Source organism: Myotis yumanensis, unplaced genomic scaffold (assembly GCF_028538775.1).
Source record: "Myotis yumanensis isolate MYYU_CA2020_CCGP unplaced genomic scaffold, mMyoYum1.0.hap1 SCAF_10, whole genome shotgun sequence".
Classification (NCBI taxonomy): domain Eukaryota; kingdom Metazoa; phylum Chordata; class Mammalia; order Chiroptera; family Vespertilionidae; genus Myotis; species Myotis yumanensis.
The window spans coordinates 43,042,583-43,149,410 of NW_027223761.1; the positions used below are offsets into that span (position 1 = coordinate 43,042,583).

The 106,828-nt window shown below is 54.8% G+C and overlaps 1 protein-coding gene across 3 annotated transcripts; it reads right to left on the reverse strand.

The window, feature by feature from the left end:
• Positions 1-16,747: 16,747 nt before the first annotated feature.
• Positions 16,748-106,597, reverse strand: PDE2A (phosphodiesterase 2A). Of its 3 annotated transcripts, none has more exons than XM_070425563.1 (32): positions 80,298-80,335; positions 79,854-79,920; positions 69,137-69,198; positions 48,852-48,941; positions 45,049-45,137; positions 37,038-37,150; positions 36,142-36,197; positions 31,612-31,671; positions 30,832-30,985; positions 30,528-30,580; positions 30,265-30,339; positions 30,127-30,168; positions 29,336-29,404; positions 28,944-29,074; positions 26,684-26,795; positions 26,169-26,208; positions 25,964-26,027; positions 25,223-25,295; positions 24,871-25,048; positions 24,539-24,651; positions 23,585-23,662; positions 22,456-22,578; positions 21,916-21,986; positions 21,539-21,661; positions 21,109-21,196; positions 20,825-20,872; positions 19,696-19,770; positions 19,448-19,547; positions 19,089-19,201; positions 18,652-18,690; positions 18,423-18,529; positions 16,748-18,106 (listed from the first exon to the last, which is right to left on the reverse strand). In XM_070425563.1, exons 2-32 carry the CDS (start codon positions 79,870-79,872, stop codon positions 17,896-17,898), a joined length of 2,769 nt encoding a protein of 922 aa, XP_070281664.1. In that variant the 5' UTR covers positions 79,873-79,920; positions 80,298-80,335; the 3' UTR covers positions 16,748-17,895. The 3 variants fall into 3 exon arrangements, with proteins under 3 accessions (XP_070281664.1, XP_070281661.1, XP_070281663.1); XM_070425560.1 differs by lacking the exon at positions 80,298-80,335 and adding an exon at positions 75,041-75,183 and having other exon boundaries at positions 79,854-79,897; XM_070425562.1 differs by lacking the exons at positions 69,137-69,198; positions 80,298-80,335 and adding an exon at positions 106,321-106,597.
• Between the last annotated feature and the right edge of the window lie 231 nt (positions 106,598-106,828).

Here is a 106,828-nt window from a genome sequence, read left to right on the forward strand (position 1 = left end):
TGAGAACCAGAACTTCTATCCAACAGAGTCTCAAGTTGTAGAAACACAAAGCCAAACTTCTGCAATTGGGCCACTGTAAACGACGGTGAAAGGGGCCTCTCCTCCTTCTACCCGGTCCCTGGACCTCTGTATTCCAATTGATGAGACAGAGCACCACATAACAGCCATTGGTTGGACACATATTGCACCCAGACAGCACCCTCTCTGAGTCTTTCAGGCCAGGGACTTCCAGGTGACAGCCTATAGGCAGACCAGTGGGTCCTGTGAAAGAATACCACATCCTCCAGTTTGGAAGGGATCTAATGTAATCAGCTTGTTCGATACCCTCAAAGAATGAAGCCACACTGGGGACTCTGTGGATGGCAAGTTAGACAATCAGCAGAGGCAGCAGCGAGATCAACCTTGGTGAGCAGGAGCCCATGCTGTTGGGCCAGGGCACAGTCTCCATCCCGGCCACCACAACTACTCCATTCGTGAGTCCACGGCTCCAGCGCTGGAGTGGCGAGTGGCTAAGGACAGAAGTCAGCGGACACCCACCAGGGAAGACATCCTGCCCACCTGGCTGTCGAGTGCTTCCTCTGAGGTGGACGCTTCCTCGTGAGCAGAGGTGTAAGACAAACATCTTCACACCCGGCCCTCACCCTCGCAGGTCCATCCATATGCCTTTTCCTTCGTCTTCAAGCCCCTGACCAGCCAGCCAGTGATTCACCGCTGTTGGGAAATGTGTACCCTCTACCGTAGGCCACTCTTCACTCCATAAATACTGACACTGAAAGCGCTGCTCGGAGCTGAGCCCACTAGGATTTTTCTTCTATACTGCCTTTCAGGGCCACCCTTGCCTGGGGCTATCATGTAGCAAACGGCCATTTTTGACTCACACCAACTTATAGATGAGCCTCCCCATCCATAAACCAGGCCTGGATGTTTTCTCTCTCCATTATCTGGTCATAGAGAAGCCCCTCTGAGGCCCTAAGTGTGAGCTGCAGGAAAGGCACCAGTACAACAGATTATGTGATGTGGGGCTCTGAGCTATGCGCTCATGTAACTTGTTTGTGCCTTCTAGACCTCCTCAGGCTGGAACGTGCCCTTCCATCATACAGTGGAAATGGACTGCTAGTGTGCCTCCCTGACCTCATTATGACTTGATGGATCTAACCAAGCCCAGCTCATTAGCATAACCAGCTGGTATCCATCGGCTGGCCCGTTTCTATAGGGCCCAGTGGTCCATCAGGAACTACATTTTAAAATATTTTTTTTTATTGATTTCAGAGAGGAAGGGAGAGGGAGAGAGAGATAGAAACATCAATGATGAGAGAGAATCACACCCCACACTGGGGATGGAGCCTGCAACCCAGGCATGTGCTCTGACTGTGAATCGAACCGTGACCTCCTGGTTCATAGGTAGATGCTCAATCACTGAGCCACACCAGGTGGGCAGGAGCTACTTTTTGAATGTAGAGCTCTCTGCTGCAGAAGGCATGGCCTAGAGGGTCTGTGCCATGCATCTCCTACTGGGGCTTGTCAGAGACTATGCTCAGTCCCTATCTCCAAGGGACAGAGCAGCTTGTGTTGCAACCTAATGCAGAGCCATTCCTTACTCTGGGCCTCATTTGAAATGGTTAGACTTCTGACTACCTCATCAATGGATTGGGATAGTATTCTCAAAGTGGCATATACTGCCTCCGAAATCCAAAGGCCCCATCAAACATGTATATGTTTCTTAGCAATAAGGAGTATAAGGGATAAAAATTTGTTCATTCCCTCAGAAGGGATGTCCCAGCATGCCTCAGACCTAGACCCTTAAAGCCTTCACCTAAGGACCACACTCTTGAATCTTTGTAGAGTTTATCTCCCATCCTCTGGCACATATATGTCTTACTCAGATATTCAGATTAATACCATATTTCTGTTTACCAGGTCTAATTAGCATGATGTCATCAATATAGTGAACCAGAGTGATGTTCTGCAGAAAGTCAAGATGACCAAGGCCTTTGTAGACTATATTGTGACAGAACAGGACAGTTATCCTAGTCTTGGGGGACAACTGTGAATGAGTACTACTATTCCCATATGTGTGTGAACTGCTTTTGGTTCTCTTTACGAATGGGGATTAAAAAGATCATACTGACAGGGTTAAAGACAAGTGCCCAAGGCTGTGCTGATCTATCCCAAAAAAGATACTACATCCAGCAAGAGAGCTGCATGGAGGCTACCACTTGGATCATGTGGACATCCTGATACCACATGATCCAAAGGATCCAAGCAGTTCCTGCAGACAAGGATACAAGTGGATTAAATGAGGGATATAATGGGAGACACAACCCCTGTAGGCTTTACGTCTTTAAGGGAGCCATTAATTTCTGAGCCTAAACAAGTTGCCAACTTACAGATTCAGGAACTACATAATGGTTCTAGTCTTAAGCTACTAGATTTTGGTCATGGTTGTCATGTAGCAAAAGCTGCACTGGATATGCAGGTTGGAAATGTAGGAGAGAGATTTGAACAGCACGTGTAGATTTAGGAATCATAAGATGGCAACTGAAGTCAACAGAGCAGGTGAGAATGTCCAGAAATATCAAGTAGGATAAGAGCAGCTTGAGGTCCCCAAAGTCAGCATTACCTACTAAGTTCAATGATTCCTGTCTCAGAAAAGGCACTGCCATCTACCCAGGCACCAACGCTGCGGACCCGAGCCTTTAGCAGCACACACCATGCCTTTGATCGCTCCTTCAAAACGGGACTTTCTGATGCTCCCCAAATGTGCTATGCTCTCTTCCCACCACCATGCCTCTGCCCATGCATTTTCTTCTATGTGCAAAGCCCTTCCCAGCCCACTCTTCGTATATTTAACTGCTATTTCAACTTCATATGTCACTACTTCTGGGGAGTCTTCCCTGGCCAACCCTAACCAGAAGTTATATCTTCCTCCTTTCATATCTTCCTGTGCACAGTTCACAGCACACCTCACTGAGATGGTTGTTTTATCTCTGCCAGCCCTTCACATCCTCCTCCCCTGACTGTATGGCCCGGAAGGGCATGGACTGTGCCTTTTATGACTGTAGGCATCTGTGTTCACATATAAGCAAGAACTTAGAAAGTCTCTCTGGGAACAAATAAATCTGAGCAAGGTCCAGCTTGGAATGGGGAGATTTCAGAGTGGCCAGTTTGAATGATTAGTCTGACTAAATTTCTCTCTCTTCCTTCAATAGAATGCATAGCAGTCATTGTTGATGGGCAAATCCAACACTCATTCTCAAACCACCCTGGCCAGGTAGCTCAGTTGGTTAGAGTGTCATTCCGATATCCCAAGGTGGCAAGTTCAATCTCCAGTCAGGGCACATACAAGAAGCAACCAGTGAATGCATAAATAAGTGGAACAACAAATTGACCGATCTCTCTCTCTCTTTCTCTCTCTCTCTCAAATCAATTTAAAAACATTTTTCCTTTGTTCCCTTAACTATAGAGGCTCTTTTCTAAATAACTCTAGAAAACCTAAAAAGATATTTTCTCGGGCTTCCTTATTCAGTGTGACCAATAAGGTGAGGTGGAAGTCTGCTACAGGTTTCTAGGAAAACTTTTGCTTTTCAGATCCAAAGGACACTGGGCTGGCCTCAGGCCTGTCTCTCATCTTCCTGCCTGAAATACAGATGTGACCCCTGAAACTTCATCAGCTATCTTGTGCCTGAGGCAACAAGCCAGCACTCTGAGGGTAGCAGAGCAGAGAGCCACCACCAGTCAGCCTCTGATGGCACCTTAGAAGCACTTCCCTAGCCTTAGGCTGACTGCCTGCAGACCTCTCCTTACGTGGGGTTAATTACGTGATCTGACTATTTAAGACACTACCTGTCAGGTGTTCTGTCGCAGAGGAAAAAGCATCTGAGACCAACTACACAGAGCAGCAGGAACTGACTGCAGAGTGCTGAGTCAAGGTCTGCTAGGACCAGTGTTAAAGATAAACCTATCAATTAACAGATACACAGGAATTTTGTGGGTTGTTTTTTTTTTTTCTTTTCATTTCAGCTCTTGATGCTGCGGGGGAGATGTGAAAACAGAAATGTAGCCTCTGTTCTTAAAGTGTTTACAGGCAAGTGGGTGGTGGTCTGATGAAATACCACATGCACAGTGCGGTTAAGAGCTGGATTTTATAAAGCTCAGAGGAGAGGATGCTCAGCGAAAGGGAAGTGGCTCAGATGGGGAAGGTTTCCTGGTGGATGAGGGGTTTGAACAGGGCTTCAGAAGATGAATGGCGTTTTGATTAGCCCATCCATGATCTCTCTCGAGAGGTGAGTGAGCTGAAGTAGGTAACCTGCTGGCAAGCCACGGGCACGTAGTAGAGGCTCATTAAGTATTAAACGCCCTTCAGGTCCTCTATACAAAGGGTTTAGAAAAATGTTTCTCTCCCTCTGAGATTCATGTACTCAACCCATATTTATTGAGCCTCTACTGTGGATGAGGAAGTGCTTGGATACAGCTGTGGACAGCGCACATTCAGTACCTGACCTCAAAAAACTTCTGGGCCCTGGCCAGGTAGCTCAGTTGGTTAGAGTGTCATCCTGATATGTGAAGGTTGCAGGTTCAATCCCCAGTCAGGGCACATACAAGAAGCAACCAATGAGTGCATAAATGAGTGGAACAACAAATCAATGTTTCTCTCTTTCTCTCATCAATTAAAAAGTTTAAAAAAACAAAAAACAAAAACACTTCTGTTCCAAAGACAGAGACAGATGACAAACGAAAGAAAAACGCAAGACTGGCAAAGGCAGGATTAATAAACTCAGGATTAGGCAACTTCTTTCCCTTCTTTTAGGCCTCTGCCTTCCCAGGTTGGTTGCACGTCCAGATTTCTGTTGCCCACGCAACTCCACAGGCAACCCTGCCTCCTGGAGTACGTAGGAAGTGGTGGCCTCAAAGGACACCTGCTGCAGGTGCTGTGTGGAGTCACCACACCCAGGCCACCCCGCAGCCTGCAAGCTTCTACTATTCTTTTCTGCCCACTCTGTACCACCACCCCCATATCCCTTTCCTCATCACACGGACTGCCCCCATTCTTCCTGATGTGGGCGACTGTCACTCCAGCCCACACACTCTGGCCACACCATTCTGCTCCATTTCCAGAGAAAAGCCCTGCTCGCTCAACCATTTCCTTCTCTCCCCTGAAGGCCTCCTCTTGTCCAGAGCTGAGGTGCCGGAAGCCAGTTCCAGCATGTCATAATTGCAAGAGTTTCATCGAAAGGTTGATGGAACTTGGGGACTCAACAAGGGCTGAGTCACATATGTTATCGCCTGTTGGGAATGGCTAAAGGCATTTCCCCAAACCTGAAAGGGATGATTGTTTGCTGCCAGACAACTAAGGGCACCTTAATCTACATGTTATTGCCTCCTACTGGCCAAACACCTGAACAGCTGGTAGGCAAATTCCCCAATCTGACAATGGATTCTGCCCTTTGAAGTATATATCTCTACCTTGCCTTAGGACAAATTGTGTTAATAAATAGCAAGGGGTCCTGAGACAAGGAGAACTTAGTTCCTTTTGCTAAGTCTTCTCTGACTCTCTATAACGCCTTTCAAAATTATGTTTCATCTCTGGACTCTTATTTAATTTATGCACAGCCCTTCTCCAGATTTCTGAACTCTTCTAGAGGCCAGATCAAGACCACTGGCATTACTGAGGGATCACACAGTTGATCCCAAACGGGGACGCTGTGAAGCGGGAAAGGGGGCGCTATTAACAATCACATCAGACAACAGGCAACCAAGGCATGTGGTCTCCTATCCAGAGCCCCCCAGTGCTGAGGTCTCATGCTCCAGGTCTTCGTCTGGCACCTCACCATTTCCCAAATTGTGTTCTGTGGAACATCTGGGAGGTATCAACCAGGCTTCACAAAAACAAGAAGAAACTGAAGATTCCACATTGAAATAACTTTGAGAAACTCTGAGTTGGCGCAAGATAAACAGAAGTCCTTAGTGCAGGACTTCACCTTTCCTCATCACAGCATGTTGCTATCTCCTCTCATGGCCGCAGGACGGCTGTGGCAGCTCCAAGCACAGCACACAGAAACAAAGACATCCAGCAGAGAAAGACGTGTCCTCCTACGTACGCTTTTACTATTCATACTCAGCACGGAAAAGTTTCCCAGATGCCCCACCATCTCCACTCGACCTCCCTGAAGAAGTCTCCCCAGGTCTCAGTGGCTCGTCAGGTGACCAACCATCCCAGTCTGCTCAGGACTGACAGGTTTTCTGGGACTCAGCACTACTAGTGCTAAAACCGGGACATTCCCAGGCAACTTAGATGAGTTCATAACTGGTTAGGAATGGACCACATGACTGCCTAAATCAGTCACTGGGTAGAGGAATGGAATTGCCTTGACTAGTTTAGACAGAGCAGGATGTACCCCTGGAAGCAACAGAGAAGGCTAGCTTACCTGAATATGGAACAATGAATACCCAAACAAAACCTACTTTCTGACAGTGAGGAAGAGGGGAGAAAGCTGTTGGGTAGCCAATCAGCAGGGCTAACTTATCCATAAAATGGGATACCGTGATAATTCTCACCAAGTGACCTTGTGAGGGTTATATACAATGACATGTGACAGTGCCTTACCTAGAGAACCAACACAGCAGCTTTTTATTAAGCACTTGTGTATGCAGAGCGCATTACTTGCTAAAGGCATTACATATATTGTCACTACATCTACACAACATTCTAGGTAACAGGGATGTAAATCCCATATTACAGATGTTTGTAAGACATGGAAAGGTTAAGTGATTAGCCTAAGGTCATACAGTTGACAGGGGTAGAGCCAGGTCTCAAGACCCAACTACTTCTGACATGACAATGCCCATCTTCATCTGTCTTCCCCACTGCCTCGCACAATGGTGCATTAGATGTTAACTTCCCTCCTTTTAACCTCCAGCACTTGGCCCTGGGCCCAGCAAAGAGCACCCATTTACTAATTTTTTTTTAATGAATAGATGGTAACAACTGACATTCCTGTTACCATTATGATTTACAAGAACTTTTGCCTGAATTTAGGATTTTCTCCCCCAGATGTGGTCCTCTTCCAGGGATTCTTCTAGCAAATGGCAACATACACTGAGTGGCAAGATTATTATGACCACCTGACATTTGTAGGCAAATTAGCTATAATTTCGAGCTGAAGTTGCTAGAGGGCCAGACCATTATAAATAGGGAAGCAAGTTGTTTACCATGACAGTAGAAGTTATTTTTTTCTGAAGATATGGGTAAACAATGCGATTTAACAGCCTTTGAACGTGGGATATATTTGAACATGAGTGGCCAGATTATTATGACCACCCCATCAGTACTTCCTTGGACCACATTTGCCTTCAATGCTGCGGCGATTCTTCTTGGCATTGACTCCACGAGATGTTGAAAGGTGATGCGAGGAATCTGACACCATGCCTGATGAATAGTACTGTCCAGTTCTGGGAGATTTGATGGCTGTGGAACCAGCTGCCTGATGGCTCTTTTAACTTCGTCCCACAAATGCTCAATTGGATTGAGATCTGGTGATTGTGGGGGCCACCTAAGCAAGGTAAAGTCTCCCTCATTTTCTTGAGACCACTCCACAATACGAGCACTGTGGCATGGCGCATTGTCTTGTTGGAAGAAGCCATCTCCATTGGGATACGCCATCAACATGATAGGATGAACCTGATCAGCAATGATACTAAGGTATGTTGGGCTATTCAGACGTTGTTCCACATGAATTAAAGGGCCCAAGTCATGCCAGGAAAACATGCCCCAAACCATAACACTGCCCCACCAGCTTGAAGGGTTGTACTCATGCATGCTTTTATGCTGTTTCCGCCAAATTCTCACTCTGACATCTGCATGATGCAACTGGAAACATGATTCATCGGACCACATGATTTTTTTCCAATGCCCGACTGTCCAATCCTTGTGTTCCTGTGCGAATTGGAGACGTTTTATTTGGTAACTGCAGACAGCAAAGGTGTTCAAACAGGCCTTCGGCTTCCATATCCCATACGATGCAGTGTACGGTTAATTTGCCTACAAACGTCAGGTGGTCATAATAATCTGGCCACTCACGTTCAAATATATCCCACGTTCAAAGGCTGTTAAATCGCATTGTTTACCCATATCTTCAGAAAAAAAATCACTTCCACTGTCGTGGTAAACAACCTGCTTCCCTATTTATAATGGTCTGGCCCTCTAGCAACTTCAGCGCGAAATTATAGCTAATTTGCCTACAAATGTCAGGTGGTCACAATCATCTGGCCACTCAGTGTATATCCACCTGCACAAACCAGAAAACTTAAGAGTCACCATCAGCCCCTCTCTCCCCATCCCACACATCATATCCAGCCCGCCATCAAGGGTATCTCTCAAATCTGTGCATTTCTCTCCATCCTCTGTGACCTTGGCCCACGTCCTCACCTGAACTGCTCAAGAGCTCCCTAATGGGTCTGCCCACAGCTCTGAATCCATCCTCCAGTCTCTACTACGTGCTGTAGCCAGAGTGGTTGTCTGTTTCTGACCAGGTCACCTGCCTACTGAAAGCCTTTCATGTTCATTCCTTTTGGGATAAAGCCCACTGCCTGGCCACTGCCTCCCTTGCTTGCCTCATCATACTGTCCTAGCCACTCTCTCCCCCTACCCCACCCCACCCCCACTGATCTTCCTGAAGCCCCTCCTTCTTGTTGTGCTCCTTCCTGCCAGGTGATCTTCGTACATGTTGTCCCCTCCCCTCTTTGCCTGGTTAATTCTTACTCATCTCAGGTCTTAGCCCAGGCAGCTTTTCTTCTGGTAAGACACCCCTGGCCACCTGACCAGGTCAAATCCCCCTGTTAGAGGCTCTTGTAGCACCATCTACTTTTCCTTACCAGCCCAGTTGGCACAGCTGCAGTTTTACATTCACTTGTGCGTTTGTGTGATTGGTGTCTATCCCTCAACTAGTCTATAAGCTTGGTGTCTGGTTTTGTTGATCGCTCTGTAGCCCTTCCAGTGCTCAGCCAGGGACAGCACAAAGGATATTTTCAATAAATGTGTGTTTAATTAATTAACTAGTTGGTTAATCAATTAACATTTTACCCAGGTTACTGTGTGCTCCCTCGGGGTAGGGTCCTGCCTTAATGCCTCTACCAACACCACCCCTAACAGCCAGCACAGCTGGGCCGGGGAAGCATGTAATGAACACTCTAAATGATGGTGACCACACATGGTTGACAGGGGTGGGAGTGCTTGTCAGAAACAACCTGCAAGGAAGGAGACAAGCAGGATAGGAAAGAGGGAAGAGCTGAGGATAGAGGTGGTCTAAGGTAACACTAGCCTTGGCCTGATGGGGAAGGCGCGTTTGGAGCACAAATCATAGATGGCACTGAGGAGTCACCCCACCTTGCAGCAAGGGGGCCAGGCTTGTGTGTGTATGTCCCAGGTGGCCTTCAGTGATTGGACTGTCCTGCCAACTGGACCCAAGACACCAAATCTGGAAAATGATGGTCAGCTGTGTCCCCTCTTCCCTCCAGTCCGTCTGTTCCATGTGACCTCTCTCTGGCTTCAACTATAGTGTTAGTTTCATTGGGCCACTGAAACAAAGCACCATAAACTGGGTGACTTCACACAAGAGACATGTATCATCTCACAGTGCTGGAGGCCAGAAGTCTGAAATCACAGTGTTGGCAGGGCCAGGCTCTCCCTGAAGGCTCTAGAGCAGCGGTTCTCAACCGTGGCTGCACATTAGAATCACCTGGGAATCTTTTTAAAATCCTGATTTCTGGGCCTCACCCTCCGGAAATTCTGTTTCTTTGTTATGGGGTGGGGCCACAACATTAGTAACAAAGAAACAATTTCCGGAGGATGAGGCCCAGAAATCAGGATTTTAAAAAGATTCCCAGGTGATTCTAATGGGCAGCCAAGGTTGAGAACCATTGCTCTGATCTGTCCTTGACTCTCTCCTAGCTTCTGATGGTTCCTGGCCATCACTGGCATTGCTTAACCCAGTGATGGAGAACCTATGACACAAGCGTCAGAGGTGACACGCGAACTCATTTTTTTGGTTGATTTTTCTTTGTTAAATGGCATTTAAATATATAAAATAAATATCAAAAATATAAATCTTTGTTTTACTATGGTTGCAAATATCAAAAAATTTATATATGTGACACGGCACCAGAGTTAAGTTAGGGTTTTTCAAAATGCTGGCACTCCGAGCTCAAAAGGTTCACCATCACTGGCTTAGCCTGTGGTAGCATCACTCCAATCTCTGCCTCAGTCTTCACATGGCCTTCTTCCTGTGTGTCTCGAGGTCCAAATTTTCCTCTTTTTATAAGGACCTCAACATAATCACATCTACAAAGATCCCATTTCCAAATAAGGTCAATTCACAGACACCAGGGGTCAGGGCTTGAAAATATACGTTTAGGGCACACGAACCCAGAATGTCAGTTACCTCTTTCCAACTCTTTTGAACCTGCCCTTCCTGTGTCTGAGGCTTCCTCCTAGGACTGCTTGCTCCTCTGACCCCTTAGCTTTTGCCAAAGATGAAGTTATGCTTCCTTATTCCCAGAAATGCATCCTGATGAAGCCCTGCAATGCAGACAGCTGTCGGCTTTCACAGTGGTTCTCATGCTTCGCATTGAATCCTCACAACCACCTCAAGAAAGTTTGTTATTACTCCCAATTTACAGATGAGTAAACGGAGACTCAAGGAAGGCAAGTGCCTTCCACGAAGTCACACAGCAGGAGACTTGATCCAGGTGCCTGATACCACAGCCTTCACCACTGCACTCAACTGCCCAACGGCTTCCCTTGGTGGGATAGATGCCAGCTGTCAAGAGGGCCCATGTAAACCCATCTAGCAGGTTAGAAGAGTGTCGTGAAAAAACTGAGATAATAAGAGAGAACACAACATTGGGGGCCTGTGTTTGGTCACTGAGAGGACCCCGCTCACATGAAGAGATGAAACTGAGTATTCAGGGGCAGTTTGGGGTGACATTTCTTTAGGGAGAACTTTTCTACTGGTGATATTTTAAAATTGATTTGATGATGATATAAATTTGGTTATTTCTCTCTGTCCTACTTTTATATGTCCCCTCAAGGTGAATATGATTTTGCATCCTGGTACCTGCCGGTCAGTGTTCTGGAAGCCAGCTGGTTTTCAATGATGTTCCGCACTGGTCACACAAGCATGATTCCACTGTGAACATGATTCCCCCTGATGGGAGGCCTGACAGCTCGTCACGCAGGCCTGGTTTTACTGAGCAGACTATTTTCTCTCGTTGAATGAGGCAACGCTTGCATGTCCATGATCACTGCTGAGATAGTCCAGATATGCAGGCCTGCCCCAGACTCCTCAGAGGATGGAGTCACCTGGATTGGATTTAATTTGTTTTTTAATATATTTTTATTGATTTCAGAGAGGAAGGGAGAGGGGGAGAGAGAGATGGAAACATCGATGAGAATCATTGACTGGCTGACTCCCGAACGCCCCCCACTGGGGATCGAGCCCACAACCCAGGCATGTGCCACTGACCTGAATTGAACCCGGGACCCCTCAGTCCACAGGCTGACACTCCATCCACTGAGCCAAACCGGCCAGGGCGGATTTAATTTTTTTTAAATATGTTTTTATTGATTTCAGAGAGAGGAAGGGAGAGGTAGAGAGAGAGATAGAAACATCAATGATGAGAATCATCTATCAGCTGCCTTCTGCATGCCCCCTACTGGGGGTCGAGCCCACAATGTGAGCATGTGCCCTGACCAGGAATTGAACTGTGACCTCCTGGTTCATGGGTCGACACTCAACCACTGAGCCACACCGGCCAGGCTGGATTGGATGTATACTGTAATGACTAACATTTCATTTAGCAGTCAATACATTTTTGCTGAGTGCCTTCTCTGTCTTAGGCTCTGTGCTAAGTATTAAGGATATAGAAATAAGCCAGTCTTAGTCTGTCCCCTCAAGGAACTTACATTTTATTGGGGGATGTTGAGCAATGGGATCAGTGCTTCAAGAGAACTATTAGTTGAGGTTCTTAGCTATACAAGCCATAGTCTACACAGGTTTAGGTAGAAGGAGCAAAGAATCGGGCTCAGTGCTACACAGCTGAAGGTCAGGGACAATGCAGCCAGCCAAAATGCCCAATATCACCAGGGGAATTTTCTAATGGAAAATTACCATCCTGTCATCTGTTGCTGGGTACCTATGTGAGGGGCTGACTATTAGAAACTCTATCTTGGGTGCCCCTAGAACACCCAGACACCTCCATCATAGCTGCTTTCCAGGTGATATTATCTTCTTGCCTGCAGTCATCATGCCCACTGTGTACTTCCACCCCCAGGTCTTCTCAGGGACACCTTCTACATGGAGCCCAGGTTACACATGAAACCCAAGCTGCAGTGGAGCATGGGAAATGTTACTTCAATTTCCAGCCTCTATAACACAGAGAGGCAGTCTACAGGGATTGGGCAACTAGATGATTGTATCTAGAAATCAGGAAATACACATGAACCAGTGAGCTGGGTCAGATCACAGAGGGTTCACCCGGCTGCAAAGATTGGTGAGCATGGTGACCCAGGCCAGGAACAAAAGTGCTTCCATTTTGGTTCACCACTGAAAGAGCAAATGCTCTGGTAGAGATAGAGATACAAGCGTGAAGGTTGCTCCCTGATGCCTCCCTAACATCTCATACAGATGCACTGGAAGCCTAATGGTCAAAGCAAAGAGTAAGAATTCTACCAGGGCGGAGAAACCCTCGCTGTTCACTGGCTATTCTTTAACCTGTTGCATTAGAACTCAGCACTCAGAAGTCTACTTACTGTCCTGAAGGGAATCCCTTCAATGGTAAATCTAAAACCCTATTCTGATATGGTGAAGTTCTAAACAATGAAATACTAAACTGTTATCATTAAAACATAAGTGTTTACTGAGAGACAGAATAAACCACAGAGACAGATAAAAAGCCGTTTTCCCTTCTTATCAGCCACCAGACAGAGGGCGGAAAGTCTTGATTCCAGGTAGGGACCTCTGGCCAAGGGTAATCCTTGGTTATAGAACAGAAGCTAAGGAGAGAGACCACTGCTGGTGATCCTTCTCCTCTCCCGGGGAGGGGTATGAGTTTGAACCTCAAGGATGAGAATCTAATGATTGATTTAAAATATTACCCCCATCTCGCCCTAGCTGGTTTGGCTCAGGGGATAGAGCCTTGGCCTGTGGACCAAAGGGTCCTGGGTTTGATTCCAGTCAAGGGCACGTACCTTGGTTGCAGGCTCCTCCCCTGCCGGGGCCCTGGTTGGGGTTTGTGAAGGAGGCAACCAACCGATGTGTTTCTCTCACATCGATATTTCTCGCTATCTTTCCCTCTGTCTAAAAAATCAATGGGAAAATATCCTCGGATGAGAATTAAATATATATATTTCCCCCATCTCTGCATCACTATTTCTCTCTTGTTTTCACAAGATTTCAGTAACATTTTGTAGAAATTTCTTAGCATGCTGTGGGGATAGAGGAAGTATGCTTATCTACATTTAATAAAAATTGAATTAAGGAGAGGGAAAATCACCACAGATTCAAGACACAGTATGAATCACAAGCAGGATAAATACTAAGAAAACCATACCTAAACACGTCGTGATAAAACTGCTGAAAACCAAAAACAGATAACATCTTAACAGCAGCCAGAGAAAGAGATGCATTAATTTCAAAGGAGCAATAACAAAACTGACAGCAGACTTCTCATCAGAAACCACGGAAGCCAAAAGAGGACAGAACGTTATCTCCCAAGTACAAGGAGAAAATCCTTTCTAACCTAGAATTCAGTCGCTCCCAAAACATCCAAGAATAAAGGAGAAACAAAGATGTTTTCAAACTAATAAAAACCAGAAGAATTCAGCAGCAGCAGCAGACTGGCACTAAAGGAGATACTGCAAGGGTGTTTTCAGGTAGAAACGAATGGTCCCAGATGGAAGCTTGAAGATATACATCAACAGAAACAGATACAGATGTTCATACAATGTAATACTCAATATATATGAATATTCATGGGATCATTCTTTCTAATAGCAAAAATATTAATATTCAGATGTGTACCAATATTCACACATGGATTTCTATACTAGTAATGCAATAAAAGTTAGTAAAATTCGCTTACACTCCCACCCAAGATGGAGTAATAAAGACTAGATTTACTCGCCTGCCTGAAATAATAACAAAATGACAAAATCTATAAGATTTTCAAGGCATTGGATAGCAGGCAATGATCCTTAGCTGGCTTCCCCTATCCACCTCTAGACCTCACCCACCCCACCCCCAGACTTAAGCCACCCATTTCAAGGAGACTGGGCCCTCGGAGACTGAGCAGTAAGAAGGACAGTAAGACCTTGGGCACAGCCCTGGCACCCCCCCACCCCACCTTGCCACCTGCTCTCCAGGTCTATCAGCAATGCCCTCATCTGTCCCAGTCCTCCCCATCCAAACTTCAGCCCAGCCCCTCCTGATGCCCCTTCACACGCAGCTCCCTCCTGCTGTATCTCCTGCCGCCTCATACGCACAGGACCAGGCCTTACAGTGCCCTCTCCTCATTATTTCATGCCCAGAGGAGAGGCTCTGCCCAGGGATCCTTCTGCGAGGAGAGGCCACTCAGCAGGGAGACAAACCCGTGGGACATGGGGTCTCACTCGGGGAGAACTGATGGACCCCAGTCCTGTTCAGAGAGCAGCCACAGGGGCTGGAGATCCCTGAGAAACCTTTTCCATTTTCCCTGTGGAGTCTGTATAGAACGGATCCTGAGTACACTGTGTGGAGTCTGCATAAAGAGTGTATCAGCGTGTAAAAGAGAATGTGGGTATGTGTCCGGGTGAGAATGCCTCTGTGTTTCAGTATGAGAGGAGCTGAGCCCACAACACACCCTACACACCCTTCTCCACCTCTGGGGAGGTGAGGACAGGAGTTGGACGCCACCTGGTGGCCAAGGGCTGCACTACAAGCCCCATCCTTTTCACCCCCGATCTCCCGGTCCGCCCCCTTCAAGACGTGCACACGCGACCGAGCCCAGATCCTCCTCTGGCGCCTCCATCCACTTGCTCACCGTTCCTACGTCCCAGGACAGTCCCGCAGGGACTGCGACAGAGACCCTGTCCTGAGTGTCCTCCCTCCACCCGGGAGTAAGCCCTTGCTTGCAGGGGAGTCGTGCAGGAGGGTGCACACTCCAACTTCCGACGACTACTTAACCTCTCTGAACGTCAAGCTACTTGGTTATAGAACCAGGCGATAGTAGCCACTCCGCAGAATCACTGTGAGTTTTTATGTAAAATGAGACCATTAAATTGGGAAGGCAGGGCATGGGGCCAAGCCTTCTGTTCTCTCACCTGGTGAGGGCTGCCCACAGGCTCTTGCAGAAGCACCGCACTCCCATCCTCCTCCGGCAGTCTGTCCCGCCGTCCAGCCGCAGTCCCTCGGGCCGAAGGTCGCGCCCACCCTCCAGCCCGCGGTCGCGCCCTACGTCCGTCGCTCCCAACGCCAGGCCCCGCCTCCCACCTTCCGTCCGGTTCCCGTCCCGTCCCGCCTCTCCGCCGCCAAGACAGCTGCTCCGCCCATCCTTCCCAGGAAGCTCCCTCCTGCCAGAGGCTCTACCCAACACCTGGCTGCTGGTGACTGAGGCCACATGGACCCACCTTCTGGGGTACCTGCCAGTCCTACCTCTGCCCCCACCCCATGCAATTGGTCACCAAGTTCTGCCGATCCCACGTGTCTTGAATTCCTCTCCCTCTCGCCCAGCCCAGGGCACAGAGAACAGCCCTGGGATGATCCCTGCCCTGCCCAAGCTCTCCCGCACTGACAACCTTTCTCTGGCTCCCCACTGCCCACAAAATAAAGCCAAACTCCACAGCCTGCCATTGAAGGCCCTCTGTGACCTGGCCTTATGTTTCCCTCCATCTCTCCATTCCCTGTGTGCCTGCCCTTCTCTGAGCCTTTGTATGAGCAATTTCTGCTACCAGGAGTGCCTGCCCCCTTTTACCCGCAGGAAAACAACACCTGCTCATCTTCCAAACCTCACTGTGGTTCTTCTCAGGGTGATGATCCTGCTTGGAGCCCGTGGTCAGTGTCCCATAGGGTTGTCATGGCCTGAATCTGAGCTTGGATCTGTCTCCCCTACCAGGCTGCTAGACCCTCCAGATCAGGGACAAGGACAAAGTTAGCTCTAGGCCGCAGCGTAGGGTCCTGCCTGCCTGTGTGCGGGAGGAAATATGTGAGTTGTGCATTGATTTGATGGCAAGGAGCGATATGTCACAGCATGGGCCTGAAATGGGATTAAATGGCCTCAAGGGAAGGTTGGGCTGAGGACAGACATCAAATGCAGGGGAGAGGATTAAGGCCCAGGATGTGCACCCAGGTTATGCTTCCCCTTTGCCCAAAGGCCGTGGGAGAGGGACATGCAGACACATTCAGGGTTGGGGGTCACAAACAGAGGAGTACTCATGCCGGTCCACACTGAAGCTGGTGTCAGCCGGGCAACATTAGAATAGCCGTCCCCTGTCAGCCTTGGGCCAGGAACTGACCACCACCCCCACCTAGGGCCCACTGGTCAGACTGGGTTCTGTAAGAGGACAGAGTCAGACTCGGGGAGCCCAAAGCAGAGGCTGGGCAGGGAGCGACCTGGAGCCCAAGCCCCCCAGGGAAGGCTAGAGCCCTGAGGCCATTCAGCCCAGAGGAGCAGATTCCAAACCATAACAAGTTGTGGGGCAAGAGAAGTAGGCAGGCTCTGTGGTAAAAAGAAATAGATTTATTCTCATGTACAAAGCGGTCAGCCCACGGGACCATATACAACAGTTGCACAGAGTCCTAAAAAAACACACCTCTCTAAAGGCAACTCCAAATAGGTAAGGCAGGTGGCCCCCCTCCCCCCACCCCACAACACATACAGAACAAAGGAGAAGGGAGAAGCTGCCGGGCTGACCCAAGAGGCCTGGCCCTGTGGGGTCTCCCAAGCCCTGGGGCATGGGTGGATATGGCCTTGAAGAGGAGAGACACCCTGCCAGGACTGAGGCCAGGTCTCTCTCTGGCTGCAGGAATGGGGGAGAGACTCAGGCTAAGGGGGTACACTCAGGGGCCACCCCTATCTGCCCTAGGATGTTAGGGGCATTCTATGGCCTCTCCTAGGACTCCAAAGAGCTATGGGATTTTTATCTAAAAGGGTCTCAGAGAACTGATTGTCTCACCCTCCTGTTTCACCCAGAAGGGACTTGCCCAGGGTCACACAACCAGGAGGAAGCATTGCTAACTCAACAGGGGCCGGTCTCCCAGCCCAGGGGTCCTTCCTGCCCATTGTTTCCATCCTGGTTCTTCCTGAGCCCTTTCTCCCCAGAGCACTGAGTGCCCCTCTGGCATCTTCCTCATGGGATCTGCATCCATTTCCCCAGAACCCCATCCCCACCTTAAGTGTAGTGGCGGTCCTCAGAGGCACCTGTGGCTATTTCTAGTCCTCCAGCAGAGCTAATGACTGATTCTAAGACCCACCCTCTGTTGCATGAGGATCCTGAAGAGGGAAAAAGGGTACCAATCTGGTAGAGCAAGACTGGGGCCCAGGAGAAACCGTTCAGGCTGCCTCGGGGAAGGAGTGGCTTGGGGAGGACTTGCCAAGGTGTGATCAGAGGAGCAGAGCAGGGCCCACTGCTCATGGGTCATCCTTATGCTCTCAGAGGACAAGTGACAAAGTCTTGGTGAGGCTGGAAGTCTTGCTTCCATTAAACAGACAAGAACACTGAGGCCCAGAAGGTCAATACTTGCCCAGGTCAAATGGGAAGTTCTGGCCTAGAACCCAGGACCCATGGCTCCGGTCCCAGGGCATCTGGCCAGGCCAGTGGAGTGTTTACAGGAGGAGACCTGGGCGGGGAAGGGCCCTGGGAGTGGCTCACTCAGTGTCAAGGCTGCAACAACCATTGATGGGGCCCCCAGTGCCATCGAGCTCAGACACCTCGTACTCCTCATCCAGGAAGTCCAGCGAGTTGTTACTCGGGAGGCCTCGGATGGTGAATTTGTGTGACACCTTGGTCCAGTGCTCACGGTTAGAGGCCACGCGTTCATACAGCTCTGCTGCTTTGGGGAACAGGTCCTGCAGCAGCCTGGGGGTGCACAGGGGCAGGGTTAAAGGTCAGAAGTCAGGTAGTGACAGGAAGGAAGATTAGGCTATACCACAGGGAGAATTTCCATAAGAGTGTGAAGCATGATGGTCTCTTTCCATAGGGGATCAAGGATGAAGAGAAGGGCCCATTTCGGGGTAAAACAGGAGACTGCGGTGCCCAGAGGCAGCGGGGTGGGTCAGTGAAGCTGGGCCAAGCCCAGCTCAGTACCTGTGTCTGCTGTGATGGCCGTAAACAGCCAGGCCCCACCCCATCCTCTCTGTGCAGAGTCCCCAGGAGTCCCCATGAGCTCCCTCACTTGTAGATGGGCATGGCGATGTGCTCCATGAAGCTGATCTGCAGCTCGGGGATGTAGGCCTTCTCACGGTCCATCATCTCCATTGGCCTGTTACCCATGGCCTTCTCCTGCGGGCATCAAGTTATCAGGCCTGCCATCAGGCACCAGGATGGGGCTAACCCAGCCCCTCCCAGCCCCAGGCCAGGAACCCACCCGCAACCTGGGCACCCTGAGGTCATTCCCCACATACCAAATCTCCCTGGGAGAAGAACTCCTTATAGATCAGCTCCTGAAAGGCCAAAACTCTCATTACATCCTGTGAGTGGGATCCATCCACCCAAGCTCCCCTACAGCCCATTCCCAAGGAGGCAAACTGAGGTCTCCCTCAGCTCCACCTCAGGGCCTGTCCTTACCATCCCCAGCCAGTCAGGTGGATGGCCCCAGATGGGGAGGAATGGCTGGGTTCTGGCCCACCTTCCACCAGCCACTGACTTGCTGTGTGACCCTGGGCAAGTCCATGCCCCTCTCTGAATCCCTCCATCTGCCACCCCGAGGTGGTTTAGGTTTCCATTTCCCCCAAATAAGGCCAGGCTACGCTCAGCACAGAAAGGGTGCTCAGGTGCAGGAGCCACACAGAGCCAGGCAGGATGTGAAGCCTGCATCTTCCCAGGGAGGGGCAGCCCTTACTGCAATCTTCCTTGTGGTCTTCCAGCCCTTGGTCTGGTCAGAGAGGTCACAGGAGGTCATAAGGAGGCAGAGGAGGAGGCTGTGGTGCTGCTTATTGGTTCGATCATAGCCCACTGTTGGGAAGAGGATGGGGTCAGCCTCCTGGTGCTCTCTCTCTCTGAGGACAAGGTCCTCAGGCCCCACCCCAAAGTGGTCCAGGGAATTTGGCATCCTGGATGGGAGCCAAGAGGGCTGGGGCTGGGTCTGCCTGGTGGTTGATGCTGGAGGGGGTGTGTCTAAACTCTTTGGGATGCTCTCCAGGCAAATCCCCCTCTTGGGGTTCCTCCCCAACGCCAAGGGCCAGGGCTAAAGGCAGACACCTTCAGCCATCTTCTGGAGGTCCTTGAAGATACGCAGGTGGTGGGCCAGGTCCGTGGCCAGGATGATGTCCCGCATCAGGTCCAGCATGCGCTGATAGTCCTGGGTGCCGGGAGGAAGATGTCATGGCCTCCTGCCAGACACCCCCACCCAGTTCCTGGCCTTGAGGAGCCTCCACCCATAGTCCCCTTCTCCTGTTGTGAGCCAACTCCTGGCTCCCACCCCCTCACACCCACCCGGGCCCCATCACCTTCCGGGAGAAGTGGTCGAAGATGTTGCAGCCATGGGTGTTCAGGATGGCGATGGCCTGAGCGAAGTGGTGCCTCTGGGGGGGAGAGGAGTGATGGGGCCTGGATGGATCAGGGGGCTCCCTCACCACTGACCTCAAAAGAGGGAGTAGGCCCAGCCCAGCCCTGGCCCCAAGGTGAGCAGAGCAGGCAGAAACAGGGAGTCAGGTCCTAGTTCCATTTCTGGGCACTGTTTCCACCCTTGGTGTGACCAGGGCAAGGCCCTGGCTGGCTCGGAGGCCCAGATTCCCCAGCTGTCACAAGAAGGGACATGGCAAAGAAAGCTCTGAGGGCCTCTCAAACTGGAACCGTTCTGAAATGATCCCTTGGAGTCCTAGACACCAATTCATGCAGCTAACATTTGTTTGCTGACAAGGAAAGGCAGTGCTGAGGCAAGGGCAAGGCCTCTGTCTCCAGACACTGAAGGGCTGTCAGTCGGAGGAGGAGGAGGCTCAACTACGGTGCGAAGGGCAGAAGCAGGGCTGCTACAGGGCCTCCCAGGAGGGAGGTAGCCCCTCATCTCCGGGGGTGTGCAAGCAGGCACAGTCTCTGGAGAGTGTAGTGGGGGGCAGCGTGGGGCAAGGTAACCTTGGAAGTGGGGCTCCCATTCTGTGCCAAGCCCTGTGCCAAGTGCAGGGTACTCAGAGATGTCTCAGATCTTGTTTCTACTCCAAGGAGCCCCCATTTGGGGGTGCGTAGGCCAAAACCAAATAATCCAAGGGAAAGCTGAGTGTGATGGGAATGGAGCCCCTCCCGGGCTTGGTGGGGAGGGTCTGTACAGGGTGTTCCCAGACATGCAAAGAGAATCGTGCTAAGTACAAATCCTCTTTTTGAAAACCTGGGCTCCAGCAGAACCTGCAGTCTGACTTGCACACCCATGCACACCTGCACCCCTCCAAGCCCATCCAGAAAAAGGAGCCAGACATGCCCTGGGGGAAGCTGCAGCTCTCACCGCCTGCCTGAAAAGCAGGGGGTGGGAACAGGAGGAGCTGGGTCACAGTCTAACTTTGCACATCACCACCTTATGAGGAGGAGGAGGAGAGGGAATGAGGGGAGGGGAGAGGGGGTAGGGGCTGGGGGAAATGGTGGTACCTCCATGACAGAGCCCTCAGAGCTGTAGAGCGCAGCCAGCACAGATTTCTGGAAAAGCCGGGAAAACTCCATCACTCTTCACATCCAGATCCAAGTGCTTAGGCCATATTAAGCCAAGCACTGCCCTCCTGCCGTCCCCCCTCCCCCATCCCAGAGCCCAGCACAAAGCCTAGGGCAGCCTCAGGCTCCTGGTCCCACCAGCTCCCACCCCTCCTCGGCCTGGAGAAGTAACACTCCCAGGCACCCCAGAGAAGGTGCCCACTGTGAGGAGGGCAGGATCTCACCGAGGCCACCTGGAAGGAGTTGTTTGTGCCTCTGTGGTCCAGGTCGTGACACATGCAGGAAACAAACAAGGCAAAGATCTCGATGTCCCTGGTTGGGAGACAGAGAGGAGAGAGGTCCAGCCACGGCCTCCTCCCCAGACCCTCAGAGGAGGGACAGCTCGCTGAGATGTCCAGGAGCCACCAGGACAAGAGCTCAGGACACCTGGGCCCCCTTCCTGGAAAGAAGCCCTGGTTTAGAGTTTGGCAAGCCCATCATTCCCTGGGATTGTGACTGTGAGCAAGTTCTGGCCAGGAAAATGGGCCCTCACTGGACCGTTAAGAGGGTCCCCTCAGATGGTGCATGTAAAGTGCTTGACACATAGAAGGCGTTTCCCTGTCCCAAGGAAGGGGATCCCAGCGGCTAACGGATGGGGGAAGGGCAGCCACTCACTCGAGGTAGTTGGTGAGCTCCAGGTTCTTGTAGAGCAGGTAGCAGAAGTGAGAGACAGAGAAGGCATGCATCCAGTTGTGGTAGGGTGGGTCCCGGTAGCCCTTCTTCACCATCAAACAGAACCTGGGGGAGGGGAGAGGGCAGCAGAGGGGCCTCAGGCTCTCCTCCAGGCAGCCCTTCAGGCTCTGCGCTTCCCCATTCCTTTCCTTTCCTCATGGTCCCAGTGTCTAGGAACTGCCTCTCACTCATGGAGCCTGCCCACTTGTTCCAGAAAGACCCCTTCCCAGCAGGCTGGGGGCAATGGATGCGAGAGCTGAGGACAGAGGAAGGCAGAGATGGGGCTGCCTGCACGCGGAGGGGAGGGCTGGGGCACACACCGGGCCAGTGTCGGGCAGTCAATTTTATAGTTGTTGATGAAATTCATGTCCTGTAGCATGCTGAGGATGGCCTGCAGAGGGCAGAAGGGAGGGGACAGAGGGATTGTCAGTTTCAAGACAGGGCTCCCGCTTTGGCCCTTCTTGAAGCCTACACAATTGTGTGGGAGTCTTAGATGTTTAGATCTATACTAGAGAACCATAAAATAGCAGCACCAAGCATTCTCGGAGCCAAAAGCGTTAAGAAATATGGTATCTAAGAACTCTTGGAACCAAGCTCTCCTAAAATCTTAGAAACACAGGGAGTGAGGTGCCAACCCCGAGGCCACAGGCGGGAGCAATCCCTGCCAATCATCCAGCCAGCCCCTGGCCTCTGGGCAGGCCCCGCGGCCCATGCTGGCACACCACATGCCCATTCCATCTCTAAGGGAGACTCTGTAGGCTTCCTTGATGGCTCTGTCTTGCCAGGAAGTTCCTGTGTACATTTAACTTAAATCTCTGCCTGTACACACTCTGTCTCATTGCGGGGAGGGGGAAGCTCACCATGGAAGTGTCATCCTCGGGAAGAGAGCGAGGGGTGTAGGTGAAATTGGCGAAGTTAGAGTCGATGGAAGCCACAGGCTGGATGCCGTCATGGAGCAGTTTGGTGTATTCGTCATCAGAGACCTACAGGGGACCAGCCCGGGTATTAGACCCCTCACCCAGAGTGTCCCCGGTTGAGCCATCCAGTCCATGGACTGGTACTGCACAGGAGATCACCACCCTCCCCTCACAGCCCTGCAGGCCACCTCCTGAGCCTCCTTGTCTGTGACCACCCTCACCTGAAACAACCTATCCTCGGCAAAGACAAAGGACAGCCTTTCGTGACGCCCCCGAACCATGGCAGCCTTTCACAGACACTAACTTCAAGATTCCTTATTTGGGAGGGGGGCCGTCTCTGGAAGGGCCCCAATCCTTCCTCCTACAGCGTTGACTCTATCTACAAAGTCTGGGACCCTTTGATCTAGACCAGGGGTGGGCAAACTTTTTGACTCGAGGGCCACAATGGGTTCTTAAACTGGACCGGAGGGCCAGAACAAAAGCATGGATGGAGTGTTTGTGTGAACTAATATAAATTCAAAGTAAACATCATTACATAAAAGGGTACGGTCTTTTTTTTTTTTTTAGTTTTATTCATTTCAAACGGGCTGGATCCGGCCCGCGGGCCGTAGTTTGCCCAGGGCTGGTCTAGACACAGGTGAGAGGAAATGTTTACATCAACAATGACCACCACATGCTGAGAACTAAAGCCTGAAAGAGCGTTGCTGACACAGGGTCTGGGAATGGAATGGAATATTATAATTAGGACTTCAGGACTCCTGAACCTAGGGGAGCTGTGGCAAGGGCCCTGAGTGAGCCTCTCAGTCATTCCCAAGATGGGAATTATCCCTGGACATGGGGAACACCTGGCCGGACCAGGCTCTTCCCCAGGGTGGGTGCTGCTGCCAGCCTCGGGACAGAACTAGAAAGAACATGCCTGGAGCTGGAGTCTAGCATTGCACTGGGTCTGTCTTCTTATCTTCATGAGGAGGGTGATCAGAAGCCCAGCCTGGTCCTGGGCCCAGGAGGATTTGGGGAGGCAGGGGACCTTGAGACCCTGAGGAGGAGGACGGAAGCTCCATGCAAGCCTCACCTTCATGTGGTACATCATCATCTCATTGGCGAGGTGGCTGCGATACTGGGCCTCATTCACCTTCTTGTAAAGGAGGGACTAGGAGGAGAAAGGGGAAGAATGCGGCTCAAGCAATGTGGCTGTGAAATCTCAGAATACCCAACACTGGGAAGGGGGTCAGACAGAGCCTCCAGTGCTGGCCCAGGTGTGAGCCTTGGCGCTCCAGCCCGGCGTATGAAGCCCCACCCAACCTTCATCTAGACCAGTGACGGCGAACCTATGACACGCTTGTCAGAGGTGACACGCGAACTCATTTTTTTGGTTGATTTTTCTTTGTTAAATGGCATTTAAATATATAAAATAAATATCAAAAATATAAGTCTTTGTTTTGCTATGGTTGCAAATATCAAAAAATTTCTATATGTGACACAGCACCAGAGTTAAGTTAGGATTTTTCAAAATGCTGGCACGCCGAGCTCAAAAGGTTCGCCATCACTGATCTAGACCTCCCTTGCTTTGCCTCCTAGGATCTCTTAGCACTGAGCTGGCCCTTTGCATCCCCTCTTGAGCCTGCCCTAGTCTTCAGTGATGGGGCCCCAGGCCCACAGCAGAGAAAGAAAACAAGGAGGGGGATCAGTGTCAGGGACCAGTGGGTTGGAGTCCCATGGAGAGCTGCCAGCTGTGGACAGTGAGACCCAATATTTCCCCAAAAGAAGTCGACCAGGGCCTTGGGTTGAGGTTGCTTCCAGAGGAGGGTGGGGGTGAGACAGGTGAATAATGACAATTGGGGTTTCCCACGGTCTGGGAGGCTAACGGGATAGGACGGGGAAATCATAAAATGTTCATATGGGAAACAGGTCAGAAGTGACCAGCGGTACAGAAGGTTGCATAGCAACCCAGCAGTGGGGCTCTGAGTTCCAGTGTGGAGAGGAAGGCAGAGGGTCCTGCACTGTCTCCACCCCTGTCTCCACTCACATGGGCGATGCTGATGCCGCAGTAGATGGAGAAGGCGGTGGCCAGGTCCTCATCGAACTTGCTGAACCAGGGTCCGTTGATCTTGTTCACCAGCTCGGCCACACCGATAACCTCTGGGGGCAGGAGAGGGGCTAGGACTGGCCAGTGGATGTGTCCGGCGGGGATCTGCCTTCCCTGCTGTCCTCAAGGGAACCCATGCCTGGGAAGCCTGCGCCTTGTGCTAGGGGACTCTAAGGCACCGGGCGAAAGGTTGCCAGCCCCTCCATTCGGCTCCGCCCCATCCTGCTCAGTCCCCACCCCAGACTGGCCCCGCCCCTCGTGGGAGCCCGCACCCTTGTTCTCGTTCTTGATGGGGAAGCAGAGGATGTTGCGCGTGCGGAAACCCGTGCTGTCATCCACGCCGCGGTAGAAAAGCGGGTGTGCGTAGGCGTCCGGGATGTTCAGGATCTGGCCTGTTGTCGCCACGTGGCCCGCTATGCCCTGGTCCGCCGGGATGCGTATCTCATAGCTCTGCAGGGGCAGGCAGGGGTTGAGAGGAAAAAGTTAGTGACTGTCCACAGAGGAGCGGGCCATGAGGCCTTCTGCGGACACTCGACCCCCTTCTCCTCCCCTAGCCCCCCCCCCCCCCCCCCCCCCCCCGCCCCACAGGACCACAGCAACACTCTCCGTGGGGCCCTGCCTCACCTCATCTTCCACCACGCCCCCGTCGAACACCTTGGCCACCAGCTCATTTTGATCCAGCAGGAACACAGAGCAGCTGCGGGGAGACGGCCTTGGTCCACAGAGCCCTGACACCCCTCTCCAACCACCCCCGCTCCTCACAACTTGAGGAGGAGCCCAGATTTCTAAGGCTGGAGGAGTGATCTGTGCTGACTCTCCTCGGGGCTGGCTGACTCCTGACATTAGTTCAACCCAACGATTTTTTTTTTTTTTGAGCGCCTACTCTGTGCCACGCATTTTATTTTATTTTATTTTATTTTTTAAATATATTTTATTGATTTTTTACAGACAGGAAGGGAGAGGGATAGAGAGTTAGAAACATCGATGAGAGAGAAACATCGATCAGCTGCCTCCTGCATACCCCCCACTGGGGATGTGCCTGCAACCAAGGTACATGCCCTTGACCGGAATCGAACCCGGGACTCTTGAGTCCGCAGGCCGACGCTCTATCCACTGAGCCAAACCCGTCAGGGCTGTGCCACGCATTTTAATTAGGAGCTCAGGACCCATGGCCAGCAAAGCAAGCCCCACCTCTGCTGTCATTGGACGTTACAGTCTAGGGATGGTCACAGGCATGAAGTAAAGGATCATACAAAATGTGCTAGGGTCCCCCAGGAAGGCAGTGGAGGGGGAAAGGGAGGGAAGGAAAGGGTGAGGAATGAAGCCTGGGGCCTCTCTCCCCCGCCCACGGGTAAATTCACTCACATCTCAGCATTGCTGAGGTTTCTGGCCTCTGTGATGATCTCCTGGAGCAGGACAGAGACGTCATCTGAGAGAGGGAGAAGCGTGGGGGGGCAGTGGTGAGACCCGGCTAGAATGCCAAGGCCAAACCCTCCCACCTCGCCTCCCCCAAACTCCAGCTCCCCGCTCCCACCCCACAATCAGGCAGGGAGGAGGACAGTGCACCCACCCAGGTGAGTGAAGAGGTTCTTTGCCACTTGGAGAAGAGCCTAAAATGGAGAAAATAGAGATCACTGAGGCCCAGGCTACAGAAAGTGACCCTCTCCAACCTGTTGCCTCCAACACCCCCAGGGGCTTTTCATTCCTCTCCTAGGGCTCTCCACACATGCTGGAGACACAGAGTCCAATTGTGTCATTTGGCTACTAAGTGGAGGAGTGGGAGGAACTGCCTCCGCGAAAGTGTATAGAAATCTGCAGCCTCAGATGTGCATTCACCTCAGCTTCCAGCCACCCAGCATTGCTGTAGTACCCGAGGTGAACACTAGAGGGCGATCGCATACAGCGCCTGCAGCCAGTGGCCACTCTGAGGAATCCGTGACGGTCCTCCTTAACAGGCCTCCAGAGCTCTAGGTAAACCCCCTGCCATGGTCCAGATAGACACGGGCTTTTCCCTTGTGGATAAGTCACTGGGGCTGGGAGCTGGGTGACTTTGTTCCTGAGAGAGGCGCAAGGCAGGCCACTCACCTGGCACTCACACTTGAGCTTCTGCTCCTTCTGGAATGCCAGGGTGCTTGTGAGCACCGTGCTGGTGTAGTGAAAGCAATGCTGGACCACGTGCTTGTCCTGATCCGTGAATCTGGGGAGGGAGGCGAGGTCATCAGAGAGGGAGCGGATGACAGACTTCTCCCCCACAGTTCTCATTTCCATTCCTCCAGGAGGCCCACTCAGAGATCAGCAGCTAAGCATCACTCCCCTCCACTGGGGCTGCTCAGTGCACAGCTGGCTTGGGGCAGCTTCTCCCTCCGACTAGAGGCCCCCTGGGGAGGCTCTAATTCTCCTCAGAACTAAATGTGTTTTCCTCCTCAGGCTATTGCTTCTTGAAGCCCGGCCATGTCTCCCTCTGCTGACTTTAGATTTACCCAAACTGAGGCTGGGTCAGAGCTGGGTGTTCTCCTGCTCCTCCCCGGAGGCCCCTCCAGGCTCAGGATGGGAGTGGCATTGCCCTGTTTTGTCCAACTCTAGTCCCTGTCCTACTCTTGCAGGACTTGGGGTGCTTCTCCGCTTCAGCCACACTAAAATCCTTACCATTCTGAGAAAAACCCCAGTTCCTTCACACCTTCATGCTTTTCCCTACACTATTCCCTCTGCCCAGAATCCCTATCCCACCATCCTCCCTCTATGCCCTGAAAATAAACTTATAGTTTTGAAGGCAGGGACCATAACTATATCACCCCATGTCCAAGGCAGAGGCTGGTACAGGGGAGATGTTTGGGAAGTGTTTGCTAAAAAGTCTTAACTGTTCTCTACCTCTGCCCTGGCCACCAGCCCCACCACACTCTCTGCTGAAGGAATTCTGGAACCCCTGTTCTCTGAGTTGCAGGCAGCGTCCCTGCAGTCAGGCTTTGAGCTGAACCCCATCTCGGCTCGTGCAATCATTTACCAATCACTCCCTGAAATATGTGGAACCCAGAGGTGGCCCTGTCCCTGCCCTGGGCCTCAGGGCTGTCACCAAGGCCCCAACTCATTTACCATCTGATACCACCCCTTCTGTAGGTATAAGGCCATCTCAGAACCCAGCACAACCAGCAGCCAGAGTCCACAGCCCCTGCTGGACTCCCGCTCACTCTGCACTCCTCTCCCTAAAGGCCTTTCCAGGGCCATCTGGTCAGCACACAGCTGGACACAGTAGGTGCTCAGCATGTGTTCTCCCACTACTAGGATGCCCACCTGTACCAAATGACACAGGTCCCACATCCTCCTGCTGCCCCCCCGCCCCCCGCCCCGCCCTCCAGATCCACTCAACTGCCTAGAGTTCTATGTTAGAAGTCCTGCTACATAGGCTGATGACTCCCAGGTCTCTGCCCACTCCTGCAGACCCCATTCCTGGGCTTCTGACACCTTTCCCCACTCTCCACTTCCTGCAGGAGCCCCAGCCTGTTTGCTTAAGCCCCAGGGGCCAAGCATCTTGTCAGCATCTCTCTGTATCCTGGAATCAGCCCTCTGCTTGTAAGCCTTAGCCCAAACTATAGAGCTGCTGGACCAAGTGAGGCAGCATCCATACCCTGAACCTACTCCCAGGACATAGCTAATCAATCATAGGACTAAGAACCAGTCTCAACACAATATTTCAGGCAGCTACTGCCAATCAGCAAGTTGGTATAGGACATGAAATCTATTTATGGTACCACTCTGAGATCCCAAATCTGATCTCAGTTCCTGAGAGATTCCTCCTAACTAAGCCTGTTTACCTGCCTCTGTGTCCTGCCCGCCATTCCGTTTTGTGTGATTCTTATAGCTGCCCTGTCAGTGCCTATAAAGACCCTCAGGTTCGCCTGGCCCCCAAGCCTGTGTTCCCTTTAGCCATTGTCCACTGTGTCAGTGATGCTCTGTGGGTTCCCGAGAGCCCACCATCCCAGAGCTCACTACCTCTCCATCAGGGAATTCCCAGCAGAAATGCCAACAGGGGATGGCAGATGGGGAAGGAGGCCAATACCCTAATAGTGGATACTCCCAACTGCAAGAAGTGGGCAAAAAAAAGCAGGAGCTCACTTGGACCTCAACATGATTTTAAATAAGCTAAAACGGGTGCCGGAGAGTCAACAATTACCTGTGCCTCAGCCGTAGCAGAAGCAAGAGCCTAGCACTCTCACAAACCTGAGGTCTCTTACACCAACAAACCATTCACACTGCTGAATAGTACCCCCTTCCAGCTCTGTTACCCAAGTAGAACCCTGTCCAGGCTCTCAGCTCACCTCCTGATCCACCTCACCCCACCCTGACTCACAAGTCTCCTCCGAGCTTGTTGAAGGCACAGGCCAGGGCCACCACCTGGTCCGTGGCCCGACTGATGACAGGGACACAGAGCATGGTCTGCAGCTCACAGCCCAACATGCTTTGCAGCTGCCGCACATCCTCCTGCAAAGGTGAGGTGAGTCAGGGCAGGGGAGGAGGGAGAGAGTATGTTTCCCTCCCCCAGCCCAGCACCATCTGCAACAGGCGGCTCTCAGGGACTCCTGCAGGTGGGAAGTGCTATGGTGTGGGGTGGACTGGGAGGAAGTCCCTGGGTCTTGTCACCAGCCTTCCTAGGCTGCCCTGTCCCAGCGACCCTGGCCATGGCAGCTGGACATGGTCCTCTGCCTTTGCCTCCTCCCCTGGTCCAGTCAGGCCATGGCTTACTGTGGTGAGATCTTTCAGCTGGATACACTCCTTGTCTTCCACCACCCGGCCCAGGCGTCCCATTGTCAACTGTGGAGGGAGGAGCGGCTGAGTCAGGGCCCACCCTGGCCTGAGGTCAAGGCCATCTCAGACCCCAACCCTCCTCCCCAAAGTCTGGAAGATTCAAGGACCTTTTCAGTCGGTCCAAATGGGGAATGGAGTCAACACTGGGGGCGGGGGAGGGGGGGGGGTTCCTGCTCCTGACCAGAACGCCCTATGGAAGATGTAGGGCAGGGGTCCTCAAACTACGGCCCGCGGGCCACATGCAAATACAAATATTGTATTTGTTCCCGTTTTGTTTTTTTACTTCAAAATAAGATATGTGCAGTGTGCATAGGAATTTGTTCATAGTTTTTTTTTAAACTATAGTCTGGCCCTCCAACGGTCTGAGGGACAGTGAACTGGCCCCCTGTTTAAAAAGTTTGAGGACCCCTGATGTAGGGTCTCCCCTGACTAGGAGAGAGAAAAAGCAGACTCCAAGATTCTCATTGATCACGACAGATTCTAAGAGAACCAAAATCCAGAAACACCCCAACAGCGGCAAACTGGTCCCAAGTAAACTGTTCTGTAGATTGCATGAGATTTCTCCTGTGGATCCTGATCAAGAAAGGCTGTGAGCGCTCAGAACATTTCTAAGTAGACCCCAAGATCCAGGTAATTCCATCCGATTCCAAGAGATTCTGGCAGATCCCAGGCTCTCGGTGCAAATCCCAAGTGCGCCTCGTTTGCCTTAACTGCTCCTGCAGACTCACCGGGAAGCTGACCTCTTCCTCCAGCACTTTATCTCCGATGACCTGCGGGGCAGAGGGGCGGCGACCCATTAAAAGATCAGCGGGATGTTTCTCCTTAGAGACACCGCCCCCCTCCCGGTCCCGGGGACCGGCCCTCACCTTACAGGAGAGCTGGAGATTGTCCTCCGACACCAGCAGGAGGCAGCAGTGGGACGCCTGGGTCTCCTGCTGCAGCTGGAAGGCAAGCACCCCGCGAGGGGCTGACCGCGGGTCTGGGCCGCCCACTCCCCACCCTCTCCCCTCCGAGGCTCCTCGGGTGGGTGGGAAAGAGGCGAGGGGCGGGACGTGGAAATCCCAGCTGAGAGGGAGAGCTCGAGACCCGTCGGTCCCTGGGGGAGCAGGGGCGGGGCGTAGGGACTCACGTATTGGAGGACTTTGAGCTGCAGGGAAGAGGCGTCCAGATCGTAGAGTTCCCCTGCAAAGGCGGGGCGCGGGTCAGAGGTCAGAGGGTCCTTAGACACCCTCTCCCGCCCCCCCCCCCCCACCTCCTGCAGCCCTAACTTAGCGGTCCAGCCCGTAGATCTCCCCTCCGACAGCTACCCCGCCCGCCCCCGGCCTCGCCCTACCTCTAAGGCCCCGCCCCCGCACAGGCCCCTCCCCCCCAGGTGGGACCCCTCCCCTCCAGGGGGGACCCCGCCCCAGGACCCGTCGCTGCTGGGTCCTCACCGCACAGCTGCAGGATCTTGCCGTCGTTGTGGGTGTACCCAACCCGGCCCTTCTGGTCTCCCGCCGTCCCCGCCGGGGGTTTCTGGACAGTTTCGGGGGCCACGCCGGGCCCGCGCTGCTGCAGGGCCTGCACCCTTCGCAGGGCCACCAGGGTCTGGGGCGGGCCAAGCGGTCAGCTAGCCTCTTGCCCCGACTTTTCCCGCTCTCGCCGCCTCAGGACCCTTCGCCTGGGCTCAAGCCATTTCCTCTGCCTGCGGGGCCATCGCCCCCACCACCGTCCGAACACTCATTCCTCAGCGCTCCACCCTCCCGTGGGCTCCCACTGCCTCTGGAGCGTCCTCCCTCCAGCCTCCACCCCTAGCCCCAGACTCTTCCCAGACAGGACAAGGGCGCTCTCCCTGTGTCTCTAGCACCCACAGGGAATTCTAAGTCCTTGTGAAAGTCAGCATGAAATCTCAGGAGAGAGCCTCAGGTTCATTATGTAGATAGTCCCTCGTCAGTACTGACCAGATACTTGATTCGCCTTATCTCACCAGTACACCCTATAGGTCAGTGCTTTCCTCATCCTCATTTTCAGATGTGAAACTAACTGGTGCTCAGAGAAGTTAAGTGACTTGCTCAAGGTCACACAGCCCACAGGTGGCGGACTGGAACCCAGGTCTGTCCAGCTCCCTGGCAAGATCATCTTACCCACTGTGATGAGGGTCTTCAGCCGCCCCCCACCTACCCCAGCCCTACCCCAGCCCTACCCCTGCCTACCCCAGCCCTACCCCCACTCACATGCTTCTCCACGGCTTGAAGGCTGCACTCTTGACTGTCACTCAGCTGGCCACAGTGCACCTGGAGGGATGTGGGAGAAGAACTAGCTGTGACTGTCCCTAGCCTCCTACCTCTGTCAGAGGGCCCTCCCTCGGCACACACCTGTCCCCACCAACACATAAACACTCCAGTCTGCGGGCTTCAGTGCGAAGCCTGTCCTTCTGGCCGAGCACAGGGCTCCAGGAGAGTCCCCTCCTCCAGCAAACCTCCTAGGGCTAATTCAAATAAAAGTGGACCGTGCCCGATCTCTGCCTTTTCAGTCACTGTTCCATCAACGGCACAATTCAGGTGGACAGTGAGGAAAGGGGGTGACCTGCAACTCCTCTCCATCTCCCGCCTATGGAGCCCTTCAGGACCCAGTTATGGAATCAGTGCTCTTAGCCCAAGCCTCCCATCTCCATCCTTTCTGAGTTGGGGTTTGAACTGCCCCTAAGTCTGGGTAAGAGAAGAAGTCTGACAGCTCTGATGCATCTGCTGTGCCGTAAGAACTTGGGAGGATGGGTGAGTAAATGAATGAATGGAGTGATAAAGAGCTTTGATCGAAACGTGAGTCTCACCATCCAGTAAGGCAGGCTTCCACTTGCAGATGGACCGAGGCCCAAAAAGGTTAAGTGACATGCCCAAGGTCACACAGAAGAAAGGGGCAGGATTGAGACAGTACCGACCACTCTCCCCCACCTTCTCTGCCCACACCTTCCATTCTCCAGACCCACTCTCATCACCACACACATTAGCCCGTCTCTCCCTAACTTCCCTGTGTCAGTTACCAGAACTCCCCTCAGCCCACCTTTCATACCCCGTGGGGTCCCTTCCCACACCCTTGCTAGAGTGCTTGACACAGAAAATGAGAGGGACAGAGGGAGGGATGGCAGTCTGGGGACCCACTGCAGGCCCTGCTAGCAAAGATTTCCAACAGCGTCACCAGCTTCTGGTGGTGCCTACTCAGAGCTGCTCATCGCCTGCAGGGCACCCCATGGTGGCTGCACTGGGGTTCCCTCCTACATCCTCCCTTCTCACTCAGCAGCTGCCTGCCTGTGCTCTAGGTCCCCTGCCAGGAGCAGATGGAGAGGAGACCAGCAGGTTTCCAGGAAGCTCACATCTGGCTGGGGCAGGATGGAGTGGGGGATGTGATCAGGAGGTACAGAACCTCATACCTGAGGAAGAAGGAGAAGGCAGATGGGGTGGATGGGAACTTAAAGACTGTGGGAGCTCGGGGGTGGGGGCTGGGGGGAGGGCATCCGGGAGGCTTCCAGAGCTGGCACTGAGGCATGGGGAGGACAAGTAGAGCCTGAAGAGAGGGGACACTGCAGGCAGGAGCTGTCCTGGCAGTGCTGGGTAGAAGGTGGTACAGGAGATGAGGATCCGGGCAGGAGTGGGGTCCCCTTGCTCCAGGGGGCGGGTCTGGAGTGCCAGGCTAAGGAATTGGACTTTAGCTTGAGGGCCATGGCCTATGGGGTGTAGGGTGAGTTGGAGGAAGCAACACTGGAGGCAGGAAGCCCTGGACAGGGTCTGGTGGGATTGAAGGTTAAGCTCTGGCTGAGGCCCCATCTATGACGCCCATGGGACAGGGAGTTGGAAGCGGCTGGGGCATGGTTCATTTGCATGTGATTCATATAAACATTTCGGCATTTCACTGTTAGTAGATGGGGAGGACATCTACTTGTTTCTTCCTCCTGGACCCATCTCTCAGGAAAAGGGAAGGTCGGGGCCCCTCTAGGGCTATGGGGGCAACCAGTTCCTGGGCTGCCAAAACAGCTTGGTCCCAGTAGAGAGCTGGGAGACTGAACGAGAGCCTCAGAAGGCCAGGGGAAAGGAAGGAATTGTGGAGCCCTCCACCCCCTGGACCTCCCCCGGCCCCAGCACACACTCCTGGGCTGCCTCACCCACTTCCCCACCCACATGGGCACACTCAAAACTGTACATAGGATACTGAGTTCGAATACCCAAGAGCCATGCACACGCTTCTGCCCCGCCCCCGTATGCAAACACACTGCCCCCCCACACACACACACACACATGGCTTTTTGCTCACCAACAGAAACTCACACTTGCAGGGAGCTTGTCTGGGGCCCAGTAGCAGCCCTGTGGTGGGCACTGGGGCTGTAGAGAGGGTTGAGAACCCAGCAAAGCCCCCACACCTCATCCTCACCAAGTTCAACATGGCTAATCCTCATGCAAGTGGCTGGCACAGCGGGGGGGCGGGGGGGAGCGTGGGCACACATCACACATCAAATGCCAGAGACCAAGTGCCTCCCACTCCTCAAAGGGACTTATTATCCCAGAACTGAAGAACAGAGCCACTCTTTCCACACAAAGAACCTGTAATCAAGGTGCCTGGAGCTGCAAGCTGCAGAGGCCCAGAACTATTCGAGGCTGCCCTGCGCCTGGATGGCATATCTCTCAGAGAGCCTTCCATTGTCCACACTTCTACCAGGCCCCAATATTCCTTGCAGAGCTCCCTGGTTTCCTTGCTTGCACTTGCCATCATTTGCAATTCTATCCTTATTTTGGTCGCTGGTGTGTCTGTCTCCTGGGCCGCTCCAGACTATGGTCTGTGGAAGCAGGGCCTGTCTGGTCTCTGTCATTGCTGTTTGCAGCACCTAGCACACAGTGCCTGGCAGTGCTCGGGAAATATGCCTTCCATCGACGGATGGGTGGATGGGTGAATACCAAGAGCAGAGACTCAGAGAGGGGAATGGGGCTTGCTGAGGGAGGAGCTGGTGAGTCAGTCTTCCCAAAACATCTGCCCTGGGGCAGGCCCTGTACCCTCTGCACCCTCTGCCCTTGGAATCTGGTAGCAGCTGGGAGGTTCAAGGCTGCTGTGCTGCCTCTTGGAGGATGTGAGGTCCTGAGGCCCAGGAGCGCTGGGGTAGAGCAGCAGGACAGGATCCATCAGTTGTATGTGCACTGGGGACAGGGGTGTCCTGGAGGCGTGCTATTTGAGTAGGAAGGCACAGGCTTGGAGAAGAGGCAGGCCACGAATAATCCATACACCTTTCTAGAGCTTTTCACTGCCAGGCGTGTTCAAGAGGGTGAGGGGACAGTTGTTGGGAACTCCTGGTAGCCAAAGTCCCAGGTAGCATCTTGCTCAACAGCAGGCACCTCCGCCTCACCAGGATCACACTCTTCCTCCAACACCCTCTCCCCGCCCTGCCTTGCTCATGCTCTGCCCTCGGTCTAGAATACCCTTTCTCTTCTCTGCCTGCAGACGTCCTCCCTGTGCCCAAAGCCCATTCACAGGCCGTCTCCACTGTGAGGCACTGCTTGTGCTCCAGCCTCTGCCACCAAAGCATCCGTATTTATTCCCTTTGGCCAATAGTGGCCTGAGGGTGTCCCTGCCTTCCTCCAGATGGACAGACTCTGGAAGGCAGACATGGGTCTCACTCCTCTGTCTGCCCTAGCATGCAGCCTGGAGCAGGGCCAGAGAAGGGTTTTGCTAGAGAGAGTTAAATTCAAGTGCTCTGACTCAACCCCTTCCCCAATACACAACACACACACACACACACACACACACACACAAACACACACACACACAAACACACACAAACACACACACACACACAGTGAAGCCTGACTCCCGGCCCAACCTGAGCCAAGGTGAGCAGCAGTCATGGCAACCATGCTCTTGCCCACAAGACGAACCACCTTCCAGATGTTTTCCTCTGGGGGAGGTTGCTCCTCTACTGACCCAGTCCTCCCAGCCCCAACACAGGAAGTCCTTCCTAGGAACCTGACACCCCACACTCTTCCGCAACAAAGGTGGGCTGCCCGAGCCGCTGCCTCCCACCTCTTCTGCACATTGGCCCAGCCCTGGTGCTCTTCGAAGAGACCAGCTCTGGCACAGATTGGGACTGAAGGAGGGAGGGAAGCAGTGCTCAGAACTCTGCCAACAGCAGATCCATTCCCTGCGGGAACAGAAGCTGGGGGGCGGGAGAAAGCAAGGGGGACGTGTCTCTGTCAGGCAGATGGGACGCAGAGAAGACCAAGCCAAGTACCCCTTCCTTCCTCTGCTCTCCCTCCTCTCCCCATGGGCTCCCCCCACTCCCACCGCCCTCCCCCTCCAGCAGCTCCAGAAAGGTCAGGCGCCTCAGAAACCTTTAATTCTGTTTTAATGAGCTCAGAGGAGTCCCTGGGGACACAAGGCCAGATCATTTATCTGTCTGCACCCCAAATCTGCTCCTTATTGAGGTAATGGTGATGTGGGAGTGTTAACCCTTCTGTTCCTGGGATGGGAAAGAGACTCTGAACAGCCCCTCCATATATGAGAAGGGCCTGCAGAACCCGCCCAGCAACTTGGCCCTGCTCATTCAAAGTGGGGCAGAGGGGTGGGGTGTGGGAGAAGCCCCAGACCCCCATTTTCTACAACTCCAGCCCAGCCTGCTGCTCTCAACACACACACACACACACACACACACACACACACACACGACTCCACCCACCGCTCCCTCCCCTGGTGTCCTCTTCCCCATCCCACCCTACAAGGGCTCTTACCAAGATGACGGCTGCCACAGCCCCAGCCTCCTTGTCCACCAGCGGTATGACCAGCACTGAGGGGGAGAGGGCAATGAGGTGGTCCTGCGGGGCCAGTGAGGCTCAGGAGACTGAGCCAGGACCCAGGGAGGGAGACAAAGACACAGAGAGAGAGAGAGCCTGGGACAGAGACACAGAGAGACCCAGAGACCCAGAGAGACAGAGGGGAGTCCTGAGGCAGCGACAAAAACAGCCACAGCGAAGACCCTTGCATGGAGGGAAACCCCCTCACTCGACAACCTTCTTGTGATCCTCCCAGCAACCCTGAGCAGGAGGCAGGCAGGTAAGGCTCAGCACCCCTAGTTTACAGATTGGGAAACTGAAGTCCAGAAAGGGGAAGTGACTTGCCCAAGATCACACAGCAAGTCAGGTCTCCTGACTCCCAGTCCTGTGCACTTTCCACATCGAGACAGAGGACAGAGACCTAGAGAGACTGAGACACGAGGCAGAGAGACATGGCGGACAGGGGGCATGGAGAGGAAGAGAGAGAAAAACAGAGAGTGACAGAGAGAGCATGACAACAGCCACAGCCCATCTAGCGACAGGCACGAACACATCATCACGGCGGCCACCGGCCACTGAGCCCTAGTAGGTGGCAGCCCTTAACATGCGTCATCTTATTTGCTCTTCCTTGCAACACCCCCTCAAAATAGGTTCTGTTGTCCCCATTTTACGGACCATGAAACTGAGGCTTAGAGAGGTTAGTAGCATACTAGAGAGAGAATTAGATGGAGGGATTGCTACAGACACAGAGCAAAGGAAAGAAGGAGACCAAGAGATGAACACAGGAGACAGACATGAACTGGGGAGCAGGGGTCACCGTTCCTCCTTGGCCCTGCCCAGCTCCCAGCCCTTACCTTGGGTGTCAGGAGCCAGTGGGGCCACCAGCTTGGCCAAAGGCTTCCCAGGGAGGTCCGAGATGCTGCCCAGCCCATTGCAGCCCAGCCGCTTCTGGGAGATCACAGCCTCTCTGCAAAAAAAAGGATGACCCCACCTCTCAGCCCCTGGATTAAAGAGAACAATCCCTGGCCCAGGGACACACAGTAGGCTGGGCCCTGCATGTCTGCAAAGATCTGGACAAGCTGACCTGCTGCAGGGCAGACGCCAGGGGGAAAAATAAAAGAGTCGGGGACCCCAGTCAACTACAGTCCAGCCTCCAGTGCCTCTTGCTGGTAGATGCTGGAAAGGTACACCAGGGGCCAGCACAAATCCCCAGAGCAAGGAAAGCAAGGGCTTGGAGGTAGGCTGCCTGGGCTAAATCTCACCGTGGCTCCCACCTGACCTTGGGTGAGTGACCTAACCTCTCTGAGCCTCCTGGATTATCATCATAACTAAAACTTATCAGATCTTTATGGTGCACACAGTCCAAGCAAATTACATAGATGAACTCAGAATTTCCAACTATCCTCCGAATTAAATAGCATCATCATCTCCATTTGCAGGTGGAGGAACTAAGGTACCAAGAGGTTAAGTAGCCTGGCCAAGGTTGCATGGCTAATAAGTGGTAGAGCCAGGATCTGAACCCAGCCAGCTGGCACCAGAACTCATACTCCTAACCAGCAATGCTTGAACCTTCCTAAAGCCCTACGCGGGGTGGGGGGTGGGGGTGAGCCTCCAAGAGGGAGTTGGCATGAATATTGGGGAGGCAAAGGGCATAGATGTGATGGAGGGAAGGGGTGGTAGGTGGGGAAGAATGAGCTTCTCTCTGCCCTCATCACACATGCCATCTTCCCCCTCCCCCCCTCCCAGCCTCTGGCTCTTCCTACTTAATTAAGTGCCTGATTTTTCACCAAATGTTACTCCCTGATGATTAATTGTCCTGGGTTCCTCATCTCTCATGCTGCCTCCACTTAATTGCGTTTGTAGGAACTGCTTGGCCTAGCTAGAAGAGCAGCTTGGGGTGGGGGTGGGGGAGGGATGGAACTCCTGTGTGTGGGGGGAGGTCACGAAGAGGAGACCATCAAAAGTCAGATGAAGAAAAGAGAGCTGGTGGCCTGAAAGGCTCCCCAACAGCAGCGAGAGAAGTTGAAGACCAAAGAGGCTGAGCATCTCCAGCGGGTCACGTAGCCCTCTGAACCAGGCCTGTTCACTCCTGGCCCCTGGGTCAGGAGCTATTAAGAACCAGTGGTGTCTCCCACCTCCCAGCCCTCACACCCTGGACCTCTAAGGCTCCTAGTGTGCTGGGCGCCAGTTCTGGGCTGTGACTGTGCTAATCCTCCCAGGAAGGAATAGCAATCTAGGGTGGCAGGAGGGCAATGGCAACCACGCTTTCTGATGACTAAATTGATAAAGGATGGGACTTCATGGGGACAGGGGCCCGGCCTTGGTGACCCTTAGCCAAACCCCCTTGTGGACCCCTCCCAGCCACTTGGCCTGGGACAGTCTGGTTATTGGGCAGCCACAAGGTGGCGCTGGTCCCTGAATGGGGCTGGTTAGTGGACTCTGCAGCTTCATTCCACTGACCCCTGACTCTCCACTTCCAATCTCCCCCACCCCACGCCGGGACCCAGGGTTGCCTTGGCCTCCCTCTTCCTCCCAACCCCCCACAAAGGACCCTGATGAAGTAATGTATCCTCAGTTTTTCTTCTGCACAAAACACCTTCCTTTGCGCTTATGGCCTCGTGACTCTCCAGCTCCCCTCTCGTGAGCTCCAGACGTCCAAAGGCCTCCTGGAGGCTTTCCTGTGGGCCCCTGAGATCGCCAAAGACACCCAGTCCCAACCCGAACTTACCCTTGCCACCACTACCCCAAGTGGCACAGCCATCCACTGGGTCCCTTGCCTCCCTCTTCCTCACCTCCCCCAGCCAATGGGTGAGTCACCGCCCATGCATCTCTCACAACGGTCCCCTGCTTCCCATCCCAAGCTACTCCCCAGCTCATACAGAGCCACCCCTCCCCTGACCTGCAGCAACCTCTCGCCTAGTCTCCTGCCTCCTGTCAGGCCCCTTAGATCCATCCCTCATACTAGAGCCAGAGCAAGTTTTCTCAACGAAATACTTATGGGAAAATTCTACTTGAAGTCTTTCATTCCATGGAGTGTTTACTCCGGGTCCTTCTGGGTCAAGTTTGGTACTGAGGACTGAGATGAGAAGAGGAGGCAGATATATGCCTGACGTTTAGAGTCCCAATGTCGCGCAGGGACTGACATGCAGGCCCATGGCCAAGGGCAGGAGTGTGGGCTCTGACAAAGGCAGGAAGAGTGGACCCAGCCTACCCAGGTGCCAGATGGAAGTGGGGTCCAGAAGGCTTCCTGGAGGAGGAGATGCTGGAGTTGAGTCCTAAAGGGCATGCAGAGGTTAACCAGGTAGACAGGAAGGAATGCACAGGTAGAGGGAACTGCATGTGCAAAGGCTTGGAGGAGGGGAAGAATGAGTGTCTGCTGGATGGTCCAACTGCAAGGAGTTGGTTTGGCTGGACAGCAGGAGGGGGACCAGGGCCCTGAGGGCAGTGGGAGACCCAGAGGGACTCAGCAGGGGAAGGTAAAGGTCAGGTTTGATGGTTGGCTGCTGGGAAAAATCTCACCAACAGGGAGAATCGGGGAGACCGGAAACCCAGTCTGAGTGAGCACCCCATAGTCTCAGTGTTCCCGGGACAGCAGAGGGGAGGCTGGGCTGGGGCAGGTCAGCCTGGTCTGGGTCCAGGTCGCCCTCTGAGTGCTGGGGCATCAAGGATCCTCAGTCCTCAGGGTCCACACGTGGCACCTCGCTCTGTAACCTGCCCTCCCTGGCCCAGCCACGTTCCATGGCCCCAGACAGGCCATGCTCACCTCAACCCACCCCCCATTCGAGCCCCTTTCCTCTGCTGGGCCTTTCCCAGAACTGCTGTCTCCACCCCAGATGGGGGTGGGGGCTTCATAAACTGCTCACACCCCAGATGGTTCTCTCCTCAACTTAGAGCCCCCACTGGCCTGCCTCCTGACTCCCCCACCCCCTGCTCCCCTACTCCCTCTCCAGGCTGATGGGGGTGAGGGGACTCCTCCCCCTGGGCCAGCTGTCCACGTCGGAGGCTAATGAATGACTCAGCCCTGGGCGCCGGGTGGTCATGCCCCACTGAAGATAAAGACAGATGGGCGCAGAGTGCAGAGAGGAACGGGTGTGGGTTTTATGACAGTTCCGTCCCTTTAACAACTATTTGTTTAGTGGAAAGAGTAGACGGAAAGGCTTTCTGTTGGTGGGGCCAATGGTCTGGAAAGAGCTGGGTGTCCAGGCCCCTTTCCATTCTTCTGAGACCTTTGTTTGGTGTGACCCCAAGCCTTGTACTGACATCCCTCCTCCCACCCTCTGATCTCTCATCTCTCTCAGAGACAAACTATGGTTCAAGCCAGGTCCTGGGCCCTCCGCTCCCTTTCCCTCTCCCAGAGTGTGAGGCTCCAGAGATGGGAACAGACTATTCCCTGCGTCCCCTGGGACAAATCAGAGGGACGACAAATTCTGTGGCGAGAGGGAACCAGCTCTAAGGAAGAAATTTCTCAAGGCTGGGCCTGGGACCCCTAAGTGCTAGGGGAAGTAGGCAAGCAGCTGGGGCTCCTGTGGGCGGTGTCTCCATTGTAGCTAAAAAGCCCTAGATTTTGCTGCACTCAGCAGTGGGTAATCAGAGGCTTTAAGATGGCAGGAAACACAATAAGAAGAGGAAAGTGGCGGGGCTGGGGACCGAAATAGTCTGGGAGATAGAAGCAGGGCACCAAGAAGGGAGGGGCGGGAGCCTTCCAGGAAGCCTTTTGCCCAGGCAGGCCTCCAGGATTCTCTCCCCTCCAGCCCCGAGGCCCCTTGCAGCCCTTGGAATCCAGAGCTGGGCCTGCCCACAGATGCCAATGTTCGATCCTATCATGTCAGGGAAGTCAGACTGAGGCCCAGGGAGGGAGCACAAGATTGTAACTGCAGCCATGTTGTCCGGGATCCCAGATCTCCCCACTCCCAGCCCACGGTTCTGCTTGTGGACAGAACCACTACGGCCTAGACACCTTTTCTGAAAATTGGATCTTTCTTGGTGCCAGGGAACATGGAGCAGACCTCCTAGAGCAGTGGTTCTCAACCTTCCTAATACCGCCACCCTTTAATACAGTTCCTCATGTTGTGGTGACCCCCAACCATAAAATTATTTTCGTTACTACTTCATAACTGTAATTTTGCTACTGTTATGAATCATAATGTAAATATCTGATATGCAGGATGTATTTTCATTGTTACAAATTGAACATAATTAAAGCATAGTGATTAATCACAAAAACAATATGTAATTATATATGTGTTTTCCGATGGTCTTAGGCAACCCCTGTGAAAGGGTGGTTTGACTCCCAAAGGGGTCTCGACCCACAGGTTGAGAACTGTTGTTCTAGAGGGCTTCCGTCTGGGGCAGCCGTGGGCAAACTATGGCCCGCAGGGCCAGATCCGGCCCGTTTGAAATGAATAAAACTAAAAAAAAAAGACCGTACCCTTTTATGTAATGATGTTTACTTTGAATTTATATTAGTTCACACAAACACTCCATCCATGCTTTTGTTCCGGCCCTCTGGTCCAGTTTAAGAACCCATTGTGGCCCTCGAGTCAAAAACTTTGCCCACCCCTGGTCTGGGGCCTGGAAGAGAAGTGAAATGCGGGCTGGTCCAGATGGAGACGGCAGGTGGGACTTTGCAGAGGAGGGAGCACATCAAGCATGGCGTGGAGCGGGCGGGCAGGAAACCCAGAACACACTGGGAGGATAGGGTGCACCAGGCGCCTGCAAGCCCCAGGAGTGGTAGGGGTGTTGGGTCAGAAATAGTAATCATGTTCTGTTAACCATAATTTCTGTTCTGATTAGAGAAAGCACATTCTAACCTGGCTGAGGGTTTACAGCCTGGGACATGGGAGTTAAACTGGAAATGAGAAGGAGGTCCATTCTCCTTATCTGAGAACTGCCTATTACCGTGGCGAGGCGCATTGCCTGTAACCTGTAACCATTATACCCATTCTTATTCCTTTCGCCTACCGCCCCATGCCTATAATTCCCTTTGCCCACTTCCCCTTGTAATCTTTGTCCTTCCGCCAGTATAAGCAGCTGGCTTATTGGGGGGGCGGGGGTGGGTAAGAGAATATTTTCATGGATGACCTGCTGCCCTCCCATCCTGCCGACATTATTAGCATAAACGCTCATATGTGATTCAACCCTGTCTCTGCTGAATTGACAGGCAGCCCGGACTCACTGGTTGTCCAGTTTCAGGGGCACTGGCAGGAGGGGCTGGGGAGCTGGTGACCCTCTCACTGCCCTGGGGCCCATCTCCACCTGCCTCCCCACACTGTCCTTAGCCCATTCGCTGCCTTTCCTCTTGGCCTTATCTCTTTATGATCCGCCTCCACGTCACACCTGCTGCTGTTTGCCAGCCCTCCAGGGTTTCCTGGAGGAGCACCCCCTGCACTGGGCACTGCCAGAGCCTCAGGCTCCACCTCGGCCGGGGCAGAGGCAGGCGCCTCAGCCTCCTGTTGGGGCCAGTGCCACAGATCACCCCTGGAAGTACCCTGTAACCAACCCCACCCATTTTCTAGAAAAAGACTGAGGCCAGAAGGGAAGTAATTTTCTCAAGATCACCCACTGAGTACATGTATTGGGATGTGGGGCTGGAGGGCCACCAGCAATCCCTGAGCTCCTACTATGTGCTGGGCATTATGACAGCACAGGCCTGTCTGACCCCATCCCAGTGCTCTTCCCCCCTCCACATACCTACGTATCAGCCCTAGGGGGGACGCGGGCTCACCACCAGACAGGGGGTAGAATGCAGATTTCACCCCAGTCTTTGCCAGCCTGAATGAACTTTGATCTCCAAGTCCTAAGAGATGCCCCTCTCCCATCACCCCTCACCTACCTTACCTCCTGGGGCTCCTGGGATTTCTGAGCCCTGTCTCCCAGCAGACACTGGCCTCTCCCTCTCCACTGAACTCTAGGCTAATTGAAACATTCACTCTTATCCTTTTTTTTTTTTTTTTTTTGACCTTTCCCAAAGGCTTCACGGAGTCTACAGTGGCTGGGGGTTGGGGGATGAAAGGACCTGAGCCCCCTCTGAGATGCCGGGACTGCAGACCCCATCCCAGCAGCAGAACCTCTGAGGGGAGTGTCTGCAGTCTCAGGAGGGCAGAGTGAAGCCTGCAGGATGCTCCTTCCACCTGCTATGCCCCTCTCCCAGGAAGGCCTTCTTTGCTGCTCTGAAGAGACTTCCTGGATAGCGCAAGCTCATATTAAGCAAAGTTCTTGAGAATTAGGGGTGAGGGTGCTGGCTCAGAGGAGAAAAGAGGACATTTTAGCATTTTTTCTTCTTGAGATGCCAGAGATCTTCCGGCGGTCCCTGTCCTGCCATCTCACAGATGGGACAGTAGAGGCCAGAGAGGGGCATGGCTGGCTTGGTTCTCCCAGCCCTTGGGAGGAGTTGTCAGGAAATGCTGAAGGGGAGGCTGCCACCCACCCTGGAGGCGCACCCCCTGCACTGGGCACTGCCAGAGCCTCACGCTCAGGGAAAGTGGAATGGGAGAACAGGAGGTGGGAAGGCCCTGGGGTATTGGAGAGACGCCAGCCTCTTCCATAGGGAAGAGCTGAGGGAGAGACCAGCATCCTGGAATCCAGGGTTCCAAGTGCCGGGACCACCAGCAAGCCCAGCCTGAGGACCTCCAGCATCCCCAAAGAGCAAGTCTTCCCGTGGCACCTGCGAAAGGTGAGTATCGTGCCAGCCTCAGCTACCACCTGAAAAAGCCACAGCTCTGGACCTCCCGGCCTGCTGGAAAAGCTCTTCCCCAGGGAGTGAAGCGCTGCCTTCCAGTAACATGCCTGCCCCCCACCCCATGTGCTCACTCAGCCCCCAGATCCCGACCCAGTGCTCCCTGGCCCTTGATGGCCCTGCGGTGCTTGGAAGTCAGTGAGCACATCCTCCCGTGCCCTGCCCTCCTCTGGACCCGCAATCCTGCCTGTCAACACTTTCTCATCTGACAAGTTCCACTTCCCCTCATTGTTCCCTGAATGGCCAGTAGCCAAGAGACCATGTCCCAGGCCTGGCTCTCTGCCTCCCACTAGGTATGTGGCGTTGGGCACATCTCACGATGTTTGCCCGTCCGGAAAATAAGGAGGCTGAATTCAATAGGCTCAGGGGTGTCAGGGGACCATAGGGCACCAAGCCCATGTTCCTGAAGTCAGTGATTCCAACATTCTGTCATAATGAAAACACAACCAGGCATTTATCATTCATACAGTTTTAAGTGCTTTACAAATGTGCTAAACTCATTTAGTCCTCCCAACAACCCTATGAGGTAAGTACTATTATTATCACCATTTCACAAACAAGAAAACCCGAGGCGCAGAGAGGTTGGGTGTCTTGCCTTAGGTTGTTCAGCTAGTACATGGGGAGCTGGGACTCAAACCCAGGCAGCTGGGCTCCAGGACCCACTGCAGGACAGTGCCTGTGAGCTCTGTCCTCAGATGCCGCGAACTCCTGCAGGCCCAGCACTCAGTGACTCCGAACTCCGTGATTCTGTGGTTCTGTGACGGTGAGAACCTTCAGGCGGTTTTCCTAGCCTGCCCGGGTTCTAAATGACAGACTGCAGCCCTGACATTCTGGGACTCGGCTCTGAGGAGGCCGCAGCGATTTACCAGAGCTTTCTGGGAGGAAACCTACCAGTTGGCACTTTCCCAGGGTCACCCATTCCTCCAACCGACACAAAAGGAGGCATTGCTTCTCCCCTCTATGCTGGAGTCAGTGACCCAGCCGAGGAACCGCACCTGTGTCCACTCAGGAGGGGCTGGGAAGCTGAGGCCAAGGTCAGATGGGGAGGGTCAGACCAGAGGACTTTGAAAGGTGCCCAGGCCTGAGATCCTTGGCCATGAGGGAAAGCAACAGGGCGGAGGATGGCTCACCGGACTTTTCCCTCCTGGGGCAGCTCGTGGGGAGGGTCCTCACACACCAGCCGGGACTCCCTGTCCAGAAGGTAGGTGTAGACTGTTTCCTAAAACAGAAGACACTCATGAGACCGCGGAGAGGCCCTCCCAGCTGCCCGCTTCCAGCCTGTACACAGTTCCAGGTACCAGGGTCACGGACCCTCTGGGAGTGGGCTCAAGCATCTGATGGGTTTACGCCCCAGGTAATTCTAACATGTAGTCAGGGTGGAAAAACTCCCTTATGAACTTACCATTTCACTGTCTCCTCTCGGAAGGGGTTCTGAACAGGCAGTGCTCTATGACCCTGCTGGCTTTTCTTATCTATCATCCTAAATCCAGGGTGTAGGGAGGGAGTCATGCAGTGAGGGCAATGGAGATGCTCTATAAGGCTGCGCTAAATGGGAGTTGGTTGTAGATCCCTAAGAGCAGCCAGTCCCACCTGGGGAGAATGTGGCATGTTTCCTTGCTGTGACTCCAGCCTCAGCAAACAATAACTCTGCGTCTACTCAAGGCCTTAGTGCAGGAGGGGCTCAGAATGTCCCGGAAGCTTCCCTCTTACCTCAGAGACATAAACAACTCTACAAGAAACCACACACTGTGATCCAAGCTGGGAGGGCTTCCTGGAGGAAGTGACCTTAAAGCTGTAACTGGTATGGAAATTAGACTCATTCAGGGAGTGGGCGAAGCACAGAAGAATGGCTTCTGGGTTGAGTGGCAGGTATGTAGGTGTGAAAGTACTAAGTGTTTATGGAACAGACAGTGACGGTAGGAGCACAGGAGGTGGGCTTGGGGTCAGCAGGGGCTGAGCTGGAAGGGCCTGTAAACCAAGCTGGAGCTGGATGCCAGGGGCTGCTGCCAGGTGGAGGGCTGTGGGGTGAGCCCTGAGAGACAGGAGCAGATTTGTATTTTGGAATGATCACTTCCCAGAGTGAGATCAAAGCTCTGCTCAAAAATTGTCCAGTCCTAGGGCCCAGAGCAGTCTCAGCCTCAGTATCAGTCTTGGAAAAATCAGTTGCCTTCACTGACCCACATGCAAAAATCCACATTCTCCCCAGGTGGGACTGGCTGCTCTTAGGGATCTACAACCAACTCCCGTTCAGCACAGCCTTATAGAGCATCTCCATTGCCCACACTGCATGACGAGGGAGGCCCAGAGAGAGGCCAGTGTGTCCAGCAGAGCCCCTGCCCCAGTGGGGGGGCATGCATGTGCTCAGCTAAGTATCCCGAGGGGCACTGTTTTCTCAGTGGCAGAATGGAGAGCTCTCTTCTCTGCTGTTGGTATCAGGGAGGGCTCCTGGAGGAGGTGACATTAGAGCTGGGTGTTGAAGGCCCACCTTCAGTAAGCGTGAAGTCCTTAGTAAAAGCAGTTGCCTTTCATGACGATGAGCCCATAATCCTGCCAGTCACTCTTGTTGCCTTTGGCTGTCCCTAGCCAGCCCTGACCCTCTCCCAACCCCCAGGAGATGGCCTAGTCCTCCTTCCAGAGAACCCACGCCAGACACAGTATGGTATGGGCTGGGGATGATAGGGCCTGAAGGGAGTGGGAGGGACAGACATAGGCAAGGCCTGGAGCCCCCTTGGCCTCCTGGGTGAGGGTCCAGGCGGGGAGTTCAGGGATGAAGAAATCAGTGGGAATGAGACCACCCACTCCTCCTACTGCAGGCCATATTGTCATCTGGCTCTTTTAGCAGCCTAGGCGGGGCCTGTGGGATTTGTCCCTAAGAGACTGAGACCCCACAGCACCCAGAGTCACACAGAGAGTCCTCCCCTGGCAGAGAGAGAGGTGGACGATCCGGGGTGGGGAGGCAGAGAGGACAGCTCCTCACTTCATTTCCGGTTGTCCCTCTGCCTCCCACACCCTCACTCTCAGCCTCTGGGTTAAAATTAGCTGAGTTTATTGAAGAGAAGAAAGGAACAGTTCCAGACACATCAGCACCATCTGCATTCGGGGCTGCCTGCCACAATGGGTGCTGATGAGGGAGCCAGGTGCTAGCGGCTGTCCTTACTTATGGGGGGGGCGGGGGGAGGAACGGAGGAGGAACACGCCCCCCCCATCCAGTCTGGAGGCAGAGTAGACCTTCGATCTCCCCCATCCACTCTTTGAAGGCTGAGCCCTTCCGTGCTATCCAGACAAAGCCAGGGCTTCCCGAGCTCAAACAGGTCTCTTGGATGAACCAAAGTAGACATTACCTACTGTTTCAGGAACCTAGTCAGCTGTCTTTCCAGCACCCAGTGCTGGGCATCTATGTGGGCATAACTAGGCACCCTGCCTGTGAAGGTCTGGCCAGACACCTCTTCCTCCCCCTCCCTGGACAGCCTCAATGGCCACAGAGGGGCCAGGCAGCCTTTGTGGATGCTGACTTGCCAGCCTCCCCACCCCCTCCTTTCCAGATGTGTCTCCACCCCAGGCCAGATGTTGCCTCAGTCCCATCCTTCTCAGGGAGGATTTATTTTTGAGTGCCAACACACCACCCACTTCCTGCCAATTTCACGCTCAGTAAAGCTCACTGTTCAGCCCTCCTCCTGGGCTCTGAACTTCTAGGAGGTTCTGAGAAGGCAGAGCTGAGGAGAGAGAATGGGAGTGCTTAGGTGCCAAGCCCCATGTGTCCCTGTCATGTTGTGTAACCTTGGGGGAAGCACCTGCCTCTCTGGGCCTTGGGTGGTGTATCCATCAAGCAGATTCAGACACAACTGGCCCTGGGGTGGGTCACCTTCTGAATTACCCGCATTTCCTGGAGCAGAGGTTGCCCTTGGCTGGTATCTAGAGTAAAGTCTTCATTCCAGGCTACGGGGACTCAATTTAGGCATCTCCCCTCCAGGAAGTCTTCCGTGCCCCTTAGGCTGGGTCAGACCTCCCCCTCCGGATCGATAGTCCTCTGCTTCCTTCCCTCTATCTGGCGCAACTGAGACTCTGCTGCTTTGGGTCCTGAGGGCCAGTTTATCCATCCTACTGCCCAAAGGCGGGACAGTGACCATCGGAGCCAGGTTGGGGAGTGGCCTGGGGCCGCTGAAGAGGGTCAAAGTTTCCTCACCCAGACACTCTGAGCTCGGGCAACCGTGGTGACCAGGTGACCATGGGCCCTGGCAACCTCCCTCCTTTCTGGAGGTCACTTTGACTGGGCACAGGTCCATTCATCGAGGCTGAGCCCCTTTCCAGCACCTCCCAGACCTAGCATCAAGGAAGTTCTGCATGTCTGCCCTCCACTCCTCCTGCTGTACGTATTCCAAAGCCCACCTGCTGCCTCTGTGTCCTAGCTGTTATCCGACCTGGGTGAATACCTTCCATTATCTGAGACGTGCTCTTTTCCGTTAAGCTCAAAGGCGCCTGTCTCCAACATTCCAGGATTGCTATGTAAGTTCATTCTTTAGGGTTTAGCTTCAGCCCTCCTCCTCCAGGAAGCCCTCTCCAACACTCAACCAAACCCTTCACTTCCCCAGGAGAGTCCTCTTAAATCCTCACCTGAGGTTATTTTTTCCATTGGTTTTTAAGAGAGTGGAAGGGAGGGGGAGAGACAGAGTGAGAGAAACATCGAAGTGAGAGAGACACACCCACTGGTTGCCTCCCACACGCACCCCAACCGGGTCTGGGAATTGAGCCCGCAACCAAGGCATGTGCCCCTGACCGGAATGGAACCCGGGACCCTTCAGTCCTTGGGCTGACACTCTATCCACTGAGCCAAACCGGCTAGGGCCTCTTCCTTCTTTCTTGACCCCGTGTGAGGTGCAGCAAGATGCTGGGCAAAGGTTTGGGGGGCAGGGGGAATGTGAAGCCAGGTACCTACCACTCCGGGGAGCACAGCGGAGAGGGCCTCCTTGACAGCCCTGCGCAAGCCCACGATGTCGATGACAGAGCCGAGGCTCAGCAAGGCATCCTGGAAGAGAAGAAAGGGCAGTGAGGGCCTTTGCCAGGCAGAGCCAAAGGCTCCCAGACACTGGGATCCAGGATCTTAGGGCCTCAGAACACAACAAGTCTTCAGGCCCTTGAATGTCCAAGTCCACTCATCTTCCAGATGGGAAAACCGGGTGCTCAGAGCAGGACCGTGAACCTAGCAAAGAGCTCACAGTGAGTCAAGAGGTAAGTTTAGACTAAATCTCAGGTCTCTTGCCCTTTAGCAAGGACAACTCTGGCCTAGTAGGGAAAGCACAAGCCTCCACATTAAACAAGCAACCAACCAACCAAGCAAACAAAAAACCCACCCAAATTTGAATCCTAGATCCACTATTTATTAGCGGTGCGTGTTTTGGTCAACTCACTGAGCCTCAGTCTTCTATCTATACACCGGGGGCAACTGAGCCTCTCTCCCCCTTGATATGAAGATAAAATGAAACTGAGCCCCAAAAGGTGCCTTCCAGATTATCCTACACAGAGTAGGTGCTCAGCTAAATACCTGCAGAATCTGGGTCCTACTCACTTTCCCCAAAAGGAAGGTGGTCTCATTTTTCAACTGAATGAGGGGCGAGGTTAGGAGTACCAAGAGCTCAAGGGATGCATGAGCCCACGACGGGGAAGAAACGCCGCTGGGTCAGCCCCTCGAAAGACAGAAGGAGAAGTCAGCCTTGACTGCCTCACAGCGTTCCGGTCCCAGGAAGAGGCATTGTCCTTGGAGAGCCGGAACAGAAACAAGAAAGGTCCCTGCTTCTCACTCTATTAACTTGGCTGGAGCCTAGGCGATCAAAGGGAAAGGTAACAGAACCGGGATCCAGGGCCAAGGCAGGGTTATGACTCATTCTGTTCACTCAGCCATGTCCTCCCCGCTAGTCCTTGGAAATTTTTTCTGATGTCTTCCCTTTGGACGGCTGGGTCTGTGTTCAAAAAGCAAAGTGAGTATCTAAAAGAGAGACATGGCTTGGCCCCTGTTCATATGAAAATGATATGAGGTTGAGGGTCTTAGTGGACCACAATCTCAGCATGAGCCCATAGCATGAGTGTGGCTGGTAATAAATTAAAATGCTGAACCCACAGGCCATATTGATAAAGATTTGTTAACCTCAATAGAGAAGATGACAATTACCCTACTCCTATCGTCTGATCAGACCACCCCAGTGCACTGTGTCTCAGATAAGGACAAGACGAGACTCAGAGTAAGGAGGGAACTGGAAACCAAGGCCTTCATATGACTAAGACTGAAGAACCTGGGGTTACCTAGCCTAAGGCAGAGCAGACTCAGGAGTCTCAGTCTTCAACTCCAATCTCTCAGGCTCTCCTGGGCAGGGGGCTGGCCTCTGTGGCCCCAGGGATGGCCTGGAGATCCATAAGATTTCGCAGGAGGCTGCCCTTGGTCCAATGGGATGAAGGACCTTCTTCCAGGCAAAGCCATCCTACATAGGCGGAGGCCACCAGGAGAGAGGGGGGAGTGAGCTTCCCATCCCTGAGGCTATGCAACGAAGGGCTAATTGCCCATTTTTTCAGAGAGGCTACACAGAGTAGTCCTGCACTGGGGCCCAGACTTCAGCTCCAGACTTGCATCTTCTTGGCTTCAGTTTCCTCCCTGCCCTCCTCCCTCCCAGTCCTGTGTTCCCAGGAGGGGGGAGCAATGGGCTTTCTTCCTGCATGCTCACTTGGCATTGCTTTCCCCAACTCCCAGCCTCCCTTTGATCCCTGCTACTGCTCAAGGATGAAGACGAATTTTGATCATAGAGATATGTCCCTGCCCTTGGACAACAGAGGCTGCTGCTTCCAAACAGTACAACTCCCAGATCGAATCAATTGTCCTTCGGCGCTCCTCATCACAAGGCACACACCCTCAGCACCATGCACACCTGGCGGCACAGCCACAGGCCCTCACACCCTCGCAGAAACACCCCAGCGTGCCTTCAGACTCCCTCCTGGTACACGCGCGGGCTCACATGGATGCATTTCCCACAGATTCACAGGGCCAGGGCTCAAAACACCTGCTCGCATCATATACATGCAGGCTATGGCGGCCTTTAGGGGTCAATCTGCAGACTAAAGAGGGGAGGAAGAGCTGATGCCTCATATAATCCTGAAGTAGCATCTGCAAACCCAGGCTCCTCAGAGTGATTCCCAACAGAGAGTCCTAGAAGGTGGTGCTGGCTTAGGTCTGCTCTTGGCTGGAGACAGAGGGTGGACGAGGTGAGCAGTGAGGAGCCCTGTCCTGCAGTTGGATATGTGTGCTGTGGAAGTTGGAGGAGAGGGAATGGAATATAGGCACTGATGTAGGGGAATTTTTTTTCAAAGCCACAGGCTTGGGACAGCTAAGTGTCCCCATTTGACAGATGAGGAAACTGAGGCTCAAAGAGAAGCAAGGCCCCTTCTGTGGTCAGCCAGCCGGTCAAGGCAGAGCCAAGTTCAGAATCCAAGTCTCTAGCTCTGTTCTGCACCTGCCCCCTAGTTCCTCCTCAGGGGGCTTACAGAGAATAGTTTGTCGTGTGTTCCCATTGGTGGGCTCTTGGGCCTGTCCTTTATTTGGATTGGGGGATTCCCTGACCTGTCCTTTACTGGAGTTGGTGGGTGCTTGTCTGGCCTTTGTTCTGATTGGTCAGTTTTCTGTGACCAATCCTGCTAAGGGCAGGATAATGGCAAGGATGGGAGAATGAGATAGGAAACTTCGGGAGAGTTGGGGCAGCAGCAGGGAGAAGGTGTCACACCCAGCCAGACTGGGTTGGATGCAGACAGGCCGATGGTCTGGGGCTCTCTGCCTGGCATCCTTAGGTCCATCCACTTCCTGGCCCTGCCCTGCCCTGCCCTGTCCGCCCCAGGACTGGAGGGTGTTGGGTGCAGGAACATGGCTGGGAAGGGCCACTCAACCTTGCCCTCAAAGAGTTCTTCAAGGCTTGCTCCTCCTTGGACCTTTCACAGATCTCAAAGCAGCATCACCTCCACTGCATCAACTCAAGGGGGACATAACTCAAATTCCATGAGGTGGGGCATGGAGAGCAGGGCGCTGCCCAGTGACGGGAGGAGAGAATCAGTGGGGCATGAAAGTGGGGGAATCCCCCAATGGGAGGCACGGGGTGTGGGGGGCTGACAAGGCTCAAGTCAAGGGCTAGAAGCCCAGCAATCTTAAAAAGAGGAAAGGGAAGCTCAAATAGAGCCATCCCTGCTCTCATGCACATCTACACGTGTCAAACATACACATGTCGCCATGCACACACCACTGACCAACATATATGCATACACCTCACACAAACATGCACACACGAATAGAAATGCAGCCATATATACAAATAGGCACTTGGGCATGTGCACGCAGGCATTCACACACGTGTGCGCACAGCCCAGACTCGGGTGGGGTGAAGGAGGTCACATTTCCTGCCTCCGAAGCTTTTTTGAACCAACATCTATATAAATGTCAGCATAACAACCAGGCAATTTCCAAGACCACAGGGGAGAATTTGTGGTGCATAGAAAAAAAGCAGCGATTTCCAGTCCTGCCCCAGATGGACTACAGAAGCTCTGTGTGGCCGATCAGCAAGGGTCTTCTGAGCCTTGGTTTCCTCGTTAGTAAAAATGAGTCCTTCAGCTCTGCAACATATAGTTCTATGGTTTTGTGTTTCAGTTCAATGCAGATGGATGGATGGACAGACAGAGGGTGGGTGGGTGGGTGGGTGGGTGGAAACTCCCTGCTTTCCCCAGCCCTACCGGTAGCTCTGTGGTTGGAGGTAGGGCCACTCAGCATTGTAGACAGTGCCACTCCCACTCACTAGTCTCTCACCCCAGGTACTGAGACAGGGAGCCTGTTCTGTTCCGGAGGAGCCCGTTTCTCTGGGGCCAGCGTTGGGGCTGGACCAGCATTTCTGCACTCGCCTGGGCGTGGAGAAGGTCTGGACTAAATTACTTCTAACTCCTTAATGCCTAGGATGATATGAAGCCAAAGACCTCGGCCTTATGCCTTCTGATGGCGTAAGGAACTACTGCCCTTCTTGAGGGTCAGTACCACTGTCACAGCCTGCTCTGCTGTCTTGTCTCTGTGAGTTTCTATGTCTTTTCCACCTCCATAAACTACTTCCTGCTCTCCCTGCAGCCTAAAACTACCCCCCTCTCCCCCACACACACACCTCTGGAAGGAAGCTCACAATGCCCTTCATGGTGGCCTAGAAGAAATAAAACACCAAAATCACATCAAACCCAGTAGTGCAATGCCTCCCAAGACAAGTTGTGTTAGTGGGACGGGCCATACATACTGGTTCTTCCAACTCTGCTCATGTGAGGTCCCCTGTGTGCCGGGCTTTGGTGTCCTCTTCTCTGAGGAGGGGGGCTCCTTCAAGACCCTCCAGGACCTCGAGCCCCTCTCCCTTTCTAATCCTCTTTCCTTCCCTCCGGGGCTGTGTCTCTCTCTCTCAGATTCTCTCTCTCCAGTTTCTCCGAGGGAATCTCTCCCTCCCACATCTCCCTCAGGCCAGGTCCATCTCTTCCACAGTCTGCTCTCCCGTCTCATCTCCAAGAGTCTCGATGTCTTTTCCCACCTCCAGGTCCTGGCTCCTCTCATGGCTTCTCCTGCCATCTCTCTCCTGCCCACTCCGGTCCCGCCCACTCCTTCCCCAAACCTCCAAGTAGTCACCTTGAGGACTTGGGGAGAAACTGCCTGACCCAAGATGAGCATCCACAGAATGGGGGAACCCCAGAAAGTCCGCCCCATTGGGAGAAACCAGGGGTGCCAAGGCAGATGCCATCTACACTCCTTTGCTTCCTGCCTCCTGTTCTGGTGGGCAATATACACAATCTCTTATCCTCCAGAGAACAGAGTCTTCAGAGACAAAGGAGAAATCTGTCTCTATGCCCAGCACATGCCTGGCTCTAGCAAGCCCAGATGCTCCCATCAGGGTGATTGGCAGAACTCCCCCAAAGGAGGCCCCCTGGGGACCCAGGCCAGAGTAGCCCCCTTTGGCTGGGCCTCAGACCCCAGCCTGAGCCCGAGCACCCAAGCTTATGCTGTGACTCTCACAGCCATCGCAGCATGCCTAGCCCTGTACTTGGAGACTCTACAAGGAAGTGGGAGAGGCGGCCCAACCCCCCCCACCACCCACGTCTGCCACCTGCCCAAGGAGCTAGCTAACAGACATGGCGCCTTAAATACTCAGAGAAGAGCTGCCCAGGAGAACTAAGATCTTACAGCTCCAGACCTCCCCTCAACAAGGTTGAGCTGGACCAGCAGCAGGAGAATGGAGGAGAGAGGCTTGGTGACCCTCTGTGACTAGATCTGAAGGAACCAGAAGGAGAAGACCCAGGCCACAGCTGGACAAGCTCAAATGTCAGTGCCCTGCTTGCATGGCGTTGGGAAAGGGAAGGCAGCGTTCTCAAGCACCTACTGTGGCTAGAAGTGCCCACCAGTGGTTCTCACACTTGAATGTGAATCCTCTGAGGGCTTGTTGCCATGCAGATTGCCAGGCTCCACCTCCAGGGTTTCCCGTGCAGTGAGTCTGGGATGAGGCCAAGAATTCCCATTTCCAAAACATTCATAGATGATGAGGGTGCTGCTGGCCCAGAGGCCACAATTTAAGACCCAGGGACAGGCACTACCTCTAATCCTGCCACAAATGCTGGCAGGTAGGTGCCTGCTTTACCAACCCATTTTCTAGGTGAGGAGTTTAAGGGTGAGAGAGGAGAGGACACCCTGTTCTCTGGAAGCAAGTGCAGGAGGGAGCCTTCTCAGGGAAGGTCCCAGAGGAGGTGCTGAGGGGAGAGACCATCTGGTGGGACAGTGGGGCCCCGCTTGGGACCAGGGCATGTGGAAGGGCCTCCCTCCCTCCTATCTTTCTCTTCCTCTCCTTCCTCCTTTATTTCCCCTCCCCTCACCGCTCCTCCTCCCTCCTCCCACCCTTCGCAGACTCCAGCTTCAGTTGTTACTCCAACAGGGCCGCGTCTCCAGCCTCCGAGCCACACTGGAGACACGTGCACTGTAGAATACACCTGAGCCCAGTCCTGGCGCCGCCCCCCCCCCCCCCCCCCGTGTCCCCACCTCAATGAGCTGGTCCCCTCTAGGAGTCACAACTAGTTCCTCCCAGGTTCATCCTCTCTAAGCCGGTCTCAGCTTCTACTTAGCTTCTGTCTCCTCCAAAATGGCCTCCTGATTGTCCCAGGTTTGGGTGTGGATGAGGGATGGGAAGGGGAAAGAAGTTGGGGAGAGAAGGAAGGAATTGTGTGAGCACTCAGATCTCTGAAGGCCTGGCTCACTGGGGTCCCTCAGTCCCCAGCACAGGGCTGAGGTCAGGAAAGGAGAGACTAAGGGAGCAGCCAGAGTGGGCAGAACTGGGTGAGGGGAGGGGGAAACGGCCCAAGAGGCAGACCTCAGATCAAGCGGACCAGGACAGGCTCAGGGCTCCTCCTGCACCGTCCCCACCTTCAGCTGCCTCCACACGACAGAGCCAGTAGCGCCTCCCTCCCCACTGCCCACACTCTCCTCCATGCCACTGTGCCTCCCAGGGCACACCACCAGCATCCCTTCATCCCTGCTGTCCCACTCATCTTGCACCTGATGCTTCTATCGTCCTAGACTCCTGGCCAGGGGTCCATGTGGGCAGTTAGGCACAGCGGGCTGTCACAAGGAGGCAGATGTAAGCTTGCTCTGAGTGAGTCATACCACAAAAGACAAGCCTAAGCCGTAGGGAAGGGTGAGCTCCCTGTCCCCAAGGGTGTGCAAGGAACGAGGCAGGGGCAGGGCGGGGGGGCTGCCAGGTAGTGTGTGCCCTGGGGAAAGGTCTTGGTGAGCTTGGCTGTCCCCGTCTCTGTTTCTGTCTCTCTGGATTCTCCATGTTTGTCCCTCTTGCTGTCTGTTCTTCTGTGTCATATGTCTCTCCCACTGCCTCACTGCTCAGTTTCATGACTGTATTTGGCTCTATCTTCAGGGCCTGGCCCAGCCCAGCTGTTCCCCAAATCCTGGGGGGGAGTTGGGGGGAGTATGAGAAAGAGACTTTGATAGACAAGAACCAATTCAGAGACAGAGGGACAGACCCTGGGGACAGGGGCTGGGGAGGGTCACATGGCCAGGGTCATATAGCCTCCTGCCCCCTCGCCCACTGAGGGCAAGTCCCTGAAGACCAAGCCAGATCTGGAAGAAATGGGGTCCACCCTTTCCCTCTAGACTAAGTGCTGGCCACCCTCCTGCTCCCTGCCCTGCAGGAATGTGTTGCTCCTAAGAATAGCCCTCTGTATTGGGGATTGGCGTGAGGAATCTGGGGGCAGGGTTCATCTCAGGCATGCCCTTGCCTCTGGGCTCCCATCCACGTTGTCCCCCAGAGTGAAAGCTCTATGAGTTGCCCCCCATCCCTACCTGCAATCCAACGTCAGTCTGACTGTGTCCCTCCCTTGCATAAGAATGTCATGGCGCCTGCGCCCAGGACAGGCCCTCAGTGCCCAGGCCTTGCTGGGAGCTGTTTGTAAAGCTCTAAGCACCTGGACAGCACTACTGCTGTTCCTGTGACTCCGTGATCCAGGCCCCCGAGCTGGAGCCTCTTCCCACCTCTCCAGCCTTAGTCCCGCACCTCCTCGCCCCTCCCACCTCCAGGCCTGGGCCCCTCCATTTCCATCTCCTGCACTGGGATGTCCTCTCTTCTCCTTCTTGTCCTTCCAGGACTGTCCCTAGTCCACCTGCTCCAGTGCCTGGTCCCTGCTGTGCTATTCTGTTCCCCTGGTCCTGCCCTCCAGCATTCACCTCTCTGCACTGTTCCTGGGCAGATCAGCAAGGGCTGAGCCTCTGGCACTGAGCAGAGGGTAGCACTGAGGCCCAGGGAAGGGGATATGGTAGAAAGAACCTGCAGGCTCCGGGGCCCTGCACCCTGCCCTGAAATCTGGATCCTACTGGCCCCACCCTCTCCCCACCCCAGCTTGGGTTTTCTCTTCTGCACCCTAGGCCTGGAGTCTCTCTCAATTTCAGACTCCAGAGGAGAGCCCATCCAGTCCCACCTCCTCCTTGCCCCCATTCTCTAGATGGGGGCACTGAGCCACGGAGAGGGGAGGTGGTGGGCCCGCGAGCCCACCGGAGCTGGCCATGGACCTCGGTCATGCTGCATCATTGTGCAGGGTCCCCATCAGCAGGGCTCAGAGGCAGGGGCAGGCTCCTCACACAACCCACCGCCCCGCCCACCCCACCCTGGCAAGCAGCCTGGCATCCAAAGTTATTTGCCTTTGGAGGGCCCAGGAAGCCAGAGAACAAACATCCGGAGTCTCTGGAACTTCTCCCTACTCTCTCCTCACATCCCAGGATCCGGGAGCCACGGAGCAGGCGCACACACACACACACACACACACACACACACACGCACACACGCACACACCTCAGGGCTGGGTAAACATGTGAGCCCAGGAGATCTCATGGGATTGTTGTGCCTGTGAAGCTGTGCAAATCCTATAGAAACCCGAAACACAGCCCCAAACCATGACGATGCCCCCACAGACCTTGTACAAGTTTTGTCTTGGAACTGAAAATTAAAATCGCTTTTGTATGACTTCTTTTGATTGCCAAATTCCGGATGCTCCCATCGAAACTGATGCACTCATCAAAACTGACCTTTTCTCTCACTCCCTGGGAGCTCCTGCTTTGCTGGAGACTTAAGCACATGTGTGACCTGCCCATTAGTCGTCCATAAAGCATGTCCCTGGGGCCATCATGTGACCAAGCAGACTATGTCCCTTGAGTCACTAGGAGAATGTCTGTGTGAAAGCACGTGGGCCTGGGATTCTGTAGGAGAATGTGTGTGAGTGTAAATGTGTGAGCACCCCTGTGTCCACATCTGTGCATGAGCCGCCTGCGTGTGCTGTGTCTGTCACAGCCTGTGTCCGTGTCCATGTGAGCCTGGGTGTGCCCTGTGAGTGTGCAGCTGTCTGAGGGAGGGTGTGTACCCGTGGCTGGTTTTGACTCCAAATAAGTGACTGAGTGCATGTCTGAGTGTTGGCTCAGTGCATGTGGCCGTTCTGATTCTCCTTCCCCAGGCGCCACCCCCCGCCCCCCGCCCCGTTACCTCTGCACACGTCACCTGCGTGGCACTAGGCGGGTCTTTAACCTTCTTGGGCTAAGTTTCCTCATCTATACAATGGTGCCTTCTCCCAGCACTGCTGAGAAGACGGGAACCACACGTCCTGCCTAAGCTGGCTCCCAGCAGGGGACTAGGCCACCTCTGAGCAAGTTAGAAAGAGGTGAGCTCAACCCCCTGGGCAAATGCAGCCCTCAGGGGCGAGGACTGGCGGTGGGGGAAGCGGGCTGGGTGTCAGTGCCGCCCAGTTCTGTGGGAGCCCCTGTGCAAGGTACAACCTGCGAGGTTAGAAGCAGCGGCCCATTCTTCCTGCCCCATCCAGGTGTGCAGTCGGGTCTACAGGGTCCCTGACACTGGCACTGGGTGGACCTGTTCCAAATGAGGCTCTGAGGACACCCACCCACTCCGAACCATGCTCTACCCTCTCCATCCCCAAAGCCCAAGAGAAGGAAGGCCTTCCTGAAGCCATGAGAGGGGCTGAGCAGACCTGGGCTGCAAAGTCCAGCTGGGCTGGCTGGAGGCTCAGAGACCCCCTCCTCCCCTGGCCCATTGTCAGATGGGGAGACTGAGGCATAGGAAAGACTAGGGACCCTCCCAGGGCACAAGTGACCCTGGTCAGTCCAAGCTGTTTCAAAACCTCTCTCTGTAGTTGGAGTTGGGGAGACCCAAGCTTTGAACTCTGTTGGCTCCTAAATGGAGTCCAAAGGGAGTCCAAGGGAGTGGGTGGGGTCCTGAGAGACAGGCAACGTCGAGACCTGTGCCCTCAGCTGTTAGGACCCACCCCCTCCTCCCCAGCCTGGCCAGATCCCCTAGTGGTGTGATTAACCAAATTATGGGTTTTTTCTTCAGTAAATTGCATCGGCCTAATTGAATGAGGCTGTAGGAGCCTGGGCTGGAGGCTGACAGCGGGTGAAGACGGCAGGAGCCTGGAGGGGAGGGTGTGGGAGCGAGGGGGAGGTGCTGACAGTGTGAGCAGGGACAAAAGGATTGTGGGCACAGGAGAATACGGTATCAGTCATTCAGTGACCCCTCTGCACACCCACTCGCTCCCCTCACCCCAGGTGCCTGGGCCGAGGGATGTGAGGAACGGTGCTCCTCAAGAGAACACTGAGCATGAGCTTAGCGCCGGGTGCTGTTCATTTAAAAGCACTATTTCATGTAATCCTCCCAACAGCCCCATTTTCCACTTGAGGGAATTGAGGCTCAAAGACAAAACGATTGCTAACTGTCAGAGCCAGACAGGGCTGTCTGACACCCCGCCCTTGCTGTTCCCCGGTACCCACGGCCTCCCACTGACCTGCTCCCGTCCTGCCTCCAGGAGACCTTCCCGGGGAGTTCAGAGGAAGGAGGGGGCCTCGCTCCAGCTTGGATTCAGGCATCATTTCTGTCCCCACCAGGCATTTGTCCTTGTCCACTCCGTGCTGTCTGTCCTCCCCCTGATGGTCAGCAGCTGCGGCTGGGGCTAGTCCACATGGATCTCACACACACACACACACACACACACACACACACACACACGTCACCTACGGCACATCCACATACACTGTCCCACTCTGTGTCCCACTCATCCCCCCAGGACGGCACCCAAGGACACGATTGCTGTCACCTTCCTGTGTCATGTCCCATAGTCCCCCACGGTGTCCACGTGTCACACATCACCGGAGCACAGGCCTCACACAGTGAGACCATCACTCCCACCCTCACTCAGGGTGCCCGATCCCCAGTCACACACCATGTTCCCAAAGCCCACAGAGCCCCCTCACACAGCACCGTACACTCAGTTCCGAGCTGGCTCTGAGTTGCACGGTCACATTTCAGTGTCATTCAGGACCTTCTGGCCCTAATAAAATCCATCTTTGATGAAATGACATGATGTCTGGGATTTACTTTAAAATATTTCAGCAAAGCAACCTATGAAGTGGGAGAAAATATTGGCAAACCTTTTATGTGATACAGGGTTAATAGTCAGAATACGTTTTTTAAAAGCCCTACAACTCATCCATAAAACAAACAAACAGCCCAGTTTAGAAATGGGCCACGGACTTGCATGGACATTTTTCTAAAGAAGATATATACAAATGCCCGAGAAGCACGTGCAGAAGATGCTTAACATCACTAATCATTAGGGAAATGCAAATCAAAACCACTATGAGGTGCCACCCCACACCCATTAGGAGGCTGCCATCAAAAATAAGAACCAGAAAATAACAAGTGCTGCCGAGGATGTGGCGAAACGGAAACCCCACGGGCACACCACTGATGGGAAAGTAAACAGGTACCGCTGCTGTCAGACGCGGTATGGTGTTCCTCAAACATTTTAAATAAAATCTCCCTGGGATCCAGCAATTCCACTTCTGGAAATATCTATCTGAAAGAATTGAAAGCATAATCTTGAAGAGATATTTGCACATCTATGTTCATAGCAGCATAATACGCAACAGCCCAAAGGTGGGAGCAACCCCCCTGCTCACCAATGGACGAACGGCTAAACAAAATGTGGTGCATACAGCGTGTCCCAAAAGTGTGTACACACTTTGAATGATTATAAAATCAGTGTTTATCCACATCCAGTTCATTTTCAAAATTTAAGAGAATCTACAGGAATGAATAATTTTTTTGGTCAATGTCTGTTTTCAAACTGATGACCGTTCTGGTCCAGGCATTGCTGATGACTTGAAGCAATGGGATCGCAAACATCAAGCATCATTTCACTCTCTATTTGTGTGCCTTCAATTTATCGACTGTTGCTGGTTTTGTACAGTAAACTTTATCTTTTATGTGTCCCCATAAAAAAGAAGTCTAGTGGCACTTTAGGATAAATTTTATTTTTGTCCAAAGCTTAGTCTGGCTTCACCCATTATTTCAATTCAGTTAAACGTGAAAAGGAGTGAATATTAAGTGAGTTATCAGCTGTTAAAGTGTGTATACATTTTTGGGACACCCCATATATACAATAGAATATTATTAAGGCTCAAAAATGAAGGAAATTCTGACACGGGCGACAACATGGATGAATCTTGACGGCAATACGCAAAGTGAAATAAGCCAGTCACAAAAGGACAAATACTGTCTGAGAAAGTAGAATGGTGGTGGCCAACGGTGGGGAGAGGGGAGTTTTTAACGGGGTAAGTTTTGTTTTGCAGGATGAGACTGGTTACACGTCAATGTGAGCATATTTAACACGACTGAACCATTCGCTTAGAATGGTTACGACGGTCATTTTTAGGTTATGTACATTTTACCACAACTTAAACATTTTAAATAAAGTACTTTAGGAAAGAAAGAGGAAGGAGGGATAGATGAACTAAATGTACTCAAATCTTGATAACTGTTTAATTTGGGTGACGGGCATGTAGCAAGTTGATTATATTATTCCCTCTATTATTGTGTTTAAAATAGTCCATAATAAAAAAAAAAAATTCACTCTCCCTTGACCTCACACCTCTTTCCAGCGTCCATCCCCCTTCTCTGCATCCCTTCACCACCCAATGCTTCAAAGGGCTGACTATGCTCTGTCTTCACTTCGCTCTCGCCATCTGCCCAGGCCATCTGGCTTCTGGCCCCACCTTGTCACTGACAGTTCTTGTCAGGCAGATTGGTGCCCATGCCCAGTCCCACAGCCTCCCCATCCCCACCTTACCACAGGGCAGCAGCATCCTCCCACCTTGAACCCTCCCCTCTACTCCTGACCACACCTTCGCCTCCCTGGACACTCCTCCTCTGTCTCTGCTGCTCCTTCATACCTCCCGGCCTCTAGATGCTGGAGTAGTCAAGGCTCAGGGCTTAGGGCTCAGTCTTTACCTCTGCCTGGGTCATCCCAGCCAGATCCATGGTTTAATGGACCAGCTATGGCTGCCAACTCCCAAATATATCCCCCGCCTGGCCTCTGCCACCCACTGGACATCTTCACCTGCGTGTTTGACTTATGTCCAAAACAGGACTCTCCATTTCTGCCTCCTTGCTCTCTCCCGTCTCACTGATCCTGGCCCTCCCCCAGTCCTCACCATCTCAGTAACATCTCCTCCACCCATCACTTGGTTCTTCAAGTGAGAAACCTGGGAGCCATCCTCCATTTTCCCTCTGGCTCTTCCTCTCGCTCATCAGCAAGTTCTATCGTTTCTACCTTCCGAATATCTCCAGAGTCCATCCATCTCTCTCCAACTCCTCTCCCGTCCCCTTAGCCCAGGCTCCACTGCCTGGGCTGCAGTAGCCTCCAACTTGTCTGGCCACCTCCTCTCAGCCCTTCCAACTCCTCCCCCACACACTCTGCAGCCTGAGCAATCCTTCAAAATCATAAACTGAACAGTGTCACCCCCCTGCCTGAACTCACCGGGGTCTTCCCATGACAGCGTCACACACAGGCCACGTGCTCACACATCACATCATCACAACCATCACACACAGCGCCACACACCCTGATCCCACGCTATGTCACAGCCTCGCTGCACACAGCCTCACTCTAGACCAGTGATGGCGAACCTTTTGAGCTCGGCATGTCAGCATTTTGAAAAACCCTAACTTAACTCTGGTGCCGTGTCACATATAGAAATTTTTTGATATTTGAAACCATAGTAAAACAAAGACTTATATTTTTGATATTTATTTTATATATTTAAATGCCATTTAACAAAGAAAAATCAACCAAAAAAAATGAGTTCGCGTGTCACCTCTGACACGCGTGCCATAGGTTCGCCATCACTGCTCTAGCCTGTGCTTGGGGCACACACTCAGCTTCACAATTCAGTGTCAGACACGTGGACCACAAACTCAGGACCACACCTACTGTTGCACAGTGTCATTCATCAGTGTTTACATATTTGATCCTCATGATGTCACACCCTCAGGGCCACACACTTGCTATCACTCAGCAACACAGAGTCACACAGTATCACCGTGTCGTACACTCGGTGACACATCCACGGTCTCACACAGTCTTCCACAAGTGGCGTTACACGTGGTATCACTACCACTCAGTGTCCACCCCCAGGGTCACACTCAATGACTCCCCCACTCTCCACTCAGTATCCCATGATTGAGGTCACATTTGCTATCACGTGGCACAAGCTCCGTGTCACACACTCAGAAGAACGCCCACTGCCCCACCATCAGCGTCTCAGTGTCACCTCGACATCACTCTGGCCCCACAAGCTCCCCTCTCCCCAACCCCGCAGGGCAGTCGCCAGAGCTGCTGCCCATGTCAAGGTTGTTTCCTGTTGTTGTGCTCAAAGTCCTCAGCCACTGCTTGTTCCTCTAAGGATTTCCTGTTGTCAGGGCCCCCGTCAAGCCTGGCCCAGCCTGGGACACACAGCCCAAGCCCAGAGCTGGCCAGCAGGAGCCCTGGGCCCCTCTGCCCCCTCATTCTGGCTGGACCCATGGGATTTCCCCCATCCAGTCCCCCAGTCTCAGCCCACTGCCCCACGCCCAGAGCGCCCAGGCCTGGGTTTCCCAGGAGGGGCACCTGTGGGCAGCTTGGAAGAAGCCGACTACATGGTCTGACTAGCTTGGGACAAGACCTTAGCTGGTCTAGGGGCTCAGCCTGAAGCCGCTGGGAGCCAGAGGAGGGGGACAGACAGTGGACAGGGAAGGACAAAGGGTTAAGGGGTTAGAGCGTTAGGGAAGGCTTCCCAGAGGAAGCCAGCTGAGAGCTGGAAATCCGAGGAAGAAGAAAAGACATCCCAGGTGGGGGCACCAGACAGGAGCAAAGGCTCAGAGCAGGAACTCGAAGTGCAGGGCTGACAAGGATAAAGATAGGAACACGAGAAAGGAGGTTACATTGTGGGATTTGGAGAGAAATCAATTTCTCTCCTATCAGCGCGCTCCTCTCCTCCGGGCCAGCATTCCGGTTCTGGCAGCAGGAGCCTCGGGGCACACCCTTCCTGCCTGCCTTCAGGGCCCCACGGATTGCCCCCAACAGCTGCCAAGCCCCTCACCTCCTGCCCCAGGTCAGCCCGCAGGAAGGACATGCAGAGGCCAGCACACGCTCCCCACACGGCCCGAGATAAATATTTCCCGAGAAACGGAACTTGTTCTCTCTGTGTTTACAGCCAAGGGCCAGGCAGGGTGGTGGGGGAAGGGTCAGGCAGAGGAACCTCATCCTGAGCCCAAAGCATCTAGCCCAGCACTGCCTCCGGCCTGCTGTGTGCCTCCGAGCCAGCCCCTCGCTCTCTCTGAGCCTTCATTCCAAGCCTGAAACTGGCCAGACCTCCCTGGGCCTTAGCCTGCCACAGCCTCACCCAGTCTCAGCTTGTGGCTTCTCCGGGTGTAAATCCCTGGTGCTTGATGCCTCCTCTTCAGAGGAGCCTTCTCTTAAAAAAAAAAATAAAAATTATTGATTTCAGAGAGAAGGAAAGAGAGAGAGAGAGAGAGAGAGAGAAACATCAATGATGAGAGAGAATCATTAATCATTGACTGGCTGCCTCCTGCATGCCCCACACTGGGATCCAGCCTGCAACCCGGGTATGTGCCCTGATCAGGAATCGAACTGTAACCTCCTGGTTCATATGTGGATGCTCAATCACTGAGCCACAACAGGTGGGAAGAGGATGGCAGGACCCGTGTCTGCCCATCTCTGCCTTGTCCTCAGTTCATCAGGGGTATGAACAGACAGATGAACAGACAGGCAGAGAGACAAGCTGGAGTGGCAGCTGAGACCGTCTCCCTGGGCCCAAGTGCCTGCACACCCCAGGCCTGTACAGCCCAACAGGTGGGCACAGACAGATGGCAGGGCCTCGGAGCCCCTATGGATGCCAGATGCCATGCAAAGTTGTTGGCAGCAGCCCCCTTGGGACCACGGGGCATCATTGAGGCCACTTGCTCCTGATGTGGGGAATTCAGGAGGAGGCTGGCACATCTGCCAGTTGGAAGCACTCACAACTTTTATTTTATTTATTTATTTATTAAATATATTTTATTGATTTTTTACAGAGAGGAAGGGAGAGGGATAGAGAGTTAGAAACACTGATGAGAAAGAAACACCGATCAGCTGCCTCCTGCACACCCCTCACTGGGGATGTGCCCGCAACCAAGATACATGCCCTTGACTGGAATCAAACCTGGGACCCTTGAGTCCGCAGGCCGACGCTCTATCCACTGAGCCAAACCAGTTAGGGCACAACTTTTAAATATGGACGTGAAAAGGCCTGCCTTCAGCAGCCCTTCCAGCCTCATCCAATGTCCCCAGCTGAGTCACCTGGGTGGGCTCCGTTGGCATGGTGACCGTCATCCCAGAGAGACCCGGCAGGGCAGCCACATGCCCTTGTACAAGCTGCGCCTTTCCCCCACGAAGCCTTTCTCAACCCCCTGGCACTCCTACCTCACACGACCCCTGGCTCCTGGCCCTACTATCACCATCTCACCATGCTGGACCCACTCACTCACCATCGGTAACCTCAGCCTCAGCCCAGACTCTGAGGCCAAGTGGTCCTTCGCCCAGGACCCAGGGCAGAGAGGTTTTGGAGCTGGTTCTCAGCACCGAGCCAGGCCTTTGCAGCCCCTTCCTGGTCTGAGTCCTTGTTCCAGGCTTCTCTCTCTGCTGTCCCCAGTCCTGTGCTGGTCCTTGTGGCCCTCAGCTGGTTCTGTCAGCAGCTGACCACATGGACTCTCTGACTATCCACCTGACCTCTGGACTCATCTGTCAATGGCCTTGACCCTCCCCATGCTTCGAAGGTCCAAGGCTTTCTCCACCAGCAAGTCTCCAAGACTGCCACCAACCCAGCAACTGCCTCTTTCTTATATCTACTCCAACCCCCTCATAATCATCCTCATTCAATCAAGAAACATTTATTGAGCACCTACTATATACGAGGCTTATGCCAGGCCCCAGGTAGGTCCAGGAGAGACAAAGGAGGCAACCTTGGTTCCTACACGAGGTGTTTGTAACTGCATGGGGAAGGACAGATACACGGGGTAACGAGTTACCTGACTCTAAGCTTAGAGAAGCTTGGGGGCTGTGAGTGACCTGGAAAGAGGAGAGACTGACTTGATCTGGTGTGGAGAGAGCAATCTGAGAGGACTTCACAGAGGAGGTGACATCTTATCTGGAGTACTGGTTGAAAATAAATAAAGAAACAAATAAAAAATAAAAACCACTTCAGAGAGAGGGATCAGTAGGAGTAAAGGCAGGGAGGCCAGGAAGAGCGGATGTCCAGAGGAGTGAGTACTGCCATGTCTAGGGGTAAAGGGCGGACATGAGGGGCCCAGCGGGCAGGGCTGGCAATGCCATGCCAAGGGGTATGGTCTTTAGTTATCCATGGGCAGCAGTAGAGGAGCCAGTGCTGGGCAGAGCATTTGGGTGCTTAGTGTAGAGACCTGTGCCCTGGCCTGTGTCTTCCTCTCCCCCGGCCCTCACCCCATAGGGCTCCCAGGCCCCTGTCTGGGCCCTGAGAGCCAACGCCGCGGGCAGGGACCCAGTGTTCTCCGTTCACTACGTGAGCAGCCTCAGTCCTGACATCCAGAGGGAGCATGATCCTGGCCCCAGAGGAGGACTCAGGCTGAACCCAGAGAGCCCTCCCCTAGACTGGCCAGCTGGCACAGGAGCCAGGGAGCCATCCCAGAGGGTGTGCTGAGCTGATACACCCTGGTAGGTGGGGATGGTGCTGGCTGCCCTGCTTTCCTGGCTGTCATGCTGCCAGTGCCAGGGGAACGTGCGGTGCCCACAGAACTTTCATGAACCCAGCTCAGCCCTGCAGTGCACCCCGTCTCACAGTTCACAGCCTAGTCCTGGCTCCAAGGTGCTCACTCTTGAGGACCTGCTGTGGGCAGGCACATCACAACACTGCCCTGGTGACTTCTCCCAGCGGCTCTTCTTGATTATGTCTAATAGGTGATTATTAAGTCCAACAATGATGGAGCTTCTTATCCGCTTGACAGGTGAGGAAACGGATGCCCAGGCAGGTTAAGGGACTGGCCCAAGTTCACACACCTAGGAAGTGGTGAACTTGAACTCATGCCCATTTGACCCCATAGACTGTTCTCTAGATACGGCCATCTTGTCTCTCCAGCCGCCACCATGACCTGAGGGCTCCTCATCGTCTCCCCGTGCCTCTTCCCCCTTTCCCTCCAGCTGTCCCTATAGTCTGGGCAGCTCCTTAGGGTCCCTACTCTCTCCAGTCCTGTCCTTTCTATGCCAAGGGTGGCAACCTGTCTCTCCCGGCAGGGCTGAGCATGGGCCTGGGCACTCAGGGTGGGGTGCTAACCGCACCCAGAAATAGAGTAGGCTCTGCCAAGAGGTCAGGCAGACACCTGCCATCTTCTGGGTGGGTGTGGGTTAGGGATTGGGGGGCGGAGGGGCAGGAGAGCTGAAAGCTGAGGGCCTTATAGCCTAACATTCTTGGTCTTAGGAGGGGCAGCAGGACCCAGACAAAGGAAAGGTGGGGAGAGAACAGAGAGAAAGAGACTGAATGGGGATGACCCTGAGAGGTCCCATGGCAAGGGTGAAGCTTGGCAGGGCTGGGAGGAGGGCAGAACGTGAACTTGCCAGGAGCAGGGCCAAGGGCTCAGGCAAAGAGGGCTGTGCAGAGGATAAACAGGGAGCCTGGGCCCAGCTCCCTCTCTCAGGGCCCTTTGCCCAGGAAGGTCCCAGCTTCTCCAAAGCCCTCTCCCTTCATGGCTTCCTGGGAGGATGACAAATACAGTCTCTCCTGGCGGGTGGCAGCGGCTGCTGAGACACTGCGGGCTCCCAGGAACGCCATCTGTCCCAGCTCTTGGGGGAGCCCCGCCCCACGGGGAATGCCATGGCCATAAATAAATTAATAATGACTCTCCACCCCCTTCCCCAGCTCCCAGCTGTAGGGACATTCTCAGGGCTTGGCCCCACGTCCCAGCAGTGAGCCCATGCTGACCCCTGTGCCCCAGGCCCTGTGTGGGTGTCTTCTTTCCCGGGCTTACCGAGGGCAGGGAGAGCGAGGTTGGGCAGGAGACACATCTGGGCTCCACTCACAGTCCTGCCCGACTCACTCACTGTGTGACCCCATAGGCCTCAGCTCCCCCGAATATGAAAGGAGAACAGCAGCCCCTGCCTCAGAGGGCGGCTGTGAGGTTAAACAGGGAAATGCGTCTAAAGCTCCGGGCACAGGGCGGGGGCTGATCCAGCAGCAGCTTCCCCTTCCTCTCGCCAGGACCGGGCACAAGCGTGGGCTCCTGCTGGCCTTGCTGCTTGGCCCTTTTTACACACACCCCTCCTCCATGCCCATCTTCGCCGTCCCCAGGCCACCCCATTTCTGTCGCTCCAGGTCCCTCTGAGCACTGAAGATTCCGAAGAGGCACCCAAAGGCACGGTCCGGGGCTGGGATGGCAGCCCTAAGTTCAAAGCAAATGCACTCCCTGAGATTCAGACGTGAAAAAAAGCAGTCCCCAGGCTCAAGGAGCTCACAGTTCAGAGGCGAAGACATACAGAGTCACGTAATGGAGAACAGGGGGCGCTAACGGCACAGAGAGCAGAATGCCCCAGGATCTGACTGCCTGGACAGGAGAGCTCAGAGGAGGGAGTGCAGGCCTGGAGGGCTTCCCGGAGGAGGGGAGGCTAGAGCTGAGCCCAGAAGGATTTGGGAAGCTGAGGCAGGAAGAGGCCAGCAGGAGTGGTTCTGGGAGGCGGGGATGTATGAAGGGAGAACTGTGGCCTGGCTGTGGCTGCAGAGGAAGCAGGCGGGTGGGTAATATGGAGAATTTTTTAGCAGAAAAGAGACAGGCTCAGGTTTGTATGTTAGAAAGATCCTTCTGGCTGCGACACGGAGGATGGGGACAACCAAAGGCAGACAGCAGTGAGCTGTCCAGGGGGAAGGTGACGAGCTGGGGGCTGGGGCAGGCAGCAGGATGGAGAGGAGAGAAACTCACACAATACTCAGGGCAGAGAATCCACCAGGAACTGTTGGATGGGGATGGGGAGGAGGGGGGAGGAGTCTGAAAGGGCTCCCAGGTGATCTGGGAGGAGGGCCAATCTTCAGTGGGAGGGACTCACCAGACACGAATAGGGTGGGGTTGGTGGTCTTGGTGTGGGGTGACCCTAGGCTGGAAGGGGAGGGGCTTGGGTTCGGCTCCAGCCTCCCAGTTCCCCCAGGAGCCAGGGCAATGCTCAGACTGATCCCAGCCTGTGCCCCTGCCCCCTCGAGCCCACCCATTCCTCCCTCTGCTGAGCTCTCACCTCCAGTCGGGCGTCTCTACTTCCTGGGGGCACTGGCTGCTGTGCAAGGAGGTCCCGGTTGGCTGCAGAGACAAGAAGGCCAGGGGCTCAGGTGTGCCAGTCCTTCTCCCCTTCTCCCCAGCCTGCTCCCCCACCCAGTCCCCGCAAACCCGGCTTCTTGTCCACAGGTAGCCGTGTCCAGGGAGCCGAGCCTGATTGCACACTGCTCTCTCCCCACACTCCCCTCCCGCTCCTGGCTTCACCCTAGCTCCGGCGTGTTCTCTGCCCCTCAACTCTGAGAACAGGGCCCTGCTCTTTCTTGCAGCCAGGCGCCCCTCAGAAAGGAATCCACCACACTTCTACCCATTCCCAGGCCCCCTCCATTTCTGCTTCTCTCCAGGGAACTTCACCAGCTCTCTCTAAGCCTCAGATTCCCCATCTATAACATGGGATTTGTAGTGTCCAGCTCACATAGTCACTGGGTTGGGCTCCCAGCTAGGGTTTCTGTGAATCCTAAATGTATACGATCATGTGTGTGTGTCTCCAACCCCAGCCTGGCACCCAGTTGTCCAGGCTCCAAGTGGACCCCCCACCCTGCCTCCCATCAGCACCACTCGCACAGCTCCGAGAAGGCTGGTGGACACCAGGGACTGCTCACCTGATCCCCAGGACGCCACCAGCCAGGTGGCATCCAGAAACCCCAGCCTCTCTGGGAGGCACTGCCCGGCCGGCCGGCTGCCCCTCCCCACCCCCACCCAGCAAGCACACCCAAGCATGGGACAGGCACAGGCGGCGAGATATTCTGAGCCTGGCTTCGTTCCCGTCAGCTGCTGGCCGCCATGCCAGCCTGGCGCGGGCGCAGGGGCTGATTTGATTTGGCAGCTTTGGAAGCGTGTGGTGGGGACAGGGAGGGGGAGGGAGGATGAGACACCCATCCCTGCTAGGAAATAAACAGCCTCAGGCACTCAGCGAGCTGGGGGAGGGCACAGTCTGGTATGGGGGGCTGGTTCCCTCCTGGCGCCCCGCTTCTCACCCAGGCCCTGGATGCCTGCCCAGGACTGCTGGCATCCGCCGGTCACAGGGGCGACAGTAGCTGCACCTGGTGTGTAGATGCTTGTGGTGTGGCTGTGGCAGGGTGTCTGGCTGTCCCACATGTCCCTGTGTCGTGGGGGGTCCCCCGCTCAGCCATGCCTGCAGCTGGGCCTGAGCCTGGCCCAGGACGACGGTGCAGTTTGGGGTGGGGGCCGGGGGGTGTCTGTGTGCAGAGCAATGGGCTAGATGTGGCCATCTCCCAGATGACTGTGGCCCCGCCACTGGGCCTCCACGGGGGACTAACTGCAGGTCAGCACGTGACAAGGTGGCCCCTGTGTCCGCGTCCACTGTAGGGCCTGGCTCCCTTAGCACTGGCTCCGGCCTGTTCCTTTCCTCTGTGCGATGACCCTGCTAACCCAGTCATGTCCGGCGGAGGAAATGACGAGGGCTGAGATCAGTGCCTGACCCCACGGCCCATCCCTCTGTCCACAGCCTGAGCCTGCTTTTCCACACGGCCTCTGGTGATCACCCCTGCGCTGCCTGGACAGCCCCTCCCCGTCCTTGAGAGGCTGCACTTGTTCCCCAACTGCCCCTCTCCCTCTGGTTCCTTGTCTCCAACTTCACGCCTGGGGAAGGTAGACAGGAGGTGGGAGCCTCAGCTAGGCATCCACAGCTCCTCCATAATCCCCCTCCTGCCCTCCTCCGCAGTGAGAGCAGGTCAGCTCACCCCCAGAGGCCCCAGGACCTACACCACCTGCTAATATGCTGCTGGCACCCGGGGGACCTGTCTGAGGGACAGGGGTTCTCGTTCTCTGACCTCAGCATTGAGAGGTCAGGGGTGTGGAGTCAGACCCTAGTCTCAAGGGACCCACAGGCCAGGGCTGTGCCCCAGACACCAGCCAGGAGGTCTGGGTAGGGTGGAGCCTGCTTTGGGGAAGACGCAATGTCTCATCTATCACCACCTCCCCATTGTCCCACGGTCCTCTGGGGACCTCAGGGCTCTCCCCACCCAGCCACAGGAAGCCGAGCCCCTCCTGGAAACAGAAGGAGGGGACACTGAAGGAGGGGCTCCAGGGCCAGGGGGAGACTCAGCCATGCCCTTGGGGCCACAGAGGCGGAACTTCGGCTCACAGAACTCAGTTGTCACAAAGGGTCTAGTGGGTCTACAGACTGTCTATAGAGAGGTCTTGGGGGACTTCCTGGAGGAGGTGTGGGTGCCCGAAAGGAAGAGAATACTAGGTTCCAGGACAGCCTCCTAACTAGAGACATAGATTTTCACCAGGGCTTGTGTCCATGTGAGCATGGGTGCACATTCCAGTTATGGAGTCCTGAGCCCTGGGGTGTGTCCTAAGGACTGGGTCAGCCCAAAATAGGGGTCAGCCAGGCAGCAGGCAACGGTGACGGGCAAAGAAGAGGAAGAAACAACGGTGACGGGCAAAGAAGAGGAAGGAAGAGGAGCTCAGGGCTGAATAGAGAGGTCTGTCAGGTTGGTCATAACACAGTCCTCAAAACCGAGACGCCTGACGCCAAGGGCAGTGTGCCTCCGTGACCCAGGCCCTGCCACAACCTGCTGTGCAACTTCCCCTTTGAGGACCTTCCGCTCTCTGAGCTGCCTTCCTCCTCTGAAGAATGAAAGGGTTGGGCTTGATGATCTCCTAGGGCCCTTCCAAGTCTGTCTTTTGAGAGAGGCTGACTCACAAGGACAGCCAGAGATGGAGTCTACAAGGATGGGGCAAGAGCCCGAGGGCAGCAGAGATGGCAGTGCGGAATGGGACAGCAGGAAGTGGCTGAGGGAAGAGAGGACAACCCCAGGGAGGCCCACCATGGGTTGGGCAGCTGGGGAGGGGCTCCCTGCTGGGGACCCTGTCCTCAGGGCCAAGACAGGAGGTGGAAGACAATGGAGCCTTGTGGATGATAGGGAGCAGCTGTCACCACCCCATCTGCCTCCTGGCCTGTGGGAGGAGAAAGACGGAGGGTGACAGACAAGGACTGGCCCCCCTAACCTGAATCCTGCCTCCACTCCTGCTCTCCAAGGGCTCCAAAGGGAAGGGGGAATGCCCAGGACTGGGAATCAGGAAGCTGGGTTTCAGGCCCTGCTGTGCTGTGTGACCTGGGGCTGCTCCCAGCCTCTGTCACCTGATCTGCAAACCAGGCAGTGGTACTGGGCTTCTGAGGACCGCCGCCGCGCCCCCCCCCCCCCCCCCCCCCCGGCCCAGGCGGGCTCTCTAGAGGGCTGGAACCCTCCTCTCCTGCCTGAATGCGGTGTGGGTACTGAGGCATGTGCACAACCCAAGAGGCAGCAAACCACTGGACAAATGGGCCAGACTTGTGCTTGCCACAGGGGAGTACCCATCAGTCATCCGCTCTCCAGGCATCCTGGCCCGGGACCCCCCTTCCTTAGGCCCTTCCATAGCACCCCCAGGGCACCAGCAAGCTTCTCCCTCCTCGGCCTGCACTCCAGGGGTGCCAATGCCTCACTGCCCCTCTGGCTGCTCTGGCCTCTACCCTAGTCGGAGGCCCTTGCACTTAGGGCCCTCACGGGCAGGGGTTGGTGTGTTTCTGTGTCTGTGTCCAGGAAGTGTTCATGTCCTGTTTTCCCCCTCAGGCCAGGCTGCCGGGGGGAGGGGGGCGAGCCCGGCTCTCCTTCCTCCTGTTGACATTTCTGCCCAGAGACTTTTGGAGCTGGGAGGCAAGGGCACGTCTCTCTCTCGGCCATAATCTGAAATGTTGAGGAATGGAGGCAGGGCTGAAGGAAATGGCCTCTCACCCTGCAGGCTTAGGGAGTGGCAGATCTCACACGAGCACACGCACCAGTTCTGTTAGGGCCAGAGAAAGGCTGTGTGACCCAGGTCTAGAGGCTCTCATTCCCCACCTAACCCAAGCTCAGCACCACCCCCGCCGGGGGCGGGGGCACCTGCCACCCCAAGCTATCATCTCCATCGCTTCTTGTTCTGTTTTAATAACTGAACATCGGCATTAACAAGGCAGGTGGCTGCAGCTCTTCCCAGCAGCCCCATTTAGAATCATTGAATCATCACATCATCAAATCCTAGAATCTTGGATTCACAGAATGTCTGCATCTTCGGCTCCCGGGGCCTCAGAATCTTAAAGTCACAGAATGTCGGAACCGCACAACCTCGCCTCCGCACAGCCCTGACAGGGAGCTGAGAGTCGTGGACGGCTGGCACCCCAGAGACCGACCATGCTCGAGTCTGTCATCCATCCCTAGAGCTCATAAGCTCCCTGGAGATACTGACCCCAACTTCCTCCTGTTACAGATGAGAAAATGCAGCCCAGAAAACGGCCTAGCGCAAGATTATCAGAGTTGGGAGCCAAGCAGGGCCCAACTCTGAGACTGCAATATTTTGGTTCTGGCAACTGCAAAACTTGTTGGAAAGTCACCTTCGACGCCTGCAACTCCTTTTGCTCTTCCCCTCTCCCTAACTCTGTGCCTCGGCACCCCAAATAAAGGCAACCATAGACGGGGGGGGGGGGGGGGGGGAGCTCAAGGGGCCAACTCCCTCAGGGCGGGGGACAGGGAAACACCAGCCAGAGGGCAGGCTCCTCTGAGGAGGTGCTCTGAACACAAGCCCAGAAGGTCCTGGACCCCCAGGGTCCAGCCACACCAGAGGTGGCAGCTTCTAGGGGACCAGATCCAAAGCGGAGGGAGCGCAGGAGGCTTACGAGTGATATTAGAACCATCACGTCTGCCTAGCATTTTCATAAATTTACATTTTCACTCATTTGGGAATGTATGCGTACGTTTCTGGATTTGAATTTTATTAAGTACCGCATTTCACAGGTTGTTTTGGGTTTTGCATGCTGAACACTCTTTGCCCAGGGCAGATCCGAGTCCCCACGCGACAGGAGAGGATGCAGCAGCCCGAGCATGGGCTGGGTCTCCTGGCTCCATTTAGCCTCAAAGCTGCTGACATGGGAGGCCTTCCTGAGACCTCTGGTCCTTAGAGGGCCCTGATGCAGGCCCAGGCATCTGTCCTTCCTCATCCAAATACCAGGGGCAGCATTCTCTCTTGCCCTTCACCTCTACAGCTGACCAACTCCCTCTTCCACTCCTGACCCCCCCCCCAACCCCCTCCCCTCTATCCTTGACATTTTCCTGTCTCAGCCTCCTCATCCCTTGTCTGGACCACACTATCCCGTATCCACACAGGCAGCCCCACCTCCCCCCTCACTCCTTCAGTGCGGTCTCTCTCTACCCAGGGCCCAGGGGGCTCCCCAACGCACAGGGCTGAGCCATCCCTGCCCTGCGCTGGACTCTTCCCCCACTGCCCGGATCCTTCTGGGGAAAGTCCAAATTCCTTGACATGCCTTATAAGCCCTGCACAATCTGGTCCCTGCCGGCCTCACCAGCCTCCTCCTCTCTTGATGCTTCACCACCTCCTCACCCCCCATCCCACCTGCTCAGCCTCCCCGGTAGCCCAGGATCCTGCTTCACAGAACTGCGGAGCCACACTTTCCTTTCTCTGTCTGCCACCAGCAAGCCTTCACATTTGCCGTTCTCTCCTCTCTGACCAGAACTTTCTCCTGGCTCTCCCTTAGCTCCCAGTTTACATATGTTTCCTCCTGGAAAATCCCCAACTTGCCCCTCCCTCTTCCTGGGCTGAATTAGGGACCTGGCTCTGTCTCACCATGGCCCCCTAGTTTCTCTCCAGCAGTGCCCTCACCACACAATCTACCAGCATCAATATGTGTCCGCGCCCCCTCCTGCATCCCATCAGCTGCCCACCATCAGCCAGGTACCTGGGTCTATCTACCTGATATGGGGCAGATGCGTGGTTACTCAGACTTGGGGTAATGTGTGGCAGAACGTTAGGGCCCACACTGTGCTCATCTCTACCTATCCTCTCTGTTGGGCACATAGTAGGTACTCACTTAATGTCCACCTATGAAGGCCTGGAAGTACACAGCATGAATCACGGACAGGCAGGGCTGGGGTGCTCAGAGGAAGAAAGAGTCCCTGGGCTGGGCTGGGGACTTCCTGGAGGAAACATCTGGGAGGATCCTCCATGTCAGCTCTACGACAGAAATGAGGACAGGCCACAGGAAGTCCCCAGCCCAGCCCTTGGGGGAGCATCAGAGCAAACCACCAGAGAGGACCAGGAGATTCAGTGGCCAGGACCCAGGATAAGACGCTGGAGGGGTTGGCAGTGCATTCAAGGAAGGCTTCCTGGAGGAGGAGCTGCTTCTGGCTGTTTTGTGGCAGGGAAGAAAATGGAGATGAATCAGGTTGGAGAAAGACAGAAATGTGGAAGAGAAAGCTCTGTCCCTGTCTGTCCTTTATCCCTGAGAGAAGAGGGAGGTGGATGATCACCTCCACCAGGAGTGAAGAAGGCTAAGGCGAATGGAGATGACATCAATACCAACACCATGGCCAGGGCGGGTATGGATGGCTGGGGCTGGCAGGGAGCAGGTCCCCAGCTGTGGCTGGGAAACATTTTCCTGTCTCCTAGCCAGAGGGGTCATTAATAATCATTTACCCACCACAGGCATCACGGAGGCCAGCCAGGGAGCAGCATGGTGCTGGGGCCAGAGCCCAGCCTGATGGCCAGGAGAGCTCTATTCTGGGCCTGGCCCTGCCACCTTGCTGTGAAACTGGGCAAGTCACCTAACTCCTCTTGGCCTCTGGTAATGCTGGTAAAAGGAGGGTCTCAAGAGGAGGCTGCCTAAAGTCCCCTGCCCTCCGCTTGGGCCTCAGTTTCCCTAGATGGCAATAGGGCTGCTGACCCTACAGAGGTTACAGCATCTGATGACTGACATGAGCATCTGGACTATGGCAAGCCCCGCTCAGGATGCATGGGATGGGCAGTCCGGACCCAGCATCTGAAGAGGGAGCCTCATGGAACCAGGTGCACATCCGGTTGGGGGATACACAGACGGAAGGGCCATCTGCCCAGGGCCTGGGGGCTGACAGTGTGGCTGGGCCAGGAAGACAGGGTTTCTCAGACATAGAAGGCGGGAGCCCCGTGAGGCCTACTTGGTCACTGCTATGAGTTTAGCACTTAAGACTGTGCCTGCCTGGTGCATAGCAGGTGCTTGAGAAGTGCTTTTAGACAACTGAATGAGTGCGTCTGTTAAATGAGAAGGTGGTGAAAGGAGCTAGGAACTTGGAAAGAGCTACCTAAAACATGACGATGACGATGACGGTGATTCAGGCAAAAGACAATGGGGCGGGGGGGGGGAGGCGGGAAAAGCGGGAAAAGCTTGGATGTGAAAACTTGAGAAGGATGGAGGCCCAGGATGGGCCGTCCAAAGCCATACAGTATTGCTCGGGAAGGATCCGTGGCCTTCAAGATCCCTTTTTCTAGTTGGGCCAGAATCTTCCTCAGCCTCAACCACATTTCTCTGTTCACCCAACACCGTCTTCAATGCCCAGCTCAAGTCCACTCACTTCAGAGAAACTTCTGGAATGTGAGGCTGAGGCACTGGCCCCCAGCCCCTTCCCCTAACTCTGACAGTCTCTGTGCCTTCCGACCGTAGGTCCTGTCCTTCCATGCTCTCCAATACCTGTTGGCAGGCTGCCCAGTGATGCTTCCTCGCAGTTTTCTCTGGCGGGTGTGACCTGCCTCTTCCTACTGACAGGATCTCCCCCATTAGACTAGAGGGTCCCCAAAGGTCTGACCAGGCTTCCTTTTTCAGAGAAGGGTCTCTGTGGGGACAGGGGCTACTCCCCCCATCAGATGTAGGGTCAACAAAGGTGAAGATAGACTAATGTTTGCCTGATTGTCTCCCAGCCCAGGGGCCCTCCCTGGGCGCCACACAGAGAAGGGAAGAGGATAGGCCAGCAGAAGGGGGCCCTTGCTGCTCAGCACCCTGGAGGTGATGGGAGCCAGGAAGGGCCCTGGGCCACCCAGGGGACGAAGACCTCCTGGTTGGCAAACTCGCCCAACTCCAAGCCCGGCCCAAGATGCTCTTGAGCCAAGGACGTGTCATCCGGGCTCCCACCCAGGCGTCATTGCCCGGCCCGGGTCCCTGCTCTCTGCGGGGCACTGTGAGGTGGTAGTAAACACAGTGACCCTGCGACACGTGCATCCTCTCCCCACCCTCCAAATCCCGGCCCAAACACGAGACAGGCTAAGAGGAAAAGAACAAAGGCTCCCGGACCACGACATCGCCCGCCGCCGGCCTGTCCAGCGCCTGCTCAGCCGGAAACCCAAGACAAAGGCCTTGGTCAAAGCGAGGAGGATGAAGGGCAAAGGGTGGACGCAGCTTGGCCTGAGGGGGCCATGAGAGAACGTCACTGGGCATCTCTGGGGACCTAATCGGGAGGAAAGCAAGGACCGGATGGCAGCCAAGCCCTCCCTGTGCACATGTCACTCCACAAACATTTATGGGACACCTGCTGGATTCCGCACACCCCAAACATTGCATACCTCGTTCCTCACCCCACATACCTTATGCACACACTCTCTTACCCCCTGCAGTACATTCCACAGCCCACAACACCCCACACACCCCTTAACTTCCTTGATACCCCTCACATACGCCTCACCACGCACATAAACAGCTCACAGGGAGAAAAGACCAGACAATCCACACGTCACACTGAAAAGTCACAGGGCTCACACACCCACACTTCACACCACACTCACACTCAACCTCCCACCATGCACCTCACCCCCCCCACACTCACCTCCCTAACCACAGACACACATCCAATTAAATTCAACACACACACCAGACATAGAGACACACCCTGCATAGATAATGTGCACACCTAATGTCACACCAAAACAGCCCCTCAGCATAGACAATCCTACCTGCACACTGCCTCCCCCCTATGCACACATGGGTGCGGGTGCATGTGCACGTGAACACACACACACACACACACACACACACACAGCCTTGAACCCCTCAGCCCTAGATGCTGCATTCTTTCCCACCCAGAGTTGCTCCAACAGCCACCACACAGACTCATGACCCTCAGACATCAACACACAGGTCCTAATCTATTTCCCAAGCAAGCCTAGGTTGTACAGAGTGACTCTAAGCCAGTCACCTAGGCTGCAAACACACTCAGACACACACAAACATCACATACCCTCTGCCCCCCACGCCCACTCCCTCGCTAAGACATTAATGAAACCTTTCCTCAGGCCCCTACAGTGGCCCTTCCTGGCAACACACAGCAACCAACAACAGAGACAATCACACATGCAATGCTCCATGCAAGCTGCCCCTACAGCTCCTCCCACGATGACAGACACACAGCCACATACACAGAAGTTCCCTATACACATAATAGTCATATATACAGCTGCCTGCCACTCCATACCCCCATGCAGCCTCCTTCCTAGCCACACACAGCATGCCATGCCAGACAAGATCGTCACACTCACCAACCCCCCCGAGAACCCCTCCAAACAATCCCCCTCACGATGACACACACAATACTACATGACACAACACACATGATCAAACACAAGGCACACCCAACATATGCAACTCAGCCTGTCCTCCACAAACACACACCCCAACTCACCCAGGCCTGGATACCCCCCCCCACCACAGGTGACTGGCACCAGATGGCAGTCCATCCCACGCCCCCAGCTGTTCCCCCTCAAGACCAGGACAGCAGGGACGAGGGGGGTTTATAAGTTATAAACCCGGTGCCCCATCGCACCACCCCCACCCACCTTAGATCCCTGGGCACCGTCCAAGGACTACACATTCCACGTTTACTCCCTCCCACCAGTGCCCACACCATGTCATGCCTGACAACATGGGGGAGGGGAGGTCCTGGGGGAACCAGCCCAGCACTCTGGGCCTGCCCCTCCTCACCCCAAAGCAGAGGCAGGTAGAAGGGGTGACCACAGGGAAAGACCCTAGAACAAAGGGAGAGACCGAGGGAAAGTGGGGGAGGGTGGGTCACGGACAGACCAAGATCGGTGGGCACATGGGCACAAGAGGCCAAACAAGAGAGAAGCAGAGAGAGAGGACGCCCAGAGAGACGTGGAGAAGCCAGAGGAGAAACAGAGAAAAGTGGGACCATCACACTCAGAAATGAACAAGAGGAGGGGAGTCAGCCCGGAAGGGACTAAAAGACCTTCCATACAGGAGGGAGGAACAGCAGGAGCCGGGCAGGAGGAGGAAGGAGCATGCGGGGAGGAGGCGTTGGGGACCCTGGGGTGGGGTCCCAGTGAGGACTGAAGTCCAGGTGTTTGAGTGGGAACCTGGGTGGGGGCACAGGTGAGGCTGTGGAGTAGAGGCCCAAGGGCTTGGAGCGAGACCCCAGCCCCGAGTTGGGGTCCTGGCTGAGGGCTGCGGGCTCAGGTGTGCGGAGTGTGCCTGGAGTCTGGTACACACGGCGGCAGGTTAGGGGTTTGGGCTGGGTTCCTCCACTAATCTGGGGGGCAGGTGGTTCTAGACTTGAGCAGAGCCTTCGGGGTGGACTGGGGTCCCACCGTGTATCGGGAGTTCAGTGCTTGGATGGGGTCTGGATCCGAAAGGGGTTCAGAGTCTGGGGTGAGGTTTGGACTGTGAGCGGGGGCTTCGCGGGCTCCGGGGATGGGCTGCAGGCAGCACGGGAGTGGGATTCGGAACGAGGGGAGGGTCTCCACCCCGAGGAGGGCTCGGGGCCGGGGGAGGGGGAACCCGGAGCCGGCGACTGAACGCTCCGGGGGGGACCCGGGCGGGCGCTGACCGACGCCGCTTCTCCTCGTGCCGGTGCGGAGGGCCCCCCTACCTGCAGGCTGTCGGCGCATGGCGGCGGCGGCGGCTCGTCCGGCTTGAGGAAGACCTGCTGGCCCCGCCTGAGGAATTGGACAACAGCGATGAGGATGTGGTGCAGCACCAGGACCATGCTCGCAGCTGCCCGCCCGCCCGCCGGCCCGGCCGCTGCGCTCGGTCGGCGCGTCCGCGACAGCTCCGCCGGGTCCGCGCTCTGTCCTCCCGGGCCCCGCCCCGGACCGCCCACTCCCCGCCCCCCGCCGCCCCGGCCCCGCCCATCACCCCGCCACCCTGGACAGCACCTCTCGGCTCGTCCGATCTTAGGACCCCAACCCGACCCCCACCAGCTCTCGCCGCCCTGATCGCCCGCTCTCAAGTCTTCCGGACTTGAGACCCCGCCAGGGAGCCGGCGCCCAGCCTTCGCTCCGGTCTCCTGCCCCTCGGCCCCTCCTTTCACTACCTCGCAGGGCTCGCCTCTCGGAGCCCCTCTCCTGTCGGGTCACATCCTCTTCCCCGTCACCTAGGAAGTCCCGGAGCCAGACCAGCGCCACGAGGCAGAGCGCAGTGAAGGGGAGTGCCGGGGGTGGGGAGCGGGGGCGGGGGGGGGGCGGTAAAAGAGGCGGGAAGGGGCCGGTGACAAATTACTAGGAGCCTGGGCTTGCTCCTCTTCCAGGAAAAAATGGTGAAGTCAGGGAGGATTTTGGAGGATGCGCTAAGACGGACCGACCCTGGGAGCAGGAGCAAATCTGTGAAGGAGACACGTGCGCACAGACACGAGCGCACACAAGGGCAGGCGCACGCTCCTGAGCGGGGGTAGGAGCCCTGGAACCCCAGCAGCACCAGGCATGCCGGTCTGCGTCGGCGTCCTCGGCAGCCGGAGAGGATGCGGGCCCCCGGGCACGCGGGCCGCAGTTCGGCGGTGGGACCCGCGCTCGCGGAGCGCACTTCTCCGCAGAGCCTCTGCACTCGGGCGCCTGCGACAGCCGCGACGCGCCTGCGCCCCCTGCTGTCCCATCGCGGCGGCGCAGCCGGGCCCTACTTGGCGGTCAGCCTGGCTGGGAGGATGGGGTAGGAGGTCACCCGGGCTAGCTCTCCGCCGGAGCCCACCCGGTTCCTCTCCTTCTCTTGGCGTGAAATCAGCCGCGGCGGGGGGACGTGTCTGGACTAGAGGATGCGCTTGGGCCTCTCCTGGCCTTTGCCAACAACTTGCTGCATGACCTTGGTGAGATTCCCCTCCCCGATTTCTGGGCCTCAGTTTTCTCATCTCCTTGACAAGACTGCCAGAAGAATCAACGCCGATGATGGTGGGAAGACCGCCAGAGTCCCGACAGCCCTCGCTGTGGTCTGACCTGAATCTTTCCCACTGCACTGTGGGTCCCTCGTTCTGCATCTCTGCATCTCTCCCCTCCCCCCTTGGAAGGTGACTCAGTGAGCCCCCCGCCTCCCAGCCTCCCCACCTCACTGGGCTGATTCATCTGGGCCCTTTCTCCCAAGGGAGTGATTTCATTCATGTTGAGTCACTGAGCCTAGTCCTCCAGGACTCGGTCCAGGCACCTGGCACACAGGCTGTGCGACCAGCCCAGGGAAAGGCCCTTCGTGCCAGGATTTCCCCCACCTCTCTTTCTGGGGCTCAGCTCTAGACATGCTTCTTCCCCTGCTCAGACACCTGAGTGACGCCTACCACCAGCACAGTAAAGCCCACCCCCTCCGCCTGCCTGGCAGACCCTCTGTCACTTAGCCCTGGCTTGTTTTCCCAGCTTTGACCCTTTCCCCGCCATTCCTTAAATCTATACTTCCTGTTCTTTTCGGATGGATGAATGACTCATTCTCACTTTCAAGCCTTCACCCATGCCACCCCACCCCCAGTGCCCTCCAGATCCTGTTAATCTGCTTATCATTCAGGGGCTCCCCAGAGCCCCCCACCCTCCCAGGAGGCTACCTTAGTCCTCCGGGTTCCCCTTGGTGTCTTTCCTGGGAGTCATGTCCGGGGGGAATGGGGAGGGGGAGGGAACATCTCTATCCCTGAGTGATCCAGGCCAAGTCAATGTAGTATTTTACTGCATCTTCAAACTAGGGGCAATTTGTCTTGCTTATAAACACTGTAAAAAACATTACATGGGCTCAGATGTGTAAAGGTTCTGGCCCAGAAAAGGCCCTCCTTTGCCCTTTTTGGCCTCAGTTTCCTGCTCTGTTAAGAGAGTGACTGATATTAGGGCTATTGTAAGAAGTGAGTCTGAGCCCAGTGCACAAATCTGTTGGTAAATCCTGGGCACCTGTCACCAGGTCCGTGCAAGGCTCTGGATGCCCTCGGTGGGACACAGGTTCCCAGAAAGTATCTGTTATGGCCACTGGCCAGAGCTTTCTGTTCTTCAGGGGAGGCCGGCCATCTCAGATCCCACGGCCAAGAGCCAACCCTGGCCTGGCACAGCTACCATCTGTTGGGCTCTCAGTCCTAAGCAGGACCTCCACACACTCACCTTTTTAAAAATATATATATTTTTATTGATTTCAGAGAGGAATGGAGAGGGAGAGAGAGATGGAAACATCAATAATGAGAGAGAATCATTGATCAGCTGCCTCCTGCACGGCCCCCTCCAGGGATCAAGCCTGCTACTGGGACCTGTGCCCCTACTGGGAACCGAACCGTGACCTCCTGGTTCATAGGCGACGCTCAACCACTGAGCCATGCCGGCGGAGCAGCACTCACCTTCTGAGAAGTTATTTCTGAAATCTTACTTGGTCTCTTACACTGCAGCTCAATAGCTGGGGCCCCAGGAACACCTGTGTCTCTCTCAACTTGGAGAGATTTGCATGTGTCAATCCTTTAGATGCAGGCATTCCTCAGAGGGTTCGAGTCCTAACTCTGCCACAGACTTGCTGTGTGACTCTGGGCAGGCCACTGCACTCCTGTGGGCCTCCTTTTCCTCGTCTGTGAAACGGGAACACGCTAGATTCAATAAACAAACTGCTTTCTTTTGATGCCTGGCAGGATACAGTCCTTTCGCAAAGATCCCCTTCATGTAATCCTTGAAATTCTCCCACCAGCTCCCTCCCAGAAGAGGCAACTGAGGCTCCTCAAGGTGGCAAGGTGACAAGCCTTGCCCCGGCTCTCACAGCCAGAAAGTGACCCTTGCTCCAAGGCCAGGACTCCTCCACTCCCTGAGTCTACATTCTGTGATTCTGGGCTGGGTTCTCGCCCTGGCTCATGCCTGGGCCACCTTCCCACCAACCCCACCACCACCAATACCAGATATTTTTAAATGCTCCCAGATGCTTCTAATTTGCTGCCAGGTTTACAAACCCTGGATTAGGTGCATCTTGGCTGATCTCAGTACCATGGAATTAAGGGTCAGGGATGGCCTACCTGGGGCTTGGGGCTCTGTGTCTGAGAGGCTTTAACATTTATTAAGCACTTACTGTGTGCCTCACATTTCATCTTCTCAACAACAGTATAAGGAAGGATCTATTATTAGCCATATCTTACAGATAAGGAAAACTGAGGCTCAGGATGACTAAGGAACGTGCCCACAGTCACACAGCTGAGACTAGAGAGCCAAAATTCAAATCCAGGTGATCTGGCTATCTGTGTGCCTTAAATTCACGCCCCAGCCCCGAGGAAAGGTGTGTGAGAAAAACAGATTTCTCCACCTCTCCTTTTGTCCCCAACAGTGCAGTCACTGAACCACGGAAGTAGCTGGCCCAGCCCCTCTAGCCCCCCTTTTTCATCTCCCCACTTTATGGGCCACTCTAAGGTACCCAGTGACCCCGCTACCTCATGGTAGGTATTTTTGGAGAAGGTGACTCATCCAAGAGTCTGGATAATGGGTCCCTTGGCCTCAGGCCCTGTCCAGGAGCCGACCTGCCCTTGTTCCTAATAAATGGTACCTCTGTGGGCCACTTCCTCACCCAGGACTGGTGAGCAGACTTTCCACCTTACCCTCTCTCATCTGAGACCATTGTATCAGCAGACCCTCAATAGACCACAAATCTGCTCCCACCCCCAACCATGTGTCCTGCTTCTATGAGCCTGTCTGGTGTCTGACATGCATCTATCCTGTTGCTGCTATCCATGGTCAGACTTCCAGACACACACACACACACACACACACCCCGTTCAAACCTAGCCCTGCCCTGACATGCTGGGTGACCTGGGCAAGGCTCTGGCTCTCTCTGGCCTCAGACTTCTCGGCAGCTTTGAAGGTTAGCCTGGTTCTCTTTGAGGGCTCAGGCAGCTCAGGTGGAGGGAGGCAGGATCCAGGTCGGCCTAGGTGGGCAGAAGACAGCTTTCCTGAACAGGCAGGCTCACCAGGCCCAAGGACTGAGCAAGGACCAGATCCCAACACAGGAAGCTCCTTAGGAGAGAGCGTGTGTGACTTGGTCTCCCCATGGCTTAGAGTGGAACCCACAGACTAAAGAGGCCTCCACCCTCCGAGGGGGCCTGCAAGGGGACAATCCAAGAAGCACCCTGAGGAAGCTGACATCTCTGTGGGTTTGTGTCCATCCAGAGCCTTCCCTCAGCACTTCAGCTCTGAAGAGGCCATGGGTGCAAACCACCCTTAGGTAGCTGTGTGTGTGGGGGGGGGGGGGGGGGGTGCACGTGTATGTGTGTGTGTGTGTGTGTGTGTGTGTGTGTGTAAGGCCCTGCACCCAGGTCTGTGAGCATGATGTGGGTGAGGGCCGGAGAGAATGAGTACAGGTTTGTAAATTTATCTGTGAGGATGTGTGATTCTTCCATGGTTTAGCTGAACTTGCCTGTGTGTACACAAATATGTGTGTGTGTCTATAGAATATGCAGATGTGTGTGTGCAAACAAGTATGTGTCTGTGTGCAGGTGTGAATGTGTATGCACACATGCAGGTATGTGTGTACGGTTGTATGTGTTCACAAGTGTCCAAGTATGGCACCTATGGGCATTCATATATGAATGCGTGTACAAATGTGTGAGTATGAGTGTACCCAAATGCACACCAACCAGAGGTGCTGCCACTAGCCACTAGCCCAGGTCAGCCCTGGGTGACTGCTGGCTGTGGCCCCGGATGTGGGAGTGGCCCTCACAGAGAAAGAACTGGCTGCAGACAGGTGCTGGGGACAATATGGATTTGGGCTCTGGGTGGGCAGGGCCCGCTCCCAGATGTCCTACAGCAGCTAGAGTTCAAAAGAGCACAGGCTGAGTGAACTCACGGCCCATGATGAGGGGGGTATGGGGTGCGGGATGGATCAGCCATAGGTCTCATTCACTCCATATCATTTCCATGTTATTTGCTTCTATATTTGTCTTGCCTACAGCAGATGGATGGCTCCATGACCCTAGAAGGGGAAGGGACCTGTAGGATTCTAGTCAAGGACTAATCCAGGACCTGCTGGCTTACATGGAGGCTGAGGTCCAGGGATTTGGGCTTTAGCACACCTTATGCCTTGGTATCTGCTTCTTACCATCCATGAACCCTGAGATCCTTCCACTACACAAGGGTCCCCCAGGCCACTCACAGTCATATACATGCTCACTGTCTTTCCACCAATACACCCCCCCTCACTCCTACACACAGACACTCCTACACACAGACACCCCTACACACATCCCTATATGCATGATCACATGCTCCTACACAGAGAGGTACAGATGGGACATCTGCCCAGTGTCTCCTTTGGGGACCCTGTGCCTTTTTCTCCTGATGCCCATAGATGCTGGAATCATCTTTTCTTCACCCAAGCCTCCGCCTGCCTCACTCACACCCTCACGTCTCCCCCTTGCCCACAGGATAAAGTTGGAGCCCTGGTCCTGCCTTCATGCCCTTAACCCTCACCTCCTCACACCCCTGATGCTGACTCCTCCCACAGCACCATCCTGTCAAACTCTGATCGGTTCTGAGCCCTAATTCCCATAGAAACCAGGAAGGAAGATGAGCAAAAGGAAAGACAGATTCCAGCTTTCTCAGCAGCTCTACCTACCTCCCCAGCTTTGGGCAAAGGTAGGAAAATGAGCTCTAGGCTCCCATCCCACCCCAGGACAGACTCAGGTGCTCAGCTCCCCAACCCCAACCGCCATCTTCAGGAGCCTGGGGCAATGCAGAGCGAGTGCAGCGTGAGAAACCCTCCTGCAACGTCCACTGAGCCCTGACCCCTCACTGAACCCCGTCCCCGCACTGAGCCCCGTCCCCTCACTGAGCCCCGACCCCTCACTGAGCCCCGTCCTCTCACTGAGCCCACTTCTCTCATGCCCCATGCCCTTACCCACCTCATCGTCTCCCCTCACTGGTGCCTCCTGACTTCCAGTCTGTAGGATTCTCTAGTGCTGCTTTGGTTTCAGCCCTAGGATGTTTCCTCCTGAGCTTTGACTAGCAAGCTGGGGGGTGGAAGAAGGCAGGCCTGACCCAGGCCCAGGGTTGCTGCCCAGAATCCCGCCCAGCCTTGCCTGGACGGCTGCAGCCTCCAAGCTGCCCAGCTTCCCTCCACTGAATATTCCTGGGCTGACTCTGTTCCAAGGGGTGCCTCAGTCTGCCGTCAGCCACTGGCCCCAGCCCCCCCCCCCCCCCGCCACGCACATGTACACACACACACACACACACACACACTCACACACACACACACACACACACACACACACACCAGGGCTGCTCAGAGCTGAGCCCATGAGAAGGGCTACCAGGCACAAAATTCTAAGGAGAGAGGGAAGGAGGGAGGGATGGAGGGAGGGAGGGGGAGGGAAGGAGGGGGAGGGGGAGGGAGGGAAGGAGGAAGGGAGAGAGAGAGAACGAGCCTAAGCAACAGGGACCCACAGCTCATGCTCTGAAACTCCCTGCCAATTCATTTAGGGAGGCCCCAGTGTGTGGCTTTGAGGTTCCAAGAACTCACAGAGTTTTGTGTTCTAAGAAAATCAGAGCCTCTATTATAACTCCCCATGTCTTTTTTTTTTTTTAATTCTCACCAGAGGATAAGTAGAAGGGAGGGAGGAGGGGGGGAGAGAAAGAAATCTCGAGGTAAGAGGGACACATGGATTGGCTGCCTCCCACACGTGTCCCTACTGGGGCAGGGGAGCCTGCAACCGAGGTATGTGCCCTTGACCGGGAATCAAACCCTCAACACTTCAGTCTGAAGGCTGGCGCTCTAACCACTGAGCCACCGGCCAGGGCTATAATGCCCCATGATTTGAAGTATCTGTACTTTCTACATTCTATGAAGGTGAGAGTTAGGGTCTGGAGGATGTAGGCGCCCAAGATCCTAATAGCCTATTATCCTAACTGCCTGAGACGCCAGGACTCCCCGACTCCAACACCAGGGTTTTCCTCAGAACCTGGTGGTCTATGGGCTTGAGCCTCTGTGCAGACCAGGTAAGAGTGGGCCCCAGCGAACCCCTGCACATGTGAGGTGCGTGCCAGCCTCCACCGTTTTGCATGCACCCTTGTCTGTGCTTAGGGTTCCACACCTGCTCTCTGCTAATTACAGCCGAACTTTAACGGGGGAGGGAGGGCATTGCCACCAGTGACTACCTTCCGAGGGCCATTTAATCCGACTTTACAATTGATCAGACGGAGGTCCTGGGGACAGGTGGTCATTTGTCACTCAGCCGGAAGTAGTGGGACAGCAACCCAAACCTGGCCCCCGAAAACCCGTGTCTCCCAGTAGCTGGCTAGCTCCCCAAAAGAGCCTGGGAGCCTCCTTCTCAGTCCCTCCTCCGAGTTGGGGCCACCCTGGAGCAGCTCCTCTCACCCGCGAGGGGCCCCCCCAGCTCCGGAAGGCAGAGACCGTGGTCCCTTCTTGTCTCACTACCCCAAGCTAGAGGCAGTTTAGAGCCCCGTTTCCTGTCCTGATTGATCCACAGGCGCTCGATCCACAAAGACTCCTTAATGGGACTGGGAGATGTGGCGTTCCGTTTCTAAGCACCCGTCGCTATGGAAGCCAGGTGCTGCCAGCTCAAAGCCTAGCAACAAGGCTCCGGGTGGGGTGGGGAGGTGCGGGGCGGAGGGCATTGTCAGGGGCTCCCGAGGCAGCCAGCAAGAGAGGAGGGCTGGGCCTGCCGCCCTGGCTGGGCTGCAAAGGGAGGAAGGAGGCAGAGAGGGCAGGGCCAGGCAGAGAGAGACTTGCAGAGACCGACAAAGGGAATCCAGAGACAGCGAACGGCAGAGACACGGTCAGAAAGAGGGAGATGCGGAAGGTAGAAGACAAGTGCTGGTCAGAGTCTGGGAGACCACTGAGACAGACAATTGGCAGGGAGGGACTGACTCGCAGACAGGCTGGCTCCCTGGCAGGGAGAGAGTGTGCCCGGGAGCAGGAGGAAGCCACAGGGGAATGACAGAGATGGATGGGCCCGTGGCAGGAGGAGATAAGCCTGAGGCAGGAGGCAGTATAGAGGCAGATAATAAAGAGGACTGGGAACAGAGGGGCAGGCGGGGCACGCAGATGGGGCGGCAGAGCAAACAGCAGCAGGGCAAGGCGGCGGCAGTCTGAGGACAGGGCGCAAGGTCCCAGGAGCCCTGAGCTGGCCCCAGTCCCGGGCCCCTACTCAGGGGTCTGCCCATCGGTGGCCTGGGCATCACCAGCCCTGTACAAACACCCCACCACCCGGTCTCCCCCGGAACACAGAGCCATCTGGGCACTCACTCGTGGCAAAGGGACTGGTCAGAGATCCCAAGTCTCCCTACCCCCCAGGGACAGGTCAGCAGGCCTTGGGGATCCGCCCAGAACTTCCTCCCCACCCTCACCCGGTCCGACCACTCCCTGGTTACCATGGAGGCACCATCAGTACAGACAGCACACTTGTCCCCCTGCCACAGGGAATGAGCCTAAGATGCAAGCCCCTTCTTCTTCAACAGTCAGCCCAGACCCAAGGGTGGAGCAGACAGCATCCGTGGAGAGACGGCCCACAGCTGTCCCTCTCGGGCTGTGTCTAGGGAAGGCAGGCTTGGGGGAACCCAGGGCAGCCGACCCCTCAGGGACAGGGAAGTGGCAGGCGCTTGACAGGTGACATATTGTTAATCCTCAGGGCAACCCTTGAGGACAGTGACTTGCCCTAAGGGGCCTGAAGCAGAGCTTGAATCCAGGTTTCTAGGGGCCAGTGCAAGTTGGAGGGCCCCGTGGAGGCCCCCCTGCCAGGGTGGAGACAGTCGCTCCAGGAAGGGGGGCAATCCCAGCCTGCTCAGGGGCCCTTCCCAGAGAGAAGCGGGGTTGGGTCCCAGGCCCTGCTCTGGCCACCATTCCTCCCAAAAGCAGACATCCCCCGCCTCATGTCAAAATGGGTGACAGGGTTGCCTAGACTCTGCCAGGTGTCAGGTCTCTCTCTCTCTCTCCCTCTCCCTCTCCCTCATTTCTCTCCTAATTGTTAACACTGTCAGCAGCACCTGACAGGCACTTTGGGAGCTCATGTGCCCTTAGAGGCACCCCATCTGCCCCCAGAGCCTTGCTCTCCCCAAACTCCTGAGGGAGGGACGAGACAAAGATTAAGCAAACACCTACTATGTGACCCTGGTGATGTGAAGCCCTTGACATTCATTATCTCATTAAATTGTCCACAGGGAGCTCTGAGAGTTCACCCGCCTTTTGCAGCTCCTGGCCCCTGGCCTCCCTGCCCACCCTCCCCCCACCTCCCAGCACCAGTAGGTGCACACAGGTGCCTGGGAACTGGTAGTTTGATTTTCAGCTGCAGTGCCCATGGTGGGAGGCAGTGGGAGAAGAAGGGGGAAGGTGTAGGGTTGGCAGGTGGAAGGTGAGAGAAAGAGGGAAGGGAGAGCGGGGGAGGGGCAGGGGACAGCAGGCTGCTGCACACCAGCCTCACTACACACACACACACACACACACACACACACACACCCTGCACGCTGGGCCTGGGCCACAGCCCAGAAGATCGACCCACGGCGCCATACTCCCTCGAGCCCCAGTTCCTGGAAGGCGGCACTGCAGGAACTATTGATCTGCCTCCCAGCCTCCTCCTCCTGCTGCCTGGAGACTGCCTCCTCCATGCAGCCCCCCAGCTGACTGGTGTCCCTGCCAGGGTGAGAGTGAGCAGCCCGGGGACAGTGAGCAGTGACCCCTCCGCTCTTCCTCCTCCTCAGGAAGCTGGTCCAGGTGGGTGGGAAGTGCAAGGTCCGACACCAAGGTTCATGTTCATGCATGCACATGTCTGTATGTGCACGTGTGTGCACGCATGTGTGTGCATGTGTGCATGCATAAATAGGTCAGTAGGGCAGATGAGTTGTAAATACAAGATGTGAACCATACAACCTGGGTTCAAATCCCAGCTCCTCCATTTCCTGGCTATGGAACCTTGTGCAAGTCACCACCCCTCTGAGCTGCAGTTTCCGTATCTGTACAGTGGGGTTACCAATAATCACCAGCTAATAGGGAGAATGAGATTATACACACAGAATTCTGGCACAGGGCATGGCTCACAGTAGTTTTTGATACATGAAAGCTTGTATTACTGTTACTGTGAGGTGTGTGTGTGTGTGTGTGTGTGTGTGTGTGTGTGTGTAGGTATCCTTGGAAGACCCAGGAGTGATTCTGGCACTCCAGCAAGGGGGTATAGGGTGCTCCCTAACCCTCAACTGCTCTAGAGTAGGGGCTGCAGCCCCCAGCTTGGTCTCAGAGAAAGGAGACCTACGGCACCTCCCTAAATACACCACCTGGCTGGGCGAGGCTGTGTGAGGGAGATGGATGGCTTGGTGGCCACCAGGCAGGACTGGTGATTAGGAGACTAACAGCCCCGCATCCGGAAAGGAATGGGAGGGAGGCTGAACTGTGGGGCCATCCATCAGAGCTGGCAGGCCCAGCAAAGCTGTACAGCGAGATGGAAGAGAGGCAAGGGGACAGCTGTGAGGTGGGGGAAGTGTGGGCCAGCTAAGGGCCAGGCAGCCAGGCTCAGCCCAGCACTGACCCTTTCAATAGCCCTGAGTGAGTCACTGTAACCTCAGAACCTCGGGTTCTTCCTCATGTCTCTGCCCAGATAAATTCCAGCCACAGCAGATCCAGTATCAGGCCCAGGGACAAGAGGAGCCCCGGGGAGGGTGTGAGGGCTTCAGAGATGCTCTTACTCCTGGGTGCCCAACGCAGCCAAAGATCTCGAAGGGTGCAGAGTAAGGGGACGTGGCAGTGTCTGGGCTGAGAGCCCAAAGACCCACGTTTGAATCAATTTATGACCCTAATCCCTTGCTGACCTTAGCCGAGCCCCTGACTTCTCAGGTCCGTCCCTGAATGCCCTCCCCCACTACCGTTACCACACGCATGCTCAGTGTCAGACAGAGGAGTGAAGGGCCATTAGCAAGGCCCTTGCAAATTTCATTCAAACCAAGGGCAAAGCCTGGCAGACGAGGCTCAGTGGTTGAGCATTGACCTATGAACCAGGAGGTCACAGGTTTGATCGGTCGGGGCATATGCCTGGGTTGCAGGCTCCATCCCAAGTGTGGGGTGTGCAGGAGGCAGCTGATCAATGATTCTCTCTCATCACTGAAGTTTCTATCTCTCTCTCTCTCCCTCTCCCTTCCTCTGTGAGATCAATAAAATATATATATTAAAAAACAACAACAACCTACAAACAAAAACTGAGGGCATGGGCCCTCCCCTGCTTTTGGAGGAGCAGTTACCTGGGAGAATCCTGGCCTGCAAGTCTGGGGCAGGAGGTCCTGTGTGGGTTAGTAGGACCTGCAGGCCCAGGGTCTCTAATGACCTCAGCGAGCTTGATCCAGTCACTTACCTCTCTGGGCCTCAGTTTCCCCATCCCGGAAACCAAACAAGCAACCACAACACTCTTCATGGGCTCCTCTTTCCTTGTGAGACAAACTGCAAACTCACTGCGCCCACTCCCTCCCAGGAACCCACTTCCATCCTACACTTAGGCTGCCCTGGGCTGTGTCAACCCCCATCCCTCCTTGTGTGCCCGCCTCTGACCTCCGTCTCTCCACTGGGGCGTCTCCGCACTCAACAGGGCCAGAGGCACCACATGCCTTCCCGGGAGTGTCTGGGTCCCCATCTCACTGAGCTCTCAGGGTGAGAGGCCAGGCTGACCTGGTTCCCAGGGTGGGGGAAGAGGTGGGCAGCTCAGGGCCTCCAACGGGGATGGCACTCAGAGCAAATGAAAGGAAGGAAAGGAGAAAGAAGGGAGGGAGAAATGAAAAGAAAGCGATAAGAAAGGAGGGAGGGAGGGAGACAATTGTCCCCAAGGCCCATTTGGATCTAACAATCTGAATGAACTCTAGTTCACTCCAGATGGAGCGCCCACACCCCACCCCCCGCTCACCTCACCCCCACTCCCCTTTGGGCCCCAGCTCTTGTCACACACATTTGAAGAAAGGCCCAGAGCCAAAGGGGTCACTGGCCTCTGCGTGCACCCTGAATGGAGGCTAAGAACATGCCCGGTCGTCATAGCGATGCTGCGATGCTGTCATCACTAATTCATCACCCTGGCCCTGGGAGGCCAGCGAGGTGTGAGGAGCGCTGGTCAGAGCTGATGAGAGCAGCCAGTGGGAGCCGGAGTCTTGGGGCTGTGGCCTGGGGGAGGGTCAGGGATTAAGTTCCATTTCTCCATCCAGCTGTGTCCTCCCTCAGTCTCCTAAGCCCTGGGAGGAGAGACACAGACTTCTTCCCAGTCTGTCCTGTGCACCTACTGTGTGTCCAGCTCAGTCGAACCACAGAGATGGGGGTCGGTGAATGCCGGATAGAAAGTCCCCCACCCCAGTGTCTGTGAGCATGTGTCCATGCCCTACTGTCCCCAATAGGGCAGGGGGATGTCCCTCTAATGTCACAGGCACTGAGAAGGGGTGAGGGAAGATGGAGGAAATAAGTCATCTTGTGCCCCCTCCAGGCAGGCATGTGCCAGATATTCTTAAAAAGTAACCCATTCAATCCTCCCAGAAAACCTCCAAGGTTGGAATTTTTACTCCATTGTACAGATGCCTGCATGTTCTTTCTGCCTAAATCCTCCCAGCCAATCCTGCCTGCTCCTCCTCCTCCAGGAAGACTTCCAGGCTGCCCACCGCATCCCCCCTCCTCTAAACTCCCAGCGCTGGTGGGTGCCAGTCCTGGTCTCCCCAGTCAGACTGACTGCTGGCTCCTCCTTCACCACCCTGGGCTGTGAAGGGCTCACAGGTTTGTTTTTTTTCTGTCCCTCAAGGGGCAGAAAGGCCAGACTCCACCTGCCAGGCACCCCTGTCCTCCTCTGACCCAGTTCCTTCATTCCCGGAACCTCGAAACAAGGAATCCACTTGGAGCAAGAGAGTGGGGATGAAGCTAATGGCACTCACTCACCACGTGTTTACTGAACACTTAGTGATGAGTGGCCTGTGAATGGATCTCAAGACACAACAGTGAACAAAAGGAAACATTCCTGCGCTTTTGGAGATTTGGATCCTGTAAGCTCAGCCCCGGGGTCTGCTTTACACACACCGACTAGTACTCGTTCTTGTAATATGTATGAGCTTGGTATTATTATGCCCATTTTACAGTGAAGAAAACTGAAGATTAGAGTGACAGGAACTTGCCCAAGGCCACACGGCTAGCAACCAGTAAAGGCAGGATGCAAACCCAGAGGTGTCTGACCCCCACCTCTCATGCCTGTTAAGTTCCTGGTGGGGCAGGGGGGTCACAGACCTAGTCCCTGCCCTCAGGAGTTCCGAATCTAGTTTCCCCGCCAGGTCTCCAATAAGCACCACTGGGAAGTGCTCCCTGAGTCTGATCTGAGTCCCTCCTGCTGCGCTCTAACTCGGTCTCTCTGTGTTGGGGCCTCAGTGGGGCGGAGGATCAGCTGCCCTCTCCTTGCCGACACCTGGGGTGCCTCCCTGAGCTCCCAGACCTTTCTCCACCCCCACCCTGCACAGAGGCCTCCCCCACAGGAGGGAGTGAGGTGTATTCTAAAAATACCTTAATCCCTCCCTGCTTGTGCTCTCATTAAACTGAGTGAGTCACTACTTTAAGTAATTTATTGCTAGTTACATAATTGCTTTAATATTTGGTTCCAGATCTGGGGAACAAAAGTGCTCCCCTTCTTTTCAGAGACTTGCTAATCCACAGAGGGGTGTAAGGCCCCAAGTGGGGAGATAGGAAGGGAAGTGGAGGCATCTTGGACCAGCCCCTGCTCTAGTCTGGACCGACCTATGGCCATGCCCACCAGGGTCATGGGGTGTACCTGATCCTAGGAGAGGCAGGCTGTGGGAACCCCGACTCTCCGCTCTGTCACCCACTCTGTGTGTTCCTGAGGCCACCACTCCCAGCTGCCCAAGCCCTCAGACCAAAAGCCTACCCTCAGGAGCCCATGTCCTGAGCAACCCTCCCCTCCACACCTCACCGCCTCTGCCTACCCACAGGAACCAGGCCCAGAAAGGGCGAGCAGCTCCTTGGCACCTCCCAGCTTGTCAGAGGCACCTCCACTCCCTGTGCCCAGCTTGTCGGCTGGAGGAAAATCCAGCACCTCTCTCAGCCCTGTGAGAAGTCACGCCCCCAAGGGGACTGACTGCAAAGGGCATAAGGGAAGTTGGTGGGTGGGAGGGGGGGGGATAATAAAATATTCCTTTCTTGATTGAAAGGGTGGTTATATGACTGTATGTATTTACCAAAACTCATCAAATCATACACTTTAAATTGGTGATTTTATTGTATGTAAATTATACCTTAATAAAATGGATACGAAAAATAAAATTTAAAAACGAAGTCACACCCCCCACCTTCCGGGCTCCCGTCGCGTAACAGCTGTGCAGAATCGGCAGCCATGCAGAAACCGAGGGGAGGGCGAAAGAACCAGCTGTGGGGGGCACGTAGTAGGTGCCACACCGAATCCGTGGGCTTCACTCAGCTCCAATTAGCAAGAGCTCACTGGGCACCTCCTGGGGCTACTTACACCTCCTTGATCTCATTAGCTCTCCCCGTGTTCTCTCTCACGCAGCCCAGCCGGAGAGGGGCCGAGCTGTGCACCAGGTGCACTACAAACTTTGTCTCATTTAATCCTCACTGCCGCCCTAATAAGGTGAGCTCTACTATCATCCCCTTCTCCGGCCGGGGAACAAAGGTCCCACAACCAGGAAGTGGGGGAGCTGAGGTTTGCACCAGAAGGCATTCCCCAAGGCTTGTGTTCATAATCACTCACCTCTCCTACTAGATGGCATGGCTCAGGAAGCCATGCCCGGAGGCTGTCCCTCTGACCCCAGGCCCCGAATGGTGAGGTCTTCACTAGGCTTAGAAGTAGAGGCAGGGTACACCCAAGCAAAGAAGGCGAGTGAGCGTGTGTGAGCTCAGAGAGGTGGCCAGAGGGAGGGCAGCTTTGGGAAGGAGGGAACTGGGTCAGGCAGCAAGCCTGGAAGAAACACAGAAGAAATGAGGCAGAGGGCATCCAGCTATGCCAGCCTGTGGGTTAAATGCCTGCTCAGTCCCTGAGCAGCTGGGGCTTCTTACTGCTATTCCTGATTCATTCCCCTCAAATTTGTCTCTTCCCAGTTTCTTGGCCCTAATTGCCTACTCACAACCCCAGTCACCACCTCACCAAGCACAGGCAAAAGCCTTCATCCCAAAACTTGTCAAAGACTGGGGAGTGCCATGTGGCTGGGGAGTGCTCCAAGGTTGAGGAGTATGGAAGGGAAACCAAGACCTGCAGATGATAGAAACCAGCCCGGTGAAGGGAGGGGCATCAAGGAAGGGTGTTCCAGGCAAAGGGAACAGCATATGCAACGGCCCAGAGGTGAGAGATGCTGCACAGGTTGGGACCCAAAGCTCACTGGTCCTGGCTACCTGATGGGCCTATGCGGAGTGTCCGTGTACTGCGGGTCTGCCCCATGCGTGCTGAGTCACGTCCGTGTTGCCCACCTGGGTGTGTACACCTGGGCTGTGTGCACAGGTGCCGCAGTTCATTGTTTCTAGGTCAGTTTTTAGATTCATCCTTGCCTGTTTCTCTGTGTGTATTGATATGTGTTGTGTGTGTGTGCTGTTGTCTGCTTCATTGTGTGTGCACTCCTGTGTCTGTTGAGTTTTTGTTTATGTGTATTTGTTTCCTCATGCCTGAAGCTGTATGTTTGTGGCCAGGACACTTGATCCCTGAGCTCAGGTGGTGGTGGTGGGCGGAGGGGGGGGCGGGGGGGGGCGTGCAGCCTGGGGCAGGGGGTGATGGAGCTGGGATCCAGTTGCACACAATAGCACCTAATGACCGTAGCGCACTTAGTGGGGGTGAAGCTGCACCGGAGACGCTAATTAACACTGATACTGAGTCAGCGGCCTGGGGCCCTGTGGAGGCTGTAAGTGGATTCCCACTGGCACATAACACTTGGATGAGCTGGCTGGGCCAAGGCCTCTAACCACCCAGCACCAGGAGGGGACCATCTCACTGACCGTCTCCCAGGGAGGCCAAGGCCTAGGCCAGCCGTGGGCAAACTACGGCCTGCAGGGCCGGATCCGGCCCGTTTGAAATGAATAAAACTAAAAAAAAAAAAAAGACCGTACCCTTTTATGTAATGATGTTTACTTTGAACTTATATTAGTTCACACAAACACTCCATCCATGCTTTTGTTCGGCCCTCCGGTCCAGTTTAAGAACCCATTGTGGCCCTCGAGTCAAAAAGTTTGCCCACCCCTGGCCTAGGCTCTAAACAGCAAGAAGGATTGAGCTCAAACTCCAGGACGAAGGTCTTAAAAAGGAGGATTTTCATTAAACTTGGCAGCGGACAGGTGATAAGGGATGAGGCAACAGTGACACAGCTCTGCTCTTGGGGCTGTGGTCTGAGGGGGTGACTTCTGATGCCATGGATGGCGCTCTGGAGTGTGGAAGCCACAGGCCCGGCGAGGCAGGGAGGGGTGCTCCTGGAGGGGTCTAAGTGGCCACACCTCCCTGCACTGGTGGGTGGACACTGGGGAGCGAGGGCCACAGCTCAGGTGGGTGAGCAAGCGGGTGGGGGCTGCCCCTGTTTCTCTGGCCTGTTTATGTATCTCACCTGTCCTCAGCCACCCCCCACGCAGCTCTCTTGCCTCTCACCTGAGTCTCCACACCAGCCTCCCCGCTGGCTCCTCTAACCCTTCGCTCGGAGCTTCCTAAACCCAAAGATCCCCACGGCCCGAACGGCCCTCTCCAGCGGCCGCTGTGCTGCCCAGGCAGGGAGCAGGGCTGGCACTGCAGGAAGGAGCTCCAGGGCAACACCGCCAGGACTCGGAGAACAGGACCAAGTGGGTATTCACAGGCAGGGCCTGGCTTCTGCTCCGAGACCCACCAGCTGTGTGACCTTGGGCAGGTTGGCACCGTCTCTGGGCTTCAGTTTCCCATCACCCACTGGTCCCTCCAGATCTTCCAGATATCCGCCCTTTCGCTGCGCTCTGCTCCGGAGGCTGGCTTCCAGTTAGGCTTCATGTCCCCCACACCCTTGCCCTCTGGCCTCAGTTGGGTTCTGCCAATGGGGGTGGGAGAGCATTCACACCTGGGGTATTTACACCCTCACCCACCCCACCTGCTCTGATCTGGAGCACTCTTCTTGCCCCTCTGGCCTCTCAGATGCTCGTCCTAAGCACCTCGACATGCTCAGCTGGTTCCCTTATCTTGCCCCACCTCCGTAATAGTTGCTTCATCAAACTGCCTTCAATTGAACCATGTGAGGGTGTCATCCATCTCCCCTCTACAAAGTAGGGCTAACTCCTTGGAGGATAGTTGAGGTGATCACACAGGTGGTTTTAAAATATAAAGGGCATCTGTAAGCCTTAGCTCTCTCCATCCAGCCCCCAAACGCCGCCCCACATAAAGCTGTCAGCTAACTGAGTTCTCTGGTGTGGGGAGGATGCAATACCAAGCCACCTGCTTCTCTCCTCTCCCACCCAATGCCCGCCCAGCTGCCTGCACAGGAAGCTCCCACCCCTGCTCATCCAGAGCCAACGTCTGTGCCCCCAGCCATGGGCCTCCTACCTCAGAGCCCCCCACAACTCAGCACAAAGCAAGCTGTCCGTCTGCCTGTCTGCTCCTGCTGCAGCAGCACTGAACCGGCAAAGCTGTGGAGTTGCCCGGTCCTAGCTCTCACCGCCCCCACCATCTCCACCAGCGCGTCCCCACATCCAGCCCTGCCTCCAGTTCCAACTTCCAGGAAGACACATTCGTCTCCAGTTTCCCAGGGAAGGGGCCTCCCTGTTTTCAGCTCGACAGGCTAACCTACACATTCCCACTGCCCAAGCTGTGTGTGTGGGGGGAGGGGGGCCCCGGGGGGGGCACTCTGGGCTCAAACCTCCCCATGCCGAGTGGGCTGAGGCATGTCCCTCTCTGGCCCCTCCGTGGCAGCTACACTCCAATGGACCTCGGAGAGCTTGCACCCAACTTTCCTGTAGGGCAGGAGTCTCATCTGCAGGCTCCCTAACCAGGCTGCCCAGTGCCCACTCACACCTCCCACCCCAGACAGGAAGTTCATCCCATCCTCCTAAGGCAGCCCCTTCCCTAGGGGACTGCCTGCCACCCTTGCACTGAGCCAAGCTGGGCCTCCAGGACTCTCCACCACCCCAGTGCTGTCTCAGTACTGAGTTCAAGGAGAGATTATAGGAAAAGCCTTAGGATAATAGAAACCTGAAAAAGCATCTGATGCAAAGATGAGGAAATTGAGGTCTCAAAGAGGCCCCTCCCCTGGTCCTACCCCACTACTGGCTCCTCTCCATGGAGTCTCCATGCTCCCTGAAATGACAGACTTCACAAGTTCCCAGGAGGAATCTCACAGCAGGCAGAAGCTCTGGTCCAAATTTCAAAGGCTGCATCTGAGGCCTGGGAGGAGTGGAAATGCCCAGGTATGGGAGGTGGCCTCATGCCAAGACTTAGATATCTACTCTGAGCTCCCCATTTGCTCAAGAGCCTGGAGGGAGAGAGGGAGAGAGGGAGGCAGGGAGGCAGGGAGGCAGGGAGAGAGGAAGGGAGGGAGGCTAGACACACCGCTCTCTCTGCTCCAAGCCCTGCCATCTGGCCCTGGACCCGGCTGTGTGACCCTGGATTAATCACTACCCCTCTCTGAGCTTCAGTATTTGCATCTATACAACAAAAGGACTGGGCTGGGTGTCCCTGAAACTCTAGTGGGGTGCTGGTGGGACCATTAAGAGTTCTTAGGAGTATGAAACCTAGACACTCCTCAGCCATGTCTAGCATATCAACCTAACAGCCCCAGATCCTGCTGACTCAACCTGAGCCCGAACACAAAGACCACCTGACCCTCTCGGGGTCCTCACTGATGGGGGGTTCCCAGATTCCCCGGAGGAAATGCCAGCCCCACACATGACAACCCTTCAGCCCAAGTCCACACACATCTTATCGCTCCCTTCAGGCAGGTAGGAGCCAGGAGAGAAAGTGTTGAGTCGCCAGACCTGGGGCCTGGCCTTGCTGGGTCAGCAGAGCAGGTGCCTGTGCCTTCACACACATTCTCTCCCCCACGCCCTCACACTCACACATGGACACATGTGCCTTCACACACATTCTCTCCCCCATGCCCTCACACTCACACATGGACACATGTGCCTTCACACACATTCTCTCCCCCACGCCCTCACACTCACACATGGACACATGTGCCTTCACACACATTCTCTCCCCCACGCCCTCACACTCACACATGGACACATGTGCCTTCACACACATTCACTCCCACTGCCCTCACACTCACACATGGACACATGTGCCTTCACACACATTCTCTCCCACTGCCCTCACACTCACACATGGACACATGTGCCTTCACACACATTCACTCCCCCACACCCTCACACTCATACATGGACACCATATGCCCAGAGATCCACATCCACACACAGTTTTACTGGGACACACGCACATAACACTACACACAGGTATACACACGCAAGCCACATTTACATGTACATAACTATTTACCAATAAATCAGGCATAAAAATGGACGTTCACATGTTCACACATATGAATATGTCCACACTTTTATACAAACACTGATGCACATGCTCTCACCCTCTCAGACCTATATACATACATGCACAACTGGAAGCTCACATTCAGGCGCACACACACACACACACACACACAGATACAAAGAAACACAAAGAAACCAACCAATCTCACCCTCATCTCAGTAATTCACAATCTAATAGAAACCCAGACCCCAGCTGCAATGTCATTCTAAATCCATGTCCAAATCAGCCTGTCCCAGAACTGTGAGGAGAAACTTTCTTGTCTGCTGGCTTAATCCTTCCAGTGTGTCTGTCCCTGCTGTGTTGAGGTCCAGCCTTTCCTCAGCCTTCCTCCCCTCCCTCCCGCCCCCAATCAATTTCAGCAAGGCCCTCCCACCCCTGGCCCAGTGGAAGTGAAGGAAAATGGGCTGTCCTCTCTCCTCCCTTCATCTCTGCTCCTTGTCCAGCTTTGTCCCTCCCTCTCTTCGGCCTTTCACACATAAGGAAGATTCAGGCTGGAAGGGATGGTATGTGACAGCATCCCCTGCTGGAGACATGTGGCATTACAGAACAGCTCTATGGTACATGGCCATTACTCCCCAGGCTGGAGTGGAAGGGAGTAGGGTAAAAGGAAAAGGAAGAAGAGGAAGAGGAGGAAGAGGAGGAAGAAGTGTGGAGGAGGAGAAGGAGCAAAATGCTGGGAGCACCAAGGATGGAGTTTAGAAGCTTCAGCCTGTCTTGCGGTTCTCCACTCCAATCCATTCAGCCCAGGCTGCAAGATCAATCTTCCCAAAGCCCAGCTCTAATCAGGCCCTGCTCCTGCTCAAAACCCTTGGGCAGTGACAAGTCCAAACTCTGAGCCTGGAATCAATCTCTTAGCCTCACATCCCAAGGAGCCCAGCCCTTGCCTTTTTCCCTTGAGCTGGGTCTTAGCTCAGCTGCTCCTCTAATTGTCCATATCTTGCCTGCCCTTCAAGGCCCGGCCCTTGCCGCCTGGAGGATAATCCATGGAAAGAGCAGGGGCTTTGGGGACAGGAAGACCTGTGCTCCAGGCCTGGCCCCATCAGTCACTGGCTGAATACCTCTGGGCAAATGATTTCCCCTCTCAGATCCTCTGTTGTTCATCCAGAAAGCAGCAGTCTCTTGTGTTTGTGGTGAGGATTAAATGGGATCATGGATGTGAAAACAGTGCTCTGGAGGCTGTAAACTTTTGTGCGAATTGGTGAAGAGTGATAATTATGGCTTAATCCTTTTATCCCTGCCCCCACCTGCACTCCCAACACACAGCAGGCTGAGGGACTCCTGAGGGAAGGGATTGAGGCTGCTTCACCTTTGGGCCCCACATCCCCCAGCACTCCCCAGGGCCCATCCCCAGCCAGACTCAGCAGTGGAGCTGGATCCAAAAAGGGGCAGGACTAAGTGTTCTTACTGCAAATTCACACTGGACTACAACTCCCAGCATGACCCACAGACTGCCATGGGCGTGGCCTCAGGTTTAAACCCTTTCTAACCAAGCCCTTTCCTCCATTGTATTCTCTGAGGATTAGTCTCAGACCGACAGGGCAGCCCGAGGAAGCGGTCACATGTCTCTGAGGCCCCTGGACCCCTCCCACAGAGCACCCACACTTCTCACCATTCCCCCCACCACGGCTCCATTTCAGACCTCCTGTCTCCCACACAACGACAGCTTCTGGGCTCTCAGCTCCTGGGCTCTCAGCTCTTGCCTCTCCCGCTCTGGGCCCCACTGAATCTTTCTAAAACTGTAGGTGCATGTGGGCGGTTCATCATGGCAGCAGCTAACCTTTATAAGCACCTGCTCCATGCTTGGCACTCTGCTCTCCACTTCCAGATTCTTCAGGAAAGTCTTATTATTCCCAAGCCACTACTCACATGGAGGGTCAGAGAAGTTAAGTAAGTTGCCCAGGACCATACAACTACAAAGTAATGGTGCTGCAATTTGAACCTTTGCCTGTCTGCCACCTTCTCTATCCTATTTCAAAGCCTCCTCTGAGCCCAGGGTTGCCATCCAGAGTGAGACTCAGAAGCCCCAGGGTCCACATATCTCATCAACTGCACTGTTGGGAAGTCCTCCCAATGTCCGATCTAAATCTCTTCTGCTGCACCAAGCCCCGGCTGCCTCCTGGTTTTCAGGACGGGCAGTGAGAAGGGTGACTTCAGGGACTTCAAAAATTGGGTCACGTCACTGGGGACCTGGCCTTTCCCAGGGAGTGGGCAGCTGAACAATGGGAGATAAATGTGTGGAAACATCCCTGTTACTAAATATATCAACTCCTGAGAGGATGGGGGTGCTGAAAGGGAGCCCGTGGCCCAGACCCCGGAGGCCACGATCTTGAGGCTCAGGCAAGCTGGGTGCTCAGAGCAGCAAAGACTGCTCTTGCCCTCCTGGTGGCTGAAACCGAGGGGGTGTGAGCCCAGCACTAAAAGGGTGATGTCTCATCTTCCAGGTCAAAGCTGCCAAGCCCGAGCTGGCTGATTTACATATTACTTTGCATTCATTTGCATGGCACTTTCTGGATGGGGCCCACATTCTTCAACCACTGCCCCTCCCCATTTCCAGGGTCTTTTTTTTTTTTTTTTTCACTGAACACCCCATTCTCAAGCAAGGAGGAGCCCCTCAGCAGAACTGCTGGGGGCATGAGGAGAGACCAAGAAGTTGTAGACAGAAAATGCTTCCTATGGTCTACCCTCCGTTCCCCACTCCCGCTGCCCTTCACGCCTAGGTCACTGAACTCCCACAGTTCCCACACATGCACAGCTCTCCTCAAGGCCTTGCATGCGGCCTTCCTTCTTCCTGGAGCTGGCCCTCAATGCTGCCTAGAGCGGTGACCCTTCCTTCTAAGGCCAGCCCCAAAGCCCTCCCCTCTTAAATGCTTGCCCCTGACATGGGCAGAGGTAGGAAAGACCATGGCTTCCCTCTGCATGGCCACTGGCTCTGTGGAGCCGCCATGTTTGGTTGAGCAGCAACCCAGTGAATGGCTGCTGAATGAACCAAGGAATGAATGAATCCCCATCCCCCATGTCTCTCTGAATCCCTCTGGGCCCCTCTCCCTGGATGCCATCACTCACCTGGAAAGCCAGGAGGTCCCACAGCCCCTCTGTGCTGGTAGGATGGTCTTGCTGTTGTCTATGCTCACTCCCTTCTCTGGCCATGCCGCCTTCGTTATCATTATTTTTAGAGAAGGGTCAGGGGCTGCCCGATTTTAGTTTTACCATCTGTTCATCTCTCTCTGCCCAGGATGTATTCATTCTACTCCTGAACCATTATGCCTCAGCCTGGCCTTGCTTAGAGGGAAGGACAGTGACCAGGATAGAGCAACAACACCAGGCCAGGCAGGTATCCTGGAGCAGCCAGGCCCTGTGATGAGCCCAGGGCAGATGTAACCACTGTAAGGGAAGGGCTGCCCGAGAGGGAAGGGATGAGCATCCTGTCCCTCGGGGTATGTAAGCTGGGCTGGACAGACCTGCGAGTGAACTGCAGGGAGGAATGAAGCAACTTCTAGAAGGTGGCCCGGATGCTCATCATATCCTCTCCCACCAGAGGCTGCACTGAGCCTGGGGGTCCAGCCTTTTGCTGTGAGTAGGGGAGCTGGATGGGTAAGGAGCTCACACACAGGACATCACAGGGGAAGTCTCACTCGGCTGTATTTTTGAACCTATGGCATCGGAGAAAGAGACTTCAGGGTGAGTCAGAGGGTGAGAGAACCAAGGAGGACTTCCTAGGGGAGGCTTCCTATTCAAAAGCCTTTCCCCAGCTCCTTAAACCCAGAAGGAAAAGTCCAAACCCCTTTACCTGGCACTTGAGACCCTGCAGAGTCTGGCCCCTTCTGCTCTCTCTTCTTTTCAATGTTCCTGCCAACCCAAACTCTTACTGCCCCTGGAACATGCCACACTTTCTTACATCTACCCACCTTTACATGCTGTTCCCTCTGCTCTTCCCTGCTTGGGCAATTCCTATCCATTCTTCAAGATTCAGTTCAAATGTCTCTTCCTCTGAACCCCTGGCTGGGTGTGGCCCCCATAGTTCTGGGGCTTACCTCTGCAAGCACTGTCCACACGGCAGGCTTCTAAGGTTCCACTTCTGCCTCCCTCATCAGACTGGGCACCCCCTCAGGGCAGGGTCTGGGTTGGTGTCCTCTCTGTGTCCCCAGTGACCAGCCCAGTCAGCACCAAGCAGGCACTGGGGAGTCCCTGTTGGATAAGTGACTGAATAAATGAATGGACGCATGCAGGAATGGAAGCGTGCTGCGAGGGTAGACTGTATCGGCAAGCAGCAGAGGCCTGAGGCATGCAGGCCCGACCACACAGCAGCATGCTGAGGGTGAGACTCCCAGTCCATTAAAACTGAAGGGGGTACCGCCAGGAGTTCTGCCTCCCTCATTTGGCTAGATCCCAGCCAAGCCATCAGTAGTCCTTGGAGACAGGAGGCTGGAGTGGGAAGCAGGAAGAGTGGCAGGAGTTTCTTGGTGGGCAGGGGGAGCTGGGGGGTGTGGGGAGCCTAAAGGCAGTTAACCCTCACTGAGCCGACCCAACTCAAGCAAACAAGAGGTCCCACGCGGGGTCTGAAGGAGGAGACTGAGGCTCAGGTTTGCTGAAGAGCTTCAGCCCCAGCCTTGCAGCCAGAGGAGGATGACAATGCCACAGCCTCAGTTTCCCTGTTTGAGAAACGATGGCCCTGTGATCTCTGACCCTCTGCATCCTGGCTAGAGACCCTGCAGGGGCTCCCCACTACTTTATGTGTCTGAGGCTTCCAGCTATCCTGCACCTCCAAGCCTGAGCTGCCTCATGCTCCCTTCCCCATGCTCTTCCAAGCCCTCCAGGCTCTCCCTTCAGGAAGCCTTGGTTTCATCTGCACCTTGGCCCACTCACACCCAGACCTCATGATGCCTGCATTGGCCAGGCCTCCACACTGGCCTCCTGGCCATCTCTCTCCCAATTCAACTCTGACAGCACCATCGAGGCAGCTTTTTAAAACCCAAATTTGATGATGCCTCTCCACTGCATCATACCTTCCTGGACTCCCCAGGTCCCTCAGGATAAAGCCCAAGAGGCCTGGGGCTCAAAGTGCTGCAGGACGTGGTTCCTGCCTAACCTCCAGCCTTCTGCTGCACATGCCCCATCCCAACCCAGGGCCTTTGCTCATGCTGTACCCACTCCACTCTCCACCTGTTAGCTTGATCCTGGTCTTCACAGTGTAACTATTCTCAAGCTATTTGTCTAGGGAGCTTAGAAGGCCCCAGAGGGCAGAGGCATTCTTGCCTGTCTTTCTGCATCTCCCTACAGGGTGTAAAATGAACTGTCCTGGACTCATGGAGGTGGCCACATGTTCAGGCGCCCCCACCCTGCTTCAGTGGGCCAGTGTCCCAGCTGTGTCCTCAACCACCTAAGAAAACAGCCATCCATGCACACTCAGTTAAACACACACATATAGTCACACACATGCACCAGCCACACAAGGACCAACAAACATACTCATGCACACTAGCACCCTGATTATACACCCACATCAGGACATTTAGGCTAACAGTCACACACACACACACACACACACACACACACACACACACAGTAATACTAATATTCACACACTAACAAGTAAACCCACACACATGAATGCACATGGAATCAAACAACATGCTCAATATTGAGTCGTCTATTTTGTAGACACAGCACACATATTAACATGCATGCCTACATACACATTCAAACGAACACACATGCACACACCTACACACAGACACCAATCTGCACTCAATCTCTCACAATCACACTGGGATGCTCACACCCTGCTCTTCACATCCACCAAAGACCCCAGAACTCACAGGCCCCTGTATACCCCGCGTGTCCCCTTGCACCCCCCACACATGTCCCCTTGCACCCCACACATGTACAAACATACATATACCCTCAGGTAGCCTGGCATGGACCTGTCGCCTCAGCAACCCTCAGACGGTGGAGGGGCACCTCCTCCACTCACCTGCACGTGCATCCCCTGCACGTGGGCAAACACGAGGCTGGTGCACAGGGGCCTCATTCCAATGAACACTGTGGCTCTGACTGGGACAGGTGATTTGGGGTAAATTCGCCTAAACTGGCAGCTCTCAATCCCAATCCCAGTTCCATGGAGGGCAGTTGCTCCAGACTCTCTCCTGCTCCAGAGCCACTCATTCATTTTTGTGTAACCGCCCCCCCAACACACACACACACACACACACACACACACTGGTTGTCCGGACGGTCCCTCTCCAAGGTCCTGAATTAATCGATCCGCCACCGAGCTCCTTGGAACCCCTCACCCAACCCCCCACCCACTGCAGACCTCCCCCAACCCCAGCCCCTGAAGGCATGATTCCGGTTTATTACCAAACCATCCCCCAACCACCAGCTCTTCTGTGGGACCCCAGACACACCACCCCCTAGATTGACACCAGGCATCCCTGCCCTATACAAAGCCCACCCCCACCCCCCCGCTGCGATTCCAGAGTCCAGCAACCAGGTGCCCAGGAGCCTGATCGATCATCCCACGTGGCTCAGCTCCATACCAAACCCAGCTCCTTGGAGGGACTCTCAGGACCCCGTCCGTGGCACCTCTTGCAGCCACTCACACAGACCGCAACCCCTCAACAGTACTCACGGCTCAGCCGGTCGCGCTGCCGGGTACTGCTGGCTCCTGCAGAGGATGGAGTGGCCGCATGCCTGCCCCATCACTCCTCATCATCTGCCTCCCCAGCCAGACTAAGGTGGCACTCTGCCCTTCCCACCCTGCCCGGGGTTCCAGGCAGGGCGCCTGGTCCAGCAAGCACGGGGACCAAGAGCAGCAGCCTGACCCCGACTCAGCCTGGACTCAGCACCCCAATCCAGCTCTGCTGCCCTGGCTTCTCCCGGCTGCTCTCGCCTCTCCCGCTGCCACTGCCTCTGCCGCTAGGCTGGCTGGCTGGCTCTGGGAGGAGGTTGGAGTTCTGATAATGCAGAAGGGGGAGGGGAGAAGGAGGAGGCGGGGGAGAGAGAGAGAGAGAGAGAGAGAGAGAGAGAGAGAGAGAGAGAGAGAGAGAGGAAGGTAGAGAGAAACTCTGGCTGGAAGAGGACAAGAAATACACACAGAGGAAGAGACTGAGAGAGAAACAGAGAGGAAAGGGGACAGA

Excerpts from the sequence above, each read along its gene's own strand:
- PDE2A (XM_070425560.1), bottom strand. The coding sequence starts at position 75,176 with ATGGAGGATCCTCCCAGATGTTTCCTCCAGGAAGTCCCCAGCCCAGCC. Across the intron at positions 30,986-31,611 it reads TTCAAGCCGTGGAGAAGCAT|ACCCTGGTGGCCCTGCGAAG; the intron begins GTGAGTGGGGGT and ends GGCCCGCCCCAG. Across the intron at positions 22,579-23,584 it reads TGATGATGTACCACATGAAG|GTCTCTGATGACGAATACAC; the intron begins GTGAGGCTTGCA and ends GGTCCCCTGTAG.